Here is a 126,971-nt window from a genome sequence, read left to right as displayed (position 1 = left end):
GCTGCCTGCAAACTACTAAATGCAAAATATCTCTATTATACAGAAGAACGAGTAGAACAAGCAATTTTTTTATCCCAGCAAGGAACTCAGTACTGTGCCTGTATTCACTGATGACAACTGAAAAGAAACACATCAGAAAGAAGTGTTGGAGCAGCAGTAATTCTTGCTGATGCCAAGTAAGTGACCTCTATATTATTCTGTTAGGAACTGGCAAGTCTGAAGTATAATTCTAAGATCTCATTCAAAGCTGACGTGCACACAGGGTGTTTTTTGGTACCTGAGCTTTTTTTGTTCAGTTGAGGTGGGTTTTTTTTGTTGTTGTTGTTTTGTGTGGCTTGAGTTTTTGTTTTGTTTGGGTTTTGTGTGTGTGTTTTGGTGGTTGGTTAGCTTTTTGACAGCCCGGACTTGCTCAGTTGTCATTCTTTCAGCTTCTGCTTGATTCAGTGCATCTGTGCCATTTGTGTGTTTAACAGAAGCCTTGCAAGTGCCATAAATGACTCCATTGCCATACTGTGTGCTTCATTACTCATCAGTACCTTGCTGTGCTGTTGAAGCTGTACCAGTGATGCAGCTCAGGCGGTGTTAAGCAGTTAGTGGTAAGCTAAGTGCTCTGCTGGCAGTAACGCATCACTGCTGTTAGCATCAGTTTGAGTATCACAGTACTAGTGTTCAGCAGTTATGTGTCCCTTAAACACACTTGAGTCTTCATCAGCACAGTAGTTAATTGCAACTTTACAGATAAGACCAGAGGTACAAGCACAGTCACCAAAGTACACAGGTACTTACCTTGTCTTGAAATGGGTGTTGGGTACTCAGCTTGAGAGACTTGATGAAAAGATGAGAAATACCAGCTGTGAAGTCCTTGACTTTACATTGTGCTTACTCTGAGCCACCCCCTTACCTCATCAGAAAGGGTTTGTGTTAATAGCATAGTACAGCTTTAGCTCTCTGCTCTCTGATGTAATACAGTTTTTCTAGGCCAGTGATTCTAAGTGTTTAATACATGTATCCAAAGATCACCAAGGAATACATGCAATCCAGGTAGAGTGGAAGTACTTTCTTTTTATTAAGAGTACATGTAGTAGAAACTCGTTTACAAAAAATTCGGTAGTGTTACATTTTAATCTTCATTGCCCAAAGCTTTTGCCCCACGAAGTCGCTTGATTCGCTACGTTTTTAACAGCTTTTTCACTGGTTTCAGCAACTTTGTAGACTTCATCAAGAGCTTTTAAAACAGAAAAACAAAGGTAACTGTAGCATCACTGCAATACCTTTGCCTTTCCCACTAGGTGTGGAACAAGGAGCAAGGCAGGGTTGGGGGTCATAGCTGGGATTTCACTGACATAACATTGTTGTAATAAACAGAAGCATACCTTTCTGACCAGCATCCTTAGCCTGTTCCACTGCTTGCTGCACAGTCTGGCCCACAGCGTTTACTGGAATTAGAAGAAAAAGTGTCAATTAAGCAGTCTTTACCCTTGCCCTAAATTTCATAATCACACATTAAAAGGGTTCTCTAAATGTTTCAGGGATAGAAGGTGAAAATTTATTCCACAAGGATGAGAACCCTGATTTACTGGAAGAGATCCTGTTAGGAAGGATCCTGTTAGGCTGTAGCTCCCCATGCTATCCATGTGTCTTGGTACATATGAAGACTATATGTTACAATGCGTGTCAACTACAGTGTGAAGAAGCATGCTGGAAGAGCAGCACATCAAAATCTAGTTATTAGTCTAATACTTGTAGCTAGAGAAAGTTTTATTCTATAAAAGACCCATCTAGTTTTAAAGTAATGGAAGCGTTCAACAGAGGAGACTTACTGAGACATGAAGAACAAGAGAAGGTATTTTCTCAAAGTGGAAGAATTGCAGCCTAGAAAATAGTGATAGCTATTTGGATGATCAGCTTCTAATATCCGCAATCAGAGAAGTCTTGCTCACAAGCATAAAATTAAAGTTTGGGGCAAATAGCCTTCAGTTGAGCCTGTATTTGTTTCATTCCCTCCTGGCTCCAAATACTACCTTTTAAAACAAACATATGTTCCGCAAAACAGAGACTGAAGGGGATTGATTTAACAAGCCAGATTGCTCATGAACATTGCATGAGGGAGAAGTGCTGAGGTGAGGAAGGATATTTGAGTGGACTGGGAGTGTCTCAAACTTCAAAGATCTCCAGGCTTTGTACTGAAGGGCTCTTCAACAGCAGTTGTTTCATTAAGTGTCTTGTAAAAAAACAGTGACCCATTTCACCTTGGGCTTGTAGGACACTTTCTGTTGCTCAAAAGACATTATCTTTATACACCATCTTTTGCTGTAGTTTCCAAACATGAATGATGTTCACTGCCCATAGGGTGCAGCTAAGGAAAATGCTTCCCATAGCAATCTTACATCATAGCCAAGTTCATGGCTCCTTTCAAGAGCCACGGAGTAGTTGCTAATTTCAGATACTTCCAATGCCCAGTTGTGCCACTCCACACATAGCAACAGCTCATGGGACTGAGCCTTTGGGGCACATGCAGGCACAACATAAGTGCTTCAGAGACAAGGTAATTAGTAGCTGCAGAACCACCAGTAGGACAGTCTCGTTTTAGTTAAACTAGTGTAAAATCCATCTTTATTTTCATTGAGATGGGGATTTAGAAGGTACCTCTATAATGCTTCCAGAGGCTGGTAGTACTGGCAGTGGTGTGACACAAGTTTGGCATCACATGCTGTGTATTTACTGCCTGTCATCAAGGTACATGCTGATGGCACAGACGTAAGTGGCCAAAATCAGGCCAGTGCCTAGGATCTCTCACTGTTGCCCCAGGATCGAACACCAGCTAGAAGAACCATGCTGCAAGCACAGGACTTGCTGGGAAGATGTGTGCAGGGTTCAGGCAAAGGGCTTCGGATTGGTTCAGCTTCAAGGACTTGGGGCAGAAGGGGAAGGACTGCTGCTGCTACTACTACTACTACTTAAAAGACTGCTCTTTGAGTCTGTTGACTGCTAAACAGTTCAAACAGCTGAATATAGAGATTATTACTCAGCTCCTTCAAGATGTCAAATACCCCTTCTAAAGCACCCGTATCAGTGTTCCAGCATAGGAAACAGTGGATGTTTCCCCAATGTTAAAAAAAAGTTAAGAACATGAAAAAGCCTCCACAACATATGTATTTCTAGGGCTGCAGAACTCTCCACCTGAAAACAAAGATCAATGGTTACCCTCCAACTGCCCACATTCTGGTGTTTTTTCGTATTTCACCAGAAATATAGTTTGTTTAGACCTAAACCCTAATTCCCTGGAAGAGGGGACAGTGGTGTGGTATTATGCATCTTTCACCCTCCTAGCAAACTGAACCAAAGGTACTTGGTAAATAAGTAGCAGTCTTTCCACTTGCTTCATTGGGCACATAACTTGCAAGTAATATTTCTACTGCATTTGAAATTGCAGACAAAATGTCTGGTTTCAAGAGTGTATCTAAATGTCATGTGAAGAAAAGGAAAGTTTCCACTGCTCATGTTTATACTATGCACAAACATTTCAGGAATCGCACCAGTGCAGATCTCTGTGTTAAAACTTCACTAACAAAAGCTCATAGTGGCACATTATTTAAACTCAGGGCTGATCCAGCAAGCCTCGCTGCAGGAGTAAACTTGACCATGGACCCCTGAGTCCCTCCAAGTTCACTTGCGCTTACAGTGGGGTGAGTGGCTGGAGCACTGACAGCAGAGCAGAGCTGGCTTAACTGCACGTATTTGTGCAGCACCAAGCCGACCAAAGACCTCAGACCTTCAGGAAATTAATCCACTACACTACTACAAAGTTTGTATTTGTCATGGCTGTTCTTGTTAGGAACCAAAGCTCTGAATAAGCGATCTCACCTCCCCTCTCAGCTTTCTGCTGTCCAGAGTGGAGTTGTGGGAGACCAATAGTTAATATTGGTCCTTCATTTACTATGGTGTTAGAGGCATTAGAGGTTACAGGACATGCTGACCTACACCCCTGAGGACAGAATCTGTAAGATTTTGTGCCTAAGAGGCAGATTTGCTCCCAGCTGCAGGGGTGCGAGAAGGCACATATTTAACACCTAAGGCACAGGAGGAAGGGAAGAAGCAATTTGTATTTACCTGTCACCTGTGCAGCACTTTCAGCCTGTTGCACAGCTTCCTCAGCAAGCTTCTTCCCAATCCCGAACATGGCTGTACTCAGTCCTCTCTCTCCGCAGCGGATGGGTGAGTGAATCCCTAAATTCAGTTCTGCTACAGTGTTCAGCAAAGTGCAGTTTTTTATAGACAAAGCAGGACTCCTCCCAGTAGTTGCAGGGCAAATGCAAAATGGAACAGGGGAAAAGCCATGAGCCCTTGTCAGGTGATTAATACACAAGGCATAAAAGGGTAAAGAGACATTAGTGTTTATTATGTTTTCCTCCCCAGAGAGAGGGCGTGGATTAATTGGCAGAAGTTTTCCATAGCCCAGGAATGAGAGCTTTGTTTTTTCCATATTGAGGAGTTGGTAAACAGCATGCATGCCACAGCTGTCCCGACCAAAGGCTCTGAGCCTGTGCCGCGGGGGGAGATACACACAGTGCACAGCCCGCCCTGAACTGGTCAGAAAAACATTGCATAGTGAAACACTCAGCTGAAGAATTGCTTAAATCAACTCTGGCATTTCAAAACCTTACATAGAAAAGTATCCAGTTTCAGATGAGTCTTGCTGACATTTTTTCTCCTCCCCAGAGGGACTTAAACTTCATGGTTATAAAAAGAAGTGGGAGGAGCTAACCCTGCTTTTTAAAGGCTCTGATGAAGCCTTTATTGTGTTAGATGAAGCCAATAATTTTGTGGTGTGTCATAATTAATATTTTAACCCCTTGTTTCCACTGCCTGGCACAGGAGACTGAAGAGAGGAGGTTTGTGTCCTTCTCTGTCCACAGAGAGAACACTCGCAGGACCCAGCACAGCTTCGAGGACCGGTGGAGTGCAGCCCCCTCAACCTCTTCCTGCCTTTATCAGGGGGCAGGCAGTGCTGAGCTGCAGCACCAGGCCCACAGTGACAAGGAGCTGAGCAGCCACTTTGCTCCCTATGTTGGAGCTGATGGGGTGGGATGCAGCACAGGGCCAGCCCCCATGCAGTGCTGCAGGATGGTGGGAAGCAGGCCATCAAGCACACTGTCCCCATGCCATCCAGGTTCCTCTCACAGGACACCTATGGTGCCAGCCAGCCTGGAGCTTCTCTCACTCCAAACAAATAGGCTTATTTTTTATCTGGGAAGACCTGCTTTCTAGCAGAGCCATTTCTGTACTCTTTCTTACTGGGGGCAGGAGCTTTCACTCTGTTGATCAAACAGTTGTTGCTGGAAAGGCGGGGCGAATGTAACCCAAGGACAAGGGGTTTATTCATCAAACTTAATTTGCCCAGTTACTGCCACAGCAGCTCTAGGAATGTCTCTGTTGATCCCAGGTATGTCACTTCATAAACAAGTTACCTTCCAGCACTACAGCTGAAGTTCCATTTTCCTCCAACCACCACAGTTTTTTAATGACCACAAAGTCCTACTTTATGTCAATTAAACACAATGTGGAGGGTTTTCTAGGGGTGGGGAAGGGCTTTGCTGAATCATTTTATCTTCTGACAGCAGGGAGGGGATTACTCAACCATATCAGAAAGCAGATTCTACCAGGATGTGCTAATTCTACCAGAACACAGAAGGAAAGTAACAGTCTTGGTTCTAAATTGATGTCAAGTCAAGGGCATTGATGAGGTTCAGAACTGACTTACAATGCAGGAAAAAGCCCTGAAATATTTCAATAACTCAGAGCAGCATCTGAGCCATGGAAATCCATTGCACAGCAGTGGAGCAGTAAAACACACCCATTGTTCCCTGTGACATCCTCAATTATCCATGGCTGGCCTTGCTCACAGGAAACAGGAGTTTCCTAGTCCTGCTCTGCTGCTGCTGCAGTAACTGACAGGGAGAAATGCATGAAGACACCAAGACTTGGAGTCAGCAATGCAATTGTGTCTTTGGCGAGGTGACTGTTTACATTATCATGAGATACTAGAAATACCTCTCTTCATCCTATTTTGATCCCAAAGTGAAGGACGGGTCATCTCCCCCATGCTCCAGTACTGCAAATACAGCTCTTTATTTAATAGCCACATCATCACCAGCTCATGAGCAATTTCCACAAGAGCAGATCAGTACAGCGTTAGCACTGTGCTTTGACTTTCCAATGAAGACGAGGAGTGTGGAAATAGAATTACTGAAACAACCCCAATTATATTACACTGACGCACTGCAGGTACATATTAAATCGTAACAGTAGACAGAGTACGTGCCATTGCAACATTCCCTACAAACAGGTGAAGGTGAGGTTTGCCTCACAGGGGTAAAAGCACACAACATTAAAACACACCAGTTTTCAAATGTAAAAACAACCTATTTCTTTGTTACTATGTATAGTCTAAATCCATAGAAGACCATTGAAGACGTGTAATTCTCCATAGACACCAGTATTTTCACATATGCATTTAAACTGATGTTACATTGCACTCAATGCTGTAATTGTTGCCATCCGTCATCACAGCAGTGCATCTCAGTAAGTGCATTCCTAACCTCACATAAGCACAGGCAATGCAGATGCATAACACTGCATCTTTCTGTAACAGGAGCTGCCCCTCTGCACCATTGTCACTACTTCTCTCCTCTGCTCCCTCTGCCATGACCAAGCAAGTGACACATCCCACTGAACTTTCCTTGTTAGTGGACCAGGGCTAACTTGAGCAGGGCCTCAGCTCCTGCTGTCTCCACAGGGCTCATCTCCATGCACAGACACATTCATCCCCATGCCTCACTCCCCTCTCTGTGCCCAGCTATCAGCCAGCAAAGCCCAGGGCTCCACTCAGAGCAAGCAATGCCAGGACAGCTTGCTGACAGCACCAATGAAAGCTGCCAAGGCACAAGCATATACAGCCCCTGAGTTCAACCACCATGCGCAAGCACAGAGAGCTCAAGTGCAGGGACAAAAACTGGCACCCTTTGCCACAAGCGCACACCATGGGACACTCATGTCCCGGTCCGGCTGAGCACCATCACCTGCCAGCACTGACCACCATGACCTATCTTAGTCTCTCCCATGGGTCACACCCCACCACCATGGAGGTATCACAGCACTGGGGGAAAGTCACAGCAACCACAGGACAACAACCCCACCACAGCATGCCACTGGCCCCCCTCCTCCCCCACACAGCCCACTCCTACCTGACCACCATGTCTGCAGCTATGAGTCCACTCAGCTGCCTTCCCTCCTGCTGCCCCTTTATAGACTCCCCGTTCCCTGCCTGGCCACAGCTGGGAGCCCCAGCTCAGGTGCAGGCAGGTTTTGGGCAGACCCCCTCCCCGCCCAAGCTCAGCCCTGCAGAGTTTCAAGGGAAGGGGCAATGTTTGCAATCAGTAGGAGGTGGATTTAAAACACTAAAGGAAGCTCATTTTTGTTCATGGGCAGCAAACCCCAGTGAACCCCCTGCTGCCATGGGCTCCGGGAGCAGACGGTGCTGGCAGCTCCACAAAGGAGCTGGACGACACCAGGGACAATAGACCCATTCATAACTGGAGGCTCCAGGAATGGCTGGGATGTACCCTCCAACATTGTTAATCCAGCAGCCATGGTTGCTTGGAAGTCTGAGGGAGTTGGTGCAGAGAGGGGCCTGATTTGCTGAGGCTCCCCAGGTCACCCATCCTCTTGCTGCCCTTTGCTGCTGCTGCTCCTCTTTGGGAAGGGGAGAGGCTGAGCGGGGTCACCTGAGGTTTTGTCAGGTCATGGATAAATGGCCTAACACAGGCAAAGCACACAGCCTTCACAGCAGCTTCAACCCAACACCTGTATCAGTGGCTTATGGAAAACAGCATCCAACCCAGTGACAGCTTGTTCAGCACTGGGTTTCCTGATCTTACCTTTAGGAAGGAGAGTTTCATTCCATGAATGTGCTGCCCCGTCTTATGGCAGGCGGTTTCTCCACAGCTTGTTCAGGAAGTAGCTGGCCCGTTCCTGCACTCGCACACCGTGAGACCCGGGACCACTCGCCTGTGGCTCCTTCCTGGCATCCGCCAGCCTCCCATGGCAGCCACCCATGTCCTCTACATGTCCCATCCATGTCCTGCTGCTCCACCCCAGGTTCCTAGCTGTGGCTATACGAGGAAAGCCACTGCAGCAGTCCCTCAGCCCCACCAGCCCCACAGGGGCTGCCCTGGAGGGACAAAGGATATCTGAGGGGTCTGTGATGGGGACATGGGGTGGTGCCGCAGGGGGAACTGAGAACCTGATTCACTGCAGAAGGGGTGATTTGGGGAAAGAAGTAAAATCTGGAAGGCTATTCCTAAAGGACAAAGGTGACCATAATTGTCACTGCTGCCTGAGTGGACACAGAACAAAATGGCAGCTGAAGCAACAAGGGCTGAGGGGGGAACCCAGGGGAAACTGAGGTGGGTGAGCTGACACTGGCACAAGCTGCTCATGCCAAGGCCAACCAGAGAGCAGTAAGAATGGCTTTCTTTACGAAGGGCTCAGTTAATATTTACCTCTGCACAAGCAGCAGGACAACCTGCTGTGCTCAACAGCTGTGCACCCTGCCATCCAGCTTCTACATGGGCTCTGCCTGCTTTCCACCTTCTAAAAGTGATCACAAGGGCTAGAAATGCTCAAAGGGTGCTCACAGGTGCCTGGGCCAGTCTGGGAGCTGTAAAGAAAGAAAGAAAGAAAACGTTACTAACAGGAAGAAGGACTCTTGTAGAAAAGGGATTTCTCTGCATGGAATTCCTCCTAATTTCCTACCCGAAGGCAAAAAGAGAAACTAGCATCCCTTGTGTGTGTATGTGTGCATGTGTGTGTTCCGCTATGGTACCAGCAGTGGCTGAGGGGCTGACACAAAGCTGGAGAAGCACCTATTAGGGCAAGGCTTATGAGCAAAGTGAAAATGGCTCATGTAAATCCCTTTTGAGGCTGTTGGCCCCAGTGGCACGGGGCTGTAGAGCCCAGCCCATTGGCTCTGTGCATTGACAGGCACTAGGCTGGAGCTGGAAACCATGTGGGAACCTGGTAAAGGGCACTGGGGTAGCAGCGGTAGGGGGGATTTATGGAAAAAGTCACCTTTGCCTTTTGGCCCATGATGGGGAAACCATGGCCACAAAGACAGGTTGAACAAGGCATGGGTTCCCAGTCACTGTTAATCACAGCATTCACCTGAGGTGAGGTTTCACGTTCTCTTGGGCAGAGCAAGGAGCTGAAGGTGGATTTTGAGCAGTCCAGAGAAATCTGTGCCACCCCTGCTGAGCTGTGAAGCGGACATGGGGTGGGTCCTTGTCCTCCCACCCACCCTGGGAAGGTCTCTGGGGCATTGGAGTGGGGCAGGAGGCAGGTGATGCTGATGCTGGGCAGCGCAGACAGGCTGGCACATGAATCCCCTCCGCTCAGCATTTCAAGGCCCAGGAAGCTGAGGGCACACCCAGAAGCAAATGTTAGGAACCCTGGGAACTCAGGTGCTGGATAACTTCACAGGTCCAGGGCTGACAGCACATGAGCTGCTACAGGCTTTAAGGATGTCTGGTTTGCTTTTACGCAACATCTGAAGCCTTCAGGTAGGCATGGTCCTGGATTGGGACACAGCTCCCTATGCGATGTGGAAGGGAGAGAGAGCCCCAAGTATTTTAAGGCCAAAGAGCACTGTGACAAAGGCAGTGTCCTTATTTGTGGAGCAAAGCACTGAAGTTGAGCCCTAGAAACACTTGCCAGCAAGTGACTCAGACTCATGGGTGCCTGTGGCACAGCATCCACCCTCAGGACGAAAGAGATGTGAAATATTCCCTCTGATCAGGCTCCTGGTGCTGTAGCAGCAGGGACATTCCTGCGCTGGAGACCAGAGCCAAGCACTGCCTCTGGCTGTTCCTTGGCCAGATGGGGAAAGGTGCTTCTCCTCTCCTGACCCAGTGAAGGACCTCCAGCAGTCCCTCCAGCCAGGCAGTCCAGTCCCTGTTGTGCCAGTGCTGCTGCCAGCAGTGGGCCAGAGCAGCAGGCAGTGACAGCTCGTGTGGTTACACTTGAAGACATTGCCTGTGATTGGAATAAAATCTGCACACCAGGAGTCAGGGCTGTGTTCCCATGCACAAAGCAGCAGGAATGGCATCAGCCACTTAAGGTGATAACAGGTGTTGCTGATGAAATCCCCACAACGGTTCAGTACTTTTTGTAATGTGAACTAAGAAGCACTGGTGTTTGAAATGCTGAGCCTAAAGAGCTTGTTCTCTGAAGATTTCACCATCAGGGAGGTAACCATGGAAAGTACTAAATAATTAAGTACTATTGAGGGTTGCCCAGTAACTGAGAGTGCAATAGTCTATTGCTTTTTCTGTGAGCTTGTATTTGGGTAAATATTTAGGCTTTTAAAGCTTTAAATAACAGTGGACATTGCACAGGGACACTCTGTGCAAAGCCCTGGACTATGTTTACTCACAGATGGTCTATTACTTACAGGGTCCGCTAAAGGCATTTCAGTCCATGCAGTCCTTGTGCAGGTTGCACACAAGGGTGGTCTTTGGGTTCAGTGGTCAATCAGTCTCTCCTAGGACTGCGCTCGTGAAGATTGGCTTCTAAAAAACCCCTGGTCAACCACTGCTCTTGTCCAACAGGTGTGAGGCAGTGGTATCTCAGGCTGGCTTGGATTGCTTTGTTTCATCACAGCCAGATGCTTTTGCTCATGCTTTGATTTTCTTTCTTTGTGGGGCCCAGATTAGACTTTTACTGAAATCAGGATGGTAAGGCTTCAAACCAGAAGGGGGGGGGAAAGAAAGAAAAGGATGAAAACATTGCCTAGCAATGAGAAACACCCAGAGTCCAAGGTAAGAGCACTCGCTGTGAATAAGTGGGTATTAGTGCCTTGTGTTGACAGAGCAGCACTAAGTGGGCACCCCGTCTGGCTGCGGCAGCCGCTGATTGCCCAGCAAGCAGCAATCTAAACCAAATATTTCAATCACCGAGGCACAGAGATTGCCACTTGTGACTCCCCCTCCAGCTCCATCCCTGAGCACCACCGCCCCTGTGAGTGGGCAGCTGCTGTGCAGTGTGTCCGGGGCTGCCCCGCGGCACCGCACAGACCCTGCAGCTCAGGCATCATTAAAGGGATGAGCCGAGCACCCCGTGGGGCTGTCTGTCACGTCAGCGCTACCAGTTGGTTTTAGTGGTAGTGCTGCGATGTGCATTGGGATACAGTGTCTGATTTTTGTCCCTGGGAGATTTAACAGGAGATATGTTGTGGATAATGGGAACAAAATATTTAGATGGGCAATAGACATGTAAAAGAAAGGATGAGGGGGTGTGCATCACAACTCCTGTTCACTCGCAGACACCACGGGGCTCTGTTGTGGTACAGGGCTATTTGTGTCCGTTTGTCTGTCTCCCGAACTGCAAAATGATTCGGTAATGACCTGCCTGACAGAATGGTCACTTACCTCGCTGGGGTTTGAATCAATGAGCAAAAGAGATTTGCAAGACATTGTGTGATCCTTCACTGAGAGCCCCAGTAAGACAGCGCAAACACGTAACAAGGTGATACATTTCTGGCTGGTGGATACACCACCTTTTATTTATCTTAATCTGAAAACACAGCAGATTGGAATAAACAAAAAGCTGAAAAGAAATACAACCCCAGCGTAACTTCTGATTATTGGAAGGAAACTTAGTTTCATCATACCAATGTTCTGGTGTCCTGGAGTATGAACAATTTCATTGGATTTGTAAATACAGTCAGGAAATGTGGCAATAATAATTGTGCTGTCGTAAGAGAAGGGCAATAGTGTTGCTGAAGCCTTATAAGCAATGTTGAAGATTGTTAGCAGATGTGCTAAAAGATGTATTTTTCCCCGTATAAAAGATGAGGAGGGCCTTCTGCCTTAAAACGTTGTATTCAAAGAGAGAGAAATTATCCAGATACCAAACACAAAGGAGTAGGGAATTGCAGACCAAAGAGATATTTTTATATGCAATACTGTTTGCTTAAAATCGCATCATTTCTCAAATCCACATTTTTTCCCAAGGCCAGATATTGCTTCTGCAGCATGTCCGGTTGCTTTTTCTACCCCATCTTGTGCCACCTTGGAAGCCTTGTCAATAGCTGAAAGAGAGGGAAAAAGCTGAAAGCTGGAAAAATGCAACATGGTTTCACATTTGTGATGGAAGGGGGAGGTGTACAAATTATTAGACCGTAAATATTAAGAGATGTATCCTTTGAAAAGATTTTGGCAATGTTGCTGCCTCATCATGTAATGTCAAAAACTGCCCAGGCCTGACCTTCTCATCATGTCCATGGAGCTATAGAGAGTGTCTGCTTTAAGGAGATACTACCAACGTAATTTAGCTTTCATGAAACATTTTAGACCCCAAAGTTGCAAGTTGTCCCCTCATTCTTAGGGAATTACTAAACTTAAGTGAGAATTTAGCTTAGTTTTTAGTTTAACTTGTTCCCAATCCCCAGAAGTGAGATACCAACACTTTCCTGATGGCACCCTTCCAGCTGCAGGATCACTAATGTTTGACATTAGGGATGTCCTTTCCCTCATCAAGTGCTGGGAGCCAGCAAGGGGCTGGACCTGGACAGCCCCCTGCCCTCTGGGCTGAGGGTGCAAGATGAATCACAGGGTTACTTCATCCGCAAGAAAAGGAGAAAAGTTTTGTCCATGCTTTTCACATGAGTTTTGTAAGAGAAAGCCAGAAGGTGAACACCATGCATGAGACACAGTGGCCAGGAGAGTGTCAGCTTTTGTCTGCTAGTAAATGTATGGAGTTACCAAGCAATAGATCCTGGAATACTTTCCTACTAGATTTACAAAAGGCCAAAAATTGTCACTGAAACCAGGGAGCTTGAGACTAAGAATGCCCTGGGATAGAAGGGAATGAACACTGCCTGCTACTGGCGTGCTTGCTCCATTGCTTCTTGATTTGAACACCATTGCTCTTACCTTTCTGGCTTGCACCTGTAATCTGGTTGACTGCATCCTCAGTAGCCCGTCCCAACGTGTTTGCTGTAAGTAAAGACAAAAAAACCCAAGTTAATTTCCAGCTGATTACATTTGCGCTTATTGGAATTCCCTTTGCCAATTGGCTTTTCCGTGTGTCTGCAGAAGGTCATGCCCCTGGAAAGAGATAAGGCTGGTATGGAGCAGACTGAGGCTGTGTGCTTTGCTCGTGAGCTCCCTGGGAACTACGTGTGTTGCCACAGCAGCTTGCTATGAGATAAGCATTCACCTAGCACCTATAGTCAGCTGAGCAAATCAATGACAGATAAGAAGATAAAATAAAAAAAGAGAAAGAAGCAGATGTTAGCAGTGAGTCGGAATTACGACATTTAGCTGCAAGTTGCTTATTTTTACACTACACCTGCTTTTATTGATTTTTCTAGCTTATTGTGCTTGGCCATCTAGCATGCATCTTCTTTGCAGGCCATTTGGGAATAATGCCTTTTCCAAAATGGAAGCAAACAAATTAACCAGAGCAGGACAGGAAAAGATTTTACAAACAAGATATAAATAGAAGAAAAAGAGGAGCAGAAGCTAGAAACATAACAGATCAAATTCAGAATATAAAGCATTTAAAAGGGGAGAGGCCATGTAATTGTAAGATGTCTGATCAGTTATGAAAAAGTGAAAGCCATCTATTTATCACTTTTGCCAGAAGAAGTAGTAACCCCATAATGGCATGAATATATTCAGGGTGCAGTAAAGACTACTTTATTTTTCAGAACAGCGTACTTCATGTTTCTGGGTCTACTACGCATTTGCTCCTAGGTATATCGAAACTCACAGGAACTGAAGAAATCAGTGAGGTTACTCATATATTTCAGCTATACAACAAAGTGTTTATATGGTCAAAATGCAAGACTCTACCTGATAAATATTATTCCATGCTAGGAATGAGCTGTGCACAAAATACTCCAAGGAATATACTATAAAATGCTTGAATAAGCTATGCACATATTTCAATTTTTCATTTATGGAAAAAGCTATTATACTTTGCATTGAAAAGCTGGATTCCAATAATAATAATAATCATATAGTGCCTGGCCCTGCAACACGGGCATAGCTGTGACAGAAATGTGTGCATAGGTTTTTTTTACATCCTACAAAGTCTAGTGATCACTGCTGGAGAAGAAGACAACAGAAACAACCTTGTACTACTTATTACAAACAGTCCATCACAGTCAATATAGTTATTATCAGAACGCATTGATAGTCAGGTCAAGTAGCAAACATTAATCAAAGGTTGATTCCAACTTCAAGTACAGGTACATTCTTCACAGGTATTGGAACAGGCTTCCCAGGGCAGTGGTGGAATCACCATCCTTGGAAGTGTTCAAGAACCATGCAGATGAGGCCCTCAGTGATATTGTTTAGCGGTAGTCTTAGCAGTCTTGGGGTAATGGTTGGACTTGGTGATCTTAAAGGTCTTTTCCAACCTAGCTGATTTTATGATTCTATGATTCTGGAAAGGAGAGCAGTTTAAAAACCACTGCAGAGCACGAGAAAAGATCACCCTGAGCAACATAAATGCTAAATACAAAAGGTTATTACTACCAAAAAAGGCTTCACTTCCCTAACAACACTAAGTTTAAACAACTGCTTTGGGAGTGATAAAGGCTGGTCAGTGCTCAGCACCTGCTGAGGGAGCTGTGGTGGGTGGATGCCCATGCTGAGAGCTGTGGCCAGCCTGGGGCCTTCTCCAGGCAGCAGCCAAAGCTTGGTCTCAGCAACTAAAGGAAAAAGAGGAAGCTATATCCTGCTAGCACTGATGTAGTGTAACTTCAGATTGTGGTTTCTATAGGCAAAAGCAGCAGCTCAGCCTCCCACCCCAAACCCAGTGAAATTTAGTCTTTCTTACCAGCATCTTTAGCTGCACCTTCAGCCTGTTCCTTCAGTCCCTGGAAGTTTTTACCCGACATCGTGGCTTCTGATACCTGTTAACACTCCTCTGCTTCAGTAAGATGCTGTGCCTGGTAATGTATACCACGCTGTGAGGGGTGTCCTGATGTGTCCTGCTTTTATATATATGCAGGGAGACCTGCTGGTGCTTTTTGGGATGACTGGTACAATGGGTGGAGTTTGAATGTGAGGAATGAGAGCTGAAAACACACAGAGAAAAGCTGTTTATTTACCCTCCCCAGTGAGAGGGTGTGCCCAGGTAGAGATTTCTGCTTCATTGCACTGTCTTTGTGTATAAGTTTGTTTTATTTTTTAAATCAAACCCACAAAAGAACTTGTTCCACCATCACAGACAGAGCAAAAACGCTGAGCCGAGCTTCAGAAAGAGTGCTGGAAAACTACTGAGGTAGAATTGTCTGGGCATGGCCAACTTTCGTCCCCAACGTGCAGGTTTCTTCCTCTGTAAGCTGAACCTCCTGGGAGCAGAAACCAACCCAAACTTCTTTCAGTTTCCAGCAGTTTTGATCACAGTCCTCTCTTGCCAAGTGGGACATTGTCAGATGTGAGAGTTGATGTTTATACGTATTTTTATGAGAAGCTTCTAATCTGGTCATTTTTCCAGCTGCCTGCTGCAAGGTGGATTGCAAAAGCCCATCATGATTGAAGGCCTTGCTTGGGTTAGGCAGTGCCAGTGCTAGCAGCTCTCAGGGGAAGGGAAAAAAAGAGGCCAAAACAGCAAAGCTGCCGTTTCCTAATGTGGCATTGTAGTATGGTGTTTTTTTAGTATAGAAATAATGCCTGAAATACTTTCCTTACCTAGCACCACTGCATTAATAACAGTTCTGGCTTTAACCTCTGGCATTTCACAGGTTTCCACTAGCCTTTGGAATTTACGCTGTCTGCCACAAGTCCCCAGTACAAAGAAACTTTGTACAAATAAACTATTGGCAGAGTCACGGGCCAAGGGCTCTCCAGTTTCGTGGGGCTGGGGCTCCTCATTGCTATTTTCCAGTGTACAAAGCATCTCGGTTCAGATGGTTACACTCATACCCATATTCATCTTCCTGAGAAAAGCTTTGTGTTGAGAAATAGGCACAAGAAAAGATGCCATGGATAAACTGTGGGGGGAAGTGGCAGTTCTCACGAGTTTAGTTGTTCATTAGTACCCAAGTGAGGACGAGTTGCAGAAAACAAGGTTAAATGCATTCCTCCACTGCTCCTATTCAGCCTGTCATTTCAGAGAGCTCTTTTCAACTTTTGGACCACTGGCAGTGCTCATTAATTATTTCAAACAGCAATCCTCTTTCCCCCTAGACAGGTCAATTAGCATTTTAATTATATATATTCATATCAGGTATCTTTTTCTATTCCTTGTTGATTTCTTTCTCAGAATGTTTTTCTCACTTGGATTTGCAAAACCTCAGATATTAGACACACACTACTATGGGACTCGGGCATTTTTTTTACAAAACCACTACATGGACCTAATCATGTTTCTTGCCCAAACCCGAGAGCCTAGCAACAACAAAGCCATAGCAAATGGGTGGATTTCAGCTGTTCTCAGCCCCCTTAGCCAGATCACTGCCACCTCGATTAACCTTGTGCAGAGCGTTAGTTAAAGTGAGAAAGAGGCTCTCCAGCACCCACCAGGCACCTTGTCGTGACTCAAGAGAGGACATGCCCAGGCTCCAGCAGCAAACACCTTCTGGCTGCTCTCTCAGCTCCTTTCTACTGCTGTATTTCCATCTCGAGTGATGCTAACTAGAGTAGTCAGCTTGAAAGGGAGGAACAGAGTTCAAGAGAACATTAAGAACTGATGCACATTTATCCCGAGCATTAAACATATACCACATTATAGCAATATTTTAGAGACTCCTAAGCAGTTGAGATAAATACTGTTCTCTAATTCTGCTCTGACACCCACCTAGATTTTCCCAGTTCCAGATATTACTCTTCCAAGTTGAAATCTTTGTTGGGCCCTTTGGACTCAATATGGGTGTCTGAAAAGTGCCACTGCTTGCTTTGCCTCCTGCTGAAAACATTAAGCAGCACAAATTTGTGAGTAAAACCTACATCACTATCAGCATGGCAGCATGACTCCTCATGTAATGTAATCCTATTCTTAGCATTAATATCTTTATCTTGATTCCAAGGGGAAAAAAAGACCTAACAAAGAAAGCAAATTACACTTTCCCAGCAAATTGGTATGCTGTGGTCATTATAATCCAGCCCAGAGTAAAGGGAAAATGGACCTTTGGAAAACTATGTATTTATCCCATATGGTGGAACAAATAATCTGTGCATCAGGTGGCTCACATCAGAATATTAATGGCATGTATAGCATCTTAGAGTGCTCTGATATAAAAAGAATGATTGACCTGAGCAAAACCAAGGATCTGAATTTCAGCTGCTCAGAAATTTGCAGCAATTTATCTCTGAGTTTTCATTTTGTTCTGTTCTGAATATTGAAACTATTAATGTAGATGAGATCTACTCCTAGATTTTGTAAAAACTATTTGTCAAAAGTATCTAACCTTGTCTTGGCCTCTAGAGAGAATAGCATCATGAGAGAAACTTCGGAAAGCTTTTCTTGAGAAAACTGTTTAAGGCCTAGTAAAAGTAAAATAGCAACTTATTTCTAATCATTGATCCATGAACTAGGTGAATTAACCATGTGGCTTTAAATTCATTCCTGTCTTGGTCCAAACTATACATTTTCTGGCTAGCATTTTACTGCATCTATCTGCTGACACTAGGTATTTGTGATGGGCTTCCATATCTTACAAGTGTCATGGTGAGCTTGTGATAAGCTGATGTCCCACTTGGGCATAGGCCTTTCCTGTGACTTCAGTGGGAGTAAACCACACTTGTGGCTGCCCTGGGAAATGAGCGGTTATGTTTCCAAGAAAGCCAGCTTTCAAATGTGTGGTCTTCTGAATGCTGTGTCTCCATTATCCTGAACATCTGGGTGAAAAAATGAGCATTTTCAAGAACACTTCCTCCTTGTGAATCCCAGTCTTTGCTTTGACTGTCTTGTGTGCTTCTTAATAGTCAGTCACCACTATGAGAGAGTATCTAACCATCATTTGATAGACCTGGCTGGCAAGTATTGTGGGATTGTTCATCTCAGTTTTGTCAGTTCTCAACTGTGTTGTCCCATGACACGAAAAGATAGGGGTAGGGAGGGATATTATGGAGTATTTTGAAAGCTAAATGCCAAAACACTACAGCTGGTTTGCTTTTTGTCTCTTGACATCTCCACAGTATTGCCTCAAATCTCCAGCCTATAAGTACCTCTACAGTTTCTAATCCTGCTCCTCCCATGCATTACCTTTTTCTGAAAGGGCTTCCTGGTCTTTGATTGCATCATTCGCTGTGTCCTAAGGTCACATCAAACCACCTACAGGCGGAAGTCAGTTTGAACTTTTGCTCCATTCAGCTCTCTGCTGAGACTGCAGGGATCAATCCTGGTTAATGCCAGCTGGGGTAGGTACCAGGGTGTGAAGGCAGAACTACATGCCCAGGTGCCCCTGGAATTTCAGGCTATTCTAAAAGTTACTGCACCTGGTAGTGTCAGGGAGCATCACTGAGCCTGAGATGTGAAAAAGTGTCACCACCCCAGCAGTGCTGCCCACCCACCTCTGACAGGCAACCTGTCTCACCAGCACCCTTCTCCCATATCCCATTCCTCTCTATATTCTGCACCTTCTCAATCTGTTTCCTGTGATGAGCAGTTGTGTTTGGGGGAGCAAAACTCCAAAAGTCCTTAATTCTTTAAGTGCTAGGAGGGCTCCAGAGCTCTAGAACTAGTCGGCAACTTCAAACATGTGGTCCAAATAGTTGTGAGTTAAATCTAAGCTACTGCAGGGAAATTAGAAATTGTTCTGATTTTCTTTCCTTTCACACCTCTTCCATGGCATCTTTGAGCACCCTCTCCTGTATCAGTAACATGAACCCTTCTGGTTTTATTACTTGAGGTGAGAAGTAATTGATCAGAGCAAGAGCTCATGTTTTACACATTAAAATGGGCAAACAAGGTTAATTAAATGGAAAGCATTGAAATTTATTTGGGCTTTGTTCAATCATAATTTTACGAGGGTTGGGATTTATGGATAGGTATGGTTTCCATCAGCAAGGTAAATGCAATGATGTGTCAGGACTGCAAAGTCTTACGTGGATCATTCCTGAAGTTATGGAAGTGTGAAGGGTTCCACATCCACAGCTGCTAAACAGCCTAACATTAGCATGGAAGGGATGTGATATTTACATCAAGAAATATAATTGTTTTAAGAAATAGAGTTGTTTGCCCATAAAAATATGTAATTGTCATAGGTTGTGTTTGTCATTTAAAAGATCAAACTAAAGTTGTTCTAATTAAGCTAAATCAGCCTTTCAGCTCAAATACTGAAACACAGTTCTGTGAGAAAAGTTGGTCTGACTGATTCTTCCTTTACACTGGTGGTAACGTTCTCCAGAAATCACTGGTCAGCTCTGCTTCAAAGCACAGGCTCAAAATAAGGCCAGTATATGTGGATTTCTTTACCTCCTGGTTTCTGAATCTTAAGGCAACATCTAGGTGTAGTGTCCAGTTTCTACCATCTTCTGGAGCACCAGAGACTAAACCCATGCTGAAATACTGGAATTCTTGTGGAGCCTCACAATGTCCTGCAACTTCAACGTTAGGAAAGAAAAAGAAAATTGTCTGATCTTTAAATTAGAAGGGGTGAAAAGATGAGAAAAGCTTGAGCACTCCTTAAGATCTGGCACAGGGTTAGGGAAAGAAATAATTGTTTCTATTTCAGGAGTGGTGAGAGAGCTGATGGCAAGGTCTATATTTCTAGGCACAATGAGAGAGACGGAGGTGCTGTCCTCTACCCTTATGGCACACAGGAGTGCTGCCCACCCCACCTGGGACTCAGCAGGAGAGGTGGAGAGGCAGAGTTACTGAGGTTGCCTCCTTCCTCACACTGGGATCCACTCAAAAAGAAAGCAGCGACAAAGCTTGACAGAGCAACTCTGTGCTGCCAACAGACCTGTGCGGTCGTGCAGGCTGGGGTTGGTCTCACATTTTAGAGAGCTTGGGTTTAATCTGAGCTCTTTCTGACAGGCTACCAACAGCACAGAAAAATCTTCTTGTGATTTGGTAGGTTTTCAATGCATTTATGAAGCAGCTAAGCTATATGAGAGTGTGTAATTGTGTATGTTTTTAAGGAGAACAGTATTGAAAGAAAAATGAGCCCTTCAGTTTTTAATTGGGTGATCTTTGAGTTCAGTTTTAGGGCAGTCATTATGCAGACATCGAACAGGACTTTCAGATGAAGTGGAAATTTGAGAAGTGTATTACCTGATTTGCATTTAAATTAGGGGAACACACATTGAGATATGCTGAAGAGTGTCACTGCTTTCTCTTCTGCATCCAGGACAAACATCTTCGAAAAATCAGGCCCTGCATGCCCTTTACCCCTTGGCTAAAACGTAATTGCGGGGGAGCTTTCAAAGGCTGTGAACTGTGGCAGAACAAATCACTTAATAAAGCTTAACTGCAGTTTCACATGTAAGTAAGTTTTGCTGTTACAAGGGCAAAAAACCTGTTCTTCAGCGCTTTGTTGGTCACTTGTATGGTCAAGTTGAGGCAACACTTGACAGCGGCTGTTCTGGCTCGTTAGATCACCAAGGAGGTCTGAGTGTGAGCACCCAAGTCACGTCACAGGGGACAGACTACAGCCCTGCTTTGCCTGGCACGAAGCACTGTCTCGTCACAGTGGGATTAAATTAACGGCTTGTAAGAGAGTGGTATCACACATACAAGGTCCACTTGAATAATTCACAGGGTGAGTCATATAACAGAAACTCTTGATTGCCCAGACCATGAACTGTCAGCAACAAATTATTTACTTGTGTTTGCCTCCATCAGCTTTTACCTGGGGCAGGGAGATTCCCAGTGCTTCTCTTGTGAAAGAACTTTCTGCTGTGGGATGTTTTCTGATGCATCTCCTCCATCCTTCCATTTTTCATTCTCTTTCCATCACCTGTCATTACACTTGTCTGGATACTCATTAAAACTTCAGATTTCTTTTCCATGTAGTGAACCAAACAGACATACAACAAGGTTGAAACAAATAATTTAACTATTAGATAATCTTTTGGCTCCTTTATGACAGACCCCTCTACTTCAGGAGAAACAAGTGTTCTTACCTTCAACAAAGGCTGCTCAGACTGGCAATTCTGCTCTCCCCACCTGGGTAGCAGGCAGTCTGGAGAAGGGATGGGGAGGAAACTGAGGCTCACTGAGCCATCGCATAGGCATAGCACTACCCCGTTCCCACTCGATGATGCAGGGTGCTCACGTGGGAGTAAATCACATCCTGGTCTCTAAGTCTTGTGATTACCTTCTACAAGACGGATAAACACTATTCTGAGCTCTGACCACAATGGGACTAGGGCAGACCTAGGCAGGGGCTGTGGCAGGGAAGTGCTGAACCCCCATATCCAGCCTGGGCACAAAATGGTGGTAAGTGATGTGAGAAGCAGGCAAGTGCAGAGGCAGAACTTTAGGAAACATTCAGACACTTTTGATGCCCATATGTTAGCCAATACTCGAGCAGTGTTTTTAGGCTCACAGTTCCTGGTGAGTAAACACCAGTTAAATCCTTTCTTTTCCACATGGACAAAAATGCTATAGCACAGCATGTCAGTGTGGAGTGCTGCAAGCCTCTCTTAAGCAGCTACATAGCTCAGTACTGGGGTACCTGCACTGCTCAATACCTGCACTTTCAGCTCAGCAATTATCATTCATTCTCTCCTGGTGTAAGTCCTTCTGAACCTTTCAAGCAGGGTCAAAGCTTGCTTGAGAGGTGAGCATTCCTTAATCAAGGAACTGATTAAGGAATTAATTGATTAAAACAAGTGGCTTAATCCTTGTTTTGAGTTACAGCCTGGCCCAGCCAATACCTGCCCTGCTTCCCACGTGCTGTAGCTGGTGAAGGTGCTCGCCTCCTCTTTTCCCTGCCTGGCACAACATTTTTGTTTGTATCCCCATAAAGCAAAGCTTTGGAGCAGAGTTTTTCCCTGTCTCCCTCTAGTGAGCACTAAGAATAGATATCAGTCTCCTGCTGCTGGGCCTGAGTATGCCCTCTTACCTTGGCCTCAATTTTAGTTAGTCTGTTTAATTGGCATATGTTTTTCAGGATATCAGAAAAGAGTATGCACATATTGGATATAAATTCCTTTGAGGGGCCTTGCTGCTTCTGCTAAAGCTCTTCTGTTCCTTTTGCTCCCAAGATCAAACATCCACTCAGATGGAAATCCTGTGGTCTCTGCAAAGCAATGCTTTATGTGTATTGTTAATGGGTGAGAAAGGCTGATATCACACTAGATCCCTTCATGCTACAGCATGTCTCTCCTGTAATATCTTTTATAGTCATCATAATGCAGTTTAATGAAGATTAACACTCTGATTTTGAAGCAGTTTAAATCTCTGCCCTTTATATTGATTACTCATGGATTCATGGGTGTTCTGCCTGTAGGTGAATCAAAGACCCCATTTTGACATCCATATTTACTGACATGCTTTTAACCCGTGCTTCACTAGCAGACACAGCAATGACCTTGTAGCAGCATTTTCCCATTCTCTATGTTTGCGAATGTGGAAGGTCTCTACCACTCTCACTCAGCATCTTATCTGCAGGCTGGCTGACTGCTGTAACTGATACCAGCCTGGCTGCTGGCGTGGCACTGGTAATTCTCCTTTGGCACCTGTTACTGAGCTTACATATTTCACAGTGAGCCTGCCTACCCCTGCCAGCACTACTGCAGTTCTGATCTGACAGGTCAGTGCCCATCACACTTACTTAGTTACCTCCCAGCCCTTCGTTGCTCCCAGGTGTCAGGATGGAGTTTTCATGGTCTGGTGCAAGCAGAATGAACAGCAAAGAACTAATGCTAACCAAGCTCAATGTGACTTACACGTTCTTTTAAAAACCTTTTTTTTCCCCAATTTCCCCTTTTGCACTCTCTCTTAAGCACTGGGGAGTATTTAAAATGTGAGATCTCTATGTTTCAGCCCTAAGAGACAGAAAGCTGGCCTACTTACACCACTGACTTCAGAAACACAGTTTTTCATTATTCCCTATCTTTTACATCGCAATCCAAAGCCCTCACAGTCCTGAGATCCGTGTATTTCGTACCACACTTCTATCCAAAAAGTTCTTCAGTTTCAAAGGATCTAAAATGTGCAAATGAAACAAAAAAAAACTTGTTCAAACACCTTTTTATTAGTTAAAAAAAAAAAATATTTTGGCACTACCTAGAGATCCCAAGTGCCAGTGCAGAAGGACGTGAGACACAGATCAGTGAGCCTGACCAAAACACTCAAAGCAGAGTCAGGAAGCAGAGAAGAAGACACGCACCCTGGTACACACCTGCACTTTACTTACGATCAGAGGGGTCTGGCTTATATATGTTGTACAATTGGTTTATGAAGCAAGTGAAAGACTACAGAGCTGAATATTTTTGTCTACAGTGAGCGGGATTTTCCTGTTGTAGTGTCAGCTAATATTTCCATGTATGCTCTTGGAATGCCATCTCTTGAGCTAGAAGATCCTAAGTTGATTAATTGCCTTCATTTTCACCCTGTGAGAGAAGACAAACAGGAAAAGAAGTTAAATATTTTCAGTGGAAAACATATATAAATAAGATCATGAGAAAAATCAGTGCTGGTAGTCACTACATAAAACCCCATAAACAGCTACAAAACAACGAGGACCATCTGTGGTGCAGAAAACGAATGAATTATCCATTGCTTCTGGGAACCAGACACACTCTTGCTGTAACTCAGACCTCCAGGGAAAACAAGAGGGTGATTTTGTATGTGGTGGAAGTTGAGTTAGCACGGGGCAGGGCTGCCACTGGCAGAAGCATCCAGCATTCTGCTGTGAGGTCTACCTCCTGCCCCAACAGCCTGATGTGCAGAGGTAAAGTCAATCAGATTTGCAGGGCTCTTTTGGGGACTGTTAGCAGAGGGGATGATGGCTGGCGGAGGGTGGTAGGTGCAAGCTGAGATTTCAGAGAGGTTCAGGTACCATGAAAACAGTCAGTTTCAGAAAACCTGAAAACTGTGGAGTCTGGATACATGCAGTGCTGCAGGGCTTGTGGAATGGGCAGCCAAAGGCTTTAGGACCAAAATCATGAAGGAAATACCACCTGAGAAGCCTTTGTCCCTTTAAAGCATCTATGTTGGCTGATAAGAGGTTGTCCTTCCTTGTTCAAAAGCTGAAAGAGATTGGCCCAGAGACTGACGTCTGCCTCAGGGCTTCAAAAAGATGTTACAGGTAGAATAGGTAAAAAAATAAAGTAATTTATTTAAATAGAGGAAAACCTAAAGAAAAATCTACCTTGTTCTCTAAAGCTCTTTTAAAGCATGGCTGAAACCAGGAAAAAACTATTCCACGTGACACTAAAATCATAGAAAAACATTAAGTATTATATGTGTGTTTCCACCCCATATCAAAATCAGACCAAAGGAGGCAGCAGATCTGTCCAGTCTGTCGCTCATGGCAAAGTTTTGGTCCCCAAATTCAAGTAGCAAGAGTGAAAACTGATGAGCTCAGTTTTTTGTCATGAAAGCGGGAACACTGGCGGGCTCCACATGTGGCAGCTCTATAACCACAGAAGGCAAAGGGAAGAACACCGGAAAAGCCCATGTGTGCTCTTGAGAGCCTGGGGACTGTGGGAAGTCCTGGCCGTGGCATCACCTTACCTCTCCACCACCTCCTGTGCCAGCCACATCTCCTGCCACCTCCGGCTGCTCTGGCGGCTGCGGTGGAGCCAGGTCCTCCTGCCAAGTCACAAGAGAGATGTTTGTCCTTACTGCCACACAGAGTCACCGCACTGATCTTAGAGATACCATCTGAGCAGACTGTGCAACACGGGTTTGAGCATTACACACACAGATAAAATACTGGGTTTAATAGATAACAAATATTGCTCAAAATCCATCTTCATGCAGCTTGTCAGAGCAGATGTCTATGGAAAAGCAATTCAATTTCTTGCAACCTGGTTTATGGTCTTTTTCATACAGAAAATCAGTTTTTTTCAGAGGTTTTCTTTCCTGTCACTGAGACCAAAGTTTTAACTTTTTCAGTGTGAAGAAATTTGTGAGGAACAAATGAATTTACCTAGAGCACAACAGATAAAGCCTCGTTTTTCCCACATTATTTTACTTACCGTAAGCACTCATTGCATAGACTAATACTAATTTCAGATCTAAGAGCATTATGGTGGCATTAATGTCTTGCCTCGGACAAACTGTCATTATCAAAGGATAAGCTTTTCTGTGTTTGAAGTCCAGGCTTTTACATGAGCACTCTGGGCTCTTTTAGCTACTTGCCCATATCTTTCAGTTACCTTCCTATTCAAAGAAAAGAAAAATATTGTTACCAGGCAATCCCTTTAAATGAGATTTGGCCACATGACAAGAGAAGACAAAATCCTGATCATCCTGGATGCGCACAAGGGATGGACAGAAAGCAGGAATGCATCTCTACGAAATCAGTCAGTAAGAGCAGGGAGAAATGGAAATATCAGGACCTCTATTATCCAGCCCCAAGTAACCAGGGAACGCTGCTAAAGTCACAAAGCTTCTGTTCCCTTCGAGCACGCATGCCCAGCAGTATCCCCGAATTTTTACTCTTTTCCTACATGAAGTCAGGGCCACCATAGAGGGAACCTAATACATATCTATTATGTGGAACCTAATACATATCTATTACGTGAAGAAAAGGTGAATTTTGCATAGAAGGAAAATATATCATTTAAACTTTGGTATTTTGGAAACATGAGACCACTGCTTTCCCTGGTGCTGCTGTTAATGCAGTGCAAATCAAATGTCCCTGTCACACCTACTGTGAGCAGAACTTTATGCTCTGTATGTTTTGGGGAACTCCACTCTTCATTTTCACACACGTTCTCATTTTCCTGTCCAGTCACAACTGCTCTCATCAGCAGAACACCCCTGCTGCTTTTGCGACTGAATAGGGGAAGAAGAGGTGATGTGAAATAAGAAGACAAAATTAGACAGATTTCACAGTTACATAGATGTAAGTTAGATCCCATGAAAATTTAAGCTGGAAGTTGGACTTCAGATCCATTTCTGGCAGGAAGGGGAGCCAGGAGATGTAGCTGTAACCTGGTTATACTGCCACAGGCTTCCCGCTGTCCATGCAAACTATTGTAGGGATCAATCCACCAAAGAAAGACGACGGCCAAAACACGAGCTGCAGCCCAGTACTGAAGTCTGTTGCAGCTCCAGGCATTCCCTTCACCTCCCTGCTGAGAGCCAATTAGTTTGTTAAGAGAGTGTGCCATACACTGGGGGTGTCTCCATATGAAAAGCATAGTGTGATTGTTTTTTTTTGTCCCCTAAGAAACATGCCCTTAATTTGCACTGTGGTGTTGTCTGAAATGATTCATGCTAGTATCAACCTGATCTGTGTTAAGAAAGCCCAGGTAACCTTAAATTATGCACACCATGGAGACCAGTTTCTGGTCCCCAGTTCCCAGTGCAGCAGGGATCAGAGGCTGCTTGGGAGAGGCCCCCAGTCTGATGGAGCCTTTCCAAAATGAGTGAACTCTCCTGCTGCCAGCAGGACAACGTCAACAGAGCTTACTACTCTATGAGGCTGATCCAGCCACAGGATCCTGTCTATGGCTTTAAAACACTTCACATGTGTATAGGGCCGTATAAAATGACTACACCTTTTAACTCAATGCACACTAGGTCAAAGCATGTATATTGCCTCAAATTGTGTTTGGAAGCTTTACATGCCTTTTTTTGATGGTTAGGTAGAAAGAAAAGAAACCTGCAGTGCAAGGCAATGACAATAGCTGCAACAGCAGGCAATTTGTAGCTGTTTTACACATGGGGTTTCCAGCTTCCATGGGAAATCATGAAGGTGAATCAGAGGTGACTGCTGAAGGTGCTGAGCAGCACTAGGAAAAATGGGGACAGCTCATAGGAGCACAAGGACAAGTGCAGTGCACTTCACCTTTCTACAGGGCATGACCACCTTCCTGTGAGCAGGCAGATCAGCTCCAGTAGGTGTGGAAACACTCATGGAAAAAATGATCCTTCTTCAGGTCTGTTTTCAGGGCACTGCATCCACGAGTGATGGGTGGGCTGAAGAATCCCTGGTTCTGCTTTGTTCTGCTTATTATACCTCTTAAATTGTGCTCTCTGCCAAGACTCTGCTCCAGAAGGATGAAAGTGACTCATCCGTCTATTTTCAGAAAGGAAAGCAACCATGTTTCTGGAGCGTGTTTCTAAACTGTGTTGGAGGAACCAGCACAATCACAGGATGAAGAGGTGTCAGGCTGTGTTAGGGATGTCGTCTCACAGCCTTTTTCTCACGCGCTTCCCACCCTGCTCAGAACAGTGAGCATGAGATGAGGAAGGGCTGCATTCTTCAGCTGGGTGTTAGCTGGCTGGGGATTTTGATGACTAGCCAGGAAAACAATATACAGAGGAGGACCATGTGATGTGAGGGTCTTCACCTTGGATAAACAGCCAGAAGTTCCTGGGTACTGACCCCAGCTGTAGCACTGACTCGCAGTGTGATGCTGGGCAAGAAAGCAAGGCTGAAAATCCAGCTTCTCTGGAGGACAGCAGCAACTGTGCCATTCCTTTCAGTGCTCATCTCATTAAAAGGGATAAAATGTTCTAAGGGAAAGGCATGTTGCAACCATGAATTAATTAGTAATGCTTCTCCTGCTTTTAAACAGCAAGCAGATTTCCACACACCTCCCCCCCCCAAAATCATGTATTGTCTTAGAAAAAGCATTTAAAGTGAAAAAAATTATAAAAATAAATAAATAAGAAAAAATTGAGTTCATTATGGGCTGGTTTCTCCAGAACTTTTTTGTATGTGTGTGCGTGTGTTTGTGTGTGATTTTGGCTAGAGATGAGAGAAAACCAAAGTAGTTTAACATAGTAGCTAAGTGAAACATAAGACCTTAGAGTCTTTACAGGAATTATATTACAGGAATACTATGCAAGTTCTAAAATATTTATATATGTATAAATATATTTGTATATAGAATATACACCCTATGTAAGGTTTTTATATATATATATAAAAAATACAATATTTCACTAAAGTTATGAAACATAGTTACATGTTCAGATGTTGCTAATGAAAAGCTCAACGAGTTAGGACCTGCCATTTATACAAACATTCCTGTGCAATGTTAAGAGGTCTTACACAGAGGGCACTATAGGCTTCTGGGGTCAGGTATTTTAATATGCTTTTTAAAAACATATTTGAAAAGTCCACAGATTTTGAAAAAAAACCCAAAACAAACCAACCAAACAACCCCCCCCCAACAAAATAATTACACCTTGATTCTTCAGATTTCTCTATTTCACAGGTTCTATGAAATTCCCTTGTGTTGTACGCTCTGCTGGCCAAGTCCATACATGAAATGGAATTTATATTTTTACCCATATCATGTTATAGGCCAGTGATTTTTTTTTTACCATCCCCCAAAATTCTGAGATAAACAAACTTATCAAGATTATCTTCCTTATCTAACAGAGAAAGCATGCAGAGTCTAAATGTTGGGTGCATCAAAAACTCAACAAATTCAGTGGCAAGCAAGATTTCGCTGTTCTACTACTACTACTACTATTATTATTATTATTATTATTATTATTATTATTATTATTTTAAGGCTGTACAACCAGAAAGATTCACTGGAGACCTAATCTGCTACAAATTTAACAGCCTGCAATGAGACATCAATTGCATAAGGCAGAGAAAGGTTCAGCCTCTTGTAGTGCTCTTGACCTTGGGCGTTGGAGCAAAAGCAATGCTACTTGGCAGCATCCCCAAACCACTCCCTTGTAAAGCCTCAGGCAACCTGACAGGTCCTATGGACAGGCTGTCCTGGATGGGTTTCGGGCTGAATGTGCCCTGAGTGATGCTGACAGCTCTGAGTAAGAGGTCAACCCATGACTAAAGTGAGTGGATGCATTGACAGGACAGACAGACGGGTGCGAGTAATTCCCGTCTTACAGTACAAACCTGGTGGACTCTTGGGGTAGCTTTGTTTTCATCCAGTTCATAGCCAGACTCTCTTAGGGTTTTTCCTGGGGCTGCTTTTACAAACAATACATATTTACCAATGCTTATCCTTTTATTATCCTACAGAATTACTGTGGCACAAACCTTTAGCCATGAAGCACACACACAGTCTTGCAGGCCTTAAGGCTTCACCAGTGCCTCTAACTCAGCTCTCCTCCATGTGAAAAATGTACACCTGGAAGCACTGATGAGGCAGAGGGAAGCAGAGAAAAAGTGCATGTAGGCAGAGTACCCCACACCACGCTGCTTTTGCAGTCTCCCCTGCTCCATGGGATGCTGAAGGATACCACTGGGATGCATTACCGCATCAGTGAAGAAGCTTGAATACAAAGGCGGCTGCTCTTGGTGGCCTCTCAGCTACCCTTGGTTACTCTCTCTCAGTGGCACTTGTCCTGGCCAAACAAGCTTAAATAGGGAGGTCACTCATCAGTTTCTGCTTCTAATTCCTTCGGTGCAACTGTCTTAGTGTCAGTGGCGCCGCAGGGTTTAAGGGAGCAGAATATGAACATCAACTGCTCATATTCAAAATGTGCAGTTGTTACGAAAGCGATAAGCCATGGCACGGGTGTGGTACACATGCGCTAGATGGAGCACAGACAGAAACAACATGATCCAGTGAATGCGCCCAGCAGTTGCACGCAGCTGACAACTGCTCAAAGAATTAATGAAATCAAAAAAAGATCAAACCGAATTCAAAACAACAGAGCCATGAACTGACAACTAAACCATATAAAAACTGACACAGCAAATAGATTGAAGGGAAGATCTAGGTAGAGGGCACAGGGATGCATCAGCTACTGGGAAAATTATTCCAGTCCCCAAGGGACATGTTGTGAGTGTGTGTGTGTGTGTATGTACACGTGCTTGTTCCCAACCACGTGGTGTCTGCAATGCAGCAAACTTTGTGCTGTGTCATGTAGACAAAGAATTAATCCTCTTCTAAGACAGGGATGTTTAGTGGGTGGTTATATCACTAAAATCCCTTAATGTTCCCCCTTGGGACTCGGATGATTGCAGAGCCACAGACAAAACACATTACTGATGGGTCTCATTCCTTTGCGTATCAGAAAAATTGTGGAGCACCCATAGTCTCTTAACTTACATATCTTTTAGTTTATACTTAAAAAGTCCTCTAAATGAACCAGTACTTCTTTGTACTCAGCAGTGACCAGGCTATTGCCAAAGCCCTACTAAGTGATGCCAACGCTACTTGAGGTTGCTCTCATCTGATGCTCGTCACCCCTCCACAGGCATAGAGTTATTTCAGCCCTGTTTCTTTCTACCTGGCTCCAAGTGCTCCCATTGAGGACAGCAAGGACCTGTCAACTAATGTTGTCCATGTGTGTCCACATTTCAGTGCCTGCCACATCCTGCGAAAGGGATGACTTCTTCCCTATGGCCAAGGTCACCATCTGATATACCCACACAGCTCAACCACCCTGCGGCAGCTGCCCCAAGCAAACTTAATCCAGAATCCTTAAGAGGTCCCCACTCCTTGCTAGTATGTGCCTGCCACTGACCCTAGCTGTCAAACGTACATACTAACTGTCAACAAGCTTTCTGTAATTGATATTAATACTGGGAATGCTCAGCTAGGGACATGCCTCCTAGGCCACTCAACTCCCCAGATCTGAACAGGAGCAGACCTAGAGAAAACAGCTGGTGCCAAGAGCCCAACACAACCCCTCCACTCCTTTCAGGGCCCTCTCTCCAGAGCAGCTCTGGCTCTGAAGCAATTAACCTTTAGCAGCTGGGATGCACTTGGTGTGCATATGGAGCTCAGTCTTCCATGTTATTGGTATCTGAAAGTTATCTAGCAGATGTGACTGAAGTATGGCGAGTGAGAATGGCTACAAGATTCACACTCCTAATCTAAATTGAACTAAACGAGTAAAGTAGATGACCTACCTCTTTCACACAAACATTTTCCTAAATTTCATTCTCCTGTGACTTCTTTTGCCTTGTTTTTCCTGTTTTCCTTCTGCTGTTCACCTCTGCTATTTGGCATAACACCATGTTACTGCATCCAAAGCCGTTCCCTCTCTCCCTCATTTACTCTGCCCTTTGGCACATGACACTTCCAACTTCTTTATTTCGTGATCAATCCCCATTTTAACAGTAAGCAGACAGACATCAATGAAGATGTAAGAATGACAGTTCAGATGCAGCTGGAAAACTCACAGCCTTTGTATACTGCTTGCAGCCGGCATAACCCAGAACCACTACTAGGGTGAAAGAATCTCTGATTTTCTAAGGGCCTACCTGCACAAGGGTAAAAGCAGATAACATTGACCTGTTTGAGGTATGAAAGTAACACCTGTAAGTTGTAGGTCATCAGTCTTAGGGGGTCTCTCACTTAGGACAAAATAGACTATTGCTGTTGCTCAGTCCTTGCCAGAAGGGGAGACAGTTCGGTATCAGGAGGATGGATTTTTACCATCAACAAAATCCTAGGTCTCCTGGGTCAGCCACCCTGCACCCAGTCAAGAGGTAAAAGGGGGTTGTCTGGCCCCATGGAATTAGGGATCACTGTTTGCACTGCTGCAGCCTAACTGCTGCTCCCTGAGGGAACAGAGATTAAATTTATCCCAAGGGCTTAGTACAACTTCTGTATCTGCTGATTTCACATGCTTTCAGGAGAACATTTTGCGTCATCCGTAGCTGCTGGTCTTTTTTGTTAGGGTATTCTCTCAGGATTTATATGGTGTGTAGAAGTTTTGTTTCACATCACAATGTGTTTACGTGCAAGTCAGGAAATTCATCAGCAAACTGCATGAACAATTAAAACTATTTTGGCCAACCTCACTTTGCTTTGATTCTGGGTTTGCTGTGACTCACCTACCTCATGTCGCCATCAACACCATTGATCACAGCTCTCTGAAGAGTGGAAATGCAGCCAGGTTTACCGAAGAACTGCCAGATATCAGCCTCAAGTACAGTACAAATGGTTGTGGTTTATTACCCACCAGTAAAAGCATCTTCTCTGATGATCAACTCTGCCTTCATCTAGGGGGTTGTTCTGCTCCTTCACATCCCCTTTAAGCCTCATTTGAAGCAACCCAGTTTGTCAAATTAGGCTGGAGGACAGAAGATGCCTCTTCCTAATCTGGTTTAACTCATGCACAATCTGTGTCCTGTGGCCTTGTGAGCACAGAGCACAGCAGGAGGGCCAGGCCCCCTGCCTGAATTGCTGCTGCCCTCTGCTGCCTGCAGAGTGGCTGGGCCGGGGTCAAGGTGTGAGGGCAAGGCTTTGCTCCTGCTCCTTCACACCCTGCACGTCCCTCAGCTCTGACCCTGGCCACATGCCCACTGCAGCCTGGACGGGTTTCTACTCAAGTCCCTGGGAAGAATGCTTATCTACATTCATCAGAAAGTGGGGAGCTGGGCTCTTGCCAGCAGTGCCTGCTGACGGGACAGGACACAATGGGCATGAGTTAACATGTCCATGTGAACATATGAAAACACTTCTTTTCCCATGAGAGTGGTCAAACACTGGCACAGGTTGCTCAGGGATAGTGCAGAGTCTCCATCTGTGGAGATACTCAAAACCCAACCAGACACAGTCCTGGGCAACATGCTCTCATTACCCTAAGGGAATTGGACTAGATGATCTCAAGTGGTCCCTTCCAAACTAGATGATTCTGTGATTAAGTTAGCATTATACAGTAATCATTATATCAAAGGAGACATTGCTGAAAACCTCTCACTGAATAGGTAAAACCATCATTTGCAAGCGTTTCAGCAATCTGGTCTACTGGGAGGTGTGTGCTCATGGCAGAGGGGTTAGAACTAGATGGTCTTTAAGATTCCTTCCAACACAAACCATTCTATGATCCTGTATTTTAAATGTAATCCAAAGATGGCTCTTATGTCCTGAATACTGCTGAAGAAACAAACATACCTTTTTTACAACTCCTGTAGTGGCCACGATGGTCTCTGCTCCTTCTACAGTCTTGTTTGCCACTGTATTCACGCTGGCTACCACAGCTTCTCCCACCACATTGGCCTGCTCTTTGGTCTTCTCAGCAACTGAGCAACAAAAGCAGAAAGTCAATGAGCCAGGCACTGCCAAAAGGCTGCCAAGTTCACTAGGACAATAAGACATTTGTACTGAGGTAAGAGAAGAAATTGGCCCTGCTACAGTCTCTATTTTGCTTTCTTTTATATGAGATCTTTTATAATTTAAATTATGTACATGAGGGTTTTGCCTGACTCAAAATGCTGCTCAGAGAGCAGCTCTGCAGCTTGCTAGTCTTTGTAGACAACTGGAGAATGAAAAATTCACTGTGATATACTAAGAGACATTTGTGCAAATAAGGTATTTTGCATTGCAGACAGCATATTACCTCTATCAGGGCACCTTCTGTTGGATTTAATATACACCTGGGGAAAAAAATAAATTAATCATTAAATTCTCCAGGGAAAGGATCCATTCATCTCTCTTGAAGGCAGTCCACTCAGCTTCCCTGCCTTGGAGCTTGGGATACCTAGAAGGATCTCTCTGGGTCTCTGACTCTGGGACTGCCTGTCAGGAGTGTCTCAAAGACAACAGTTTTAGCCTGACAGGAACCTCTCCGCATGCTAGGCAGCATCCTTGACATTGTGAAATGTATAAATTGCCGTGAATCATCTGAATCTGCCAAGCAACATCTGTTAGATGTTTTTTGACCTGCTCTGCTGATTAAATATTTTCTCTCATCCACGTGCACTTGCAAATGCCAGACCCTGAACCATCACTCCTGGAAAACATCCTCCATTCATCAAATGCAAGGTCATGCAGATCACTGCTGCCCCCCAGAGACCTTCCATTTGGCAGGAGCGATGGCCTCATCAAGAGGTCCAGCAACCCATCACAGATTTCCATGCCTCTCCCAGGGCTGCAGTCTTACCTGAGGTCACGCTTTGCACTACGCCTTCCTTGGTTTTGGTACCTGTGAAAGGAAACACATAGCCCATCAGTGCTAGCTGGCAAAGAACCCCTGGTTTTTGGACATGGATGACTTTCTGTTCTTACGAGGTGCAGTGGAGAGCTGTGGTGCTGCTGGCACCTCCTGCTAACTCATAACAATTTGGAGAGCCAGCAGAAGGGATCAGCTCCCTTCCCCAGTAAAGTCAGAGCTGGACAACTTCAACTGCAAATTGTCTGGAGATGCCTAGAGCTGAAAATTCTTGATGATACCATGCTAAAGTATGAAAAATTGTCCCTGGGATGTTTCCAAAATGAAAAGAACAACAGAGTGGAAGTAAACCAATGTTAAGCTAATTGTAAACACAAACGTATATCACCTACGTCAGTCTTTCAAGACAAGGAATCACATCCGTGCTCTTCCGTGCCTTTCAGCAGGATACTTGACTACAGTGGACATTTAAAGCTTCATTCTATACCTGTAATAAAAACTCTGGAGAAACCTGAGGTTGAATTTGCAGAACAACCAACCACCTACTACATACTGACTTAGAGTCCCATGTCAGTGCCTCAGCCTAGGCTGTAAGTGCCTGTTCACAGCGATAAACAGAATGCAGATGTTTTTAACCCAAATTATGAAGTATACCATATGTATGCTTACATTGTAGTTTATCTTGCTGTTCACAAGGCAAGGATGTGAAGATCAACAGGATGTGAAGGCATTCAGTTTACAATGCAAATAGCCCTTAAGGAATAATTAATCTCTGCAGCTTTCCTCCACACTTCAAGTGACCTGCTATACATCCCTTCTATTTGTATACTGTTGCACATAGTAGGTTAAATCATATGGTAGATAGGCAGCCCTTGCAGTAACTAGATGCTTTTTCACATTACAAAAATAAAGGATCAAATTTATCTCTGTTGGAAGTTAAACCAACACATGCCAAAAGGTTCCACTGGTCCCACTTCACTGTATTTTGTAAATCATCTGCACATATACAGGCTCCAGTTTCCTGTACTGATACAACAAAAGGACTTTTATGGCCAACTGTCAAAGCGATAGAAATAAAGAGTCAGGCAGATCTTTAACTCCATGGGTACTGGAGCATCTATGGGTGTGGTGGGATAAATCAGCTACAAACCACATCTCGCGCTTGCTGACAGCCTGAAAAGCAAAACAGGTGCAGCACCCTGATAACAACAGATCCAGCCCAGCTCTGTTCTGCTCGATACAGGTTATGCACTGTTGAAAGTAATTCTCAATTGTTGATTTATTTTGGTGGTTGTAAGCATTGCCTGGGCAGAACAAAGCTGGTTTACTGCAATAATGCTATCAACATTTCACTCCACCCTCCCAAACTGTGTTCAAACTAAGAGATGAAGTCTTTTTACTTTATACTTGTTACTGTTCTAAACAGCAGTTCCTACTGATGCATACTATAGGTCTGCGCTGCTGTAAACTGGGCTGAAGAATGATGCCCATGCTAGACATACATGACAGGAGCACAGCAGTGAGCAGAGCAGATACAAGTCTCAAGCCATGAATACAAACTACTGAGCAGGCCAAATGTACACAGTTCAGTTCAGACACCATCTTGCTTCAGATTCCCTCCCAGTGCCATTCCAACCAAAGGCTGCCACAATATTGATTTGACATACAAGATCATCTCACATCAGACACAGATGTTCAAGCTTAGCCTTTCTTTGCTCTTTTTTTTTGTCAAAGAGCAGTTGTTAGGCAAGCAAAGTATACAATTTGCTGTCCTGACCTTTGTATATGTTTCAGTTTTGCAGTAAACATGTTTAGTGAGACAGGAGGTGTACTTCCGTGTATTTTTTTCCAGACTTTTGGTTTAAGATTATTATCTGGGCTCAATTCCTTCTCAGGGGGAGTGGGTGGGTGACATGTCTTTTGATGTTCCAAAACATCAATAGTTCCAAAAAGGAGGGATGCAGGTAAAAGAAACACCTTGGCATCCACTTCACAACAGAAGCGGTGGCACTGGAAAGTGCCTCTGCTGCAGCCTGGGGAGAGCTTGCCTCATCTTCCTAACCCACAGCCATGACCACACCCAATGACTCAGGCTCAGCATCCATTATTCACCACATGAAACCTGACCTTCTGGTGCATACCCTTGCCAGCCACCCGAATCTGTTGAATCAGAAAGCAATCAACTGATGCTCAATCTCATTTCACTCATTAGTCCTTGCCTGCAGCTTGTGTACACAGAATTAAAAGAGGCAGGATGCATGAACTTTTGAGCTCTGTGAGTCATCTCTAAGAGCTTTGGTATACCAAGGGTGCGACCAACGTGGTGGAGCACTGTGCAGTGGGAAAAGGTTTATGGTATTTTGATGTGCTGTAAGTCCTGTGGGAGTTCATTCTTTGTAGAGAAACTCTGTTTATGTAAAGCTTGGTGCCCTGGAGCGTTCTGCAACATGTGTGGTTGAAAGCTGTTCTGGAAACCTAGAAGTGTATTATTTGTTGAGGCTTCCTGAATTATAGTATTAAAGGGTACTAATGACCTTACACTCAATACTCTGGTGCAGCTTTGCATTAACTTCATTAACTTCAGCACCACTTATCCCCCTATTTAAACCAAATGAAAAAAGACATCCCATCAAATCAGCTGCTGGACACACATAAACTGTGCCAGTTCGGTATACCCAGAGGCTGTTACAGTTTGGAGAGCAGATTGTGATTTTACTAAGTGCAAAGGTGGCCCATGCTACTGGAGTTCTCCCTCTTCCCTTTCGTGCATCCTCTTCTGCACCCTATCTATTCAGCAAGCCACGTGGTGGGGCAGAAGCACCTCATGCTCATGACTCCCCCAGCAACAGCCATATCTCCAACCAGCCCAGCTGTGATCACATTGCAGTAATACTGCTAATAGCACAGGAGGAAGGCATCTCCAGCCCTAGCATGGGTTGTGGGAACTGAACCTGCGTGGCTCAGAGGGGAGGAATGAGGTGGCTGCAGTGCCCTGGTGACACTGTCAGCTCCAGGCGGATGCCTCTGAATAAGCATCATTTTGTTCTCCTGGGGTGGCAGCAAGTGACTCATCGGGTACTGTAGTCATGTCCAGACATCTGGAATCCTCCTCAGAGAGTCAGCAGTGAGTTAACACAAACCTGAATGAAAGTCAAGGATCCACTTCATCCATCCTAGGCTTTGGGGATTTTCCTCCCTTTCCTAACCTTCTGAAAGGACCCTCAAGATTTTATACAAGTATTATTTTCTCCTAGCATCCAAAAATTCAGGATGCAACACGTAACACTCTAGACCAAGCTGCTGGGACAGGGGTCTGCAAAGGAAGAAGCAGGGAAGGAACAGTTCAGGTCTGTGATTAACTCTTCATGTAGCACAGAGTAAGAAAAGGCAGCATGAACACACTAATCATTTCAGTTTTAATCGATACACTTAGCTTCCACTTCTCTTCTTACTTAAAAAGCAATTCTCTGAGCTAGTCAGCATCTGGCCTTTATTTATCCTGTCTGTGAAAGACTGACTTTTTTTTTCCAAAGGGCTGAGCATTCCCCAGCATGCAACAGGAACTGAATCAGCCAAGGCAAAGCACTATGCAGTGCATGACAGGGCAGGAATTGGCACTATACCAACAAGCCAGATCAAAAAAATAAGAGGAGAAAGCACTGAATCTTCACCTTGATCCTTACTGGAGCCTCATTCCGAGATTAAGGTTTTAAGAAGGTTTTTAGAAAACTTCACTGAAAAGGTTAGGATCTCATAAGCAGACTCTGCCTCATGGCTCTGCAAAACTGAAACCCAGGCCACAGTATGGAGACGTACCAGATCACTGAACAGAGATGGGAGGAATTACGTATAAAGGTTCAGAATAACCCGTCTGGCACCCTCAAATCAGGAAGCAGCTGGAGCAGGAGTGATGACATGATTTGACACCTAGGTGTGACGTTTTGCAGGCTGGTGTTTCAGCTGTTTACATGGATGCTGTTTACCTTTTTGCCTTGCGAGTCAGCTTCAAATTGAAATGCGAACTGTTACGTATGTTCATTTACAGCATGCCAGTATGTGAGTATTTAAAATTTCAGGATGAAAACATTATCAGATCTCCTACACATAAAATTGATGTATCATTTGTAACGTACAAATTTGTATCTGTAGCTATTGTCAAGAGAGGTGTTTCAAATACAGTAGCCACATACAGCTATGGATGTCTCAGCATAACAGCAGGAAGAGCCTGTATGTAAACTTTCATACTAAACACCCTGTCTCTCGCTTATCTAGCAAACATAAAAAGCTGTGTGAGATGCAGTAATCAGCAGTGAGGTAATCAGTCTTGAGAACCTAAGACTTCATAGATTCTACATTATCTGGAATATCTGACCATCCAGCCATATAATTGCATGTGCTAGACGGTGGATACAGTGGGTTTCGAGGGTGACCTTGAAAAGGGAGGTTTCTGAAATAGCACATTAACTGTGAGGGAGGTCTCTAGGCAGGACATCAGTCATGCTGTTTTCCAGATCCTATCCTTTGGGCAAAACTAATCTGGGCAACTCTTGTAAAGCAAGGTTAATGCGTCAGTCAACAAGAGGAGGGTTTCGAGATAAAGCGGTATATTTGTGGGGAAACAGATGCATCCTGCAATGCCCACTTCATAACCCTGCTGGCTTCTCTCAGGGACCTCTCCTCAGCATGTCTCTCACAGCGTGGAGGTGTGGCAGGGACCAGCATTGCTCTGATGGTTGCAGAGTGAGTGACTCACCCTGCAAACAACCAGCAAACAGTCATAGCAGAAACCATCCACCTGGGCATCTGCTCCTTAACATTGCATTAGCTCTGCATCCCCTGAAGTAGTGGTTGTTTCTCTGTCTAATCTATGGTTGGGGAAACTGAGGCACGGGGAGGATGTGGCACTGCAAGCTTACACAGCAACTCTGTGACAAAGCTGAGGATGTTATCCAGACCTCCCACCGTTAACTCCCAAGCTTTAGCCATAATATAATTCCCCCAGACATCCTCAGGGATAATCTACACAGCAGTTCATGCTCAAAATACAGTTTGAAAACAGTCTCTCTTACCTACATACATCACCCCTTCTTTAGTCTTCTCAGCAGCTTCTGTCACTCCCTGCTTGGTCTTTTCTGCAGCAGCTACCACACCTTCTTTAGCAATGGAGAAACCTTTCTTAAAGACATCCATTCTTGTTGCTTGATAGAGTATTATCTGGACAATCTGAGTGAGGGACAGCAGCAAAAAGCACCTCGAGACTGGGACTGCAGGTTCACCCTCAGTGAATACTCAGTTTCTCTGCCAGTCTGCCTTTGCTCTTACTCCTCTGCTGGATGAAGGCAGTGTGGCAAACCTCACATCCTTTGCCGTCTCTTATTGATGAAGTGCACTGCAGTGTAGCCAATACCTGTGAACAGCTGATACTGAAATATTAATGATATGGATATGCTTGTGAAGATTTAAGAGGGAAGGGGGAGAGGAGGACAACGACACCAGTAGGTAAAGGACTGTCTGGAAAATTTCCAGACAGATAAAGCTTTTAAGATATTCTGCAGTGCTCTCATTCAAGGATGCTCTCATGTGAAGAGGGACTTTTTATCTGAAGAGCTAAGCTCCTGAAAGGGCATCTCCCAAGGCTGAAGCAGGAGGCAAACACAAGCTCTCTCCTGGGTTGCCAGAGGCTGGAAAGCATACAAAACTGGAAGCAAACAAACCGGGTCAGGTTTCTTGCTCTGTCAGTTACCAGAACCCACCCTGCACAAAACAGTTACAAGAACATTATTTCTAGTAAATACTGAGGGAAAAAGGGAACCAACTTCCCTTGGAGCTCAAGTGAAGCGAGCTAGAAGTCCCACTTGCCATGTTTATCAAGTCTGAAAGCACTTAGCATGAATTATGGGTTTTGCTCAGCTGCACATCCCGTTCATTTCTGAAAAATCAGGTGCCTGTTGGGGGAAATCCTGTTTCCTATTTGCTCCTCTGAGTTGCTGCAGACAGAGGTCTGCCCTGCCTCTGCAGAGTGAGACGACATTTTATACTGATGCCATCACTCATGTTGGAGGTCTGTGCTGCAGAGCACGGTAGGGTGTGAAAATCATCCTGTGGAGAAATGGTTGGGAAGATCTTACAGTCTTCTTAAAGGATCCACCCAGCCTCAAGGCCTTGCTAGGAAAAAAGTACCGAAGCATAGGATCATTAATCACAGTTGGATATCCCTATGTGCTTAAAATTAAACCCAAGTTAAATTGTTTTCTGAAGTAGATCCCGAGTGGCCAAAATGAGCTCTCATCCCTATACCAAACTAAAGTTTCCTTTTTTCACGCAAGCACCCGTGAAAGCAATTGTTGGTTCAACAAGGTGATTTCTTCTGTTTCAATAGTGCCATATCTGAAACTATGGAAGCCATGGGGCATCGGCTGCTGAGAACAAACCCTGATCAGCTTTGGCTACTTTTCCTTACCAGGCAAACAGAACACAAAATTCAGAGGTTCAACTGCATTGTGGGAGGGTAGTAAACCCTGACACCACAAAGCGTAGTGTTCTGTAAACCACTGCTGTCACAAGTTATCAGCCTGGAAGTGTCAGACAGAGAATGACTACACAGAAAATAAAGTCTGAATAAAAACGACGATGCACACATAGTTCTTACTGGGGAACTAAGAATATTTCTTTAGGTATTGGGAGTGGGTCTTTTACCCGCTCTGAAACAACAGAAAAACTGCTTGTCTGGAAAACAATAAACAGATTTCTTGATATTTCCCACAAATAAATCTCCTTTCTCATAAATGAGGAATAAATTTCCATATGAGTGTAGAGGAACCAAACCTTTGACAGATTAAGAAAATTTATCAATTGTTAATTAAAGAAGTGCAAGATTCAGAGGAAGGCCACCACAACACACCAAGTATTACAGAAGCTCTCATTGTTCTAGACTGGTGCAGCAAGGAGTGAAAAATGGTTTTTCTTTTCACCTTTCAAGATTTCCATTAGGTGGCTGATTGACCACTGCCCAAAGTGCACAGCTAGTGCTCATTTCTTAAAATTGTAGACATCTGCATCTTATTGTGCTGTACAAGCAGTGCTTTAACCTAAACGCTCTTGGAGTCAGTCATAAGACTCCCATTGATTTCAACAGGCACAGGGCAGGAGTCTTGATTTTACTACATTAGGTAGAAAGTGAATTTACCATTTCTGGAAATTGCTACAAGGCCCATTTTACTCTTTCATTAGGCTTTCAAAGCTGATGAAAGCAGAGCACAGAGCTTCCCAGGGTATGGGTTTTACTGGTATTTTCAGGAGAATGACTAGGCTGATAAGGTTGAGTGAGAAGTGTATTTTGATTTTGCTAAGCTATTGTTCTGTCATTGTGATTTGTACAATCAAGTTCTAATATTTTTCATTGCTATAAAAGGGAACAAATACATGAAATATCAAACCATCCTGGGACATGAAACATGAATCATCACTAGATTGAATTAGCTGGTACTCAAGTGGGATACTCCTTTCCTGCCTTCTCCTCTCCCAGTGACCTTCAGGAAGAGCTCACATGAGGCATTTAAATGCTGCTGGATACCTCCCAAGGCAGTAGGCAGTTGCAGAGGCATTGCTTTACCTTGAAACTCTTTTAGGAAAGCTCTGGACTCAAGACCACATAGTAGGAGAGCTATATAGTGCAAACATCAATAACAAATCCTGAACGTTTGCCACCCTATGGCAACTGTGGTACCCTATTCCTATTCTAAGCAGAGGATGCAGCCCTGATTGACTGCCAACCCTGCCTCAAGTGAACCTTAATAAACAGGGGATAGCATAATCAATCTTGGCTTTAAGGTTTTGCTAGGATCTTGACTTTGTGCCTGAAAAGCTTTTCCCTTGCATTAGATAACATAATCAGCAGCTAAAGAGAAGCTCCTCCAATGGGCAATTCAAAGAACCCAAGTTCCTAATTCACGCAGCAGCAACATCTTTTTCTCTGCTATCTACCTTGGGACACTGGGGAGAAGTCAGTTAAGCTAGACATAAAGTTCCCATTTTTTTCTATTGAGTTTAATTCAGATCACTTTGTAAACAAATTAGTATCTAACATCCAAGTGATCTGTATAACACCAAAAGGAAGCCTTGTCTTGACTTCTGCAATGACAAACCATACAACCGCTGTTCACTTAAAGTCTGACTTCTGTCAGCCCCAGCTTGTCCATAGAGGGTCTCTTGTTGCATAACACTGCAGTTTCTTGAGGATCTCTGAAAGGTGCAGTTCCCCACCTCCCATGTGCCTAAATCTCCCTCTGGGTATTGGAAGCAGGCCTGTGCAATTCCCGACAGTAATTCTGGAACACAGGCAAGACAAGTCTAACTCAAGTCTACCTATTTCCAAGGCACAGATGCAAGGGAAAGAAAAGAATGCAAAGCAGAAATCAAGATTCCCTGTTCTCTACCATCATCGTCTTTGTGTCTGCAACAGATTACAACTGGCCTTTACTTTATTTGTGTCTCTTCCCTCTTCAGTTTTCCTAGTTGCTAGCTACTCTGCACAGAAAACCTTAGCCTTGCCCTTTAACGATGAACCCACACTGGAAACATAACAGCTGACAAAGGCATCTTGCTGGATGAAAGGAGTGAGATGATTTAGTCATTCTATTAAAGTATTTAAATGGTGTATGACGTTGTTTGAAAGACAGGTAAGGAAAGAAAAGATAGACTACTTTTGTGGCTGGTAAATATCCTTTGTTCAGGAAGTTTTTGTATGGAGAATAATACTAACATTAACAGGATCAAACCTTGCTCTACATAAACAGAAATCCTCCCTCTCTCCCTGTTTAGGAAAACTTCAAAATGCTGACGGGAGAACTGTCTCAGATCGTTCATTTTCATGCCCTATTAAAAACAAGCAGTTATCTGACATCCTCTTGGCAAAAACAGTTTAGGACTTGAATCCCTGCATGTTATGTTTGCATAGTTAATGAGTACTTTCCTCTGCCAGAGAATGAAATAGGTGAAGGCTGACGGGCAAGCATTTTCAAGGCATGCTTTCAAGCATCAAGCAGAGCGCTGCCAGAACAGCAGTCTATTGTGACTGATCTCTGCCACTGAATACCATTGATAGCTTTTGAGCAAATTAATAAAAATACAGTCAACAGGAATTCATCTTCTTGCTCTGAAGGACAGACCCCTGAAAGGGATTGATTCCTAGCCCAGCATCCCCTCTCCCAACACTCCTCTCCCCATGCTCCCCTTCCCCAGAGCTGCTGCACACACGCGTGGATCCAGCAGCAGCAGGCAGGGAATGAGACAGCATTTTCCAGATCTAAAACCCAGTGCTTAATGAGAAGTTATCCCCTTGCTGTGCAGCTATCAACAAAACTGTGCTATTCATCTTCCCAGACATAACATTCTTTCAGTTATTCAGTCTGCTTCAGAGGCTTGGGGCTGGAATATATGAATTTAAAGCAACACATGGCTTTTTAAACATTTTTCTGAAGCTTTTTTCTTCTTCTAAATACACAGGTTCAGAATTTAAGTCTATAATTCAAGAGTTTATGGAGCAGGCAGGGAATCTGGGAAGATACAAAAGGAATAAACAAAAAAATCTAAATCTATTAATTGAAAATTTAATTTCTAAGGGCTCTTTCTCCAGAGAGACACTGACTGCAATAGCCAGAGCGTTTGTTTTCCAAGTTGTACAAGCCATTTGTCAAATGTATTGGTTGGCACTGTCTACTGTGTGGTCACCCTATCTGACTGTAGAAGGGCTGACTCTAAAGAAAGAGTGGGGGCCAAGATGAAGTTTCACATCTTACGCAGATTATCCAGAAGACAGTGCTGGTACCTTACAACCTGATTATGGAATTGCAAATGGGACACTGAATTCTCAGAGTGGGCAACATTGGGTGTGGGGGGAGTATTAAGAGCCGTGTTTTATGGAAATAGCTGTCATCACTCAATCAGTTAAGAGCAGTGCTGACAGTTATCTGCAATATTCCAGGGCATAGTGATGAATCTGGTGTAATTGGCAATATCAGCTCTTTCAAGATCAGTTTCAAGTCTGAAGGTGAGTTTTAATAGTTTGAAGAAATATTTTTCAGAAAAACCTGGAGAACAAGTATTTTTCTGAACAAGGGCATGGGAAAAAGCCACTAATGACTGGGGAGCAAGAGTGGAGGAGCAGTACCTCTCATCTGTCAAATTCAGTTGCCAAAATAAAGAGCAAGTGGGAAGGGTGACTTTTGGCTAATGTTCTGAGAACTGCTAGAAACTTCTGGGAAGTTTCTGGGGAGCTCCAACCACCTCCACACCACTATTATCATGTTATTTACTGATAGGGTTTCAAGTATGCTTTTGGAGTAACACCTATTCCCAAATAATTTCACAAACTGTTTTAAATTGGATTATTCTCACCTATCTCTTCCATTATAGCTGTGGTATCCAGACCCATGTTACATCAAGCCTTAACTAGGCAACTGAAGAGTGAACAAATACTTACGGATCTTAGTTGGTGCACAATTGCCTTTCTCATCTAGAAGGTATCTCCTAGAAGAGACTGACTTCAGAAAGCAGCGAGCAAATCACTGCAGCAACTGACCTTGTGTCTGTTTTCCCTGGTTCTGTGCTGAGGCAGTAGGTCAAAAAAGAGTGAGGCAAAGGTGTGGTGTATCTTGTTGGACGAAGCCTTGGGTGATATGGTTTAGTGTGAGGTGACCCTGCCCATGGCAGGGGGGGTGGAACTTGATGATCTTGAGGTCCTTTCCAACCCTAACTATTCTATGATTCTATTATTCTATGTCTCTACAGATGTTACAGTAAAAAAACTTATAGCTTAGTCTGACAATAAATCTAATGTTATGAACCAACAGTATAACCTGTGTTAGTCAGACACCCCAACTCAGAACACCTATTAGACAGAAGCCTTAACTAGTGTTTAGTAAGGAAGGTCCTTTGAACAATTCACGCATTCCATGTGTTTATGGCAGCATCCTAAGCTATGCCCATCACAAGGAAGGACACATCAGTTACAGCATGCTCAATATTTTAACATCTTTCATAACTGCTACCAGAAAGTCATGGCAAATTATTAACTTGCAATTGGCTGAGCAATCTGTGCCTCCTGACTGCTGTTCTCATAGGCAGTACCATTACAAAGTCACAGAGAATGGGTTCTTGCACTTGAAGAAGCAGCAGATGTTCTGAGCCAGGAGGATGGCAGAGAAACATTGCCCCACCACTTGGGAGGTATCACATCCCTAAGAATAAAGATTTAATGGATGAGTTAAAACTAAGTGGAAAGGCATATATTGAAAGACAGGTCCAAAGGATTTCGAAGTACATCACAAGTGGGACAACATCAATATCTGTAGCGCAAAATCACTCTTCTGCAAGCCATGATCACACAGCAGTTCAAGTTAGAAGCCTGGTGTTTGTTTTGTCTCATATTTGTTCCAGTTCCTTCCCAATAATGGGTCTTATTAAGTAAACAAACATAATGCTTAGCTCACATCCATCCTAATCCTAGTTACTTGTAAAAAAGGCACATTTGTATGTGAAACATGATGCAAAATATTCACACATTAACATGTATTATAGCAGGATGCACACAGTTCTGAAATACAAACAGCAGGAAGGAACAAAGGGAAGTTGCTTATTTCTTTCAGTCTTTAGTCCAGAAGTTATGATTTCATCTCCCTGGAGAAGTGACTACAACAGAAAGCAGGTTTGCCCTTAGAATTATCAAAATATCTCTCTACCTTGCCTCAAGTGCCACTTTTGCTGCCATGGTGCTTTACTGCTCTTACACAGCAATGTCTGTCACAGGTCGGTAAGGGCATTTCTGCATTTTAATAGGCTCTTCCACGAAGCATAAATGAGGAGCAATCAAAATGAGAGGGTGCAGATCCAACCAGAGATGAGGAGATATAAATTCACAGCCTCTAACAACAAGGCATTTCAAAATCCTAAAGAGATTTTATCCTCTGTTTTTCAGCTGGCTTTGGTATGATTCTAGAAAAGCTCTACCTTTAATGCTCTGCAGGATGTACTGAAGTTTGGGCTGCACATCTCATCATTCAGTGGAGATATGCTCTAGCAGTCTGGCACCAGCATTCCCACCTGTTTTGCCAGTAAAGCATCATTCTCCCCCATTTTATTCTTAAAAATGCCAGAGCATATTACCCTGCGAGACAGTAAGAACAGGAATACAGCAAAAAATATTAAAAGAAGCACCATCATGTAAAACTGAACTGGTAAGAAAACTACATACAACCTCCACAGCCTTTTTTATATTTATTATTGGGATACAGTGACAGAGGTAGCTCTTTACAGGAGCTTTTGGCAAGTGCTTTTTTGTCAACACCAATTAAAAATGCACAGAATAACTGGGAGTGAGATGCAGAGATGACAGCCCAAACAAATCCTTGAAAATGCTCGGTGACCCTGACTTCTCTGAAGACCTGTTTCATGAAAGTGTTCCACTTTGATGGGAAGAGACTATGATTCACAGAGCCACTTTGCAAACGCCACACAAAAATCGATGCCTGGGAGCTCTTATTCACTGTGCATTTACTGTGAACCCCTTCATGCCCATAGTCTGCTGTACATACTGTGAATATTCTGCTGCTAAAGCCAGGGTATTTCAGCCTCTAAACTGTAATAAAAAACAGACAGTGCAGACAGTGGCACAAGGAGGTTTGTGACAGTTTCTGGCACCACAACATGAGTCTGCTACACCACTCAATATTTTCTTTCTTTCTTTTCCTTTCCTTTAAGCTAACATCCTTTTCCTGTGCCTGAGGGAGAAGGCAGTTGATAAAAGCTGAGTTCCTGTTCACAGATAAGTTTAGAAGGCAGCCAAGCTCAGAAGTTCCTTGAATAAACTATATTCCTACCACCTCTTTTTCCCCCCTCTGTCAGAGACGCTTGAGCCCCACACAGGAACCAGACTCACATTGTTCAATAGCCACGGACGTTTCCACAGTAGCTGGGAGGGTCAAAAGCTTTTTCCGCCCTTTGTTACTATTTTTTTTTTCCCTTCCTTCTTCCAACTTTCCAGTTAAAGAATATTGCTGGGGCATTCCTGAGTTAATCCCAGCTGAGCTTCAGAGAAGAGAACAAGAGACAGGTGTAACCAGGTGGGAAAAATCCCACCATGCTAGTGAAGCTTCTGATCCTCTGTAATACAATAGGATTGGCAAAGCTGGTCAAGCACTCAGACCATCATGGGTATCATGATGGTTCAGTGCACAGCTCACAGCCACAAATTCATGAGACCTCTGCATACCCCCAAAGGACTCCTCTGTCACAGGAGGAAGAAGGTTACTGGGAAGCAGAAGGGCTCAGGGAGGATGCTCAAGATTACTCGTCAAGTGTGATCTCCTCACATCAGGAAGAGAGAGAGGACTTGGAAGCTGTGAGCCCACAGTCCCGAAATGGGTGAGTACCCCAATATGTGTCTGTCTTCCACATAATAATAGCGCAATCCTGTCTAATACTGTATATATGCTGCTGATAAAGGACCATTTTCAATAGAAGTTTCTCATTAAAATATGTTAGATTTTAGGGATCAGTCTAACTCAAATAGGAGTGTAAATGTTTTAACTGAAACCAAAAGCTGAACTGCCTGAGAGGATGATACCACAGATGGGACCAGCTTTTTGCCTAGTCCAAAACAACAGCAGAATGGGGTTACGGGTCTGGACACACCTGGCCGATGTGAAGCCTCCTGTTTCTGTTGTAGCACCATAAAACCAACTTGCTATTTCTGGCAACGTAAAACTAGAAGTAATTGATTTACTGACTTTTCCTCATCACAAACTAATGATGATTATTTTTGCTGATCACAGCAATCTCTGCCCATCATTGGAACATGCTTGGCGGTAGACTTGGGCCTTGGTAATGGAGAAGAAAAGAGAATGGCAGGATATTAGCAAAATAAAAACAGTGAAGGGTAAATATAACAAAGTAAGGAATAATAAATAAGCATGAAAAATACTACAAATCCAACCTCCCCCACCTAAAGGTTTTCATGGTAGTGAAATGCTTCCCAGAGTAATGTATGGCCAACAAGTAGCCATCCTGAGTGGGAAAGTCATCTACTTCACTAGTAAGGTTTACAAACACTCCGATTTTTTAAGTTTTACAGGGCATGTAAGTAGGTCTCTAAATGTTTAAAACAGATGAAAACCAAGCAGGACAGTGAATGAATCTTTTATAGCCCTATTTGGGAGAGCTGAAAGAGCAGCACAGTGAGTACTGTTCACAGGTCAGCACTTTAGCACGCCCTGGTATTTTTTGCTTTAAATGCTCTTGAGAAGAAATAAAAGGGGAGATGTGAAGAGCCTGTAAAACCTTGCTCATGTTATGCTTCCCTTTCATGCAAACCAAAGTATACAATCTTGTTTCTAATCTCATCTACATGTAAAATTGAGGCCTCCCTCCTGCATATAGCATGGTGAGTGTGTTAAAACCCTGATGTCCTTCATACTACATCTTCCCACAAATCTGTACTGCTCACCATCAACCGTAAGTCATTTTCTAAAGCCTGTGAGTGTTGGCTTCCAGCTTCCTAATGGGTAGTGCTCGATAATGATATGCACTGTTAATTCACCAACTCTTGGTTAATGCATTTCAGAAACTGTCAGAGGAATGAAAACAAAGCCTAAGTGGTACTCTGGACTCCCATGTTACACTGCAAGGTGGTAATCATTTGCTGGTTGAAACGGTGAAAGCATTCTGAAAACTATAAGTACTATGAAAATTCAATGGTGTAAAAAGGTGCCTGTACAGGTCAGCAAGATGCTGCAACAGATTGTCCTAATAGGGATTTCTTTCTTTGCTACGTAAACTTGTTCAGCACCAGCTTGTTTAATCCATCTCAGCACCAGCTATTACTCATCCTAATTTCCTCCCAAGAAATACTTCCTCCTTTTATGGAAATAGTTTCATAATGAGTCAAAGTGTAATGTTCTTCCCAATTATAAAGCTATGCTGATGACTACAGGCAGTCAAAATCTTGCCTGGCAGTAGCTTCATAAAAAATAAATAATAACTTAATAAAAAGAGACAGCACAGCTCCCCTTGTAACTGCACTCTGGATTCTAAAAGGCGTTGCAATTGGTTGAAGCAAGCTACTTTCAGAGCCTGAAGTCCTCAAGTGCATGTGAGGTGCTCATGGCTGGAGCACTCTGCTAAGCATAGACAAGAAGTTGGTGTGAATCCGGTATTTCCTCCTTCCACAAGTGCGACACATGCCCTGGAAAAAAAAATAAATAAAAAATAATCAATGAACTGGGCTTGTATCTCTGAAAGAGGAGAGCAAGAAGAGAAGCATCAGGAGTTAATCAGGACTTAAGAGCTAGAAGGAAATAGAGACATGCCATAAAAAAGCCTGAAGTGGTGGCAAATTGTTTTCTGCAAAAGCTGTCCCACTTCTAGCTTGTCTTTCAAATGAGAAAATACTTTATTTTCAGAACTAGGGAAAAAAAAAAAAACCCAACCCCAAACCAAAGTCAATGGTAACTTTGTTTCTGAGACAAAATTTAGACTTCTATAATTTTCTAACAAAAATTATATGGGATGTGCTTTTTCCAACCTCTTGCTATTTCCCCTATGTATTAGGAATAATTGTTACAAAATATTCTTAGATTTTTGTTTTTACATTTAGAGTATTATGTTTTTTTACTGCAGTTATTTGAATAATTGAGGGCATTGTGAATAATATATGCAAGGTACTTAGAATTCTCTGGTTTCTGTTTCAACATGTAAGGTGAAATGACTCATTAGATCCCAGTGAAGTGCCTGGATATGTTACTTTAGTAATGAATTCATCTCACAATAACAAGATTATTTTAATAAGAGTTTTAAAATAAGAAAACCAGTAAGATCACTGGCCTTGGGGTGACTTTATTAAAAGGAAAAAAAAGAAGTGTGAATAATAATTCTTTTGTTTCAAATGTTCTTTAGAGGAAGAACTAGGTAACGGTTTAGTATCTCAGCTGCTGCTTGTATTTGAGCTAAAAGGAGCTCTGCACATTCAGAATGCACAAGTATTTGTTTATTTACAAAATCAAAACCATCAAAAGAGGTCAATTTTTCCAAAGGAAATCATCTTTTTTTTCTTTGCTGTCAAGCAGCTGTGCCTCATATGAGCTGATCAGTTTGACTTCAGATGTTTTATTCTATGGCTGAGATAAATGGATCCATGTGTACCCAAACTTTCAGAAGAATTAAAAAGGGAAATGAAAGCACAAGTATATGAAAAGATCTGTACTGTGTAATTGCTGGACTATATTAGCATTGGAAGAGGAAGAGTAAGAACAGTAACAATTGGTTCTGGGCTTCATAAATACTCAATGCATAATACCCAAAATAGATAATAAATACATTTTTAGTCTTCATTTCCCATACAAAACAGATTCCTAACGCAGAACATCATAGGAACTCTGTTGTTATTGGTGCCTTTCCTGCGTGTGGATACAGGCTGCTAAAATGAGGCTTGAAAAGCTGCCTGGGACATGGAAGTTCTAAAAGTGACCCAGTAAATATGAAATCAGAGTTTGCACTAGGTCATCATCTACTCCAATCCTTACCACTAGGGGTAACAGATTTAACTGCTGTCTGATTAAGTCATATTGAAAGGGATAATAAATATGCCAAGGAGATATTACACCATTATTGCTATGTTGACTGATGCTATGTGGATGACACACCTAAATAGCTTCATCATAAACTGACAACCCACCTTGGAGATTTTTTTTTTCCTTAGAGCTGCTTCTATCAAATACTTGGTAATGACACATGCATGAGCAAGGCATGGTGCTGAGCAGATGCTGAAGGAGGAATACATGTAAGCATACAGCTGCTGTGTGCCGCTGCTTAGGCTGTGTAATTTAGACATGGGCAGATAGAACCAGACAGTTCCATGCAGCCGTATGGGGGCCAAGATTATGGTGATCCAGCCTTTGAAAGGAAAGTTTCCTTGGTGCTGGAAATAGCACATCATCTTCTCTGTACCCTTCCTAGGAACTTCCCTCTGTTGATCCGAGATCCACAGAAAGACCTTTTCTATAATTACACTCAGAAGGGCCTGTTTCCTCTCCCTACAAACAGATTATTTCTCAAACCAGGTGATGCACTGAAACAGCATTAGTGGAGCACTGTAGCCTAAGGCTTGTACCATTTCTCAGCACTGAGCAGAGTTTAATCTAATCCATGTGCCCCCAACACCACGAACAGCCAGGCTGACAAATCAGATTGCATGCACTCAGTGTTCGTATTTCATACAAAAAAAAAAAAGAAAGGCAAATGAAGAATCTAAAAGGCGCAATCCCATCATATGCTAACTCTGACAGCAAAGCCCAAAGCTTCCCATAACCTCAGTTGGTTTGACCTGTCTGCCAAGTAACACTGTAAACCAGACCACTTGAGCATTCCACGTTAAAAATAATCTTAGCAAAAAGCAGGGGTTATTTTTAACATCCCCCCTCAGTAACCACACTGACAGAGCTGGTCCCAAACAGATGGCTCACCCAGCAAGGGAGAAATGGACTGTGCTGATGAAATGGGAAGGAGCAGAGCAACTAAGGCTTGTTTCCCCATCTCTAACAAAGTTTCACAGAACTTCACTGTCTTTTGAAAAGTGTAATCACTGCTGAGTAATTCCTGTTTTGGATTTGCCCTCCAGCTGGGTAGGTGGTTTAGTTTTCCTTCTTTCTCTTTAATCCAAAAACACACACTCTGTCATGCATCGGGATTTTTCTTACAATTATGATGTGTCTGTAAAACAAAATGGAAAAAACAAACCCCAAACCCTTCCCAAATCCCACCACTTGAACTGTAAAATAGAAAAGGCAGAAATCTCCAGTATAAGTAAACCCTTAATTGCATTAACATCTTTTAAGACTTGGACATACGATTCTGGAAGCCACCCTTGATTAGAGAAGATCTTCCTATGTCAGCCAGGTGTGCTGTTATCTCACTGAAACACACTTCTTCCTCTCATTTGGAACTGACACAGCCACAAAGCAGCAGGTCTCTTTTTGTGATTACTCAGGGTGTCAAAATACAGAACAACTAACCTCTGAAGTGTAAACGAGCAGAGAAAACCCAAATTAGTCTTATTCTAAGGAAGTCAGAACAATGTTCAGTCTTAATACCTTATTTTTTTTTCTCCACTTTTACAGGAAAATATCCATTGATTTAATTAAGGCCAGTTTCACACTGACTCATCTAATTCTTCAAAACTAGCTAGAGACTTTCTTAGGAAACATATGGGATATTGAAATTACTCAAAAGGGCGCAGAACATACGCTTAAAATAAAACGGGTTTGGATGAAATGCAGCTAAATGTGATCTTCAGCCCCTGACATCCTGCAAACTAGTGGCCACTGCGTGCTCAACAATAGCTTTCGCAGTACCAAGCACATTAATGGAAGCAATGGCTTCCAATCAAAGTTAGACACTTAGCTGCTTTCAGGACTTCAGGAAATTTACTGATATTGACTCTTGTTGAGCTGCACAGCTGCAGGTAGAATGGTTCTCTATTAGTATGTTTGATGCAAATCACACAGCTTCATTGAAAGGAATTATAGAACCCTCTGGGCCCAAAGGATTACTTTACAGCTCATTAGTGCAAACTGCAGCAATTAATTCTTTCCCCATATAGCAAGGGATCTTGTTTCAGCATACCCACAGAACTACGATCAGCATTATTAGCACGTGGATCCAATGCCTTCCTACTTGTGTGAGTCAATACTTCTTGAATAAGTGATCTGTGACTAAGCCCGAGTAAAACTACATTCACACCCAAAACACAATCAGGGCAAACCTTGGTGCACATTGTCTGCACCCTGAGTGCATGCTGGCGGGGAAGCTTGTGTTCCCATGCTGTTTTTAACCTGCTGGCATCAGCACAGTAGGTGGCCACTGGCTGTGATTCCTGCTTGAAGACAAGGTCCAACAAAGGAGTGGGTGCACTATACTAGGGATGAACTGAAGTCTGCAGGAAGCAAAAGATTAAATCAAAGCATAAGCTTCCCTCTGAAAGGTCTATAGAGTTTCTGTTATGAGGAGGAATATATAAATGAGGTAATGGCTGTGGATGCTTTGTGAAGAGGAAAAACTGCTTTGCATTTATTTCTCTGCAGTAGCTGGTACAACAGTTGGATTTGGCCCAAAACCAGGTCCCAGCCAAGCCTGCTTTCCCTTGAGCTCCTGCTCCCAGTGGGGATCCAGGTTCAGGACTGGGTTTTCGGAAAGGTTTGCTTCACTAAGTTTTTAGGACATTCTGCAGGATAAGTCCCAGCTGGTAACAGACTAACTGGCACTATTGTTGGAATAGAAGTGGCACTGACCCAGCATTACTCAAGGATCTGGAAGACTTCCAGCACTGTATTGAAATCCACATTTGAAACTACCACTGGAACTCTTTTCAGCCCAGCTTGTCAAGGTAAAGTGCAAAACAATCAGTCTGGTTAAACCCCTGTGAAAAGCAGGGCGGTTTGGGAGATGCGTCCCAGGAAGATCCCAGACCCTGCCTGAGCAGGAGCTCTTCTCATCCCTAAGGGAAAGAAAAAAAATATGATAAATACAAGAGTTTCTGCTGTTTAACTGCAATACAGGGCTGCTGGCTGCTTAGCAAGAGCTGGAGAATTCACTGACTGACCACCAGCAATCGCTCACTGTCTGCTAATTAAAAACCCAATGGCACACTGTGTTCCCTGAGAGAGCCAGCACCTTCTTCAACAGCTGAACACCTCCTGCGTTCCACAATGAATAAAAAGATACTACTGTTTTAAAACTGACATGCACAATCCTGGTTTAGATTAATTTATATGCAGTATTCTACCTGTTCCACTGAAGATGCTTTTTCTTATCAGTGAGAATTTTGTATGGTGGGAAAAACAGAACACATTATTCCTCACTTAAAGCCTCATTCTTTTTTTTTCTGCTTCAACTGATATAAATCAGGAGTCAGTCTGTACAGATCAATGGAAAACCACTCATTTAAATTAGTAGAACAGAGTCCTCTACTGTCATCTTGTAGCATGTTTAAGCAGCAATTAATTGCTTATCTGGTGCCTTTTGTGCTGTATGGAAAAGTGCTACGGACCTGAAAAATTTTGCATGGCCAGTGGTGCACATGCACAGGAATGGCTGGACAGGACTTTTCAAAGTAATTATAGAAACTGGTTTCCTTGAGAATAGAAACATGAGGAAACTGTTGTGAAGGACAACTCAGTTGCACTAGTACAGCCAAAGGAGTAACAAAGCTTATGGAAAAACAATGTCCTGAAGGTTTTATTCAGGCAAGAATTCCACTGACCTAGGAAGTGTCTAAAATTATACACTGCAGTGTCAATTATGAGAACATGTAACTAAGAAAAATAAAGTATGTAAGTACCTAAGCCGAGCTGGGGGGCATTACTCACATTCACCCTCATGATGCAACTGTTAGTGTAGCAGTATATGTAAAAAAAAAAGTCTGTCTCATATTCATCTGAGCAGAGCAATAATTGCTGCAGATCAGCCATCTTGCTGTACCTCCCGATTCTGTGGGTTTGTTTGCTATAAGGTGGTCTAGCTAAATCCTAGAATCAGACATAGAACTGTCTGCATTTTGCTACATTTTAGTAAAAGCGTAAGTATTCTCCAAAATAAGAAAAAAAAATAAATTATGAGGTTTTTGCTTAAAGATCTTAAAGGTTCAAACAAAAGGAGCTTGAGCTAACATAAATTTGCTGAATCTTATTTAAATACAGAGTGCTTTGTCATCGGATGTGTTTTAACCTCAGACAGAAGAATACATTTGCTTCAAAATATGGCAGAAGTGGATAGATGCATGTGAGGACTCTATTAGAATATAGCCTTGGAAAAACTCCATGTAGGCTAGCAAATAAAATTATTCAGATACTTTTTTCATTTGCTTGGAACATAAAACAGGAAAAGCAACTGAACAAATGAAACATCTGTAGCCCTGATTTTGCTAGGGTTCCCTCAAGTGTTGGTTGCTCTAGCTTGCAGTATTGTGATAAACTTTACCATTCACCAGACTGGAAAGAAATTGCTCTCACACAAAATCTCCTCACACGAGCAATTTCTTTCTACTCCTCTCTCTCCTTGGCAGCAGAAGCTTGAATCCAAAGGAAACTGTGTTAGAGAGAATAAAAGCAGAGTGTGTTAAGTTGGTTATATATTCAGTGAATGAAACGACATAATTACAAAGAGGGGGAAAAGAATACAGAAGCAGAACACAAAGCTGCTGTGTTCCAGAAACCAGCTGAATAAAGTGCTATTTGTTAAAGAGCAGCTCTTTGTAACTTCATAGCCTGGTTCAGAGCCCACTGGTGCCAGAGAAGAGCTCCTGCTCACCTCACTGAACTTTAGATCAAGGCTTTCTCAGTTTTTAGAGTGTTTCAGTTAACATTAAAGAAGGATATATTTTTCCTCAAGGTTCATACAGTTCAGGAATATTTTTAGTTACAGATAGTGAAGTTTCTTTAAAGGAAACAACTGACAAGATGTGCAAAAAATACTGCAATAAAAGTTTCATCTTTGGGCACATGTATCTATATTGCAGGTCATTACAGATGGGAAAGATAGCCCTTATTTACTTAATTGATGAAAGAATAAATCTTTATAAGCATCATGGAACTCAAACCCCTACAGGTTTTTGTGATTAAAACCTAAGTATGAAATTATACAGCACTTCAGCTGCACAAATAAGCTTTTAAAAGATCAAGTGAGAGAGAAATAGTGAGCAAAATGGAGATGAAGAAATGCAGCCACTGTTAAAGGAAGATTTTATTGAGTGGCCATCAAATTCCCCTTTTTTCATGCTATTCATTCTGCATAATGCTAATAACTTCCAAAGTAGGCATCAAGTTGGGGTCAACCATTGATTCAATTTCTGAAATAACCCCTTTCTTACAAGTGGGAAGCCCACCAGGTATCTCCAACACATTAATAGGTTTTGAAAAGGAATCCTCGTATTTTCTATTAAATGTGTGCGCACATTTACATGTGCAATACAGCGAAAGTACTCACCGTCACATGATGCCATATTCTTGCTCACACACGTGTTGATGCATGTAAACATTTTGTTTAGATTTGTATGGCTTGCATGACTCAAAGGACTTGTTTGGGAACTCTGTATGGTGGGAAAAACAAATCAGTCCAGATAATGATTCATGGGGCGTGGACTGTTTTCATTTGGAAAGAACAAAACACTAAAGCCAAAGAATCCTATTTTAAAAGGAGGTTTCCACACTGAATGCAGTCTCCTGCCTGGATCTGGCAGGCATCCCGGGGGCAGACCCAAGATACTGCAGTTAGTGACAATGCTAGCGACCTCCAGCAGCAGCACCCTTTATTTCCCCAGAAAGCTGAGATGATTTGAGGGGGAAAAGCCACTCCCAGCTATGGCTTGCTCAGCCCATGAGCCCAAATAGAAGCACAAATCAGGCCTCTGATTCAGAGTTATTCATTTTACACCAACCACTGAAAAGTGATGCAGCCTTATAAAGGCTGGTGGGCAGGCAGATGTCAGCCAGAGCATGTGTGTTGGTCTGCTTGCTGTAAGTGAATCACCCAGTGATGCAAGCAGAGTGTTTGACCCCTTAAGAGTAATGATTTAATAAAAAATAAGAGTATTTCCTAAGAGTTCAGCCCCGTAGGAAACAAGACTCCCCTTGATAACAGGCACAAAAATTCCCCCAGACCCTTGCAAAGGCCTTAAAACTACAGCTCATCAAAAAAAGCCGTAGTTCTGGCTTAAAATCACAACAAAGGCTGCAGCAGCCTGCTTTCCTGTTCAGCTTTCCCAGCACCACAGCTTTTGCCAGATTCCTGTCCCTGCTTCTCAGAGGTGGAGAGTTTTGCTTGCGTGAGTATTTGCTGAAATCGCAATCACATTCTCCTTAAAAAACGGGGGAGCAAAACAGGCTGTCTACGGCCCTGGTCACCCAAGCTGTCTGCTCTTTACTCCTGATGTTTCCAGCATCCTTGCAGCTTCTTCCCCTTCTTCTGGCCACTCGGCCGCTGGGACTGCAGCTTCTGCTTTTGTGTGGGACTCAGTTCCCCATTGTTTCTGCAACTCTCTGAGGGGCAAAATTTTCCATATATGCTGATTATCAGAGATCTGGTTCCTGTATTCCCATTTAAAAATATACTGCCTGAAGTTCAGCTGTTCCCATTATAGTTATTACTCCTCACTTCCTGTAACTTCTGACTCTGGATTTTAACCATCAAACTTCAACCAACAGTACACACTAACATGTACTTTAAACTCTTGAAAAGGAAGAGGCTCCCCTACACTCTGGGATTAATAGACACCTACGTAATTCTGACTTGGAAAATTTACCATGATGGTAAAACCCACTTGTCCTGGTTAGAAGTATAAAGCTAACACCCAAGAAAACACCTCTCATTTTTCCAACATAATTTTCTTGCAGGTTATGGCAGAAGTTATTTCAAAGCTAGTCTAATTAATAAAAATCCAATCAATTACTATATTACCTTGAAGAATTCAGATTTAGGAAGACACTGATTATTAACGGAGTTTACGTTGCATTAAGTTTTCAGAAGCAGTCTGCCTCAACCTGATGAGTCACTCATTAGGCATCTGAAATGGCAACACACCGAGAAAGCCAATTTGACATTTAAAGTGACATTAACCTGCAGGTTATCATGAGTTGGAAATTTCTCCTGCTAAATGAAAGGCCTGGAAATGGAACTAATGCATCAAAGTTCAAACAATCAACCCTTCTTAACAAACTCAGATAAAAATCCCAAGGGAAAACAAATGAGCTGGGAGTGGAGGGAGAAGCTAGCAAGCATTTTCCACTTTCCTAATCATCCAGCTGAAAAAAATAATAATAAAACAAATAGAAGGCCTTTCCTCATCCCATTCTTCCTTGGCACAGTTACAAGAAGCGACTTAGAAAGACCTACTTCACACTCCTTTCTCATGTCTTTTTCCTACTAGGAACTGGTGTTCCTTCATGCAGTCCCGGCTGGTAACATACATAGAAGCCTGCATGAAGGAGAAGTACATTGTCAACTCCCAACAGCCCTGTCCAAATGGAGCACCAGACTGCCAGAAGATCATGTAAGCATCCTAAATAAAACCACTGAAGAAAAATGGAATTTTCTCTGAAGTATCTAGATAATATTTTCAAAAGTATTAAATGACACATTTTAAAAAGAATTAATGCATCAACTCAGTTTAATACCAAACTGACATAGGGTATGGTTTATGCACCTAAGGTGATCAGGCATTTAAGCAACCAGGGAGAGCAACTGTCTTTGCAAGCCACCAAGTACAGGACTAAAAGGTGATTAAGTGATTATTTTCAAATCTTCCCACGTTTATTCAGAAAAAAACAAAGACCATAGCTTTTTCATGATTTTCAGGTCATAATACACAGACACACCTTAAAAAGGTCTCTGCCTGGGGCCACCAGTGAGACCACTTATGACAGGAGGTAGAGATGTATGACTGCCCATGTACTTACTCTTCTCTCAGCAGGACTGGCTGCCAGAAGAGTACTGCTGAAGGCCCATAGTGTACCATAAGGCACCAGAACTGGCACATTTATAAAGTTGAGAGACATTGACTTCCAACATACTTCTGAAATGAACTAATATTTAATACTCACCTACATGCCTTTATAGTTACTTGATTGCAAAAACGCTTTTGTTATTTAATACAATTCATTTCTCTATCTCTGAATGAAAGAAGAAAGTTTCATGACTATTTCTAGTTGAGTTTATAACAAATCTATCTTCCTTGGGACCACTGACATTTTGGAATATTTGTTTCAAAAGAAAACTTTCTCTACAACTCAACAGAACATTACAAAAGTTCAAGCTCAGTCCAAAACTATCACAATAAATATTAGAGTTGCTTTCCTGATAGCTACATAATTTTTCCATCTGTGACATTTTTCAGACTTGTGACAGATCAGTGCCAACACGTTTGGAAAAAAATGTCTGCTGAAGAACAATAAAGCCCGAGGCAGACCACTGGAGCCCTGTTTGCTGAATAGCAGTTATATTATGTGTGCAAGTAAGAATGTGCACACACTGCCTGTTGTAATCCTGAAAAACAATCTTATGTAGGGGAAAAAAATTGCTGTGGACTGCCCCAATGTTTTCCTAAGCAGCAGTGATAAATTTTATGTCAAATTTCTTAACTCTGTTCTGCATTAGTCACCTAGGACACACTTGGCAGCAGGCTGCTGCTACAGTCAGTGAATTTACCTTGAGTGATGCTAGCTGAAAATTACTTGCAATCTAATGCCCAGACCCTTAATCCCCAGGTACAGGACAGCTCTGAAGCCAGTCTATCAAGTGAAACAGAAGGTTTTGAAGTCTTTGCAGTGGAAATGCTGCCCTGGATTTATTGGCAAGGAGTGTGAACAGCATGGTAAGGAAAGCTAGAGAACAAGTGTGAGAAGCAATGACTAAATGTGAGTCACAGTGGCAAGAAATGTTAGCTATTTGTTTTTGGATTTTCGGGTATTTTTGAGAATCAATGCCTTATTTTCTTTGGGCTGCTCTGCCCCAAATCACTGATACCTTGAAACAAGTAGTTGTAATTAGCTGCAATTAGAAGCTAATAGCATTAGCAATTTACTCTTCTCTTAGTCCACCTTTGTAATCTTTACACGTAGAGAGAGGTATTCATTTGTGGGGGGTGGGCAGGGGTGCCTGTCAGATGTACAAGTCCATCTAGGAATCCCTAATTCCAGGTAGAAACTGGTGACATCAGAAAGCAACTCTAGGATGTGAAATACCCCCACGGTCAGTTTACAGGATGAAGTCATCTGGCTGGGGAAACTACAGTGCATCCAAGTTCAAACAAGGTAGGCAGCACTCACTCTCCAGCCTGCCTTGCTGCCTCCTTTCTGCTTACCCTGGCTGCACAGATACGAGCTCCTAAGATGGGGAGCAGCTCTACAACACAAGAAGAGAGTCCAGGCCGTTATTTCCATGGAAGCTCTAGCACTAGCCCTTTTACATAATAAATTACTACAACTGTTTGCACTGTTGAATAATGATGTATGCAGCTGCTAAGTAAAAGAGAAGCAAGACAGTTTGGTTTGGAAAATGGAGTGCTTCACGGCATTGGCTGAATTTAGCAAATGATACTCAAAAAATGGAAAGAGCATTTAAAGGGATTAAAAGTAATTCCCTCCAGCAATTAAGGAAACGATAACAAAAAAGGCAAACATCTGTGTGAAAGTTTTCACACAATCTATGTCTAATTCACCTGCAAACTCCACAGATAAAATGGGAGTGCCTGCTTTTATCTCTGTAGGTTTAGCTTTCCTTCACAGACAGCTTTTATTTGTACAGACCCCAGCCTGACCTCCATTTATGAAGTTGGAAAAATATTACCCAACGCAATGCTTCCAGTTTAGTCTCTCCTTTGTTACACTCACTGAACAAAACCAGCTGCTCCATCTTTATCTCCTCATTTGTTCAGCATCACTCACTGTGGCTGGTGCCACTAGAACGGTCAGGTAACTGGAAAAGCAAAGCACCTATTTTCCATAGACTTCTTGGGAGCAATAACTTGGCATGAGTTTAAAAAAAAAACCAGGCCTACTCTACTACATCATATTACCATTTATGCAATGTTGTACGCTGGTGGTGTACTGCAAGCAAAGTAAACTCCCCAGACAAGATGCTCTTTCCTTAAGAAACCTGCAACACAGAAGCTTATCTCCACATCAGTTACACTACACATAAAATTGCCCTGCATTGCCTTGCTAAACGGTAGTAGTTTCTGCATCTAAAATATTTTCACAGGTTTATTCCATCTCAATTGCAGATCCTAATTTTATTCTGGTGCCAGGAAATCAAACTCAAGAACAGCAAGAAGAGGAGTTCCCAAACCACAGTATGTGCTTCAAGTTATTTTGCTTGCCATTTTTTTACCTCTCAGTCACTGATCAGGAAAACATGTATTTTTTATCTGCAATTTGAATACGATAAACTATGAACAGTATCTCTAATGAAAGCATTATTTGGGAAAGCTTTGACACAACTACATTTTTGGGCATAAATAACAGCTTTTGCTGTAACACTACATGGATGCTCTTGAGAAAGCATCCAAAAGTTTCAACATTGTATGCTGGCTGCTCATCACTGATAATACCTAGTGAGAATGCCAGCTGGTATAGAGCGTGAAACCTTCTAATGGCATGGATGTTTAACCCCTTGCTCTGTGAAGCAGGTTCACAAGAAAGCACGCCATGCTCTGTGGTCTAACAGGTCAACAATCTATTCAAAATGCTACTTGAGCGAGCTTTGAGATTATTACTATTATAAGGTACTGTCAATTCATATGCCAGGCATTGGAATACTCCTACCAATCTAAGTATCCAAGAAGGACCTTTCCTTCTGTCTGGGAAATGGTGTGGTTTGCAGTGCTATTAAGTATCTTCTAGCAAATTATCTTTAGGGTAGCATTGCAGCTCTGAAAAAGACTCCTGTACATTACACTCTCAGCACTGTGTGAATGAGCAGTTGCTTTACACAAGTTACAAACATTAAAGGTCATGGGTAACCATGGTGGTTAAGCTGCCCCCAGTTTGGCACAGCTGGAATATACCATTTTTCTGCAATTCTCAGTGTACACTTTGAAATCTAAATTAGCAGTTATTTATTTAAAATAATATCAGTTACAGGGCACCTCAGTAAGAGTCAGCTATGACACTTATACCCTATGCTTCTGATTCCTTAGTGGAACACCTCAATTACTCTTTCATCCTCTCCTTTTATCCTGGGTTGTTAAACTTTGCTTTCCTTTCAGTCAACGCTTGAAAGGAGTTATTACTCCACACGTTTTTATGGCATGGGGAGATTTTTAATGAAGAGCATTTTACTGCCATCATGGCTAGTGTGGCTTAAGTTCTCCCACTGATATTTAAATAAATTAGGTTTTCACACCTGTTGGGGAAAAAAAAGTTTTGCAAAGATATCACGAGTTAAAGTGCTATAAATCAACAACCCCCTAAAGGTCAGTGTAAGTTTTCAGAGCAGAAAGTACACGGGTGTTCTCAGAGGTCTTGTAGGAGTACCTATCCTGTCGCCTGGTCGCTGCACTCGGTTGCATGACTTTGTTTTTTTAATCTTGTGATTAGTGCCAACATCAGTGGATTCAAGAGAAATGTTGGAAGTCATTCAAAATCATGAGGCTTTACTGGATGATCTTCAAAGTGATATTCATCAAGCAGTCAGCAACTTAGGTGATTTACAGAGAATATTTGAAAACAACGGTACAAGCATGGTGTTAGAAGTGAACCAGAGCAATTCAGGTGAGAGGTCTGATGCAGCCTGCCAGTAGGCCCTACAAAGGCATACAGATTGGAAAGAAAACTTGAAAATCAAACTACCCTATGATATTCCTTGGTCTGCTGGTTGCTTCTAAAAAGAGGAAAAAGAAAAAAAGGAAAGGTGCAATCCCCATATGAATGAATGAAATAAATTTGATAATGAAATGGGAAATGAAATGAAAGGCAGATTTGTTTGCGCTTTCCTGGATTTCAGAATACACCTTAACCACAGAATAAAGACATTGCTTATACTTAAAATCAGCTAGCTTACTGTTCTGCTTCTGTGGCTTCTTTCAGGGGGATACAGAGTTTACAGTTGGGTTTTGTTCTGTTTTCATACTCATGCTGTGCGGAATATCAGACTAGTGTATGTAAAAAAATGTAACATTCAATCCTTCACTGGACCCTTATTCCCGCTGTATACCGGAGTGGGGAAAAAAGAGCCAATTTGACCTACTAATATGAGCCACTGGCTGGCAGAAACATTTTCTAATGATGCAGACTATTGTCATCAGTCAATTTCAAGGCACTCAAGTTTGAACATTAAAGTCAGAAATCCAGCCTTATTGTAATTCACACCTAGTACAGATGCTTCACAGATTTTTCAAGTTACTTAGTCCTGATCTGGAATATTCAGCTCTTAAGATGCTAGATAACTTTGTGAAGCACTACCTTACAGCAAGCATCAGAAAAAGCACAACATTATGAAGCAGTCAAATAAGCAAGAGCCTACCACTTACAAAACTGCTTGTCCGGGGGTTTGAAATGCAGTATTTTTATGACTTAAATGGGGCAGTCAATATGTACCTAAGGTATTGTCTGCAGACTCCATGTCTTCACAGTAACCTTGATTTAGAATTAGGCTATTTTTGCAATTATCAGAATTTGGTCAGCAAGATGCCAGTTACTATAGAAAAACACATACCTGAGTTACCCTTGTCAGATTAAGATGTGTTCCAAAAGCAGAATGTAAACTTTGCTATTTCTTTTTTTTTTTGTAACCTGTGTTAACAGATCCACAGGAAAGGCTCCTGCAGCAAGTCATATTTCCCCATGTGGAGAATTTTCTAAGGAAACATTTTAACCCAATGTGGGCAAGCTTCAACAGAAGCTTACAGAACCTCTCAAACATGGTCAGAAACCTGTCCCATGATGTTGAAGCCAACAAGCAAAGCATAGAAAGATTCCAAGAGAGCACTGTGCCCAAGAAGGAATTCCAGGAGCTGGGAACTAAGTTTGAATCAAAAGTCCAAGAAAATGTAGTGAAAGTTGATCAGGTGAAAAGAGATATAGAGAGCCATTTGCAAAGGCAGCAGGCTAGTATTCACTATAACCTCACCATGATCAAGGCAGATACGGACACAAAGCTCAAGAAATTTCACAAGACACAGCAGTCCCATTTCTTAGCTTTAAACAACAGCATGGAAAGCATGAAACAAGAGCAAAGCAATCTTGAAAATAAATTTGAGACTTTGAAAAAAAATTTAACAGAACTCTCCTCACATCATGGTCCCAAAGATGAAAATACCCAGTTAAGCATCAGACAAATAAATGAGATCCTGACAGGGCATGCAAAGCAGCTTAAAGAACTTTACATGGAGTCAGATGTGGCTTTTCAGAATATTGCAGTTTTAGAGAGGTGGTTTAAGGAGTTAAAAAAAAATATATCTAAGTATAGACCAGAAGATGTTATAATAACTTTAACGGAGAAATCAGTTATTATGGAAGAAAACAAAGCAGCCATGGAAAGGCAGATATCAGAGCTCAACTATACTCTCTCAAATCTTCGTGAAAACTATTCAGATCTGCTGAGGTACATGGAAGAATGTAACTGCCAAAGAGTATCTTCTGACACTGATATACTGGAGGGAGACTTAAATAATATCACTTATTCCCTTGAAGGCACCCAATCAAACTTGAAGGACATGAAGCAGTTAGAGTCAGTGTTCAGAGATCTCTTGAGGAATGAAATTGAGGAGTTCTCCTCAGCTTTTCCATCTATCTATCAGTCCCTTAATCTCCGTCAAGAAGAAAACAGACAGCTTCAGTCACAAGTTACAGCTGTTTCAGAAGACATAGGCTTCTTGAAGAAAAAAGATGCAGAAATTCATCAGCACATCAAGTATCTCAACAGTTCTTTTGGCTCCCTTCTGGAAGATGCCATGAGGCACGAAGCAGCACTGGAGGGTTTACTGGGGGAAGAATTTATGGAAGTCTTGTTTGAAGAAGATCCTAGTATCCTAATATCGTCAGTATTTCAGCTGCAAGAATCTCTCAGACATATCTCAGGTAAACTCCAAGAACAAAATGTGACTTTGGAATCACTTATAAAGAGACTTCACCATTTGGAGAGAGGTCAACAGAATAATCATGCTGGCCATACACCTTCTAAGCATCCCAAAGAAGAAACACAAACATCCCCTACTCTAGATGAAGCTAGTAGTCATCACAGCATCCTAGAACATATGGAACCTAACTATGAGGCTGCCAAAGACGACTCCTTGGATGGCTCAGCTTATAATGATATCATGACCCTGAAGAATGATATCAAACACCTGAGCCTGGCAATCAAGAGGCATGAATCCATAAGTGACATGAATCTCTGCTGCAATCATACAATAACTAATGTAATTGAACCACTCAACATTTCTGTGGAAATCCTCTCAGCAGATTTAGCAACCACTAAGCAGAAGCTGGAGGAACATCTGCTGATTTTTAAAAAGCTGTTTGGAAGGGATGAAGAATTAGTTGCCTCAAATATAAGTCTGGATGTTACAAAGATTCAGTCAATGCTGACCAGAAGAGTGAGAAAGCAACAGAAAGGTCAAGACAAGCAAAGAGACAAGAAAAAGCCTGAGAAACACAGAGAAAATGCACAAATGATAACTGGAAGAAATACAGTGCAGACAGAACTTTTGGGAAAAGGTGGGCTCTTTTCTTTCACCTCTTCATGTGCAGGTCTAGCTGTTTTCTGGGCCTTGCTGCAGGCTCCACACACACAGCTTATTAGTTTTAAGGCCTGACAGATATCCTGTGGGATGCTGGAGGGAGAAATTCTGACATTATTGACATCCTCCCCTCCATCAAAATAAGCCACTTGAGCGAAAACCAAGCTGATACACTGCTGCACTTTGAGGTCAATAAAATCACACCCATTATAGCTGCTGGGAAACTGGCCTTGAACTGATTCAACTTTAGATGCTCAAAACACAAAGTCTGTTTGTAGATGCTCATGTTAATGTAGTAGCAGCTTTCTCTTTTGAAGCTGGTGGGAAGTGCTAGGCTTCCTAGTCTTGCTTCTTTTTCCTGTTATTTGAGTCTGGAAGGAGTGTACTCAAAAAGCTAAAACCTTCCTAATGATGACAATTACATTAATTCGCACAAGTAGAACAGGGAGGACTGACTAGACAACACACTCTCTTACAGCTAAGCTTTAGAGAAAAGTTTTCAGCTTATACTTCTGGCCAGTTCCCTTTCCCTGTAAATATGTGGCCATCAGCACCTGGGAATTACAACCACCAGTCTTAGCACTGGCTTTTACAATTGTAGCCCTTGTTATGGACATAAAACCATAGAGCAAATATCAGCCCCTTTAGGCATCTGTGCTCCAAAACTGCAGCTGAGACTGAATAAGCAGAGAACGTATTTCTAACTCACTCTCTTCTAGGACGTCCAAAAAAAAAAAAAAAAAAAAAATATATTATATTATATATATATATATAGTGCTTCCCCCCTCCCCTCTACCCTGGATGATCTCAGCCCTGTACTTTTCCAAGACTAGTGGTTCAGGTATTTCCAGGGAACCATTTGATCTCATCCCAGGCACATAGCCACTTCAAACATTTCGCTTTGTAAAGCAGCATACAGAGATCAGGCTTGACAGGGCTTCAACTTATCTCCCACCACTGTTGCTCCCAGGGAAAGAAGTGTTCACTGCTAAAATCCTGTTCCTCTTTCTTTTACAGACTCATTGGTGGCATTCCACGTGGGATTCTCAGAAGCAAAGGATACAGAAAAAACTCTGAAGTTCAATGAAACTTACCTCAATTATGGAAACAGCTATTTCCCTGAACATGGCTACTTTAAAGCTCCACATAAAGGTGTCTACCTGTTTGTCATCTCTGTGGAGTTTAGTTCAGGATCAGCATTAGGACAACTTTCCTTTAGCAGTGGGTACAAAAGACCTCTCTCAAGTAACCAGAGGAAAACAGCAAATGGGAACACCATGACTACTTTTGCTATGGCAGAAATGGAGAAGGGGGAGAAAGTATGCTTTGAATTGCTGCAGGGCTCTGTAGTGAAACGGAGTCCACCGGGGACAACAATGGGTGGTTTCCTAATATTTAAAACTTGAATAGTGACATTTTGTTTTATTGGTATCTTTCCATAGATGCAATGGATCAATTCACTATTGCTTCATCTGTGATGCATTCAATCCTACCGCATGTGTTTAAACATAGCATTACCTTAGATTTGTCTTCATGCTTCTTTTCTGGAAGTGTTTGGCTTTTGATTAGTTGCTTATGAGCAGCAATGGGATTTTCTTTCAAGTGATAAGCTAATGGTTTGAACTCCAAATATATCAGCACAAACATTCCCAAATCCTTCCACTGTGAGAATTTCACCTAAGTAGAAAAGATGTTTTGTGGGATTTTCTTCACTTACAACACAAATAGTTTCTCCTTTCCCCTGGCAAAAGAATATCCTCCCATGGTAAACACCCTCACCACTGGCAAGGACAAGATTTTTAGAAAGGACTGTATGTATGAACTCTCATATTTAGTGAACAGTAGCTCAAAACCAAGAAGCCAGGACAATTTCACCTTTTAGTGCTCTGGGGACCACAGGCAGTCATGGATTGTCTTGGAAACTTCTGCTACTTACTCCAATTCAATGTTTCAATTTGATGTTCTGTGCACAAGAACATTAACAGATGCCCAGCAAACCCAGTTAAGATGCACCCTATGCTAGTATTTGTAAGCAAGAATCTTAGAGATGCCACAGTCTTTTTGCTTCCGGCCTGTGCTGTAGTTCAACTACACTGTAAAAAAGTAATAGTAATACAACAGTGTTAAGATTAATTACATCTACACGCAGACATCAGGAAAATGTCAACAATATTAAAAAACATTGTTGAAAATGCAGTTTGTTTCTAAAGATGAATCTGGAGAAATAGAATTCATTTAGCCCAGAATTCAGCATATAGTTCAGTTTAAACCCAAGCAAACAAGCGAATAAAACTAGCAGTGAAAAGGCAAGCTCTCTGGTCTGCTGTCATTGTTGAATATAAATTAAATTTATAATTAAAATAAACCAAATAGCAGAATTCCTGAACTGTGGAATTCTTTGAATTTCCAAAATCTCAAGATTACCAGGTCTGGTCATGTGCTTAACTTTTCTTCTGACAAATAAAATCTCCAAAAGGCTTTCATTTTAAAGAAGTTCAGTTATTTTGGTATTTTTCCCTGCCTATCCTAATGCCTCGCAAAGCAATACTAAAACAACTAATTTTGCCAAAATGAAGTGCATTTAGAAATTCCTGATATTTCTGAGGAAAGAGATAAATTCTTCTTATTACATATTTTATGCCCTTTTAAGGTGGCATTTTCTAACAAAAATCTATCCTGCTATTAAGTGGTCTTCTCCCCACCTACCTGTATTCTAAGCAACACTGAACTACAAAATTATTACGAAAACATACCTGTACCGATACACATTGCACTCAAGACAACAGTTTGACAAGCAGACAGTATGTACCTCTTGAAATAAAGCCACAAAGCAGTTTCAGCTACCAACTTGCTGAGAAGACTGTTACTCTTGATCCTGAAAAATCCAACACAGAAAATGACTAAAAATGATCTCACATCTACTCCTAGCCAATGCTGATTTTCACGATATAATGGGCCAAGTCCCCCATTTATCTAGCACAGAGACACATCTTGCACGGCTCCATGGCAGGTAGCACAAAGTGCCCGCATGCTCAGTGTCATCTGTCCCACAGATTGCTCAAGTATCTGAGGGAAGGAAGAGAAGAAAAATTTGAAGAGGTGGAATCTCAAAAAGGAAGAAAAGCATCACATTGTGAGATTGGCTTCTTTTAGTACAAAGCTACTATACTGGGCTATTCCACACGTTTTTACCAGAGGTCTTCCAATTATGGACTTCTGTGGTGGCATCATTCTGCAATGCCAAGCTATGGGCGCTGCTTAGACCGGGGTATCTCAAGGAATACCCCATCTCCAGTGCACACCAATTCTGCAGCCAAGTTTCACAATTAAATACAGACAGGGGACATAGATATTTAAAATCACTTTGCTTGTTTTCAAAGGTTTGACAGAAAGCTTCATCTGGACTGAAAACCATACAGCTACTTGGAAAAGGACATTGTAGGTAGGATAGCAGTTCACCCAGACAGGACTTTTAAAGGTTTGGTATCCTTCTGGTTACCAGAGTTTAATGTTGTTGAATAAGCCAAGCAAGTTGTGAAATAAGCAACTCCAGAGTGAACACAATGCTAATATAAAGATGTTTTCATGTTTGTATTCTTCAAATATGTGTTCAAGTTAGCCACCTCCATACACAAAGAAGACTTGACTGGAAGACTCAGTTTTAGATTACGAAGCAAAAAATTAATGACGTATAATAGAATCATAGAATAGTTAGGGTTGGAAAGGACCTTAAGATCATCCAGTTCCACCCCCCCTGCTGTGGGCAGGGACACCTCGCTCTAAACCATATCATGGAGGTGATATGGAGCATTCACAACCTCCCTGGTGCAACCTATTCCAGTGCCTCACCACCCTAACAGGAAAGAATTTCCTCCTTATATCCAATCTAAACTTCCCCTGTTTAAGTTTGAACCCGTTACCCCTTGTCCTGTAACTACAGTCCCTAATGAAGAGTCCCTCCCCAGCTTCCCTATAGGCCCACTTCAGATACTGGAAGGCTGCCATGAGGTCTCGGCTGCATAAGCCAGGAAGCCTGACTTCCTTCTCAAGTGCCAAGAGAAAGATGTTTAAGCTTACAAGGTTGTGGGATTTTTTTTAAATAAATACATCAGCTTTCTAATAAATTCCAATCTTAACCACCTCTCAGATACAAGCAAACTATTTGACTACTGGTACAAATGTCTTTAAACCCTACCACAAAAACTTGGTTTGTGTGTTTTTTGGGGGGGGTGGGTGGTTGTTTTTCTTTGGCTTTCCCCTCTCCCCTCTGCCCCCCTAAGATTAACACATCTCCATAACCATGACCTGCATTTTTAGGCAACAGAATAAACAACAGACTCCATATTAGGACCTAAAGGAAAGAAAAATTTGCCACAAAAAAGGCAAGTGCATAAGGATAATTAACTGAGAATTAAAAAAATAGCTATTGCCTGGCTCAGTGGATTAAGAACAGAGGGATTTTCAAACATGAAAAACACACTGAGGTTGACCATAAGCATTAGAAAAAGAGAGCTATCTACAACAGCAGACAAGTTGCTTCAGTTGATCTCATAGCAGACCAACTAGTCTACTAGCATGCCTTACAGCAGCTTCAGCCACGCAACAATACTCATGGAAACATGCACGTTCATTCCAAGATACCCAGAGATATGAATCATCAATCTGAGCCACATATTTTAAAAAAAGACAAAAAAAAACAACAAAACACGTGCCTCTTAATGGCTTCACATACTTATTTTGTTATTGAAACTTTTACAACTTTATTAATAATATCTTATAGTACTTCGTGTCATAAAATTAGTCTCCTAATGTTTTCTTTGCCATTACTAAGATGATCTTACTTTATTCAAAATACAAGTACCCATTGCATAATAAAAAATTTTACTTTCTGTAGAACCATCAATACCTGGATTCTGCAGTCAGATTCATCTGAACTCATTTCATACATCCATATCAAGCCAGTCTCTGAAGTCCATGGTGGCCAGCCTTTCTGAACCAGATTCATGAGGTGGACAACCACAGTAGCAGTCCTCTCGTGACTCAGATTCACAGCTGGTATTGACTTAGCTACCTTAATACCAGCAAGAAAGGCTGAAGTGGTATTTTGGGGAGAGGTGAAGACAAAACTGCTGAAGGGATTAATGCAATTAATGGAATTAAATCTGATCCTTTATGAAATTAGTGATATGTCTGCAATTTATCTAAAAGCTTGTGATTCAGTTCAACTATTCTGTATGCTTTTTGCCTTGTGCAAAAATACACGTGGAGTTTATAGACATGTCACTAGATATAGCTGTTTCAGTTCTTACTGATGCAAGCTCATCAGTAGCACATTTTTCTAAAGAGGTAAAAAATAATCATACATAAATATTTTTTATAAAGAGTTAAAAAAAATAATCATGCATAAGCAATAACATTCTGATACGTATTATTAGCAGGCAGTAGAACCTACTTTCACTTGTTACACACACCACCCACCTTTCTGTCAACCAATCTTTCTATATTTAGGATATAGCACCATCCTGTGGTCATTTCAACAAGCAACATCAGAGGGAAAAAACCCAACCCTGCTCGTCAAAACCAGACCGGTGCAAACAGTTTGTTACCCACAGCATTTTCATATTCTCTTGTAACACTAATGCAAAAATCCCAGTTTTCAATACAATCACGGTAAGTGTAATTGGTAAAAATACTCCACAAACTACACAACAGCTACAACCATAAGAAAAAGTTTACTTTGCCAAGATACTGATCACAAAGAAACCAAATCTTTGTGCAGCCTAAATTCCTGGTATTACATATTTAGGCAAAACCAGGTTTGAAAGATACAATCTAGTCTTCTACTGTACTGTCCAGAACTCTATTGCAAGAACTTTAGACATGACTTTACAGGTGGGGGGGGGAAAGGTGTTATAATTATCTACATAATATAGCCGTAACGGTTTATATAATGTTCAGATACCAAAACCTAGCTACTCTAACAACAGCTTTTTAAAGCTAAAGTTATTCCTCACCAAAGACAAAAAGAGAATACAAATTGATCTTACTTTTCCCTGACTGCAAACTAAAAGCGAACTCTACAGAAAGTAGTAGCTGATGCATTTCTACAACGAGAAAATAAATTCTGAGATTTCACAGAACTGTGTACTCACAGATATCCCCTTGACTGGTCTTCATTTGCTTGAATCATGAAAGAGTGAATTCAGCAGGCTATACAGAAACATCAGCATAATTCTGTAAGCAACAGCAAATGTTTCATCTCAAATCTCTTAATTTTGACATCACTGCACAAAAAGAATGTTGTACACAGTGGGAATAAAAAACCAGTTAAAGAATCACCCATTCCTTTTTCTCATTTTCCTTCATGAGCTTCAGGCAAATTGATATGGATAAATCCAACATGTGGTAAACTTGGGTATGTTCAAATAAAACAATTACACAATTTTTGACTTGCCTCTGGCTTTGCTATAAGATAAAGATCAAGAGAAGGAAAACACTGGTTTACTGTTGTGCCCAAATTTAGTCCAAGGAACACAGAGCACCAAACAATTCTGAACACCACTGAACAATAAAAGTGATCATTGACAACTTACAGGGTGGGGGGGATGGACACTGGGGACGGGACCATAAACAAGGTATTAGAAAGAAGGGAATTATTTAGTTACAGTATTATGATTTCCAAGTCATTACATTTTTAAGGTAAAATCTTATAGTAACAAAACACATTACTAACGTGTACTAAAATAAGGTTATTTACTTAAAAATGATACATTGGACATGATCTGTGTACAGAACAAGCAATTCATGGTAAACTCAGTAAGGCACCTTCTAAAGCAGATGCTGTACAAAATACATCAGTGTGTTACATTTTTAGAGGAGTATTCTACACTTCTGGCATATAACACACACAAGAGTGTGACCATTTGTCTTGCTCCACTCTTCTTTCATAGTTTATTTACATCTTCTCTAGGTTAACTACAATGTCATTTATTCTTCTTGTATACAATATAATACATTTCATTTGGGGCATGGCATGTCAGAGCACAAATGTCACTACATGATGTGGGCTTCTATAATTGCATTCAAATGGTAAAATGGTACAAAGCAACAATCACATGAGATTTGTTCAGAAATTAGAAGTAATGTGCAATCCACTTCTGCTACACCGATCAAGGCTAATACACCATGACTCCATGAAGCACTGTACCATGCAACACTGCCAGCCAATTTTAGACATCACTCCTGTTTGGCATAAAGATCATGGATAAAGGTTTTTGACTTGAGAAGCACTGTCAGGAGAATGAGGAAGTGCTAAATCATTTTAGTATCTGTCAGAAGAGGAGCATGTAGCTTCCCTTTAAAAATATCTGCAATAGCAAAAGAATGCTTTTTAATTTAGTATCTTTGCTTTTCAAACATTTTAGACCATTAAAATACAGTCTGTGAAGACAGTAGGTAAAAGATATCCAAATTATTTGTTTTATAAACACATTCAAATGGCCATTTAGATCAAGATCTAAAATTTAATTCTAGACTACTGTGAAGGTAACCTAAAATATTAATTTTACTTTTTATTAATACCGCAGAATAGACTAATTAAGGAAATAATTAGGAAAAAGTGATGGATATTGGGAAAGCTGTCAATTTCTTGGGGAGGGGGGGGAAACCCCTCAGGAAAAATTACATGTTGAGTAAAAGAATAAACTCAAAATGTAAACCACGTTTCTGTAGGAATATCATGTGGAATTTACAAGTTATCAAAGAACACAAAAACTTTCAGTTGTTGTAACAGTAAGAATTATGTGACTCAAATTATTTTCCACCTAACTGAAATCACATGGAGCATTGTCTTAAGAGACAAAATTACCTTGTCTGTATGTGAATGTTTAAGAACTTCCAAGGCACAGCTCTGACACTCCCCAAGATATTTCAATTTTTCTTAACAACAAAAATTGAGGACACATTTGCCAGTTTGGGGGGATATTTTTTTTCTTTTTTAATGACAAGTGCTTAAAATTTTGACCAAAGTGAGACTAATCATATTCCAACAGAGGAATCCTATTACCTTCCCTGACCTTAAAGGCTTCTGAACTACAGTATTGCATAAAGCAACAACTTAGATTTAGAATCTGCACTAAGTATACTTAATATAAAAACTCATGGGCTAGCTTTAACTGAAGGCTGGGTTGGGGATTTTTTTTCTCCAAAATAATTGTTAAAATATCAGTATAGACATACTTCAACTCCAAACAATGACTGACATTGCATGGAATGTAGGTATGTGCTCAAGTGCTTTATGCCAACCAGATCCTTTATCGATAACATTTTTTGGAGTATCAGGGAATCAAGGAATGCTGAAGACCTAGCAGATCCTGTTCAGGACAATGAAAACTGAATATGAACCTAGTAACTGAAGCACTGAAAAAATGAAGATTAAAGCTCAAGGCAAAAATATTTTTCTTCTCTCAAAAATCACCTTTACAGCAGCCAGCTCACATCTTCTGTGTTAATGTGTAAACTAATTTAAGTCTTAAGATGTCTACCAAAGATCAGCACCTTGTTGCTTTGCAAATGCCTAACAATGGAGAATAAAGTAAATGAGTAATTTCAAATTACCAAAATTCACACCTCCAGCAGTAGCTGAGGAACACTTGGGGAAAATGAACTAAAAAAATTGACAAGTCCATAGCTAATAATGCTGTGGAAGCTTCGGAAAATTCTAAATAGGAACTGGTTAATTTAAATAGACCTCACTGCTCTGAAAGTTTAAACTAGGAGGGCACCTCAACATTCTCCCTTCTTATTGATAAAAATACTAGAGAAGGAAAAAAATAAAAGCTTATCCCTTACATTTTTTGGCTCATACCAAATCTTTTCCACCTACTTGTGCAAAAATTATATGCGACGACATGATTAACAATTGCAAACTCATCACACGTTTCTTGGCAATGGACGGAGAAATGTTTTCTTTAAAAAGCCCTTTACATAAGGATCGTGGTATATCATGTATCTTTTGCTGTTTTCAAATAAGTTAAAACCATAGTTGACACACCGATGAACTTCTCGGCCAGAATACATATTAATACTTAAAGGCATTACTGAACAAAAGTAATGACTTTATTAAAAAAAAAAAGTCCCTCGAAATAGCTAGTTTTCTATAAAACATGTAGAACAGTTAAATAAAGTCTGTACATCACAATAGAAAATAAAAAATACTGCCATCTTTCGCCTGACCATTTACATTATGTGAACTACAGAATTACAACAAAACAAAAAAAAGTTAGAAGGTTGTAACCGTTCACAAATCACATTAGTTCTGCATTACATTGTTTTCTCTTAGTTGTATTTTCAAGGGAAACTTAAACAGATGTCAAAACAATCTCCATGTATACATATTTTAAGACAACAAATAATATGGCATAAATCAATCTGAAGTTTTAACATTTTTCCATCAATTTTAGTATTATTCCTAGCTTTTTTTTCTTCAAATCTTGACTATGGCGTATGTGTGTTTGTGCATGTATCTAACTGTACACATCTACCTAGGTGGCTGACGTTTTTGTTTGTTTTTTTTTTAGTAAAGCACAAAACACACCATATAAATAACTTCCCTTCTTAACGTTACCTAGAACAAGATTTACAGTACAAAGTTATAGGCACTTAAATTATCAAACAGGTTCAATGCAATGGTTCCAATACTATGTGTTCATTCTTCAGACAATTCAAGCATTTGAAGCTTCAACTTGAGTTATGGTACTGTTTTGTAACTTCAAAAGTAGAAGTGCCAAAGGAGTTATAAATCAATGAATCTGCTTAACAGTAACCTCGTGGAGGGATTCTGGCTTTTAAACAACTTGTCTGGATCAGTGAAGAAAAGGAAGGTACTACAGTTTCCTATATGCGCCAAATTGTTGGCACAGTAAGGCCAAATTTTGCAATTATGTTAACTTACTTATCGTCATAAATTTATCTTTCAATGCCATTCCTCCCAAGCGTGCTTAAGTAGAACTTAAAATACCCACTGATTTACCTTGTCTAAAATCTTGAGTTTTGTGACTGTCAACAATGTGATCCACATATGTGGCCTCCTGCATTTACATCAGAGCAACCCAGCTTGAAAATCGTCATGCTGTGTATCTTTAATCGTTGACATATATTCAGTTCTCCGAGCCCAGCCTGTGCTTCCTGCCATTTCTGTGTCTGTAAATTAGACTTGTTCTCCAGCCTTTCAAAACTTACCTTCTGCCTAGTTTTGTCAAATGATGAAAAACCATGCTCCTATAGTTGACCAATTACCTCCTGTACAGAAAAATGTCAGAGCAAAATGGGCACCTACCAGGGAATCCCAATAAAGGAGAAAGGCAAAACATGTCATCAACCATCCTTTTTTTAGGATGTAAGGTATTCAACAGCAAAAATGCTGGTTGTGTGGCACTGTGAAAGATATGCCAAATTTCATAGTCATCCAATTATGAGGCCACCAGACTGTAAGCGAGGTGACCAAAGCAGTCTGTGCCTCTAAGAGAGATTGTTTCCAGCTCTTTACAGACTTAGGTAGGCACTCCTTAATTTGTTAATGTTTTTGCAGTTCTCCTTATGACCAAAACAAGAACAGAAATAAAACTGAAATAAAATTAAAACTGAGATTTAGGAAGATAACTTAATAGCAAGGATTCTGTAGCAAATCTCTTGATTGTGGAGCTACAAAATGCATGGAACCCTGATCGTAAAACTTTGTTCATTTAATTATTTATCTATTTCAAATGACAGCAAAATAATCCTGGCACACACATAAAGGCAACTGTTAAACTGAGTAGTATTGCAAACAGATTCATAACCTACAGCCTGTTTCACAAAAACTTGGTATGGATTGACTAGGTTTTATCAGGTAGAAGGCAAAACCAAAAAAAAAAAGCTTATATTCTCCATCTCTGTCGAATCCATATAGCTTGTGAGGCTTTCACAGAAAGCACTGTAATCTGAACATTCAATTCAGTACCCAGAGTTTCACTGGAGACTCACTATGTATGAATGAAGTCTCAATGCAGCTCAAACAAAACCAAAACGTGTATTTTACCAAGGCTGTCCATTTACGTATCACGTAGTGTATAGAGGCTCTCAGTATCACAGTCTATGACATACTGAAAGATTTTATTAGCAGCCTGTAGAAGTGTGCTGAGAAAATATACTGAATCTCAGTTATTTCCTCTTTCCACATAGGTCTCACTCATGTTTGAGTGAAAAGATCTAGGAGTCCAGCTTTGCTCTCCAATGTCAATTTTCTATGTCAAATCTTTACATCTTGTGATTCCACCATCTTGGCAAGTGTCTTCTTGATCCTCAAGGCAGTGAGCCTCGAAGCAGGATTATGAGCCCAGCATTCAGACATTAATTTCAATATTGCTCTTAAACACTGTAAAATAAAAACCAAAGGAATAATATTGTAACAACTGACAGATCTGAGGTGTAAAATTTGGTTTGCTTTCAAGCCCAAATTATATAAGTCTTAAGTCCAAATGTGCAATTTCCACATTTTCTGCAAAACTGCTGATACTATAAACAGATCAACTAAAAAAACCCCGATAAAACAAACCAACCCCATTCAACAACCATGTCCCAGTCCTCCTTTTTCCACTCCTTCACTGCCTAGTACTACAATAGCTGGAACTAACTGAAGTGTTTCTTTATTTTCACAAAAATGCATTACCAGAACTTATCATTACAACTCAAGAACAGCAGTACAAAAAATGGTAGGAATAAGCAGAAAAATCTCCACATGTACAGCAGAAAAACTGCAGAGAACTTTTTCACTAAAAATGAAGATGTGAGAAAAGTTCTTTCAGCATTAAAAAAATAATACAGAAAGAACTCTCAAAAAGGATATGACATATCTAGCTTGCCATGTGAACTAGCTATGTCTTATTTATTGGTTCAAGCTGTGGCCCTTTAAAAACAGTTTTAAATTTAGTATTTTACTTACATCATGGCTTGCCCTGAAATGTACCAGTAAAAAAAAAAGAAAAGAAAAAAGGGGAAATCTACAAATAAGTAGAAATTGCTTCATATTCCATGAAATACCTTCTGCCACAAACCAATACACTATATACATTAAGACTAATTAAACCAATTAAAACTCATTTAAATTTCAGCTCTAATCAAAACTCTTAAAAATATTCCACTATCTAAAAAAAAGATCTCAATTACAGCAGTATTCATACACTTGGATGCTGCTTAGTCGTATCCTTCCCTTAGATCCATGAAAAGATATATGAAAAATACGGTATTCTGTGTTGATTTCAAACCTATCTTTCTCCTGCTGTTTGTGTGAGGTTATTAAAGTATCAGAATGTGTGGATGTAGTCCCTAATTTTACAATGTTTTAATGTTTTTTAAATTTAAATACCCTTCTATATCAAAGGAACAAATTCAACTAATTTCTCCTTTCAGCATACTCACTTCATCACTATTCCATCTATTCGAGACTACTGGGCGTAGGCGTTTGACACACACCACTTCTCTCATGTCCTCATAGGATGGATCATTTGGCACCATGTCATAATATGGCAACTGATACTCTTCAACAATACCTGCAGATAATTGTGAAAGATCAAAAACCATTAAAAAAGAGAAAATAAACCCATATATCTACTCTCAGATTTCCTTAGCCAGGAGCAAAAATTAACTCAATTTTGTGCCAGAGCAAACCCACCACACTGTTATACTGTGGTAAACCCACCCAGATTTCACTATACAATCAGGTATTTAACAGAAAATCTCTAATATTATGAATATTAATAGCTACACTAATTCCTTTCAGTCTTTTTGACTTTGACACCCAGTGTAGAATTTGACATCTGATCCATTGCATGCACAAAGGAACAGGGAGAAAGCGTAAGACAGAAGAAGAGAACACAAGCAAAGATCTGTAACATCATAAAAAAGGTGAAAGAAAAGCAAGGGCTGGTCACAAAAACATGTATGAGGAAAAAACTGAATGACACCAGAAATACAAGTATAATAACACCACCTACTTTTTAAAAGTTTTATTAACAGCACGGGGTTAAAATACATATGCAGCTGAAGAATTTTTCCCAGAGCAGGCATTCTGCTTTTTGAGCAAGGAAGAAAAGCCCGAGATGCTTAATTCTAACAGTCAGAAAGATTTGGTACAGTGATTTTCAAGCTGTAGTGTGGACAGACTGTTACTACTGCTTCTAAAGAACACAAGGCTTGATATAGCAGGCCTGTTACATTATTTCCTGGTCAAGTATCATTAAAGTGAGATAAGGGCCTGGTAGATTTTATACAGAATATTTAACAGCTTACCTCCTGTGACACAGCGCCGAGCCATTTCCCAAATGATCAGCCCAAAACTGTAAATGTCAGCCATGATGTATGGCTGGAAATGGTTTTTATTCAGGCTTTCATCTAGGACCTCTGGAGCCATGTAACGTTTTGTTCCCACTCTAGTATTCAAGGGAACATCAACTTCATTTGTGTCACTACATGAAAACATAAGGAAGTTAGTGAATTGTGGACTAGTACAAGACATGGTACGAAATTCTGTCTGATGCAATCGCTACACTGCAAAGCCCCCATTTACAAATTGAAATATTTCTTTTATTTCCTTCTGTATACTATACTTAAGAGTACATTGTGCCTCCATGAAAAAGATCATCTAGAAAAACGGCATCGAATATGGAAGTTGACAGTTTACTACTACTACTTTTGCAAGACATTTAAAACACATGAAAATAACTTGAATTAAAAACTACTATAAAGGTGAGTGTATTTGGTAACAACTCAACATCTGCAAAGGGCTTATGCTTTCTTTCAGGCTCTACTGTAGCAAAAACCCAATTCTCTGGCTCCACTGAAATTAAAATGAAAAAGTATTACTTCTTCAATTAAGTTTCAACTCCCTTAACACTGTTCAAATTTTCTATGAGAATATATAATGATGGCAATTACTTTGAAAGGCCATTTTGAATAAGGAATTAGTCTCCTCTTCCTTTCCTCTACAAAACTACTGTCTTTCCACAAAATGTCTTTTCATTGTTCATTTAACAACCTATTTTCATCTCAATGATTACCAGTCTACAAAGAAAGAACAGCATTTTACTCTCAGAATTGAAAAGAACTGAAAGCATGCAACCAAATTATTCTACCTTCCTTTAAAATCAGGAATTTGGTGCATTACAAATAAAAAGGTTTACCATTACAGAGGATTTGTTCATCTACCTGTTAAACTTGACTGCAAGACCCAAGTCTGCAATGCAGCAGGTTCCATTTTTCTTTATCAAGATGTTTTTACTCTTCAGGTCCCTGTGGGCAATAGCAGGCTTTCCTTGGGTCCCATAAATTTCTGTGTGTAGATGGCACAGACCACATGCAGCAGAATATGCCAGTTTGAGGAGAGCCCTGTTGTCTAGCGTAGTGCATTTCAGAAAATCATACAATGATCCATTTTCATGATAATCTGTAATCAAGTACAGCTGTGTCCAGGAGCCAGTGCCTTTAATATCTGCAGCTATGAAACCTTTGAAATATAGAAACAAAGTTAAAATGTATTTGTACATAATTTTTTATAAAACATATATTGGTTTGGACTGTATTGGAAGGTACTTGTTCCCCTCATGGAAAACAAGCAACATAAAAGCTCAGACTTCAACTATACATGAGGTTACCATTTCAGTCTTCCAGCAAAGAGATTGCAAACATGTCTCCAATCAACACCAGCACTTTCAATACTACATTACTAGCATACATTAAGGAACACACATTTGGTTATTCTATAGAAGCCATCGTATACCACTCTCAAGCCACCCACTAAGAACTCCTTCCCCTTACAAAAGCTCTCCAGTACAATGTACTGCTTCCTTACCAAGGATGTTTTCATGACGCATTAAAACAGTTTGGTAAATCTCTGTTTCTCGGAACCAGCTAGCTTCTTCTGTGGTGAAGAACACTTTCACTGCAACTTTCTCACCCCTCCATTTGCCCATCCACACTTCACCGTATCGTCCTTTTCCAACTTGCCTCACCATCTGAATTTGTTTGGCAATAGTGCGTTGAACCTAGAGAATAAGAAAGAGGGGGAAGTGGAGGAGGGAAACTCAATGATTAACCAAAAGTACTTGGATGAGCTATTTCTCAAGCCTGGATTGCTTTGAATTTTGACCCCATTGCAAAAGTTGTTCTATGTAAGTTATCCATATTTTCCACTATTCCCATTTCAAATTCACTATTGCTGCCTCCAAAGAAGAATTGTATAACAAACCCAGAAAGATCAAAATCAGCTCAACTTCATATGCATTCTATTTGTTTCACCTTAAAAATAATTACAGTCACTTGTCTCACTGGTTAATTTTAATGCAAGTACTATATAGGAAGATGAATAAAAAATTATGAACAACTAGGCCAATAAAAAGCTGATCTATTTTATCAGATAGCAGACACAGGAAAAAATATCTTTTGAGTTTGGTCAACACTTGGATGAGCCATTCACTGCATCTTTCTCTTAATGTCAGTAGGCTCCAATTGTCCCTACATTTTGCCGATGGCAACACTTTCCTAAAACAATCTGATTTTGCACTTTGTTTTAGTTTACTATGTGAATATGAGCTTTTGTACATGTTTAGTTTTGCTGTATCTTTCAGAGTAATTGCCTTTAAAATAATATCCTGTATTGACACTTTGCTTTCTTCTAGGCATTAGGTACAAACCAAACCGTGTATTTAATGGAGAGAAGTTCATTGAAGAAAGATCTATGATTTACCAATAACGGTAGTCCTGATCCACTCCCAGAACTCTGTGACTGGTCAATCAGGTCTTTTAATGACTCCCCAGCTGGAATAAATGCTTCGTCTTGCTCCAGGTCACGATTATAACAGTGCCTCTTTGCCATCGACTTACAGTAATGCCTTCAAATGTAATAGGAGAAGTTCAGCTGAATTTCAAAAAACTTTCTCAAAATATGTAGTAAATTGAACAAGGAAAAAAGCTATTTAAATGTACAAATTTTCTTAAAAGAAAAAAACCCACAACAGATGTTACTGTACCTTTTTCTTTCTTCCAGAAATTAACATATAGTTAACATAAAAAAGTTGCACTGTGTGTAGAGGCATGTCAAATTACTGTGAATCAGGTGGAAATCCAGTGTTTTTAGTACTCAGCTCACAGCCAGTTACTAGTATAACACTGCTGGCTTTGGTTTAAACTAACAGCCTGAACCTTGAACCATGGCAGCTGAGGCTGACCCATGCATATTTCTGCTGAAACTGCTAGAACACTGATCACCCCCAGCACATGGCTGGCACTGACAGAAGCAGGCACTGTCTCTGAAACTGCACTTGCATTAATTGCCATAGCTCGGCTGGTCAATTATTCAGTTTTGAAACACAGCAGAAAAGTTCTAAACACATCCTTGTTGCTTTAGGTCTGCAAAAGCATTTAAAAGTAAATCTTGGATGTAGATGGAATTTAACTACCAAAAGTGACTGAAGATCAAAAAACAGAAAAAAAAGCATAAAGATATTCCTGTTCATTAGATGATATAGCATCAAAGTTAAATGTAGCTTTGAAAACTGTAAACATTTTTTAGCCAAAGCATTAAATTCACTTATATTCCACATTGTGAACATTTCATTTTACTTTGCAATGCAAACTGCTATCCATAGAAGTGTGAAATTAAGTTAACAACGGTTTCACTTCCAATCTATTTTTGTTAGAAATAAATACGATTAACCGAGTATACGTACAAAATACCTGTTCTGTTTGCACTCATTTGGGAAATTAAAAACACTGGCAATAAAAAAGTGCTTTCCTTACTTGTAACAAAAGCAGCTAAATAAGATGATCATGACAATTATGCAGACTGCCATAGAAATCAACACTGCCATCCAACGAATGCTGCCATCAAAGAGCCCATCTATTTAAAAACAAAACAAAAAAAAAAAGGAAAAAAGATGAAAGTTTCCAAAGTCTATTGATCAAGCATCTACTGCAAATTGTTTAATTAGGTATATTTTAATATATTGTGTATTTGAGTGTACATAAACTGAAACATAGGTTTTGTCTGAACATCAAGAAATACTTCTTTACTGTGAGGGTAAACAAGCCCTAGCACAAGTTGTCCAAGGAGGCTGTGGTGTCTTCTTCCTTGGAGAGACTTAAAGGCTGTCTATACATGGTCCTGTGTAACTGGCTTGAGCAGGGGGATTGAACGTGATAGCTCCAGAGGTCCTATGTAAGCCTCAAGCAGTCTTTGATGCTGTGACAGTATTGCAAAACATCAGAAAGAAGCAGGACAGCTAGTGCATACAAAAGATCTGTCCATACGAAATTACACAAAACTTATAGTGTTACAGTATCAAAGTAAGAATTTACACTGGCAAAGCAAAGCAAATTTCATTTGGATTTCAACAACAAAAAAGGATTTAACTTGAGATTTTTGGAGCTGTTGGTTTTGGTTGATTCTTGTTAGCTTGTTTTTAAAAATAGAAGAGAAAGATTTACAGCAGTAAGACTCTGAAGAAGGTATTTTAAGCAATAGTTAAACTAGTATGACTTGCCTAGCAATGAATAAGCATATGAAAACATGAACTGTCTTCATTGGGAACGACAGCAAGAAGAGAATCACTATAGAGTACAAAACAGTTAATGTCAGAATACTTTAAGATACATTCATCACACCAAAAACATGGCAGAGATTACAAAAACTATTTTAAAAAGAAACGAGAATGGGCTATGGAAACAGATATGAGATGAGCAAACTGAGCAAGAGAATAAAAATACCATGAGTGATTGATGGAAGAAAAGATTAACTTGGAAGTGGCAGAAAAGGAAAACTGGAGTAGAATATGAGACCTAGTAGAGAGCTTCTTATTAAAATTACTTAGTAAGGAAAAAACAAATCTGTGCAATACTGTAATTACATTTTCTCCTTATTTTTATCTGTTGGATCAGGATCAGAAGAACAGAATATACACAGCATTTATTAGCAGCAGTGTGAACATCTAGGAGCTGTTACCTGTACTGTCAAGTGGTGGTAACGTTGGTTGTAAATCCTGATTGCAGAAATCAGTCCGACAGCACTCGATTGTTCTACGTAACTGTGCTTTAGGTGAGTCCTGTTGAAGGAGAATTGAACAAAGATTCAGATTTTGAAGTGATCAGCTAGGATGCGGACAGGTGATGCTACAGATACAACACAGCAAAGACACAAGTTTAAGCTATTTTATTTTAGAAAAACAGTTTAACCTCACCACTTAATGTATGAGGCAAGTTCACAGTGGCAGACAGTCATTACCTCATCTATTTAGGTTCATATGTTCTATGTTTGGAACTTCTCCTACTTGGTGCACAGAAATAAATGGATCCTACTTAAGCTGCTGCTTCATATATTGCAAAATTTTTAAGCTTCATCAAAAGCAGTTAATTATATGTTAAATAAATGCTGCTCTTAGACAAAAAAAAAAGAAAAAAAGAAAGAGATGAATCCCTTTACAAGTTTTCCTCTTGCACTCATAGCAGCACTATTTTCATCACGAACATGTTGAGAACACCACATAAAAGATGGGGGAACATGAAAATTAATCTGAAAGTAAGACACTAATATAAGTACAAAAACAATTTCAGGAGGTCATCATAGAATCATAGAATAGTTAGGGTTGGAAAGGACCTTAAGATCATCAAGTTCCAACCCCCCCTGCCATGGGCAGGGACACCTCGCTCTAAACCATATTACCCAAGTCCTCGTCCAACCTGGCCTTGAACACGGCCAGGGATGGAGCATTCACAACCTCCCTGGACAACCTATTCCAGTGCCTCACCACCCTAACAGGAAAGAATTTCCTCCTTATATCCAATCTAAACTTCCCCTCTAAGTTTTAACCCATTACCCCTTGTCCTACCACTATAGTCCCTAATGAAGAGTCCATTGCCAGCATCTCTGTATGCCCCCTTCAGATACTGGAAGGCTGCTATGAGGTCTCCACGCAGCCTTCTCTTCTCTAGGCTGAACAGCCCCAACTTCCTCAGCCGATCTTCATATGGGAGGTGCTCCAGTCCCCTGATCATACTTGTGGCCCTCCTCTGGACTTGTTCCAACAGATCCATGTCCTTTTTATGTTGAGGACACCAGAACTGTACACAATGCTCCAAGTGAGGTCTCACAAGAGCAGAATAAAGGGGCAGGATCACCTACTTCGACCTGCTGGTCACACTTCTTTTGACGCAGCCCAGGATACGGTTAGCTTTCTGGGCTGCAAGCACACACTGAAGCCGGCTCATGTTCATTTTCTCATTGACCAGCACCCCCAAGTCCTTCTCTGCAGGGCTGCTCTGAATCTCTTCTCATCATGACATCTCAGGTCTGATTTGCAATAACCCTAAACATTCACAGCTGTAAATGAAGCCAAGAGTACTTCCAAAAAGCAGTGCTACCCACAGCTACATTATATAGAAACTCAAGTCCTAGAGATATTGGGATGGGGGAAGGGAGGCAATGGGGAGAAAGCAACCTAGCTGGTAATTACCCCTGAAAGATTTGTTTAATGTAAGCAACGTGACAAAAGCAAAATCCAGTCCTCCAAAGCAGTATTTATTTGCCCAACTAGTGCTATATGTCCATCTTATAAATAAGTCCTTGCTTTATTAACTATGTTTTCAGTTCCAACTTTTATAACAAAGAGGTTTTAAAGGCAGCAGTCTGCTTATCATACCCCTTTAAACCAAGGGCAAGTTATATTCATGTAATTAACAATAGATTAACTCTTCTGCAAAGGAAAAAAATAATGCTGTATGTCACAGGAAAACATACACATTTGATAAATTGTGTACATGTTCATGAAACTTTAAGGGAGCTCTTGTGTAATCTCTGAAGACAACTCCTTACAATTATGCGTTTCTGTCAGACAAAATGAAGAAAGCAAGTAATTCAAAATTAAAGCAATCAAGAAATTCTGCATGAAAACATAAACTATTCAGATAGATTAGGTCAACTATAAATTTGCCTCTTCAACTGAGGAAACTGCAGACAAGTAAAAGGCTGATGTTCTCTGTTAATTTTGTCAGTGCTTACAGATACTTTCAGAGAACTCCAACAAGCTAGGATTCTATTTCAGCCTTCACTCAAACACCATTAAGTGTCTTTTCTGCCACTACTTACCCACAACTGTTCAGTCCCATTCTCCTCAGTGGTAAATGGCAACAAGCAAAATTTGTGATTGCAGATGTAAACTACAGAGATTTAAAATGCTTACGAAGTTTCCCTAGATAATTTCCTTTGGGGATCTTAAATTTTAATGGTATCTCAATTTTTTTACCTTGCACTGGAAGTCTGAACCTTCATACTTCATGCAGCCAGAAGCAAGTGTGGGTTCTCCATGTTCATCTTCCTCAACGATAGCAAAGCAGTGCCCATTAGTTCTGGAATAAACATATGATTTGTGCTTTACCAGCATGTTTGCTGTTAAATATACAGCACTAGCTGATCATGAGCCCATTAGGAAAACTAGAATGGTAATATCCAGAAAAATTCCAATTTTAACACAGTGTTTATCATACAGCTTGAGAACAAAAGACCCCCCCACTATTTACAACCAGAAACTGTTCTCCCAAACATTCTGTTTCCAACTTCCTCACTGCTGCCCCTTCCCCCCCCTTTCAGGATTGCTTGTATCCAACCACATACATGCAGTTGTTTAGAAACAACTGAGGGGGTAGAAAAAGCAGAGATCTAACTAAAAAGGCATACTGACTACAACATTATACGTTAAAACATAATAACAAAAAATTCACTTGTGCCTCTTCTTGAAACTGTAATGATAAGCTCTTGAAGAGAAATCCCAGTATGCGAAAGGTGGCTATTTCAGGGTCAAAAGCTCAGCTACAATCTTCCCACATGAGCTTTCTCAAATATTCAGACTTAGAGCAAAACAAATCAATAAACCTCCAAACCCACTTTCTGAAGTTGTCAGTAGCAAATCTTTAATTAATCACATAAAAAAAAAGGGCATTTCAATTCTCTATTATCTCTTTATAGAAATGTTTTGATTTCTACATTACACCAAAATGTCAACAAGATTTATACGGAATCCCAAACCGATTTGCAATAGTAGGTCCATGATTTAAATATATATGTAATAAAATTTAAGATTTTATTAAGTAAATCAAAACCCATTCACATTCCCTCATCAGATACTACAGAAAACAAATCCAGAAATATTGCTGCTCGTCAATAATTTATTTAAAGAAATGCAGGTTTAGTAAGCATAATGCCATAAAATACCCTCCACATGAGCACTGCCTACGTGTTACTAACTCTCCAACAGCTTTATTATCAGAATAACGATCTATATAGCCATTCGTTTGAAGGGAAAAAAAAATAAAGCCTATACTGACGGCATACACGAGGGGGCGATAAAAAGCAAAAAAGTACATACCAAAGGAATTAAAATACTGAATAATAACAGAACATTTTTTAGGTGCAAAACTATTTATAAAATACTGTGTTTACATTCTAAAAGATAGCAGTGTTTATTCCACCTCCCTGAGTTCCACAAAAACTTCTTTATCTGCCAAGTGACAGCTTTAGAGAGGCTTCATATTACATGCTCAAGTGAAAACTCAAAAGGAGCAAGTTAAGGTGTTTCCTATTATGTATCTTTATATTAATTCTTCAGGAAAAAAAACGGAGTCTTAAACACTGAACTGCAAATGAAGGGAACAAAAGGAAACCAAGGACATTTTACGAGATGAGTAAAGCATCTTAAGCAAGAGCACAATCAGTGCATGGATCTGTTAGAATTCTGATGCCTATCAAAGTTAAAACTACCCTCCTGTCCTTATGTGTTCAGAGGATTTTCTCCTCGCTCATCCTCCTCCTTCCCCCTGCCTTTCCTTCATACTTTACAACTAATGAACATGTAACAAGAATTCTCAGTAAATGGTTATGTTGCTAATTCTTGACTACTACTTGAAGAAACATTAGACTAAGCCAGCAGATGGTCAGATCAGGAGGCTTAGATTTAGGTCATTTAATACTCATTTATAAAAGGCTACAGGTAACTTAAAACCTCAATCCTTAACAGCACTTGCTGGGCTAAATGACCAGTTGCAAATGGCTCTAAGTTATGATGAAAACAGTACTGTTTAGATATGGATAACTGGGTTTTAGTTCTCAGCTCTCCACAGAATTACTGAGTTTCTAATCAGCTATGGCCAAATCACTTGACAGAACATCAGTCAGCACTCTAAGAGTTTCCTCTCTCACAACCAAAAATGAGCCTCTTCTATCCTGTATGCAATACTTACATGCATGTGTTATTAATAGCATCATCTGGACAATGTCCTGAGCAGTAGCACTTAAGAAAAGGTAAGGTGTCCTCTGGAGCAAGTGTTACTCCATTTGCTTGTTTCTTTTGGTCAGGATTTGTCTTCATTCCTGTGCCATGAAGCATGCTGTCAAGATTTTGACCTGGGAATTAAAAACCAAACCAAATAAAAAAAACATTTCTGCATCTCTCTGGTAACTGTTCAAGAGCTTCACATGTACAATAACATAATAATTATATTAACAAATAATTAAACTATACAAGACATAAGAATCTTCTCTCCCAAGATTGTGGCAGAAATTTGAGTCAATCACTTTATTACAGGAATACCTACCTCAAATACTTTATATCTTAACCACAGATCTTCTAATCATAATCAATATAAACAGAAAGAGGATATTTTCCATTTCTGAGGTGGGACAGAAAAGTAGTGATGTAACTGGTAAGAATTTTACAGAGAAAGTCTCTCTCATTCATGTGTTTAGAAAATCCAGATGCTGACCGCTTGATGACCACAACAGTACTATTTTATGCATGACTGAGCACACTTAAAATGCAATTTTCTAATTTTCTGAACTGAAGTCACTTTTTATGGATTCACAGGCTCATAGAAGAGCAGTAATAACTCCAAAATTTCTTAGGGTATTTTTATCTTTGTAGGTATTAATAATTCAAAATAGAGCTACTGTATATCTTGTTCGCAAATTAATTTCGGTTAATGACATAACATCCACACAAACGAGCTTTCATAGAATAAAAATAGGGATAAATTACATTCCAAGTAGTCCACAATTTCTCAAGAGAAGAATAGTTAAGCATCATTTTTTTTATTTCATACTATTAACGTGCTTTTGTGAATGTAGACATTCAGAAGAAAAACCCTGTTTCCTTCTTAGTGAAGAACACACAGGAAAGAAAAATTGGGACTGACTCACTTGGAACATGCTTTGTGACCACAACATGAGATGAGAGTATCTTCACCCCTCTCCTCCAGCTTCGTTACTCATGATTTTACCAACAGAAAATATCTTTGTCCATCACCTAGCAGTATTTTCCACTGTTAAGTCCTCAAGGTGTGAACTGAATAAAGCTGGAGGAGTTGGGAACAGACTATTGCCTGCTCTGACACAATTTACAGCAAGTCTCTGTGTGCAAGATAACAGAGTAACCAGTTAGGACTGACAGAAGCTTTTGCAAACTCAGCTACAATTTGAAAAGTGGAGGTACCTCACTACTACTCAAAAGATTTATCACAATAAAAATTCAAATTTATGTAAGAATTAAAAAAAAAAAAAAAAAATTGACCAGGAAACTCAGAATCTCTTAAAGAGTTTCTTGTGGCTTCCTGTCAAACATACTGAGTGCTAGCTGTAATGACAGCATTACTGTCATGGTGTAACTTGCTTGAAAGATGTGCAGAAAAACTTGATTAAAACCCTTTGTACATACCACCCTCTATCACTCTACTGTAGCATCCACTGTATCTTTCAGCTAAATGTGCAATTAAATGTTTGTGAAATTTGATCTTATTCTGAAAACAGCTGACTTGCAGATTTCCCATCTGACTAACAGAGCACAATCAGTTGCTGTGGTTTAAGCCCAGCCGTAACTCAGAACCACACAGCCTCTCTCTCACTCCCCCAATTCCCCCCCCCCCCCCCCGGCTGCCAGAGGGATGGGGAGTAGAATCAAAAGAATGCAACTGCCACGGGTTGAGATAAGAACAGCCCAGTTAACTAAGGTGTAACACAAATCACTACTGCTAACACCAATAATAATAATGATAATAATGATAAGGGAAATAACAAGGGAAGAGAATACCACCACTCACCACCTGCCAACTGATACCCGGCCCAACCAAGCAGTGATCTAGCCTTTCCGGGTAACTGCCCCCATTTTTATACCCTGGGCATGATGTGATGTGGTATGCAATACCTCTCTGGCTAGTTTGGGTCAGGTGTCCTGTCTCTGCTTCCTCCTGGCTTTCCCTCCTCCCTGACAGAGCCTTGGTAAACATTACTGAGCAGCAAGTAAAAACATCGGTGTTATCAGTGTTGTTCCTAGGCTGAAAGTCAAAACACAGCACTGCACCAGCTACTAAAAAGTAGAAAAAATGACTGCTACTGGTAAACCCAGGACACCCGTACACTCTCCTTATTCAGGAATTTCCCTAGAAGTAAAGAAACTGTACCTTTAGATACAACTAAGAGTATATCCTAAGAAAGTACAGCACCATTTACCTAAACCCTCAAATCACTTATCCATGGTTTATTTGAAATGTAGTTTTCAAACAGTACTTCAGTAATGCCAGAATTAAGCATTCTCGATAGGTACGGACCATGAAGAAGAAAGTTCAGTGTTAAGATAACACAGTCTACCTGTGCAGTACGTATTTTCAGTTTAGTCAGATGTAATTTTGCATATATGAAATAGCAGATCCTCCAACTTTCCTTCTACAGATTTCTTCCCAGCAAAAATTTTAATATAGTGCCACAGACATTATACAACATTCTATATTCACATTTACCTGCTTAGAGAACAGGTAATTCTACTTAATATTTAAAGGAAAAGCCACTGCATATGTACAAATATTGCCTTCCCTTCTAATTTCATTGAATTACTAAGGTATCTTTCCTAATTCATATGGCAAAATCCCCTTTATCTTCAGGGAAATTCTACATCTTAAAAGTCTGAATACTTTATGACCTATGTCTTTCAGTCACTCACCTGTCTTCCTACCCTGAACACAGAATGCAGCATTTTTTTCAATTTGTCAGAACAGAAATCAAGGAACCCTTAAAGCATGGATGGCTTCTTCTAGCTCAGAAAGGCAGGAGAGAGAAGATTTTTATACAGGTCTGGAGTCTTTTAAAGCAGTATTATTCTTTGTAAAGTAACACTGAAGCATGACTACAGTATAGCAAATACTAAAACTGAGATGAAATACATCTTTCCTCTTAATTTTTTATGATGGACTGTGTAACAAGATTTATGAAGAACACATACCAAACAGAATACAAATTAGATAACTGTATTTTCAAAGAACCAGCATCTTCGTCTTTTGTTGAGTTTATACAGGCAAAGATTTTTTATTCAAAGTAAAACCAGACTACAACTTCATTATCTTTGTAATGTGAAACAATACTCTGCTGTAGCTTGTTTTCATCCTATAGGTAATATCTGAATTACATAAAGAAGGCAGGAGAGGATAACTTCACTCTTGCGTTTTTACTTTCTATAACTGTAAAGAGAACTCTTCATTTAACAGGAGTTTAACTGAGTATCCAGAAAAAGAAGAAAAAAGGAAAACATTTAGACTGCTTGGAATCAACTCAGAAGAAAGGTTTCATTGTCCCTAACTATATCCTGTATTGCAGTACTACAATTCAAGCTCAGCATTACAAGAGCTATTGGTGTCTATCTTGAAGATGCTAGGTATGGGAAAGGGAGTTAAGTGTGTAAAATTACTTGGTTTCCATGCACCTGAAATCTTGTGACACTACACTACTTGATGATGTAATTAATGGCTTCCTTACCATGACACATGCAGTTGTCAGCTCTGCAGTGCAACAAAAATCTTACATGACCTTTGAAGATATAAGTGCTATGCACTAATACACACAGCTTCAAAAGAAAAAAAGGCTTTCACAGAAATAGAGCACCCAGAGGTTTCAGGCACAGCAAAGCTCCTTCCTCTATTACTTCTTACCTTCCACCTGTAAAGTGCTGAGGCAAAATAATATACATTAGCAGCAAATCAACTATGAAACACTGAAGGATTTGTTCAAGATCCTGGACCAGTTTCAGCTTGTTTGTCCAACCTTAAGAATGATAGTATCATATACATTTAATCACACAAACTGCTCTATGATGTCTATTTTACCACATTACAGAGAAACTATACATAAAAACATAAAACTTTCAATGAAGTATCAGAGAATTGGTGAGCTGAAACATTCTCCTCTTTACACGTAACCACAGCATGACGATAAACAAGCTGATGGGACTTCATGTTCCCAGTTTTTCATTTGCTCTGCTCCACTACAGTACTATCTCATACACACTGCATTAGTTTTATATGAACAACTGCTACAGATAAGTAGACATTTAAATGGCTTTCTGTTTAACTTTTATTTAATAAAGTAGAACAATGCCTGCCAATGTATTATATATCCAGCCCTTAGTTGAAGATATATTCAAAGAACTACTTCCTGCAATCCTAGAAAATAAATTAGATCATAAAATGTCTTTTAAAGAAGCACAGCATATTAAAAATACCACTAGGACAGAAAGCTAAGTCCACTTGAAAGCATGGCTTCAAATACTAGTATTAACACAGATAATCTTTAAAAAGGTACTGTCTGTGACAGTAAAGTTTTATTAACCACTAAAACCTGAGCTACCAAGCAGTTGCAGCTCAATGCCAGGATACATACATAATTTCATTACATCTTCTGATCTAAGAAAAGATTTGTGTAACCCATGAAAAACCCAGCTCTATTAAGAAAAGCAGAGAGTAGTAAGTGAAAGACAAATACAGAAGCAAAATTATGCTTATAATTTCTTATTTAACCATATTTCCCCTACCTCCACAAATAAAGCTGCAAATGCTAATCTACTAGCCCACAAAAATCAAGTTATTCAATGGCTTCCTGAATTGAAATATAGATATTCCACAGAAATACATTTTTACTCCAGACTGTTACACTTAAAAAGGGATTTATCTTATCAGAACTATCAGATTTTTTTTGTAGCTACTGGGATCCAAGATTGTAAACTCCAATAAATTCAGTATTTAAATAAAAAATTTTTTTGTCAAAAGACTACCTCCACCTGCCTTCTTGCTGGTGCTAAAGCTGTTTGCTAGTGCTAGCTGAGACCCAGGGTTTGCCCACATCAGGGTCTTCTCATAAAGAGAAAAAAAAACAGATAAAAGTTGTACCAAAGCTCTTTATGTTAGATACACCTTCCTTATAAACAAGACATGCTTTGAATTTTTTATGTGGCAGTTTAAAAATATTTTTTCTTGCTTTAGGATGGACATACTGCAAAATTACCCACTTTAACAAGTACATTTCACCTTTCTACCTATCTCAGACTTTCACAATGATTTAACGTGTACTGCCGTAAGAATGAAACCTCAGTACAAATGACAGCTAGAGTAGAATACTAGTAACTTTTCTTAGAACACATAATAATTTAAAAAAGCCCAGCAACAAAAAAAAAAACCAAACAAATCAAAACACATTTTTATGAGTATAATGAAAATATCTTAAATACTTCTATGAGCTCTATGCCTGACATTTTAGCCATAATTCTCTATCTAGAGCTTTCTTATATATCATGCCTGGGATCTCCAAAGACCAGCCATGTTAGATTAGCTCCCTCTAGCAGCACGGGTTCCTAAAACTCACAGTACGTTCCCAGACTACTTGGTTAAAATCTCTCTCTACCGCCCTCCAGCCTTCCCATGAGCTACAGCAGTGCTCAAACAAAGGCAGGCAGCCTCTGCTCCCCTGCCTTCCCAGAAAGCAATACCCAGACTCTGCTCCCACTTCCCTTCCCTAAAGTCATTTCTGAAGACTACTCTCCTCTGTTCGTATGTGTTCAGTATAAAAGCCAGACACAAGAATATTTTATCTGTATTTTACTTTAAAAAAGATTAACCATGTTCTAATTTGAACGGATTTTTAAATAATAAAGTTATTTAAAGCTAAATGTGAAATTATAAAAATTATATAACCTTCAAGTAATCCATTAAATTAATTTGAATCAGACAAATATTTATGATATATGTTTGCTGCCCATGCTTTAAAGACAGATGCAGCCATTAATTGGTTGAACTATATTGTCCTCAGAGAATGAACCAGCTTCTGACAACTCTTAAGTTCCTCCTGCAGATTTTAGAACATCTCTTTATTTCAAATTAGTTGACATGTTTAAATTAACTATTTCACCTGAAATCCTGAGAATGCATTAAAAAAAAAATCTATATAAAATTCTTTGAACAAAAGTAAGTATGACAGTGAAATCAAATCTCAATAGGTTTTTTCGGTTCACTAGTGGACAATGCCAACTTTTTACAGGATTTCCATTTTTAATGTTAACACTAATTATTTTCAAATTTAACTTTTAATAAACTTTTCCTTATACATATTGAATGTTATTAATACATTTTTAGTCAACTAATTCACAAGGATTAAAATACCAGTTTTCTGTGGTGTCTTCAAAGAACATAGAAAGGGGTGATGAACCACGTATCTAATGTTATACCATATAGTGAATTGACAGTAACAAAGAACAAAATTTATGAGAACACATTTAAGTATACATTGTGTTCTCTAACTATTCTGTTACATATAGCGATTAGTTATCCTGATCAATACATTATAAAACCAATGATCTCTACTTGGAAGTAAAACATTCTCTGAACTAAAAACCTGCTCTAGTGGGAAGACAAAAGCATTTACCACAGACCTCAACTGTAACTGAAGGTGATAACATCTTGCCTTAGATGAGCAAGCATAGGTAGATGAAGATGCAGTGTAAGTCACAGGTCTGGAGATACTGCAAAGACCTTCCACAGCAAGAAAGGAAATAAAAAAAATGTTTTTCTTGAAAAAGTTGTTATTAAAACTAACAATCTGTTACCTAAGCTTATTTTTGATCATTTCTCAACAGAAGTGAAAAAGTTTAATCAAATGAGTAATGATTGTGTCCCCCGACTCCATAGTACCGACCTGAGAAACAAAGCCTGTTCACGAACTTCATGGAATTGCCTCTGTTTCCTGCTGTTGTTGCAAGAGTATTTTTACATTAAGCAATGCATGAAGCCACTTGGTTTTTTAAGTTACCTGTTAACAGATGGGGTGTGTATATATACATGCACATACACAGACACGCTTGCTACTTCATTCTGTCAGGTCTTGATAAGCCCTGAAATTCCTGCCATTTGAAGAAGCCTCCAAACAAGCAAGCAAACCATGAAGCTTCAGCACCAGTCACTGAAAGTAAACATGCTGGGAGTTTCTCTGCTTTTCCCTCCTTCTTCCGTAAACCACAAATTTTCTTCAATTTCTCATACCATGTTCTTCTCCACCTCTACTGGTTGCTTTATGATGCATTTTTGTAACATCCTTCAAATATTTTTCCTTGTTGAAACTACTTTTTCCACTGTCAATTACATTACTTAGTTTTCAGCTTAGATTTCCTTTCCTACAGAAGTTCAAATATTTGACGATGATCAACTTTATTCCTTCCTTCCCCCCCCCCCCCCGCACAACTCCTCCATGAATCTATGGACAAGAGAGGGGCAAGAATGCATATGAAGACAAGCCCTTAGGCAACTTGCACCAAAGAACGGACACGGTTTCAGCAAGCTCAACTTTGCCATGGCTTTCAGAACTCACTCAGTATTGATTTGAAAGTCAGAAATATTCCTAAGACAAGGCAACTTCTTCTTTAGAAGCAGGCAAACAATATTTACACAGTCTTTAAACTTTTGAAGTTATTTATTGAAGCATTTTTAATAAATGTGATCACGGAAGGAGTGAATGTAATTTAAGTCACTAATAAGAGCAGAATAATTTTATTGTTTCTGTTTTTATATAGAGAGAAAAAGAATCGTTCCTTCAGTTGATACTGCCTTTGAGTAAAACGCTGAATATTGACTAACACCAACAGCTAACCATGACTTAAGTACAAGAACAAAGCCTATCACTCCCAACCGCTTCAAGGGAAGAAGCTGGCATCTTCTGTAAGAAGCAGCAGAACTTCTGGAAGACTAGCTGAACAAGCTCCACTGCAAAATGCTATGTCTAAGAGTATTTCTGAGTGGAAGAGACCACTAGTAGCCACCTGGTACCAACACCTGGTCAAAACAGGAGCAAATTCTAAGTTAGACCAGGTTGTTCACAGTAAATCTGGTAAAGTTTTTACTGTCTCCAAGGACAGATATTGCACCACCTCTCCAGGCAGCCGGTTCTAATGCTTAACCACACTCACAGTGAAAAACTTCTTTCCTAATTTCTCACCAAAATTTCCTTTAGTGTGATTTTGCCCATTACCAATCTAATCACCTTACAGCTACCCATAAGTATTTGTAAACCTGTACTATAACCTCCAGCTACACCCAAACCAAGCTATTCCTATCTAAACAGACTGAACTACTTATTGACAATTAACAATTTTATGTTCACAAGAGGAAAAGAGACTGGCCTTGAGAATTTCGCCCCCCCAACTTAAATAATGTAATAAAGATGGAAGAATCCTGGATTTAAGTTTGTTTTGTTGCTTTCAACCTTGAAATCATTGCTACAATAGCAGAGCTTAAACTAAAACACAAGCTTTTCCCCACTCCTGAAATACATGTGTATATGCATACACACAAACACACAGAATGAAGCTTAATGTCAGCACTTAAAGCGCGTAGGTGTAAGTTAGCAGACAGTATTCTGAGCCCCCACAGGCTAAAAAGATGAAAGTGGTCAAATAACTTGGCAATTATACAGAAATACTTGTCCAATTTTGGAGTAAAAGTGTTTACAATTCTGTACATTGTGCTCAATGATACAGAAGTCTTCAGTGTGCTGGTGGTAGCCTCCTGAACTGAATCCCATAGGAAACATGAGGAAGAGTAACAGTTTTAAATATCTTTAACAAAGTGGAATTCTGCACAGATCTACAGAGAGGACTTCTGTTACCTAACAGCTTAGCTGTGAATGGGTGTGTGGGATGGTAATTGGAAGAGCTTAAAGATGATCTTCCTTGGGCTGAGGCACTATTCATTTAATTTGGGTCTCAGTGTAGTTAACAGCTCATCCTTCCTTGGTCAATTCCAGGTAAGTATCTTCAGTGACATTTATATCTACTGCTTAATAAAAGTTTGGGTTACATTTAAAGGTACAGTCTTGCTCTAACCGATTCCCCACACCCAGGTTAGAAGCTGCAACAGTTCCCAAATGCACCCTGGCACATGGTTATAAGGGGATAAGTACCAGCACATGGAAAGAGGCAGGATCAAGTGGCTTGGAAAGGGCAGGTCCATTATATATGTGATGCAAGTCTGCTCTTAAAATCATTTGTCAAGGTATGTATCAGGCATAGTCCCGATAAAGACAGCTCCGCCAAATCCTTTAATCCTTTAATTGTAGGTACACAACAGAAAAAGAACAGAGAGATTGTCACTCAGTACTTACTAGGCTTCTTCCTCTGCCAATTTAATGGGTGTATTGAGTTGTTATTCTTGAAAGTAAAAAGCTCAAAGAAGAGCTCAAAATAAAATCAAGCATTAAGCAAAAATTGATGTAAGTATGGAAAAAGAATATAAAACCTTTATATTCAAGTATTAAAATGGCAGTACCAAACTGTTTATTTCCCCTGAAACATGGGAAGTTCTGTGTACTCAAACATGTTCAAGATGCACAGCTGGGAGAACAAGAAGTCTTACACAGGGGCCAACTATGGACGTACATGTTTGATGGACAGGCAGAGCACTCCTGTTCCCGTCCCAAACATGAGACTGCAATACCACTAACAGTTTAGATACCATTTTGCTGTAGTGACACTTCTCTGAACTGCATTCAATTACAGAATCTGCAGAATTCTGCAATGTACAGTTGCTAGTAAGTAGTAAAGAAATACTAATAAAAATGTATTTTTCCCCCCACAAGTTATAATCTTGACATTCAAGCTTTAGTTCCTGGTATACCATGAGTCAGTCACACTGGTTGATTCCCAACACTTTTTAATTCAACTCAATTTGACAGAGGAGTTAAAGTTCTAATTATGACTGGACTTCCAGAAGGTTTTGATAACTGGTGGCTGGAAAGACAGACATACAAACGAGTACCTCCTGTAACTGAAACCCAGGCAATTGTGAACATCCCATGCACTAACCTTGGCCCACTGAGTAAGCATAACAAGTTTATTTAGGTTAGTTAGACCACACAATCTCTTGACTGCTGGGAACATCAGAAGTCATGGAGAACTGCACATTACAATTTAGAAAAAAACCCAGACAAAACAGAAAAAACTTAAAACCAACCAAAACCCCAACCATCCACCCCCCCCCCCAAACCATTATACACACAAGTGCGCTACAGAACAAAAAAAATAAACTTATTTCAAACAGTACATATTTACCTTGAACACAGAGAATGATCAGGAGATAGGCTCCAAGCAATCGCTCATAAACTCTCAATTGAGTCATTGTTCACTTTTAATCCTTCCTGTGCAAGGCAACTGGTCCTTCTGCTTGACAAATGTTAAGCTTAGCCTGTTCGGTGAAGCCTAATACAAGATTTGGTGCTTGACTGGAAAGATGCTTTTGTAACTTTTCCAACTTCGTTTCCTGAAAGGTAAAACAAAATGTCAAGAAACTCCCTGCATTTCTATAATGAACAAAACCAACCAACCTCAAGAGTTTTCATTATCATAACCATGTGGATGCAAAAAATAATTTTAAAAGCATATGTTCATTAAGATTAGTAATTGAAAACATCAGCCATATTTATCATCCAACTGAATTGCAGGGTTAGTCTGAAATACACGTTTTAGTAACAACCGATATGAATGTTTCTATATTCCTACCAAAAATATTAGGTATAGTAGCTGACTAGGCCAGCCATATATTTTAGATTCACATACAGCTATGATAGGAAGTATTCGACAGATTAGCACGTAAATCTGTTTGAAAACTGTTCTATTTACAGCAACTAAAATTTATACTTATATTTTTCTTAAAAATTAAACTCAGTGGTGACTTCCCGTAATATTGCAGTGATAAAAGCAACACCATCTTGAGCCACCAGTTGAAAAATACTTGCAGAGCTTTACTGCAATAAACCCCCCCAGCCTGTCAAGCAAAAAAGATCAATTTGTATCGAAGTAGTTTATTTGCCTAACATACTCACAATGTTACTTTTGTTTTCTAGAATAGTACTACGTCTTAAAATAACAAACCCCCAAAACACAATCTCATTTAACAGTTGAATGACAAAATTAATTTCTCACTTAACATAAACTATATTCCGGTCCATCTTCCTGGGGACTACTATGTTATATATAGAGAAAATACAGTAAGCTTAGTTCACAACAATGAACATTTACTATTTATCTCTGATAATTCCAAATCAGAATCCCTATATCCTTCTAGATTCCCAAATTTTGTGCCAATTAATCCCTCCTGAAAAATTATGCTACTATATGCACATGCCATTTTCTCCCAAAATCAAATGCAGTTCTACACATCCAATGGATAACACAGAGCTACAACAGCCACACTGAGTAATAAGTTATTTTTTCAGACTTTTGTAGTTGTGGTCACATTCTGCTTAACGAACTTTCTACAGCGATTTGCAAGGGAAGCGTAATTGGGCCTCAGAGGACTAAAAAGGAGCTCGAACACCTAAATAGTTAATTGCAACAAAAGCGACGTTGCACAAAGACGAACAGAGGACTTATTTTGCCTTTCCTCGGCCTCTTGTTTCGGTGGGCTTGACCCCCCTGACCCCTGTCAGCCTGGCGCTGCTCATGAATGCCAAAACTGGCGTTCGCTCGGGGATGGGCTGCAATTACTCTTGGTGGCCGCTTCCAGCATCAATAACTCAATCTGTCTGTCGGTGAGACCCAAGAACTTTTCATTTTAATTAGTCTTCAGAGGCATTTAACATGGAGGCAAATTAGCGGCCGAGCCGGGAGGTGTCCGTCACTTTCAATTTCAGCGGGGCCGGGGCAGGCCGCCCCGACCCCTGCCCTACTTTTCACACGTCTCTGACTTCTCCCTAATGAAGCGACAAAGCGCCTCCGCGCTAGAGGAAGCCGGGGCGAGCTGCGGGCTGGGCGCCTCACGGACGCGGGCGATGCTCCCTGAACGCCGCAGCCGCCCGGGCTCTGCCATGATTACTGCTGGGATGGACTCGGAACGAACGACCCGCTCTGCAGACGGGCTAACCACTACGAACTTCAAAATAAGCTTCCTGCAGAGGCAGAGGTAAAGCCACGTGGTAACCAAAATATTCACTCTTCTTAGTGTTTCCTTATCACAAGTAGCAGGACCAATTCTGACACATGACAGGGAGGGTCCTTCTAGCTACAAAAACATCAGGCCAACAACACAAGTTTGTAAGTATTATTGCTTCGTTCTGTGTTTCAACTGCAATGAACTTCAGTCTCAATAAAACACATGGCAGACAAAAAATGCTAACAGCTTGTACACAGAGGTCCCTTCCAATCTCTAACATACTGTGATAGTAAACCAACAAAGACTTTATTTACAGTATTATTGTTGCAGTCCATCCAGGGAAAAAAAACCCAACAAAAAGCCAACCAAACAAAAAACAACAAACAAAAAAAACCAAAAAACACAAAAACCAAAAAACACTAATAGTCTGTTTAAAGTATGTTTTAAAAATACTCTGTCTGTCCTCATGCGAGTTTCAGTATCTCAAATTTCCACTCTTTCACATTTTAACAGTGTTTTACTTTCAGAAAATAGGTTATTTTGCTCCTCCATTTAATAAGGTGGGAGGCACACTGGCACAGGAACTTAATGTGTGATGTTCATTTACCACTGTACTGCATCATACGTTATTAAAAAATATCAGTAAGAAATGGGAAAGAAAATATTTTCATACTACTCACTTCCAATTTCATGGTGATTTTTCTTTAGTATGACCATCCAAGTTAGTTATGAAAAATTTTGTCCAAGCCTATTCAAGATGACAACAATCTCCACTTTGCACCTAAATTTTCATTAGTATTTAACTTTTCACATATCTATGTATTAAAATGTAAATATGTGTAAGAATGTATATAAAACATATGACACTGAGAACATATTCTGCTATAATCCTCATTTTAAAATCGTCATAATTTGAGAATGCTTATCAGCATTTAAAATACCTCAAAAATGAAAAGTGAAACTCAGTAGGGCTGCAATTACCTTCTCTTTCCCTGAAATGCAGATATGAAGCCTTAATACTATTACTTGCGTTATCTTTCTGTTGCTGCTACTGTCAGTGTCAAGTTTGCCCTTAGCTAGGTAAGTCTGCAAGGCTTGGGAAAGACAAGCACTGATCACCCTTGCTGCACCCACAGCTCTAACGGTAATATTTCACTACTGCACAGGTGAGCTTAAGCCACTGACTGAAAACTAGCGATTTACAATAAAATGTCCCAACATGAACTATGTGAACTGTGGTGTGACACATGACCTATTCTACTCTGCACAAGGCAAGACAGCTGTGTCAAATACATGATGTGGATGAGGTGAGGCAGTTTTTTTCAGACCCCACAGTAAAAGTCACTTTTTCTGCCACAGCTATCAGAAGATATTTCAGGCTTTTCTTTTTACCCATCCTTTGAACTCTGCTTCTTGTTTAGCTCAGAAACTTAAACAAGAAAAAAAACCCTAAGACAATCAGTTCTCAAATAGCCTGTGTTGTTCTTTCGCAGAAATGGGAACAGCTTGAAAACATTTTGTTCTTGAAATCACCTGACATTCCAATCTGGCTATGGAGTTTAACAGCTTTAAAGAAGAGTTTAAAAACCCCAGACTAGTTGTTTTAGTGCTTCTAACAAAAACCACACCTCAAATCAATGTAGTTACAACCTTCATATAAGAGGGTATTTCACTAAAAACAAAAGTAAAACAACAAAAATTAACATTTGACAAAACCAAAGAGGCCACAGTGATACCTTTTCCAAGCCATTTCTGGATTCCCCTTGAAGAATAATACTGGCAGCCCTGCTAAGGCACATAATCTAAAGTGAACAACAGCTGGAATTTCTCCAAAACCTGCCTGATATCAACAGGTGGAATCACAGAATTGGAATCATAGGCTGGAAAGGACCTTAAGACCATCAAGTTCTAACCCCCCTGCCATGAGCAGGGACACCTTACACTAAACCATGCCACCCAAGGCTCTGTCCAACCTGGCCTTGAACACTGCCAGGGATGGAGCATTGACAGCTTCCTTGAGCAACCCATTCCAGTGCCTCACCACCCTTACAGTAAAGAACTTCTTCCTTACAGCCAATTTAAACTTCCCCTGTTTAAGTTTTAACCTTACCCCTTGTCCTGTCACACTACAGTCCCTAATGTTAGCTGAGAAATCTGTATGAATTCCTTTTATAAACTACATTTGGCTTTTTGCACATGCAGAAAGTTTCAAAATTTGTACAATAAAATTGTCTTACGCATCCTGTAGAATTATACTATGAATGCCATTTGCAACTGATGTAATTTTTACAAAGCAACAAACAGAAATAGATTTTAATATTCAGTAAGTTTCAACCCCTAAGTTTGTTACCCTGTTTCAGGGTAGGAGTTAAGTCTGGCTTATATTCTACAGTCCTTTTGCCCTATCTTCAAAGAATTTTTACTTCAGCTTTGCATACTTATATCAGATGAATAGACTAATGACACAACTAAATGACTACTTCAAATGTGTTCAATCACAAATTAACACCTGAAATGCTACTCTGCCAACAGAGTGATGATGAATTCAAACCTGCAAGTCAATCAGTTGATTTCCAAGTCCTCACGCTTTTATTTATTGTAGCCAAAAAGAAGCGTTCAACTACAATCTGTTAAAAAGTATTTTACTCCTTAATCACAACACTCAATTTGTCTACACTGTGATTTATTATCCTTCCTAAAATAGTTTATTGAAGAAAATGCTTTTGTTATTAAAGCCATGTGTATTTTTTCATAAACTTGAACTCAATTTTCTAAACTTGAATTCAGACAGTGAATTCACAGCAGTTTAACAGTATGCTCCATATGACTCCAAATATATGAAGCTAAAGTGTGAAAGATTTGCCATATGATCCAAAACAACTCTAAAATCAGGGAATTCAGTGGTAACTGTTCTTTAGATGTGGCTCTGTAATACTTTTAACAGCATGATCCCTAAACCAAATGAGCTGCACTGTCCCAAATTTCAATAAAGAATGATGGTGTTGAATGTAACAAAGACAGTATTGTAAAAGAGGAACACACACGCACGCACGCACACACACACACACACACACACACACACACAAAAGAAAATTCAATATCTGACTTCACAAGAATTAGAACTTTAAATCCATTTCAACAGAAAAGATGTTTTAAAACATTTGCACCAGTATATGCAAGACCAAGGAAATGTATTTGCCTAAGCAAAACTTAAATATATTAAAAGCTGCTGCTATGTGCAACAGGCCAAGAAGCGACATAGGTAACTACAAGCATACTACCTCAATCACATGTGTAGTTTTGAATATTATCTTTGAGGTAGAAGAAAATACCAGAGATAAATTGGACTGTCTCTAAGGCAGTACACAACAACAACTTTTCTATTAGAGTTTAAGAAAACCCTGGTATGTTACCACAAAGAAAGTTATTAATTTGGATTAAGAAAAGAGGGATTGTAAGAACACTAAAGAATTTACTACAGAGCAGAAGACAACTAGTTGCAAGAACAGATTACCAGTGTAGTTCAAATGACATTGTTGAATCAGTTCAATTTAAGGATACTTACCCTTTTCATTAGTAAACTAAGCACAAAAGTAGAACTCTGATAAACCTTGCCGACAATCATGAATTTCCAGCTCAGCTGACTATTGTTTTTATGCAGGAAGACTTGGATCACATTAAGAACTGAAGTAACAGAAATGGAATGAAACAGAACAGCATGAAATTGTGAAAGTTATGCATATTGAAAACTCTCAGGAATTTTTGCTTCACATAGACTAGGGGTTCATGCACAGGACACAGCCACATCCAAGGACTCAAGTACACTAATCAATTACAGAACATCAGGCACATCCATGTGATGCTGCCGGAAGAAAGAGGAGGCTAACACAACTCTAGGATTTCCTAGGGAAATTTCCAAGGGGAAATGGTAAAGCATGAACAGCACAGAGACAAGATGACTGATAAATTCAACGTATGCCTAGCACAACCAATAATACTATCTGGAGAAGGGAAACCCTATGAAAGAAGACAAAAAAAGACTAATACAGTGAAAGCTGGCAAGGAAATTACTACTCTTTGAAAATGTAAATAGGAATAAACACAAGGAAAGACAGAGAACTGTTCAAGCTAAATAAAATTACTGGTTCAACAACACTAGTTATGGATTAGACATTACGATTTATTTAGATCAGAAATGAGAAAACCATTCCTAACCACTGGTTAGCAAGTTCTAGGGCAGATTTTTTAACTAAAAAGTGTCCAAAAACTTACTCAGTCTTTAGTTTACAAAACCTACTATCTCATGTAGCTGCAAGATGACAGGATGGGAGCAGACTCTGATCCAGAAGAGCCCTCAAAACTCCATTTTGTTATTCATAACACAAGGAGAGCTATAGGTTACCTGAGCTTGTTTGAAGTTAAAATAGTCAAATTTAACCAGTTCCATAATAAGAAAGTAAGTTTAAAGAAAAGTTTCAGATTCTGTATTGTGTGATGTTCCCAAATACTCATACAAGCCTACTTTCAAAATGTGTTTCTATTAGTTTATGGCAAGCCATGCTTGCACAAATTGTGGAAAAGTGCCATATTGAAACAGCCAAACTAGCTGTGCTAAAGTGATGTCAAATATGTGAAGTTAAAAACAAAGGTCAATCCATGACCAAAATCTATGCAGAAATCATACAGTTGATGGAAAAGACTGCTGGCTATTGCAAGCTTGTTAGCTGCACAGCCAACAACAAAATCTACTTCAAATAAGGTCCTACTTGTTTAGGCACTAATCTGTGCAAACTCACAAACATAATACCATTAAACTGCAAATTTTATTAGAGTTAATTAAAACTACTAGTGACTGCATAAATTTTAAAGCCAAAAGATTGTGTGAATTATTTCAACAGTCTTTCTCCCTCTGACAATTGTTACAAAATCTGAAATGTTAAATGAAGCGCACACGTGTGTGCTCTATATACTTCTCAAAAGACTGAAACAAAAAAAAAAGAAACAGAGTTCTATTTGTGGGACATTTGTATCCATGTGTTTCTAACACATGTACTGCAAGAGCAGCTTTGTTCATTCAGAAAACATGGGCTCCTAACTGCTTTCTGCAGCAAGAGAGTTCACAGTCTTAGGAGTTCCTATTTTTGAGCAGCTGGAAAAGCCATCAAAATGCACCTTAGATACTCTAACAGAAATCTTATGAAAGGCAAATTTCACACTGCCTGTAAATATCAAATATGTGTACCTTAGGTCAGAATTTAGGAGCCAAACTACTAAATTATGATATATTTGTCTGTTTCATAAACAAAGTTGCTAACCATGAAGAAATTAAAGCCTAGCTGCTTTTTACCATGCCCAGCACAATTAGGTAATTGGGGATGCCACTCACTGGACTCCTGAATGCCCATCTTAACTGTTACTCTGGAATTCCAATTAAGTAACTGCTATAAAGTTTCTGCCATTATATTAACAGTAATGAAATTAAGCAAAGCTGTTTTTCCAGTGCCATCAGGTATTCAGACATATCCTACTGTATTAAAAACATGACACATTCTCTTATTTGAGCATACTGAAATAGGATTTCATTACACAATTTTTATTCATCTTGAATAAAAATTTCCCCCTTTCACCTCCATCACATTAGTGATTATCTGGCTGAGAGCTTCTGCCCTTAAGACAATTGGCAAACAGACACCCATGCTCCTTCTCCCATAAATGACATCAACTTCTGCTGTTCTACCCAGAAGCTATCGCTCTTAGATGTTTTTATTATCTCTTCATCATTTTTCCTAGTTCCTTACTGTCATACCAGTCAACATGAACAAGTAGGAAAGTCTCCACATGGAATACATTCCATCTCTACATCTAGCAAATCCAAACTGGGAATGTGACTTAAACCTTTTAAATTTTGTTCTCAAAATATCAAAGAATGCCTTTTGTCCACTGAACAAAAGCAACAAGAGGAAAAAGTTATTTTAATTGTTACAAATATCACACAACACTATTGAAAATATTATGGTCATACTATACCACTTACAAGACCTACCACACATTTTGGCTTTGAATTACAATTATTTTATATAAACAACATGCCTAGGCTGAGGAAAGGAAAAAGCTGGGCCTCAAACCTGAATATGCATTTGCGCACTTCTTAAAATGTGAACAATGGACCCCAAAATCAGGGCCAGAGCCTTTAAAAGTGCAAATGCTTCCACAAGAAGGATTTCTAAAGTTCAACATCCCTTTCAGCACTATAAAGACAACTAATGAATACTTTCAGAACCTTGTAGTATTTTTTTTCCATAATTTAAGGACAACTGTTCATTAAACTATATAAAAAACACCCCCAGAACAAAAAACTGTCAGGGTAAGTTTTTATTATACATAGATCCCATGTTTCTGTTACACCTATAACCTCTGCCCAATCTAGAAAAATTCACAACTACTTTTTGCCTCCAAAGTGAAGGTGATTATGCAAATTCTGGGGCTCACGTAGAGGTCTCCAGAAACTGGGGTTTTGTTTGGTGATTAAAGAGTAATTTTCATTTCATGGTGCCTAAGTGAAACAGCCTGTCCTTACTGGTTACTGAATTTAATCAATAACAAAGCATGCTATACATGCCCATGCTTTTTCCCTGATGTCACTGACATTGGTTTCCCTGACAAGAGAAGCAGCAAGGAAGAGAAACCCCAAAGCCCCCAGTGCCATCCTTAGGCCAGTCTGCAGCTCCAGCTCCAGCACACTTTCCAGCAGAAACGTTTTGCCCACATGAGGTTAGCGTAAGCTAATTTCTGAGTAGGGGCACGTTGCTAAAATCTACATCCCTCACGCAGAACACTGTTTAGAAAAACTGGCTACTATTTAAAAAAAAAACAAAACAACACATCACTTGAATTTCAATTTTAGTACAAAGAAAATAGCAACAAGGCTGAGAGAATTCAATGGAGTTTGGGGGAGCTGCTATTTTTAACATAAAGAATAAACAGGCTATAAGTACTTATCTCCCTCTTCCCCTCACTTCCACCCTTAATTCTTGTTTTCTAGGTAGTAAGATTTTCCCAAGTCGTACGGCTAGCTGCCAGCTCCATGAAGTAAGCTGAGCAGAGCTCTCCCTCCCCTCTGCTCGGTCCCTCCCCTGCGCTGCCCTAGGCGCCCTGCCTGACATGCTTTTCAAGGCGTGCTAGACTGCAGAGCAGACTTTCTGGCTCCACTTCCATTGTTTGCACGGCTGCTTTGCTCCTTATCCAGAGCGTGGATTAGCATAAGAATACTGTTTTCCCCCTCTGCAAGCCAGCTCCCCTCTAGAAGACCTCTACCTCTTAAGAATAAACATGGGATTGGGTTTTCTTTTCCTCAGATTTTCTCTTTAAGTCCTCTTCTTATTCAAGACTTGTAGAAACCAATAAAATAAATAAAATCTAAACAAGCCAGTCTGACAAGGCTCAAAAAATACCCGATTGCTTAGATTAGTAATTACCAAGGTCAAAAGAGTCAACTTGATAATGCTGTTAATAGAGCCCTCGCTCCTTACACTCCAGTTGTGGCTATACCTTTAGTTATTAAAAACCAAAAACTAAACCACTTTCCAAACAAGGCAGATAATATGTTCTATGAAAGAGTAACAAAAAAAAGAGACCATAACACCTCCTTCCCCCTTCCCTTTTTTTTATTTACCCCTGGAAGACAAGTTTCAAATTATTGAGGACAGAAAGCATTACTTATCAGCGCAACTCTCAGCCAAAAATACGAACCAATCCCCTCCAAAACTGCTAGCAGCGATGCCTTAAACACAGGAATTGCTGCTGCCTACTTACACAACTGCAAATCCTTTCTCCCTGGTATCTAACCAAGACACTATGGTGCTCCTTGTGAAGCAAGTTACATGCAATCTAGTCTTAAAGGTCAACAGAAGAGCATTTCGCACAAAGCAAACCACTTGCCCTCAAAACACTTAACACTCTCAACATGGACATATTTTTCTGTTCCACTACCTGTAAGATAACTGCTGTCCAAATTAATTCAGACATTATTTTGCCAGCAAGATAAAAACACACTTTCAAATGTTACCTCCTAAGCAAGCCACGTAATTTTTGTATCACCAAATTCAGGACTCCTCATTGCAATGGGCAAGACAAAAGTACTTCTTTAGCAGTATTTGCTCAATACATACGAACAGCAGAGACAGGTGTCAAGTTCAACATAATCATGATTTGCTAATGCAAAACGCTGCTTGGCAAAGTAAGCCTTAACCCTCATTTTCCTCACCTGCCTGCCATGCCCACAGAAACACCATACTGTGCTGATACAAGAAACTGTCTAGCAGTTGTTACAAATCACTGTAAATAACACACAGATATTCTCAAAGGAGCAGTCTCCTCTATCAGTCCTAATAGAGGCCTTTTAATAGCTGAATAGGCCAAATAAAATAAGTAGTAGATGCTGCTGCTTTATGCTCCCATAAAACATCGATGTGGCAGGGTAGTTCTTTGAAGTGTTCTTAGTACAGAAACAAAATTTTAGATATATACGTTGCAAATTACATTTAAGTATTAATTTGCTTTTCATGTTATATTGCCCTTCTCACATTAAATGGCTGAAATGCACCCTTTTCCACCTCTCTTACAACTCTTTTGAATTACACATATAATCAGCTAACATCTGTCATCTGCGTGCCTTGACACTCAGACTAGAAACTCTCATTAGGGTATTTTTACAAAGTTACAAACTCCAGCCACGAAACACTAGGAGGTTACCACCTCCACAGCAAGGGCAGAAGAAGAGAGCAAGTACTGTCGGTGGCAGGTCTAGCATAGCCTAAACCAGAATCATTGGCAGTTTAAATTAATATGCTGTGCTCTGAGCAGCTGTGGCTGATGAGCTGCCATTTGCTTGATACTGCCACAGAGGCACTGACCTTCAGCAAATGAGCAAGGTGGACAACTGGGGGTAGTAACCTCACAAGCTGTCTCACTAGTGACCTCCAAAGCTTGCAAGAACCCCAACACCTGTAAGTAGGTTAACAAAGTTTCCGTAATTCCAAGCAGAAAAGAAAAAAGGCAAAACAAAAAAAACCAAATCCATCTGAACGGAAGTATCTTGTAATTACAACATTCAGTATCTCACATGGAACCTACAAAGTATTTGGTTATTCTCAGTTATCATAGAACTATAAACGCTTACATATAAAGCACAACATGCTCACACACAGTTATTTCACAAATACTTATTATTAAATCAGATAGCTATAATAAGAAAATGCTTCCACAGTACAAATAATCTAAAATTAATTCTATGCTGTGTTCAGATTCTACCTTCATCTGCAATACTTAATTTTTAATTGTGAGAAATGTCAGAAGGCATTACTGTTGTGGAAGACATCTCTAGGTCTCCAGATGTATGCGTCTGAGCTTACCTTACCCTGTTAGTATTCTGCAAATTTTGCTGAGATGACAATACACTTTAACGCAAACCAAAGTTAAACTTCAAGTACATTGTAGATCCACTTGGTTAAATGACTACAGAAACAACATGGCATGCACACAAAATACTTCTTTAAAGTATAAACAATGTACTTTCATCAAATATAACTTCAAAGACATTTCTAAATCCAAACAGAGTAATCTTTCAATAAGTAGAGTTCAAAGGTAACGTTTATACTTCAACAGTTATAGTCCCTTATTTCCCTGCATTAAGTGCTAAAGTAATACTGTTGGTTTTTTTTTTTCCACACAAAATTCAAAACCATACACACAGGAAGCATGACTAGAAAGCTCAATGAGATAAAACACTCAGTTTGATTAGTAGTGTCTTTCCCATCTTTCCCAAAGCACTTCACATGCTTTCCTACTTTTTCTCTTTGACCCTTGTGGTGCCTGACAAACCACCCATACTCCACTACAAAGGAATAATTTGGGCACAATTTTTTAATTGCAAACATATCCCCCATCATTGTTAAACCTATCTCCTCTGGTGTCTCAACAATTCCTTAAGCTAAAAAGAATAAATAAATAAATAAATAAAAAATAAAGTCTTAAAAAGTAAATCCATCCGCTTCCCGAGTCACCTCTTCTGGCTTACTAATTCACTAGCTGTAAAGTTCTCAGACTCATTAACACATCTAAAAGTAACATACACAATACCTAGGAATTAGGAGACTTACTTGCTTTAAGGCATGCAATACAATTCATACTAGATTCTGAATTCCTATTGAACACAACTGACCAACAACAGCAGGAGAAGCTACTCTCCCTGGTTCAAGACTTCCAAAAGATCTTTTCAGATGCTTTTTAAACTTTCCTTCCCCATCACAAGAGTGGTGACAGTTTGCTTTCTTTTCATGATACTCTATGTCCACAAAAGGATTCAGCTACTGCTCAGGCTCTGGCTAAGTAACAGGCAGGGGAGGGAAAAAGTTACCACCTACTGATGTATGGACACAGTAAGAGCAACAGAACTGTTAATGCTGATTTTGTAAGACTGATAAAGAACCCCCCATAACTCCCATTTAAAAAGTCTCATTAATTTAGAGATTGGGGATTCTGCCAAACAACCAATTTATGGGGGGGGGGGGGGGGGGAATGAGTAGATTGCAAGTGCTCATTTGAAAATCCTATGACAATTTAAAATGCACAGAACTTCAAGACACCTGTATAAACATCTCTTTTCCCATACACTGTCATCTCAAATATTTCAGGGAGTTTCCTCTCTACAGGCAGACTCCTAATCACTTTCATTCCACTGAAAGCCAAGATCACGCTGTTTTACAGAGACTTTTTTCATATGCTTCACCTGACAACTGAAACAAATCATTGTTTTGCAAATACCAGCAACTTGAAGAAACATGTCTGAATGAGAACAGGCATTTTAAATCTCAGAACAACAACAATAAACTGTCTGAAGTGTGGTCAAGTGTACCGTTTTAGGCATCATTCTGCACATCTTTACTGCAGAAATTCTAACGGGTAGGACAACTGATCCCTCTAGCATTACTCTAACGGATTCAAATTTTGTGTAGATAACTGTTCAACTGCAAACACTTAAAACCTGAGTGCAAGATGACCTATCTGTATCAAAACAATCAACACCCGGTGCACAGAAACTTCCTCATTAACATAAGCAAGCCACAGCTTCTAGGAAATTAATATTAACAAAATTAGCAACACAAGGCTGCTGTTTTAAAAAAATTATATACAACATGCACAAATGCAGGAATATGCATTTTTTTCCATGCAAGTTATGCACTTGATCATCCACGTAATTATTCTTTTAAATACATACTAAACACTGTACCAGACAATTCTTACCTCTCACTGAGGTAAGAATTCAGAGGATTGTGTAAACCAAGTACTTAGTCCTAAATATGTTGTCTTTCCAATTTGTGGATTCACAGAGTTGCAGAAGATGGGGACCATCCATTTCATTACCTTTACACATGCACTGAAAGTGCTAATAACTGGGTCCATGAGAACGGATGGATAGTGGGGTTTTGTTTACTAAGATAACACAGTCTGTCACAGCTTTCCAGACACAGGTATGTCACTGTGCTTCTAAAATGTCACAATAATGTCTACTTTTCCATATATATAATCTATTTTAGTGTTTTAATATTTCTACAGCTATCTACCTTACTACTGTAACTAAATAAAGAACTGTCTGTTGTGTCAACACCAAAATCCTTGTTCCAGTGGAGAGAGCAACAAGGTACTCCTTTCCTCCCTTAAAGCAAGTATTTGATCACAGCTCATCCCACCTAGAGTTACATTTTCCTTATCCTAAATTCATACTGAAATACTACTAAAGTACCTTTTGCCTTCATCACCCTTGCTTCATCAGTCATTCCAGAACTGTGGCTACTGCCTTTATTTTTCCCAAGCTATAGTATCAGCAGGTCAAGGGAAGTGATTCTGCCCCTCTACTCTGCCCTGGTGAGACCCTACCTGCAGCTCTGCATCCAGCTCTGGAGTCCTCAGTACAGGAAGGATATGGACCAGCTGGATCAGGTCCAGAGGAGAGCCACAAAAATGACCAGAGGGATGGAACATCTCTCCTGTGAGGAAAGTCTGACAGAGTCTGGGTTGTTCAGCCTGGAGAAGATTCTGGGGAGACCTTATTGCAGCCTTTCAGTTCTTAAAAGGGGCCTATAAGAAAGATGGGGACAGACTTCTTAGCAGGGACTGTTGTGATAGGATGAGGGGTCTTAAACTGAAAGAGGGGAGATTCAGGCTGGATGCAAGGAAGAAATTCTTTACAATGAGGGTGGTAAAATACTGGAACAGGTTGCCCAAAGAGGTGGAAGATGTGCCATTGCTGGAGACATTCAAGGCCAGGCTGGATGTGGTTCTGAGCAACCTATCTAGTTCAGAATGTCCCTGCTCACTGCAGTGGGTTGGACTAGATGAGCTTTGAAGGTCCCTTCCAACCCAAACTGTTCCATGATTCTATTCTATAGTTCTATGATCTTGCCTTTTTTTTCTGTTAGCTTGCTCTTTGGATTATTAGTAAATACAACTGTACTATTACTACCTTTTGGCATATAGCCACCTCATCTGTTTGGTTGTTGGGTTTTGGGGTGGGTTTTTTTTTCACTCTTTTCAAACCATTCCATTGTAACAACAGAATATTGTTATTCTGTTTTCTCACTTTGTAAGCAACTTAGGCTTATTTCTAAGTATAACTAGCAAAATTATTAGCATCCTAAGACTTTAAATGGTGTCTATACTTTAAGACTCTGTGTACCTGCACATAGTAGCAAGTGTTTTATGTCTTTTCTTCCCTAGACATGTAGAAACACCATCCCAATATTCCGATTACAGTATCGGAAATAACTACTGCCATTATTATACCAAGTCAGTTCATGACAAAGCACATGGGAAAAAGGGGGGGGGGGGGAGGGGATTTTTTTTTAAATTAACCTGTACCATCAAGAAATTATTTTCCATTCTATTGCACAACAGATTTCCCTGTTTTCAAAAATTGGAAAAACATGTAAATTACATACCAGATGATGAAGTAATTCATGAATATTCACAAATATTGTTATCTATTTACCATTACTTTTCATCAGAAATATTTTAACAAAGAAAAGTTTCAGAGCAGAATATTTAAGTTTTAAAATATTCAAATTATTACTCAAGATTCTGAAATTCCTGTATTGTGTTGTAAATGCAGAACATACACACTTTAAAGAGATGATAAAAAATATGCCTTCTTTACCTAGACTTGGCTATGGTACACATTTCATTATTTTTTTTTAGGGATATTTTATACCTGGATTAGAAATCACAAAACTAGCAAATTTCTATCACACAGTTTTTTTATGAAGATACAGGGTATCACACAAGGACCCTTATCTAAATCAACCTTAGGTTTTTGTTAACAAGTAGCTGTTTATGATTTTAAATTACATTTTAACTGTATCCCTGGATTTATTGCCATGCAATTCCATATCAACTACAACACTTCAGAAACATTTCATCTAACATTTCATGAAACTTATAACATCACTACCTGGGAAACTATGGAGAAAATATTCTTTACTATTAAACCTAGTTCAGAGGAACCTAGTCCGTCACTGACTTCTTAAGGCAGCTTTAAAATAGTGTGATCAGAAACAAATGTTCACCTCATCGGATACACAGATAATATGCAAAATACAGCCTCCTCTTACTACATAGAAACTTGTCTGGATTTCTTTGTGATCTGTTACACATTCAATAGGATCTTCTGAGCTGAACATAGCCAAAATAAAAACAGTAGAATGACGGCATACTTGGACAGCTTAACTTGACTTTCCTGAACCTTACAATCTTGGTCCAATAGGGACAGCTCTTGTTTTATGCTGAGTCACACGCCTGGAACAACCCAGGATAAATGAGGCCAAATGGAAGTAAGGAAAGCACCGTGAGGAGGATATTGGTCAAAAGACCAGCAAAACATGTGATAGCACACTGAAGAACAGAGCAGCTCTGAAGTAGCATCACTGGCACTTCTTGTTTTTATCAACTGATTCAAAAGATGACATTGACTTATGGCTACTGCACTCCGGGAAAATGCTTTGAGCACACTGACCTGCATTTCCCATTTGTGGTTTAAGCCTGAAGTGGCTCAGCCTGTTTGTTATGGAATTAACTCCTAGCAAAGCAAATTCAGTGACAGCTAACCCAACTTTACAGAATAACTGCTTCCTAACTGAACGGACTTCTTACGCAGTCTTGATGATTAATCAAGAAAACCATTGCAGGAACTCCATCTTGTCACTGGCAGATTTCATTCTGAAACACTTTGGCATGTGTTCTTCGCTACTGAACGAACAAACTCATGAGAAAAGATGGTTCTACCACCACCAGTATGGGAGAAGACAGAAAGATGACAACTCTGCAGAAACTAGAAGCTGAGAAGTAGGAATTTATTCCTAAACTGTCAATCAGGTCTTTAATCTCCTAGCTGATGCCTTGCAGCAGGCAAGTCAAACTAAGGGAATATTTCATATCTGGGGGGGGAAGGGAGATCATCCAAACCCAGTTTTTAATACCCCAAAGAGAACACCTACGTCACACTAGAAATGCTAAAGACTTGCACAAATTCACACTTACAATTAAAAGACATTTACCCTACTAAGTAAGATGTTGCCTCAAAAAACAGAGTAGTACTAGCAAAAGGACAATGAAGGGCCATATAACAAGAGATATTCTGTATTACAGAAATATTAAAACAAACCGTATTGAGAACTGTCAGAGATTTGTGTGATCCTCTTCCCTGAACCTTAACACGGAGATAACCAAAGATATATAATCACAATTTCCCTCTGCCCACCAACTAGGAACTAATAAAAAAGTTGTAAGACAGCAGTTCTAGATGCAAACAAAATGTCCCTTTTGTATATAACAAACATTTAAAACTAAAGCACTCACTTTCACAGGGTTTTGTGGGTGTCAAGTCATAAATGGGCTCAAAAAAATACACTTGAAAGGAGGTCAGACTATGAAATACAATACCACAGATCTTTCACTTGGGAAGTGCGTAAAATGTCTGATCAACACCTGGGACGATGTGCTCTGTCCACAGGTATTTATAGCTTTTCCCTCTTTTGGCCTTCATAACCTTATTTTTTCCTTTTGTCTTTGTTGCCTGACTACTGAAATTCAAGTACAAAGGTTTGAAAGCAGGAGGTGAAACATACACAGAAATAGAAATTACTAGCAAAAGGACTTATTTTTATTTGGATCTGATATGCTCCCTTCTTACTGCTCGTGTGCTTGTTGACTTAGAAACCTGTAATACCTAGTAAAACCAGGACACACTGTATCAAGGTACAGAGATTTTGTGGTGGAGTGGTGTTGCCATTTTGTTTTTGCCAGATAGGCTATTTACATACAGGGAAATCATAATATAACCTCCTTCCCTCAACTGTTGCTAGTACTATTACTTTTTAAAAGAAAGTAGACAAGAAGGGGGGGTGGGGTGGGGGGAAGCATCTTGGGAAGGTGGTTTGGGGGTGATGGTCTTGGGTTTGTTTTGCTTTTTCCCTTTAAAATCATATTGCACCCAGTGTTTTCAACCCAACTGTATCGACATGCTTATACAACCTGATGCTTGACACCAGAAAGGTTTTGCCCAGCCATATGAGCAAAACAATAAGTATCACCAAAAATCCCTCTGCTCTCTTTCCTTCTGCATAACAGCAGGGCAACCATGCATTTTTTACCTCACTTCAATTCAGGATAGCTCTGAAAGACACTCAAGAGGGAAATACAGATGGTATCTCAAAAGACACCAATTAGCATTTACTGGTACTTTTTATTCAGAGAACTTACCTATACATGGCGTCTCCAAGCACTGCCCTTCCCTCAAATCTCTTATATGAAAGGAGTGAGATTTTTCATTAACAAAGATTACAGCACTACTTCGCTAAATACTGCACCAGCTCTAAATGGGAGTGGGATCATTGAGAAAAGAGGTCAGAGTGATGAAAGAACTGGTTTGTGATGACCCATTCTTTACCCTCTACCAACCCCATACCTTATAAAACCCTGAGATTTACCAAACAGAGATTATCCTTTCAAGTTAGCACATCAATCGCTCTTCTAAATGGCTGGTGTGGTTCTAGTGTCCATGGCAGACCATCTAGGTTAAGCTATTTAATGCTACAAATAACTCTTAAAGTACACAGTCTTCTATTAATATGCACATGTTCCCCAAACACTTAATCTCAATTTTGGAATTTGCTTGTATTCACAAGCCTGAGAATAGAAACTGTTCTTTCTGATAGACAAAAAGAATGATCTTTCAAGACAGTGCCTCATCTGCAGAGTCCTCTATTGATAAACAATCCAGGAACTGTTATTTATTGTTCAACTGTCTCTCTCACTGGAGGAGAAATGATCTGCTCTCCTTTTCAAGAAGACAAAAGGAGGAAAATTAGTTCTTGGTTTTGTGCCAGTGTGAACTCCCTGATTTTCAGAATCAAGCCCATGTCCCCTGCTTTTAAGTAGCATATAAGTATGTTAAACCTATACTACTTGTTGCTCTGCTTGCAGACTGTATCATATAAAATTTGTCTCATGTGGTAACTTTTTGCCAACATATCTTTCTGTAACAAATGTCTCAGTAATTGCCGTTTTATCTTTTTTTGTAAGTGAAACATGGACAGAGAGTAGATCATACTTTCAGTACAGTATTAAAGACTATCATTAGCATACAGAAGTTTTACAAGAAAAATAGGGTGGCTGCTTATCATGCTTTTTATGCCTGAAATACTTGAAATAAAATTTTGCATGCATTAATCTTACCTCAGAATTGGGAAACTGAATGAAACTGTACTGTACTTCAAGCTTCCTCCAGACTGTTTTCATCTGTACTTCCACTTCATTAGTTCAAAGGTAATATTATGGAGATGCATATTTCTACTAATCTGTAAAACAGGAACAAAAACTGACTTAAGAGATAACTGAAGAAATTGTATTGACAGTTTAGAGCATATAAGGTGAACTGTACATTGCAGATACTGGTATCTGGCATTACAGAAGCCATCTGTTATTATGAGCTGCTCCTAGCTAGGAAAGACTTTGGACTTCTGCATTTGTAACAGTTGAACAATTGCAATATATTTGTAAAATACTGACACTAAAAAGCATTTTAATTTAATTTAATTATATCATTAATCTATTCACTCAAATAATTGTTAAAAGAAAGGTATTTCCAACTTTTTGTTTAAATACAGGGTTGTCTTAGATGAATGATGATGTCAGGGAGGAAGGATGTTAAAAATCTTCAGCGAACAAGCCTTTCTGCTCTCTCTCAGTAACTCCTGGATTCACCTGATCTATACCAGCAAGATTTGCAAGCTTCCAGCTACCAGCTTTTTATGGGTGGGTTTGTTTTGTTGCTTTGGGTTTAAAAAACGGTGAGCAGACAAGAGAAAGGACACTTTGGCAGTGACACCAGTGGAAAACACAAACAATGCCCAAGCCAGTCTTTATTAAGCACTGGAGAATCTGTAAGACTGCAGTTTCACAACAAAAATCCACTGGTGTGACCACATTAATTCCAGCACAGAAGTAACTGTGATATACTGAGAAATAATCAATAGGCTTATTGTAGCTGCACACAGGCATAATTACTCCTGGGGAGAAGCAGCAAAACACGAATTTGGAAGAAAGTACTGGCAACAGGATGGTTTTGGGTTTTTTTGTGTTTCTGAGCTGACATATGCCCAAGCATTAGAGGAAAGCAGAGCACAGGCTCTTACCCGGCACTCTTCAACAACTGTGCGCAAGTCTGACTTGTGTCAAGTCTCAGTGTTTTCAAATGCATTGTGGATAGCTACATTAGGATTACCAGCTTTATTACTTCAATTCCATCTTGAGCACGCATCACCTATTGCCAGCTATTCCCATTTTATAAGTGTCACAATTTTTGAATTTTTCCATCATCCAAAGCTTTCAAAAAGGTGACACAAGAATTTTATCATTTACAAATCTCAGTTTTACAACTTCAGACATAAGACCTTGAAAGTAACATGAAGGCTTAGATTTCAGTAATCCAGCTGTGCTGTTAAAGTGTATAGATGTAAAGACTTATTTTTGAATGCCAAGGCAAATAGTACTAGGGAAGACAAGCCATGTGCCTGCATGATGTCCAGCAGAGGAGGAGTCTCATCATCCACTTTCCTTCTCTTTTCCTAACTACCAATAAAGACCTTTACCATAACAAGAAGGTCAGAATACTTCTGTCTCCATGTCCATTTACAAGCACTGTTCCTCACACACTGAGGTTTAATAGTCTCGGTAATAAATAATAAATTTGTGTAAAATGGTAACCTGAAACCATCCTGAATATCAGATAGCACGAGTTCTTAAAGACAACTGTCTCCACTGAGCAGACAGGCTGACACTTGACTGTTATTTCTTCCATGGTAAAACTGAAAAAACATTCTTCCATGCAAAAATGTTTATTGAGATTATTTTTGCTTCTTTAAAGAATCTGCAAAATATATCCATCTCTTCCTCTTTATAACCAAAGAACCTGAGTTTGTCCTCTGCTGGATTCCGTAAGAAACAACTATAAACCAGAAAAAGTTGGTGAGTTTTCTGTTTTTACAGCATCTGCAACCCCCTTGTACCTAGTATCAAATTTAAATGAAGGCCACTTTTGTATTATTTAAAGAGGCTGCTTTACAAGGGTAAAGACATTTCTGAACAATGCCAGTCTGGGCCTTTTTTGTTTATTTTTGAACTGATGTCCTCCTGATGTTTTCTTCCAAACTCCCAAATTGATGAAATTCTTAGTAACTGACAATTTCTGTAAGCATTCCTTGCATTCCCTGATCCCGCTGCCATGTATCAGATATACAAGCTCTGTTACCAAACAAAATTTTAGTTAATTTCCAGATCTGCATCAGTCTAGGTATGTCTATATTAGCATTTAATTCAAATCAGGCTGCACTTTTGAAGTCAATCTCCTAAACAACCCTATTTTCCTTGCTTTGCTTTACATTACAAAGGAGTCTCCAACTACATGAACCAGATTTCTTTTAAGTAAAACTAAATCAGAGAATGAGCTTCAGGTGTCCATTGTACAAGCTCCAACCACTGACAGGAATTTAGCCACAGAATCAGATGAGGACCAGCTTGATATAAAACCCTTATCACCTGTATAGGGTGGATGCCAGGTTCTTAGCACATGACAGATCTCATCCAATTATATCCCACTGCTTGGTAACACAGACACAGCCCCTTTTACGACTCTAAAAATTTGTCAGTTCCAAACTCATCTCTCCCTTTAAAAAAGGGAACTACAAAACCTCTGTCAGAGATGGGACTGAAGTGAATAATAATTATTAATTTATGTGAGTGACCTCACGTTACTATTTCTTCCATTTCTTCCATTTCCTGCATTGGCATAAGATGCTACATAAGAACATGCTTAATTTTATAAAAATCGATTAAGTTAAATATTTAATACAGGCATCCAAAATGCTTAATTTTTAATGGTTTAGTTTTTCAAAATGTGTAGTACCATTCATGATGGCATCTTCTGGAGAAATGCCATTAAGAATGAAATAAAACTATTCAATAAGTTACTTGCACAACTCCACTTTCATTACAACTTGGTCCACTACAATGACTAAACAAAGTACAGAGCCTCACAGTGCTTGTCACTAGTTAGTTACGTATTAAACCTAGATTTATCTGGGAATTTTTCTACATGTTAGGATTAAGTTCAGGATCTTCCTACACTATTAATTCAGAAATACCAGCATCCAATTGAGGGAAATAAAAATCTGAATTGCATGAATACAGCAACTGCCTATCTAACCCAGAGAACTGCAAATTTACTGCCATTGGCTGGTCCCTGGGAACAGTCAGAGATGATTTCTAAACCTCACTGCGGGGGAAGAAGGAAGGAACCAACAGCCACGAGCAGGCCAGACAGGAGGAACTCGCAGCAGCAAAGCTAAAGTCAGACTGACTCACCCACAGGATGAAACTGTACTCAGACTGTGGACTGCTTTTTCTTGTCTTCCCACTTATCTCTAGATCCTGCTTCCCTTCTCAGTAGCCCCAGTTCCTCCAGCTCCAGGGCTACATCCAATTCTTTCCCTCACCTGTCTCTTCTTTTCATGATAAAACTTTCCTGGCACTTGACTCTCCCAGCATTCTGTTCCTTCAATTCATTCCCCCTTTGTTCAAATTGCCCCACCAGTTTTCAGCTTAAATTACCTCTTCCTTCTCAAAGGACCTTGCTACTTGTAGCAGTTGGGGAAATATGCCAAAATTTGAGAACTGCCCTTTATTTGGGGTGTTGGTGGGATATGTAACTTCCATTCCTTCAGTACTAGAAATTTCACAGCAGCCTAAGAGATCAGAGGTAGATGAGGGATTCCTGATGTGGCTATAAGCATTTTACTAAACTGACAAACCTATACAGAGTAAGCACCACAGCTTTTCGCCCAAAACCAGACATAAAAGGTTGGCACATGGAAAATCTGCAATTGCAGGAAGACAGGACGAGCAGGTGGGCTCTACCTTTAAATGAGAATTGTCTTCCCACAGTTTATACAAACAGAAGTGTGCAAATAGCAAATCTTTATGCTATCAGACATCTGTAATTGAGGGGTTCGTTCTGAATGCAAAATTAAGGAACCTAAGTTTGGAAAGTAACTTTAATTAAAGTAACGTAACAGTTGATGTAATTCAATATCACTTAAGCACATGATCACACAAGAATTCATTGCTACAGACTACAGTTAAATACTTCTCTATTCACTCCAACTTCCAGTTATTTCTTTCTTGTTCTTTTACTTCCCCCAGCCATCAGGGCTTCACTTGTGCAGTTAGCTGTTCAACTAATCCTACCTTTATCCCAATCTGTGAAACGGAACTTGTTTTGAACTTCCTGTAAATTCAGATCATGTCACAGACATGGGCTACGGTGACAGCAGACAAACAGTTAAATCAGAAAAATTTGGGGTGGGAGCAAAGACAAGAAGGAGAAGAGCAGGTGGTGCTAGGAACACATCTAGGTATGCAGTGTCAGAGATCTTATGGTCAGCTGATGGATCTGTTAACCATACACAGGAAAGGTTTCAGAAGCAGAATTACTATTTCAGGGAAACTACAGTCCTAAACAAAAGACTTTTTGTTAGAAATCTATGCATAAAGGAAATAAAACTGCAGGCCCAGATGGCAGCCTAGAAGGTACTTCAGTTAACAGTCTAATGACTGCCACTACAAAATTTAGCCAGTTGCTGTAAGCCAGAAAGTTTGAAAAACAGTGAGTATACTGCTTTTAAAGTCCACTGTAGCTGTGAAATTTGAGTGGAACTTTAAAATGAAAGCAGCTATGCCAAATTTCCAAATCCTACTTCAAAGTTCATGTCTAAGGATATGAATTTCTTAAGGAAAACCTTTTCACCAAATTTACATGTGAGAAAACCCCGCAGCATGCAGGGAAAAGCAAATACCGTATTGCCTGTGGCACATCTAGGGCTTCGTGGTTTTATCTGTGGAACAGAGCAGGTATAGGAGAAAGGACATCTTGCTGAACCAACAGCCCTTCCAAATTCAATAGGAATGGTACATGAAATAAAATGTGAGGACTGAACAAACGTATCACTTTCCACCCTCTGGACACTAAGTTTTCCAGGTAGCAAGATGGGAAAATTAAAAGAGTCTGAAATGAAGTTCATGCACATTTATCCAATCCTCAAGGCAAGCTAGCTCAAAATCTTTCAAAATCACTTCAGTAAAGATATAGCTACATGAAAGCTAATTTTTAAAATTAACTTTATGCCCGCATTTCTTTAAGTTTCAATAAACAATCACCAAATTATCCTTGCAAGGGTTAAAATTGCAAGGAATAATACAATATGCCAGCACTTCATGTCATACTCGTCTTTACATCTGTATTGCAGTGGTTTGGCCTTTCTATGTGTCTGGTTGAGACAAATTAGTTCAGGACACCACTGATCTTTCGAGCACTTCCAGGTTGTTCTTGGAAAGCCTAGATTTTGTTGTCTTTGTTGATTACTGCACAGATCTGAGGTGGCAGAAAAAAAACTGCTGTCATTTGTGCAGAGTTATACAGAATTTCAGATATTGCATGGGAATAGCCGGGTGAAAACAAGGGATCACATAGAAATAATTCAGACTTAAACATAAACTGGTCAATGTAAGTACTAACCTAACCTGCCTGCTCGTCTGTAGGATAATGAGTGCTGCTGCCTCCAATTGCAAAAATCTTTTGATTGACCTTTCATTTCCAGACTGACAGAAAATATAGAACAAATCTCTACAATTAAAAAAAATACAACTGCTTTTCTTTAAGCCAAGGCTTTGTCCTTTTTATGAGAAAACTTCTTTCTGTCAGAGGCAACTTTTTTCTTACTGAGACAAAATTTGTGTGTATTTCATGCACATTACTAGTCAGAAGTTAAATCAATGCACTAGACTAGGCCTAGCACATTCAGTTTGGGTATTTTGGGGGGGCGGGTCTTTTTTTAAAGCGTCTTTTTGTGGGGTTTTTTGGCTTTGCTGTTTTTTTGGGGGGGTTGTGGTGGGTGTTTTTTTTTGGGGGGGTGTTCGTTTGTTTGGGGGAGGTGTTTTGTTGTTGTTTTTTTTTTCTCAGAACAGACCTTCTTTAAGGACCTGCTCTTCCAGGCTCTTAAAGAACTTGCCTACTCCAGAGGCATCGGAGGACTGTATACATCACATCTTACAGAAGAGAGAATCTGCACCCCAGAACCTAGAACAACCTGAGATTTTTCTTCTGAGGCCTTACTCACACAAACAGAATACATTGTGAACAGGTAATATCTGAAGAACTAACACACTGCTTTACAGATAGGCACTTTCCCTGCCCTTGATACATGTTTCTGTTTTCACCATCTGAGTTTCCTGCAAATACCAAAGCCTTCTATGCAATCAAGCTTCTGAAGAATTACTGCCCCAAGGCATATCTAGAAGTATTAGAACACAAATTCCTGAATAAGGCTGGAACTGTGCAGTACCAGACAGCAAGACAGGATGCATTTTCCATGATGACATGAATCTGCATAAATCACAAGGCACCCATACTCTCCACAGCATCTGTGACACTAGGAATTCATTACTGGGGGGCCATGACAATCCAGACATAAACCTCCTTAGACCCATAATGAAAGTCTGCCCTGACAGCAGGGCCAGAAAATTCCATCAAGCTTTTACTCTGTCCTGACAGATGTAATTTCCTGTAGCAGAAAGAGTTTAAGCCTCCTGATTTCTTAGAAGGTATCCTGAAAATTTTATTTTGGCATACCTAGCTACAGCATCTGGAGTCATTTGAAGGACTCCACAGCCTGCTCTGCTGAGAGCAGTCTGCACTTCAGTGAAGCTGCAGTATTCCTCTCAGCCATCTTAAATGCTCTTTGTCAAATGATCCAGTAGAAGCTGAAAAAATCAGCTGACTCTCCATACTTTGGGGCTAAAAAGAATCTGACAACAGCTCACTGTTAAAACAAAAGCAGTTATATAGCTGACCACCCTCAAAGGCAATTCCATCAGCCTGCAGCACTGGCGATGCACCAAAGCCAGACAGTACATTCAGCATAGAGAGGTCAAGTCAGAATCTGACTTCCCAAGCTCGTTAAAAAACTGCTGTGCAACTCCTTTCATTGTATCCCACAGCTCTCCAAGTATTCAAAAGAATTCTCTAACAAGTACTTTCGCTTTTCAAGAGAGATCTAAAACTAGAATGATATATCTCAACTTTGGAGGCACCCAACACAAAGCTCCTCCATCCACAATCTCAGCTTCCTCTCCGGATACTGACAACAGACTGGCCCCATGATTAACAGTCTTCTGTTCCATTTGTAAGAGCTACCAGTGACAGAACAGGGAGGAATGGCTTTTAACTGAAAGATGGTAGATTTAGTTGTTCTTCCCAGTGAGGGTGGTGAGGCCCTGGCACAGGCTGCCCAGAGAAGCTGTGGCTGCCCTGTCCCTGGCAATGTTCAAGGGCAGGTTGGACGGCACTTGGAGCAACCCGGTCTACTGGGAGGTGTCCCTGCCTGTGGCACGGGGGGTTGGAACTAGATCTCTAGATCCCTTCCAACCCATTCTGTGATTCTATCGTTTGACATCCCCAAAAGTAAGACTGGTTATGATACCATGGACTTCACAACCCTTCCAGACCTTCAAAGATTTATCAAAAAACACCTAAGGCTTTATGCTGTTCAGCCATCAGGCAAATTTCATAGTCAACTCTCCCAGCATGGAGTCCTACTTGCCACTTAGCAAATACATTGCCTTGCATAAATGGAAACAACAATAAAATCTGATCAGTTGCCACACAGGCTCAGAGGTGCATATTCTTACCATAATAGTGATCCTGTGAATGCTGCCCAGGTTTCAGTTTCTCTCTGACAAAGGAGCAAATGATATCTAGCTTCTTCCTGTCCCATAGGACATATTAGACCACATTTTGATAGGTGATCCTCTTCTCCCTCCCCCTAAGATTGCAGCAAAAGTTCAAGTATTTCTTCAGTTTGTCTTCTTTACAGAACAAACAGTGAGAAACATTTTTCAGGAAACCTTCAATTTAAAAAAAAATTGCCACAATTTCAAAATCCCATGGTCTCAGGCGTTATCCAAATACTACAGAGCAAAGAAGATGTCAAAACTGAACTTCTGCTCTACAACACTGACTTATACCTCTGCATGCATGCAGGATTCATGTTTGGGTTAATTTTTCATTTGAACCACAGTGTGGTGGATTGACCCTGGCAGGTGCCCACCAGAACTGCTCTCTCGCTCCCCTCCTCAACTGAACAGGAGAGAGAAAATGTAACATAAGGTTTGTAGATCAAGATAAGGACAGGGAAAATCCTTATGGGCATCATGCTTAACTTGGGGAAATCAGTTTAATTTATTACCAAACAAATCGGAGTAGGATAATTAGAAATAAAACCTAATCTTAAAAACACCTTTCACCCACCTCTCCCTTCTTCCCAGTCTTAACTTTACTCCCAACTTCTCTACCTCCTTCCCCCCAGGGGCACAGGGAGACATGGAATGAGGGTTGTGGTCATTTCATCATACACTGCTGCTCCTTCTTCCTCAGGGGGAGGGCTCCTCACACTCTTCCCTGCTCCAGCATGGAGTTCCTCCTACAGGAGAAAGTCCTCCATGAACTTCTCCCACACGAGTCCTTTCCACAGGCTGCAGTTCTTCAGGAACTGCTCCAGTGTGGGTCCCTTCCATGGGTGCAGTCCTTCAGAACAGACTGGTCCTGCGTGAGTCCCTTCCATGGGTGCAGTCCTTCAGGAACAGACTGGTCCTGCGTGGGTCCCTTCCATGGGTGCAGTCCTTCAGGAACAGACTGGTCCTGCGTGGGTCCCTTCCATGGGTGCAGTCCTTCAGGAACAGACTGCTTCAGTATGGGTCCCTTCCATGGGGTGCAGTCCTTCAGGAACAGACTGCTCCAGGGTGGGTCCCTTCCATGGGTGCAGCCCTTCAGGAACAGACTGCTCCAGTGTGGGTCCCTTCCACAGATATGGTCCTTCACGAACAGACTGCTCCAGTGTGGGTCCCTTCCATGAGTGCAATCCTTCAGGAACAGACTGCTTCAGTGTGGGTCCTCTGCTGGGTCACCAGTCCTGCAGCAAACATGCTCCAGTGTGGGCTCCTCTCTTCATGGGGCCACAGGTGCTGCCAGGAGCCTGCTCCAGTGCAGGGACACAGCCTCCTTCAGGCACAGGGTCCTCCCTGGACTGCCAGTGGAGATCTGCTCCCCCATTAACCTCCATGGGCTGCAGGGCCACAGCTGCCTCTCCATGGGCTGCATCACAGGCTGCAGGAGAATCTCTGCTCTGGCACCTGGAGCACCTCCTGCCCTCCTGCTTCACTGACCTTGGTGTCTCAGAGCTGCTTCTCTCACATATTCTCCCTCCATCTGCTGGCTGCAGTGCAGCAACTTTTTTGCTTCTTTAATACACTATCAGAGGCACTACCACCATCACTGATGGGCTCAGCCTTGGCCAGCAGCAGGTCCACTTTCGAGCTGGCTGACACTGGGCTCTATCAGAGAAGGGAGACGCTTACAGTAGCTTCTCACAGAAGCCACCCCTGTAGCCCTCCCTGCTACCAAAACCTTGCCATGCAAAACCCAATACACACAGCCACATAGAATCATATTAAACACAGCTTGTGGGTTGGTAATTTCTGACAAAGAACACAGGTGAGAGGAACACATAGCTGGGAATGGGAAAACCTTTCCAAGGAGATCACTGGCTTCAGCAAACCACTAAGTCAGAGCCATCATCTCCGCAGCTCTGAACACACTGAAGCATGACAGCATCTTTAAGTAAATCAGGTGACACCTCAGACAACCCCCTCTTCTTTAAAGGCCTTCAACATGAGCAGACTTACCTGGTACGTAAGTTTTCCTACAGAAAATGGACTAGACTGTTACATTCAAGAAAATAAAGTAATGCCCCTGGGGGAACCAATGCTAGAGCTCAAAAAATTACTTTTTCATTCAGATATAAGAACACACACACATCCAGACATTTTTGGCAGTTTAAACAGGCTTTAAGTACTGAGAACCATTACAATTAATGTTCTTCTAAAAAATCATAAAACACTTCTTTATTAGGTCAAAAGTATTCCTCCCCAAAATCAAAATAAATACCCAAGTGTTCTGTTGTGAAAGACTGAGTTATGACAAAATATGAAGGGCTTTGAGGGTCAGTCATCATGTGTTTTAGTTGTCAGCAATGAGAACTATTTAAAAAGAATATGACCACCTTAAAGTCCAGAAGTTTGCAGCTGACACAGAGAGGGAGTTGAGTATTTTTTTTCCCCCGGAGCTATAAGAATGCACATATTCTATTAAACAGCTTGTACTGAAACCGAAATCCTATTGGCATTAGAGACAAAAAAGCACAGAATTCTTGCCTCACACAATAAAATCTGTTTAAGTTCTGCTAAAACATATAAACCTTAAAATTTGCATTACTTCCCTCCATTGTAAAGTGAAATGAGAGAACCGGTCAAGTATCGTTAAACCTTAACACTGGCAGTGACTATGAAAGTAAGGGAAGCACATTCAGATTAAATTCTTGCAGTGCACCTCATATCAACAACCCAGAGAAGAGCTTTAATATTTATATACTAAATCCTAAATTAAGGCTCCTATTGATGTAATCCCTAGTGAAAAAAAAATAATACAATGCCTAACTTTCTATAGCTGTTTAGTCATACTTTAATTAACATTAGAATCCTGGAGAAGACAAAGCTGCGTGGAGACCTCATAGCAGCCTTCCAGTATCTGAAGGGGGCCTATAGGGATGCTGGGGAGGGACTCTTCATTAGGGACTGTAGTGGTAGGACAAGGGGTAATGGGTTAAAACTTAAACAGGGGAAGTTTAGATTGGATATA

The 126,971-nt window shown here is 40.5% G+C and overlaps 4 protein-coding genes and 2 long non-coding RNA genes across 9 annotated transcripts; 1 reads left to right on the top strand and 5 right to left on the bottom strand.

Annotated features, from left to right (window-relative positions):
* Window positions 1-11,584: 11,584 nt before the first annotated feature.
* On the bottom strand, window positions 11,585-19,757 carry ADIRF (adipogenesis regulatory factor). 2 transcript variants are annotated; one of them, XM_061373736.1, is made up of 4 exons: window positions 19,489-19,757; window positions 14,905-15,145; window positions 12,990-13,052; window positions 11,585-12,145 (listed from the first exon to the last, which is right to left on the bottom strand). In XM_061373736.1, exons 2-4 carry the CDS (start codon window positions 14,963-14,965, stop codon window positions 12,039-12,041), a joined length of 231 nt encoding a protein of 76 aa, XP_061229720.1. In that variant the 5' UTR covers window positions 14,966-15,145; window positions 19,489-19,757; the 3' UTR covers window positions 11,585-12,038. The 2 variants fall into 2 exon arrangements, with proteins under 2 accessions (XP_061229720.1, XP_061229719.1); XM_061373735.1 differs by lacking the exon at window positions 19,489-19,757 and having other exon boundaries at window positions 14,905-15,392.
* A 3,441-nt stretch (window positions 19,758-23,198) lies between these two features.
* SNCG (synuclein gamma) lies at window positions 23,199-39,593 on the bottom strand. The gene is made up of 5 exons (XM_061373733.1): window positions 39,051-39,593; window positions 33,973-34,014; window positions 32,985-33,112; window positions 24,703-24,780; window positions 23,199-23,576 (listed from the first exon to the last, which is right to left on the bottom strand). The coding sequence occupies exons 1-5, from the start codon at window positions 39,169-39,171 to the stop codon at window positions 23,556-23,558; spliced, it is 390 nt and encodes a 129-aa protein (XP_061229717.1). The 5' UTR covers window positions 39,172-39,593; the 3' UTR covers window positions 23,199-23,555.
* Window positions 39,594-46,899: 7,306 nt separating this feature from the next.
* MMRN2 (multimerin 2) lies at window positions 46,900-67,750 on the top strand. Of its 3 annotated transcripts, XM_061373730.1 has the most exons (7): window positions 46,900-47,400; window positions 57,950-58,072; window positions 59,286-59,392; window positions 60,803-60,871; window positions 62,118-62,291; window positions 63,324-65,234; window positions 66,275-67,750. In XM_061373730.1, the coding sequence occupies exons 1-7, from the start codon at window positions 47,117-47,119 to the stop codon at window positions 66,661-66,663; spliced, it is 3,057 nt and encodes a 1,018-aa protein (XP_061229714.1). In that variant the 5' UTR covers window positions 46,900-47,116; the 3' UTR covers window positions 66,664-67,750. The 3 variants fall into 3 exon arrangements, with proteins under 3 accessions (XP_061229714.1, XP_061229715.1, XP_061229716.1); XM_061373731.1 differs by lacking the exon at window positions 62,118-62,291; XM_061373732.1 differs by lacking the exons at window positions 46,900-47,400; window positions 57,950-58,072 and adding an exon at window positions 59,718-59,831 and having other exon boundaries at window positions 59,299-59,392.
* On the bottom strand, window positions 51,874-53,877 carry LOC133223266 (uncharacterized). The gene is made up of 3 exons (XR_009728511.1): window positions 53,813-53,877; window positions 53,647-53,723; window positions 51,874-52,045 (listed from the first exon to the last, which is right to left on the bottom strand). It is a non-coding gene; the product is annotated as an uncharacterized LOC133223266 (long non-coding RNA).
* LOC133223220 (uncharacterized) lies at window positions 54,825-62,163 on the bottom strand. Its single transcript, XR_009728492.1, has 3 exons — window positions 62,055-62,163; window positions 60,367-60,495; window positions 54,825-55,113 (listed from the first exon to the last, which is right to left on the bottom strand). It is a non-coding gene; the product is annotated as an uncharacterized LOC133223220 (long non-coding RNA).
* Window positions 67,751-74,356: 6,606 nt separating the features above from the next.
* On the bottom strand, window positions 74,357-116,463 carry BMPR1A (bone morphogenetic protein receptor type 1A). Its single transcript, XM_061373729.1, has 12 exons — window positions 116,342-116,463; window positions 97,738-97,945; window positions 87,575-87,737; window positions 85,585-85,687; window positions 83,289-83,388; window positions 82,088-82,187; window positions 81,036-81,180; window positions 80,142-80,334; window positions 79,499-79,796; window positions 78,584-78,759; window positions 77,714-77,844; window positions 74,357-76,670 (listed from the first exon to the last, which is right to left on the bottom strand). Exons 2-12 carry the CDS (start codon window positions 97,802-97,804, stop codon window positions 76,545-76,547), a joined length of 1,602 nt encoding a protein of 533 aa, XP_061229713.1. The 5' UTR covers window positions 97,805-97,945; window positions 116,342-116,463; the 3' UTR covers window positions 74,357-76,544.
* Between the last annotated feature and the right edge of the window lie 10,508 nt (window positions 116,464-126,971).

This window comes from Neopsephotus bourkii, unplaced genomic scaffold (genome assembly GCF_033783945.1).
Source record: "Neopsephotus bourkii isolate Nb327-2 ecotype Australia unplaced genomic scaffold, CSIRO-AGI_Nbou_v1 NB_1634, whole genome shotgun sequence".
NCBI lineage: Eukaryota > Metazoa > Chordata > Aves > Psittaciformes > Psittacidae > Neopsephotus > Neopsephotus bourkii.
The sequence above is the reverse complement of the archived record's forward strand: the minus strand, read 5'-3'. Positions and strand labels throughout refer to the sequence as shown.

Coding starts and splice junctions, on each gene's coding strand:
- ADIRF (XM_061373736.1), bottom strand. CDS start 14,965: ATGTCGGGTAAAAACTTCCAGGGACTGAAGGAACAGGCTGAAGGTGCA. Junction 13,053..14,904: donor AGGTGCAGCTAAAGATGCTG/GTAAGAAAGACT, acceptor CTTTACTTACAG/CAAACACGTTGGGACGGGCT. Junction 12,146..12,989: donor TACAGGTGCAAGCCAGAAAG/GTAAGAGCAATG, acceptor CCTCTCTTTCAG/CTATTGACAAGGCTTCCAAG.
- SNCG (XM_061373733.1), bottom strand. CDS start 39,171: ATGGATGTCTTTAAGAAAGGTTTCTCCATTGCTAAAGAAGGTGTGGTA. Junction 34,015..39,050: donor AGAAGGGGTGATGTATGTAG/GTAAGAGAGACT, acceptor TTCCTTTCACAG/GTACCAAAACCAAGGAAGGC. Junction 33,113..33,972: donor AGTGCAAAGCGTGACCTCAG/GTAAGACTGCAG, acceptor TTTGTTGCTCAG/TTGCTGAGAAGACCAAAGAG.
- MMRN2 (XM_061373730.1), top strand. CDS start 47,117: ATGCTAGTGAAGCTTCTGATCCTCTGTAATACAATAGGATTGGCAAAG. Junction 47,401..57,949: donor AGCCCACAGTCCCGAAATGG/GTGAGTACCCCA, acceptor TTTTCCTACTAG/GAACTGGTGTTCCTTCATGC. Junction 65,235..66,274: donor GACAGAACTTTTGGGAAAAG/GTGGGCTCTTTT, acceptor TTTCTTTTACAG/ACTCATTGGTGGCATTCCAC.
- BMPR1A (XM_061373729.1), bottom strand. CDS start 97,804: ATGACTCAATTGAGAGTTTATGAGCGATTGCTTGGAGCCTATCTCCTG. Junction 82,188..83,288: donor ACCACCACTTGACAGTACAG/GTAACAGCTCCT, acceptor GTTTTTAAATAG/ATGGGCTCTTTGATGGCAGC. Junction 79,797..80,141: donor GCGTCATGAAAACATCCTTG/GTAAGGAAGCAG, acceptor TATATTTCAAAG/GTTTCATAGCTGCAGATATT.